The sequence below is a fragment of the Aethalodelphis obliquidens genome, unplaced genomic scaffold (assembly GCF_003676395.1).
Source record: "Aethalodelphis obliquidens isolate GAN/ISIS:26980383/991018 unplaced genomic scaffold, ASM367639v1 scaffold25, whole genome shotgun sequence".
NCBI lineage: Eukaryota > Metazoa > Chordata > Mammalia > Artiodactyla > Delphinidae > Aethalodelphis > Aethalodelphis obliquidens.
In genome coordinates, this window is record NW_020837969.1 from 13,555,557 (window position 1) to 13,699,735 (window position 144,179).

General features: G+C 38.7%; 5 protein-coding genes across 17 annotated transcripts in view; 1 reads left to right on the forward strand and 4 right to left on the reverse strand.

Moving 5' to 3' along the window:
• The window catches only part of UFSP2 (UFM1 specific peptidase 2), a 24,653-nt gene extending 4,176 nt beyond the window's left edge, over positions 1-20,477 (reverse strand). For 2 of the 4 annotated variants that reach the window (XR_003436236.1, XR_003436237.1), the window contains exons 1-9: positions 20,396-20,477; positions 12,277-12,355; positions 9,707-9,890; positions 9,559-9,625; positions 7,153-7,310; positions 6,572-6,764; positions 5,102-5,248; positions 2,512-2,676; positions 2,176-2,300 (exon numbers count right to left, since the gene is read on the reverse strand). Coding sequence is in view for 2 of the 4 variants with exons in the window: in XM_027122643.1 (XP_026978444.1) it covers positions 912-988; positions 2,176-2,300; positions 2,512-2,676; positions 5,102-5,248; positions 6,572-6,764; positions 7,153-7,310; positions 9,559-9,625; positions 9,707-9,890; positions 12,277-12,355; positions 20,396-20,398 (1,198 nt within the window). In the remaining 2 variants the exon portion in view is untranslated. Of the gene's footprint in view, positions 1-911; positions 989-2,175; positions 2,301-2,511; positions 2,677-5,101; positions 5,249-6,571; positions 6,765-7,152; positions 7,311-9,558; positions 9,626-9,706; positions 9,891-12,276; positions 12,356-17,441; positions 17,487-20,395 lie in introns of those variants that run through there. The other 2 variants (XM_027122643.1, XM_027122644.1) reach the window with 2 other exon arrangements.
• Positions 20,478-20,526: 49 nt separating this feature from the next.
• On the forward strand, positions 20,527-35,233 carry CFAP96 (cilia and flagella associated protein 96). 6 transcript variants are annotated; one of them, XM_027122647.1, is made up of 8 exons: positions 20,527-20,597; positions 22,817-23,004; positions 24,705-24,924; positions 26,732-26,869; positions 26,970-27,045; positions 28,639-28,818; positions 32,594-32,763; positions 34,322-35,233. In XM_027122647.1, exons 2-8 carry the CDS (start codon positions 22,905-22,907, stop codon positions 34,368-34,370), a joined length of 933 nt encoding a protein of 310 aa, XP_026978448.1. In that variant the 5' UTR covers positions 20,527-20,597; positions 22,817-22,904; the 3' UTR covers positions 34,371-35,233. The 6 variants fall into 6 exon arrangements, with proteins under 6 accessions (XP_026978448.1, XP_026978447.1, XP_026978451.1 ...); XM_027122646.1 differs by lacking the exon at positions 20,527-20,597 and adding an exon at positions 20,607-20,857; XM_027122650.1 differs by lacking the exon at positions 20,527-20,597 and adding an exon at positions 20,607-20,857 and having other exon boundaries at positions 26,786-26,869.
• Positions 35,234-42,290: 7,057 nt separating this feature from the next.
• Positions 42,291-54,865, reverse strand: CCDC110 (coiled-coil domain containing 110). The gene is made up of 5 exons (XM_027123010.1): positions 54,406-54,865; positions 48,296-48,351; positions 47,968-48,033; positions 46,640-46,750; positions 42,291-45,805 (listed from the first exon to the last, which is right to left on the reverse strand). Exons 1-5 carry the CDS (start codon positions 54,863-54,865, stop codon positions 43,721-43,723), a joined length of 2,778 nt encoding a protein of 925 aa, XP_026978811.1. The 3' UTR covers positions 42,291-43,720.
• Positions 54,866-67,921: 13,056 nt separating this feature from the next.
• PDLIM3 (PDZ and LIM domain 3) lies at positions 67,922-98,179 on the reverse strand. Of its 2 annotated transcripts, XM_027122653.1 has the most exons (8): positions 98,027-98,179; positions 89,104-89,255; positions 87,385-87,469; positions 78,958-79,025; positions 73,990-74,253; positions 72,263-72,390; positions 70,251-70,362; positions 67,922-68,887 (listed from the first exon to the last, which is right to left on the reverse strand). In XM_027122653.1, exons 1-8 carry the CDS (start codon positions 98,117-98,119, stop codon positions 68,698-68,700), a joined length of 1,092 nt encoding a protein of 363 aa, XP_026978454.1. In that variant the 5' UTR covers positions 98,120-98,179; the 3' UTR covers positions 67,922-68,697. The 2 variants fall into 2 exon arrangements, with proteins under 2 accessions (XP_026978454.1, XP_026978453.1); XM_027122652.1 differs by lacking the exons at positions 73,990-74,253; positions 78,958-79,025 and adding an exon at positions 79,405-79,592.
• Positions 98,180-142,784: 44,605 nt separating this feature from the next.
• Positions 142,785-144,179, reverse strand: part of SORBS2 (sorbin and SH3 domain containing 2) — a 320,131-nt gene continuing 318,736 nt past the window's right edge. For 3 of the 4 annotated variants that reach the window (XM_027122655.1, XM_027122654.1, XM_027122656.1), the window contains one exon: positions 142,785-144,179. This exon is cut by the window's right edge and continues 840 nt beyond it. The gene's annotated coding sequence lies outside the window, so the exon portion shown is untranslated. The other variant, XM_027122657.1, reaches the window with a different exon arrangement.

Below are 144,179 nucleotides of genomic sequence, written 5' to 3' on the forward strand. Positions count from 1 at the left end.
CTATTGAAGAGGAAATATGAAATGAGAGGGCATATATTAATCTCAACTTCCCATTCAATTTCAATTGAAAAAAATTATTTTGCCTATTAATTGATCTAACAGCATTAAAATCAACTGGCGTACACTGTAAATGACACAATGTCAAATATACTCTGAAAAGATAAAATTACATCTTTAAGACAGAAAAGAAACAATTGTATCTATAATCATATTAGGTTTATATTTCACTGCAATATCCATGGAATTACCTAGACTGGATTTAAAAAGGGCCACAGACGGTCTAAACTCCACCCAACAGAGTAACAGTCACTGCTGTTGGTACCCCTCTCAGCAGCTGGGCAATGCTGCCTCTGCTCTGAGTACCTCCAATGGTGCTGCCCAGCTACTCTTTCAATACTTTCTGTATTTTGCTGAAATCTGCCTACCCGCATTTCTTACACACCAGTCTTACCTTGCCTTCTGTCATCACAGGACAAGTCTTATTTCTCACAGAATCGTGAATCTTTAGATTAGCTAATCCAATCCTCTTATTTTACAAATAAAGCCCGAGAGGTTAAGCAATTTGCATAATGTCACACAGCCAGCCAAGTTAGTGCTAGCCATGACTTACAATGCTCAGCTCAGTGACCACTGCCTCTTTTCCATTCTGCTCTCAACTCTTCAAGTATTTGAACACAGTTATCATTTCTCTTCTTAGCCTTTACTACTTCTGGTTATTATCTTTTTTGTAACTTTCCTCCTGGCCTTGGAAATTTTAAAATAATATCCAGAGGAAGTATGCATGATGTAAAAGCTAATTTTAATGTGTTTAAAAATGACTGATTTTATATGCCATTACATATTTTTATTAACCATAAGTTTCACATACTCTCCACTCTACCAAAAGAACCCGAGATATCCAAACACCTTACCGATCATTACTGGCGTTCCTTCACTCTGGAAATGATTAACCAGTTCCCGTCCCTGAGAGGCCATTTCAGAACCTTGGCTAGAAAGAAACCATTTTCTATCAGATGAACTATTTCTAAGATAGTTGGGAATATATGAACAATGTTTTGCTGTGCCAAAACTCACTTTTTAATCACCATACGCTTCACTACTTAATCTATCACTTATTTGTTAGCACTGATTTCCACAGCCAATCCAAACTGCAATTGTGAAATCAGAGATATTAAAGTACTTGGACAATAAAAATAATAACACTATAGTTAGCAAGGTTGTTGTAATAGAAAATGTATTGAAAACATAAGCTCATAAATAAGGAGTAAGCTAGTGATGGTCATAGATATAAATCTTATATTAATACTTGCTCATATTTTAATACTAGAATTGTGATTAAAATATATTGGGAAAGATAAAATGAATGTATTATTTGGACACATTATTAATTTATTAAAATCTTAGGAAGAAAAAGAGTAGGAGATAAACAAAAAGGTCAGTCATAGATCAACATTTGATTTTTTCCTTTCAAGACGTCTCTGCCTTAAGCATTAAAAAACTAGACTTTCTGGGGACTTCCCTGGTGGTGCAGTGGTTAAGAATCTGCCTGTCAATGCACAGGACATGGGTTCGATCCCTAGTCTGGGAAGATCCCACATGCCGCAGAGCAACTAAGCCTGTGCGCCACAACTACTGAGCCTGCGCTCCCTAGAGCCCGCGCACCGCAACTACTGAGCCCATGTGCTGCAACTACTGAAGCCCGTGCGCCTAGAGCCCGTGCTCCACAACAACAGAAGCCACCGCAATGAGAAGCCCACGCACTGCAATGAAGAGTAGCCCCTGCTTACCACAACTAGAGAAAGCCCAAGCACAGCAATGAAGACCCAACACAGCCAAAAAATAAAATAAAAAACTAAATAAAAAGAAGAACAAAAAAACTAGACTTTCTGTAACTCTACTCAAAACTGACATATTTGCAAGTTTTCCTCTTCCAGACTAAGATTAGGCCTAGAGCATATAAGCAGATACCACAAAGTTCACTCATAAACTCAAATATCTTCTAAAAAATAACAAAAAAAATTTAGGGCTAGAAAAATGAGATTTATAAAGCAAGGAGGCAATGTGGAGGAAGAGAAAAGAGTGACAACAAATGTGGGGGAAAATGCGCTTTTTCTTTTAATAAAAATGACAAATTCTCTTTGAAATGATTTCTCAGATTTCTTAAAGTGTCCTTACCTGACAAAAAGTATTTTTGAAGTTATACCAATCAAATGGTTCAGTACCAGCTGCACCTCGATAGATCCAATCCACTGCCGTGATCCGACAAATGTTGCTGGTTTGTCCCCAGCATCAACTAGAGCCTTTGTGTATTTAAAAATACAAAAAGATCCATACACAAGACAGCTATTAAAAATTACGTTTAGGGCATTTTCCCTGATTACCAGTATTTATACTTTTTTTTCTTCAAAACAGAAATAAGTCTGCACCATGAGGTAGGAATAATTATTAATGGTATATTAAGGGTTAATGAAACATCCAACTGATTACAATTCAAAATGGCATGTTCTGTACCTGCTGAATTTCTCTGTGTGTTGGAATGGATCTCTCTGTGTATCCCTGGTGTTTGAACCAAGAGCAGATAGTCTGCAGAGACCGATAAGCACAGCCCCAGCCATTGTCATCGATCCGATCCTGCATATAATGATGGTAACCATATATGCCCTGGACCACAGAAATCTATATAAAAAGAAGAAACACAGTAAAATATTAACTTAAGATAGATGTATATATTACATTACACATGCACATACCGAGTCATTTTACTATTCCTAGAGCTAGACTTACTTTATTTAGTTCCTTATAAAAAATTTTTTAAAAAAGAGGAAATACTCCCCAACTCTTTCAATGAGCCAGTATACTACTGATACAAAAGTAAAGTAAGAACAGTATGAGAAAAGAAAATTATAAGACAATATCATTCATGAACACAGATGCAACAATCTTAATAAAATATTAGCAAACTAAATCCAGCAGAGAAAAAAAAATAATAATCATAACCAAACTATCATGAATGCAAATCTAATATTGTTTGGAGATTTGCGTTGTAAGTATTTAGGAGTAAATAGCACGATGCCTGTAATTTTCTTTGAAATGGCTCAAGGGGAAAAAAGGAGAAATGAAGCAAATATAGCAAACTGTTGACATTGTTGCATATATGTAACAAGAGACATGTACAGTAACGTTCATAGCAGGGTTGTCTAAATAGCAAAACAACCTGGGAAAAAAAATGATACCAAGGTATATTATCCAGCAATAAAGATAACTGAACTACAGTTATACACAATACCATGGATAAATCTTAGCTACATGATACTGAGTGAAAAAGCAAGTTGCAGAAGACTATACACAGAATGACACCATTTTGGTAAAACTCAAAATCAAGCAAGACTAAAAGCAACATTGTTGAGAGAATATATACATATATGGTGAAACTATTAAAAGAAAGTGAAGTGAATGATGAACCCAAAACTCAGTATAATAGTTCCTCCTGGGTGTCGGGGAGGCAGAGGAGTGGATAGGAAGGAGAACACAGTCAGACTGGCCACGTCCTAGTTCTTAAATGGGGCAGGGAGCTCTCCAATATTGATTTCTTTACTGTGCTTTATAACTTACATGTATGTTACATGCACACATTAAGTATCATATAATAAATATTAAGAAATATATAAATGCTTCTTGCATTTTTGCAATACAGATAACCAACCCATTTCATTGTCAAAAAACAATCAGTATTTATTCAGTACCTTCTGAGTGTCCCGGCGCTTAGTAAAGAACTATTAGGAATGAAAAATGAATATATGATAAATACTTACCCTAGAAGAGTTCCAAATATAATGAGAGAGAAAACATTTATGTAATAATCTACGGGAAAACTATCAAGAGTTATGTTGCTTGTTAGAGACTCTAAATTTTGTATTTCCTATTCTATGATTCTATGACTGTGACAGAACAAGATTTTCAATCAGGAACAGTTCTCTCAAGATTTCCTCCCATATAAGCAAAATAAGTGAAATCATTCAATGTCACTGAAATGTTGACTAAAGTCTCATTTGTATGCATGTAACGGTGAGTGCCCAGCCAGAGCTGTTCTATGCGAAGCTGGTCTGCCCACAGCTCTCGCAGGTGAAGCTGCTGTCCCAAGTGCATGCTGATGGCCAGAACCGGAAGCAGGCCCCTAACTGCCCTAGGGTCAACGTTGTATCCCGTACTCATCTTTAATTCTTAAGATTTCCTTACAAAGCACCTGGAGGCTCAGCAGGTATTGAATAAATGCCATGACAAGATGGGCCAATCAAGTTTTCTCTTATGGGAATTTGAATTGAGAGGTGCAGAGTGAATCAGGCAGTAAGTGCAAGGAATGAAGCTGAAACAATGCATGCAATGTGCAGCTCTGAGGGAGAGTAGGAAAAGTTATGTCAGGCTGAAAAAACGAGGAAACAGAAGACGAGGCTGAGAAAAGTAGAGTAAAGGGAAGGAACAGGCCAGTTAGGATCAAAAGCACCCCCAAAGAAAGCTGAGGAATGCCATCAAGGAGTGAGAGTACGCCTTGAGACCGAGGCCAGCCACAGCGCTGCTTTGTTCTAAGAGGCCCAGCTGTACGATTCCTATTCTTGGTTGCCCATGAGATCCTCTCTTACTAGCCTGCATGCATCCTTAGAGGAACCCTTCCCCCACACTCCTTTTCTGAGCTACCTTTAGTGAAAAGATCTACCCCTTACAACTAGGTATGTGCTGTACAGGAAACATGTAGTGCTTTATTAGCCTTTTCCTACAGTGTGAGTTGTGTAGAAATATGCCCTTAATTAGCATGATTTCTCAGGTTCAGAATGGAAATCAAATGGGACAAGCCTTTAAAGAAATTAAGGAGTGGAATTTTAGTAAGAGAAATGTGCTACACACTATCTAATCCTAACCTTTTTAGACCACTGTGAATTACTGCTGTCTTAAGCAATGATCATTAAAAGAAAAGGGTGGCAAAGTATGTTTTAGGGACGATGATACCTGTTATGAATTGATCTTTACAACTTCCACTGGGTACAGACAAAAAACAACTAATGACACTTATGATCAATTGACTCACATAAAGAATTACTAAACTCACCATACCAGTCTCTATGTTAGGTGGATTGAGATAAGTATGTGGATTTCTAATGTAACCATCTTTGTATGGTTCATCTGGAAAGTGATAAGCATTAGACCTTTTGAAATAAGGTCTGTCATGAGGCAGATTGAAGAGATTGTGTAACTCCTAAATGAAATCAGAATCAAGAGGAAAGAAGAGAAAAAAAGTTAAATGATTTAGACTCCTAGTCAATAAATAAACTCAAACTAGATACAAAACAGAAAATTTACTATATATTGGTTATAAATGTTATCAAACTCACTTATGATTTAATTCACTAAGGTCAAAGAAAGTGAGATTTAAACTAAAACCAAAAATGATTTATTTTTGTTTATCTATGTATATGGATAGAAACTAGAAGGAAATGTAGAAAAATGATAATAATTCGTTAGAGTCAGAGAACTGAGATTATTTAAAATTACTCACTATAACACACTCTGTTAAAATACATCCAGGCTAAAGACTGGTTTTGAAACAGCCTCATAAATGAGTAAATTATAATTAACAATGATATAATTATATCAAAATATTTTTTAAAAATCATGCTTAGAGTACTTAACAAATATAAGGGGTAGTGATTAAATTATAGAGATTGGTGGCATGAAACCAACCAATACGGCATCAGAATAAAAATACACATATATGTTTAAAAGGAAATATATTCCTGAATGTTAAAAACATGTTAATAGTTACTTTGAAAAGTCTGACATCTTCTTCTGCTATTTCCTATGTATTCTAGCAGTTTGAATGGGATCACTAGCTTATGTAACTGTTGCCTCTGCAAATCAATTCATCTGGCACTTACAGAGAGGTACAGAGGGTTACATTGTTGTATCTCTTTTCAGGGACAGAAGAAACTGGGAAGATAGTCCCATGGTATAATTTGATGGATGCCAGGCAAGGCCACACATCAAAAATATGTACTCCCAAACCAGTCATTTTGCCAAGAAATCTCATTTCTTTGAATGCTGATCATGTTTTCTTCAAAATGCCTCTAATAAAACCCAAATAACCCTGGGACGTGGGGGATGGAGTAATACTATAAATCCTAATTAGAAACAGCATAAATCCTAATTTCCCTTCTCAGACTCTAATCTTGTCTCTTTCACAAATCTGGAAGTAACGGAAGAGAAAAGGAATAACACTCATCAGCTGCTCCAGGCATGTAAGCATCTTTTCAGTTCTAAATTTCATTACAGAAAAATAACATATGAACTACACTGAACATATGAAATTAAAATGTTACATATGGTTTAGCAAAGTATTTTTTTATTAATAATACTTTAAAAAGTTATAGAACAGAAGTTAAATAAGGTGTAAAGCTAATAGTCTGCGTCCACACTTTAAAATTAAATCACAAAACAATGTCCATTTATTAGAAACACATAATTAAACACAAAATGAATGATAGCTGTATTTTTTTTTTAAGAAAAAATGAATTGGTTTCACCTTTCTATAGGCCTGCAGCTGATCATCTGGAATTCCTGATGGATATGAAATTGTTACAAGATTTTTTTCCCCTGGTAATAAAAAGTGCAGTGGTTCAGGGACCACGATAGATGTTCCTTTCATGTATTTCAAAATGCATTTTTCCATATCAGTTAGTTGATTATGAATTGCATCAACCAGACGTTTACGAACTCTGAGGGGGGGAAAAATATACAAGTGCCTTAAGAGAAGTTATAGTAGTTTATGATACATGAAAGTGTCGAGTGACTATATTCCTAATGTATCCTCGATTGGACCAGGTTTATTAAAGGAAGTCTAAAAAATGCAAAGTTAAATGTTAAATAAACTAAATTTCCTCTGTGTAGATAAAGGGAAACCCTACAGGTTTTGCATATTACTCTACTTCCTCCAATAAACATCTAATTACTAGATGACTCTTAGTTTAATAATAAACAAAGAGTAAATCATAGTAAAAACAACAACAACCCTGAATATGCCTATATGATAATTTAAAATGAGCTCTGATTACTTTGGGAGAGGGTCCTCATTTAAACGTGGCAGTAGTATTAGAAAATACCTACTTTCCCCACGTTTCTTCTGGAGCAACAGGTACAACTGCATCGACTGGTAAAGTCATATTAACATAGTGGTGTCCTCCGCTTTCTCTTTCAATGATGGGTGTTACAGCTGCCAGAGGGGTTGACATTTCCAGCATAAGATCTATATTTACTATTTGATGCTATAAAGATAAACAGTAAAAGTTAACTTGTAGAACATCCAACAATAATATAAAAGGTAAGTAAAAGGACTTTTTAAGGACCATATAAGCTATATTACAGTAAATTATTGAAAAGCACAAATCTTAGCTCAAAGAAAAAATCTTCCCTGCTTCAAAATAATCTGAGGAGAAGGGGAGAGTGAGTGGGAAGTAAAGGTGAAATCAGATTGATCACGTACTGGTAAACATTAAAGTTAGGTTCACCAGGCTTCATTTAACTATTTTCTCTACTTTTGTATACATTTAAAAATTTCAAAACAAAACAAAACAAATCAAATGAACAAGATACAATAACCACACACTGAAGCAACTTTTAAACATATATTATGACTATATACCTGTGGTCTAAAGACATAAAAAACTATAAAAAAATATTGAACTCTATTAGTAGGTTTGATTTTGATAGTGGTATGGGAAAACAATTCTGAAAATGATTTCTGTATATTAAACAAATTTAGCAAAGTATTAAGAGTACTGGAAGCCAGGTTTCTCACTGGGAAAAGGTCAGGAATTGTGTGAGGCTGAAGTAGAACTGGAGGTATAATATGATTTACACAGATAAATATGGATGTATGTGTTATATATGTATAGTATGTATATATACATGTGTGTGTTCCTTGGGGAAATGGCTGATTCCTGAGCTAGAACAGGGCAAGTACAAGATGTGTCTGGAACATCCTGTGGAAGAAAGTAGCAAGTACTCAAAAATATGGTGTCAAGAGGACACTGGAGCCAGCATGAAGTTTCTATTGGCCAAATCTTAGAAAATGTGAGCATCAAAATAACTAAAGACAGTAACAGTAACAGATAACTCTTTGCATAAAATAGGAATCCATGCTTCCATGCAGTTAATAAACAAACAGGGAAATGGAAAATGTCCCCCTCACAGTATAATGTCATCTAATAAATGTAAAAGGAAATGATAGACTTAGAAAAATCACTATTTTGCAACCATCAGATTAATGCTAGATTCTGGCAAGAATTATCAATTGATGTTAGAAGTGATGGGTGAAAACTTGATGAGGAACAGGATATATACATAAACTCAAGGTATCTTCCCACAAAATACTTACTAATTTTAAGGGCAAAAAATAGTACCCTCACCGTGGAGAACACTGGCAGATACCACATTAAGTGATCAAAGTTAACATCACTAATACAAGAACAAACTGAGCATATGCTTCTTTCATATGACGTGCTGAGAAGGACACACATTACTTCTGTGGTATTCCTACCAACAATGAACACATGAATCTATCACGAGGAAGCCTAAAACAAACCCAAACCCAAACCCAAACTGAGGAACATCCTACAAAAGAACTGACCCGTGTCCCTCAAAATGTCAAGCTCCAATGACTGGTAATTCTCAAATCCTTATCCACAGCCCACAGTTTTTTTGTACACACTCCACATTTATAAATCTAACAGCTCATGTGGACTCCTCACTGCTGTCTAAAACATAATGTGACCGAAACCGACCTCATGTCTTCCCCATCTTCCATCTTTACCCAAGCAAGAAGCTGGTCATCCCACATCCAATTAGTTTCCAGATATAACCTATTCAATCCCCTAAATAGTTCTTGTAATCCATTCCCTCCTCTTTATTACCGTAGCTACGTTTTGGTTTGGCTTCTCCTGAGTGGTCCCTGCCCACATCTCCAACCTGACGTCCACTCTATTTTCCTTACTAGTCTGGAAAAACACTAAAGGTATACTAACTTTGTACAACTTCCTGCCTTGAAGCAGCAGCTCCATTTTTCATCTCCAATATCTGGCAAAGTTTGTGGCACGTGGCAGGTACTCAATAGTACTGGTTCAAAAATCAACAGAACCAAAACAGTGTGAAGAAAAGTAAATCATTTATTATTTACTACCTCATATAGCATAATGTGTCACTGTCATGTTTCAGAATGACGCCTTTTTATTTGTTTTAAAATAATTTGTAAGCGGACTCAAGCTGTTTTATTTCTGTGGGAGCAAACAAGGCATCCAAAAAACCCATTTAAGATATATATTATAATGGGACAAAAGTTTAGATATGTACACCAGAGATATAACCTCTGGCAAGACATTTAATTTTTCTGGACCTGAATAATCTGATCTGTAAAAAAATTAAGAAAGTTGGGTTAAGTAATTTCTAAGATCTCACTCAACTCCAAATTCAAGGATTGAACATTTTTATCACTAAGAAGACAGGTGATTTGCTTACCATGTCTGACAACTTTTTGTCTTTCTTCCTCATGAATTTTCGTTTTGTATCTTCTTCCTGTCCAAATCTAAATTTTTAATACACAAAGATGTTTACCATACGAAATGACGTTGTGAAAACACTTCTAGCCATCTTCAAGCATACTCACTGAATAAAGCGCATTATGTTCTTACAGGTGGAACTATCAGTCAGTTCTCCTGGAATGGTGTTCATGTCACTGTTAGGCCATATGTACACTGAACTGTGGCAGATTCTGAACACAAGTGCATTTGAAGAAAGCTTGGTTGATAGGTCACTCAACATATGTTTTAGTGCTTTCTTGACAAAAATTTCTAAATTAAAAGAACATAAATAGAATAAGAAAAATTGTAAACTTTTCAACATGAATGCTTCCAAGCGTACAAAAGTACAGCACAGTAAAACTGACCCCCAAATATCCATTCCCTATATTCAATAATATAAAAACATTTTTTTTGCCTTTTTTTAAAAAAAATTGACAAAAAATTCATAGACCATAAAATTCACTGTTTCATGTTTACATTTCAGTTGCTTTTAGTATACGACAAGGTGTAAAATCATCACTATTTAATTCCAGAACATTTCATCACCCCCAAAGAAACCCTGGCCCGACCAGAGGTCATTTCCCATTCCATTGTGCGGACATACGTTTTTAATTCTCTTAGGTGATCACCTAGGAAAAATTGCTGGGTCATACGGTAACTGTCTTTTTGAGGAATTGCCAAACTGTTTTCCAAAGAAACTGCACCATTTTATATTCCCATCAGCAATGTATAAGGATTCCAATTACTCTCAAAATACCTTAGTACTTATAGCAATAAAACTACTGAATGAAATTTAAATTTCTTTATAGTTCCATTCTTCCTTGGACTATATCCCACTAAGACTGTACAAAGTACTGTGCTGTGAAGTCACAGTTTTTTTCTCTGTGTGCTATGTCATCAACCTGATATTTGTCTGACTTCATTTTCAGGGATTTCCTTTTTACTTTATAGAATTTTTTTAATATGAAAAACATTTTCATGATTCCAAAGTCAAAACTATAAAATAGATATATCTGAAGAAGACAATATTTAAATACTTGTCCTAGCTTTATACTCCTAAATCCTAAACCTAGTTAACCTTGTGATTAAAATACTTATTTAACTATCACACTGATATCTTCATAAATAAACACCTTGAGATTGTGGTAGAGAAAAGATTACTTGTAACAAGTCAGATTAAAAGATATCCTGATATGTTTCAGAAAGCCAAATTTAAAGATTTTTAGCTGTACTACAAAAGACAAACATAATTCCTGGATTACCTTCTGTTTATCCCTGAAGGACCATGAGGTAAAGTACCTAAATAATAGTGATGTCTTTAAGTTAAGCACCTTCTTCCCCTCAATTTCCTCATTAATGATTCCCTTCATAGAGTGTTTCAAAGAGTTTGATACAGGAGGAGGAATACTATCAAGTCAGAAGAAAAGCTCAAATACATTAATCACTAGGTAAAAAGTATCTGTAGTCCTTATTTACATTTGAAATTACATCATTATATCTGGTGACTAATATATTAGTTATACTTTGTGATAAGTTCATAGCAAAATATACCTTCAATTTATATTAAGTTGTAAAATGTAAGGCTTTATCCATACCAGTAACATATTAAGGAACAACAATACTTTACTGATAAGATAGGCCTAAAAGTGAGCTTTAGTCCTTGCAAAATGATTCTCATCTTGATGGTACATTAGAGAGTCACCTGAAAAGCTTACTGATGCCCGAGTCTCTGTCCTTAGAGACTTTAATTGGTCTGGAAGTGGGGATTCGAATGTGGACCAAGATTGAGAACAAGTGTCTAATATGAAGGGATGGGTCAAAAAGAACATTCAGCTTTCACTCCCTCTTTCCAAAGGGCCAGTAAATAATCGTCAGCTGGTGATCTCCTTCAAGGAACTCTGACACTGCTTATTCCTCATCTTTCTGAACTTCTTTGTGGCTCCTGACACCACTGATCACGCTTTTCTTGAGTGATTTCATTTAGTATCAAGGTATTAACTAGCATCCTTGAGAGATATTAAGTTCTCTTCTCTCCAGTTCTGACCACTCCCCGCTAAGTTTCAGGCTCAAATGACCAAATGCCTGTTGGGAGCTGGCACTTGGCTTACTGTGGCATCGCAAATGAAACACATCTCAAACACAGCTCTTCATCTTCTTCCTCTGTTATTCGTTGCCTCCGTTCGTGGCAGTAGTCAGAAACAGGAAGACATCCTAGAATCTGGTTTATACACACACTGCTGATTTTTCTCCCACAGAGCTTGCCTACCATTCCTAAACAACATGCCATTCAAGAGGGTGGGCTCTTGAGACTCAGGGTCATGTACAGTTGTAAGTCTACAACGTACAAGTCTGGGTGCCTCTTTATGTTGTGCTCATGGGGGATATTTATATTTACCGTGACAATTTTCTTTGAGAGGGCAGTAAAGTTTCTTAAGTAAGGGGACACCTTTTCCTAATGTGCACAGAGAGCCCCATGGGCTAGAGGTGGTGGGGAAAAGTGTCTAAGTTTAAATCCAATTTATATCACTTACTAACTATATGACCTTAGACAGTTTATTCATCCTATCTCTCAGTTTCATGTGCAAAATGGTAAGAATCTCACTATATTTCATAATCAACTTTATAATAAAAAAGCAGAGTATTTGGGCAGACCTACCATTAGGAGTAGCTAGCTGAAAAGCTAGATCAAGGCCACCTCTCATTCTGAAGAGTATATCCATAGTCTCTGAAATAACCTAAGACAAATGAAACCAAAATTTCATTGTAAAACAAAAACTCATCCTCATATAAATTAGAATCAAACTGAATTTAGGTTTAGGCATTAGTTAACCTTGATTTTTCAAGCTATTTCATGAGTTAATTCCTTGTTTTATGGAGAAAACAAAACACCCTAAATTCTAAATTAGAGGTTCCTCAACCTTTGTTCCACATTGAAATCACCTGAGAAGTTTAAAATACTGATTCCTGGGCTACACCCCCCGAGATTCTGATTAATTGGTCTGGGGAGGGTCTAGGCACAAGGATATTTAAAACGTCCTCCATGTGAATGAGTCTAATGGGAAAAGGTTGAGGACCACAGCTCTAAGAAAGTATTTCTAAATTACAGTTTTAATAAATATAGGGTTTAACAATGACATGAAAAGATCAATGGAAAATAACTAGTTTAAGAATGGGACAAAAACACTGACCCTATTATGATAAGAAGTGATGGTCAAGACAATGAGAGGAAACTAATATATCACTGACAGTGGGAATATAAACTCTTAGAATTCTTCATAGGGTGATATGGCAATAAGAATCAAAAGCCTTATATTCACGAGCAGAAGCAAGAAGAACTACAGTCCTGCAGCCTATGGAACAAAAACCACATTCACAGAAAGACAGACAAGATGAAAAAGCAGAGGGCTATGTACCAGATGAACGAACAAGATAAAACCCCAGAAAAAGAACTAAATGAAGTGGAGATAGGGAACCTTCCAGAAAAAGAATTCAGAATAATGATAGTGAAGATGATCCAGGACCTCGGAAAAAGAATGGAGGCAAAGATCGAGAAGATGCAAGAAATGTTTAACAAAGACACAGAAGAATTACAGAGATGAAACAAACAGAGATGAACAATACAATAACTGAAATGAAAACTACACTAAAAGGAATCAATAGCAGAATAACTGAGGCAGAAGAACGGATAAGTGACCTGGAGGACAGAATGGTGGAATTCACTGCTACGGAACAGAATAAAGAAAAAAGAAGGAAAAGAAATGAAGACAGCCTAAGGGACCTCTGGGACAACATTAAACACAACAACATTTGCATTATAGGAGTCCCAGAAGCAGAAGAGAGAGAGAAAGGACCTGAGAAAATATTTGAAGAGATTATAGTTGAAAACTTCGCTAACATGGGAAAGGAAATAGCCACCCAAGTCCTGGAAGCCCTGAGAGTCCCATACAGGATAAACCCAAAGAGAACCACACTAAGACACACAAGAATCAAATTGGCAAAAATTAAAGACAAAGAAAAATTATTGAAAGCAGCAAGGGAAAAACGACAAATAACATACAAGGGAACTCCCGTAAGGTTAACAGCTGATTTCTCAGCAGAAACTCTACAAGCCGGAAGGGAGTGGCATGATATACTTAAAGTGATGAAAGGGAAGAAACTACAACCAAGATTACTCTACCCGGCAAGGATCTCATTCAGATTCGATGGAGAAATCAAAACCTTTACAGATAAGCAAAAGCTAAGAGAATTCAGCATCACCAAACCAGCTCCAGAACAAATGTGAAAGAACATCTCTAAGTAGGAAACACAAGAGACAAAAACAAACCCAAAACAATTAAGAAAATGGTCATAGGAACATACATATCGATAATTACCTTAAATGTGAATGGATTAAATGCTCCAACCAAAAGAAACAGGCTCGCTGAATGGATACAAAAACAAGACCCATATATATGCTGTCTACAAGAGACCCACTTCAGACCTAGAGACACATACAGACTGAAAGTGAGGGGATGGAAAAAGATATTCCATGCAAACGGAAATCAAAAGAAAGCTGGAGTAACAATACTCATATCAGATAAAATAGACTTTAAAATAAAGAATGTTACAAGAGACAAGGAAGAACACTACATAATGATCAAGGGATCAATCCAAGAAGAAGATATAACAATTATATATGCACCCAACATAGGAGCACCTCAATACATAAGGCAATTGCTAACAGCTATAATAGAGGAAACCAACAGTAACACAATAATAGTGGGGGACTTTAACACCTCCCTTACACAATAGACAGATCATCCACAATGAAAATAAATAAGAAAACAGAAGCTTTAAATGACACAATAGACCAGATAGATTTAATTGATATTTATAGGACATTCCATCCAAAAACAGCAGGTTACACTTTCTTCTCAAGTGCGCACAGAACATTCTCCAGGATAGATCACATCTTGGGTCACAAATCAAGCCTCAGTAAATTTAAGAAAATTGAAATCATAACAAGCATCTTTTCTGACCACAATGCTGTGAGATTAGAAATGAATTACAGGGAAAAAAACGTAAAAAACACAAACACATGGAGGCTAAACAATACGTTACTAAATAACCAAGAGATCACTGAAGAAATCAAAGAGGAAATCAAAAAATACCTAGAGACAAATGACAATGAAATCACGACCATCCAAAACCTATGGGATGCAGCAAAAGGAATTCTAAGAGACAAGTTTATAGCTATACAAGCCTACCTCAAGAAACAAGAAAAATCCCAAATAAACAATCTAACTTTACACCTAAAGGAACTAGAGAAAGAAGAACAAACAAAACCCAAAGTTAGCAGAAGGAAAGAAATCATAAAGATCAGAGCAGAAATAAATGAAATAGAAACAAAGAAAACAATAACAAAGATCAATAAAACTAAAAGCTGGTTCTTTGAGAAGATAAACAAAATTGATAAACCATTAGACAGACTCATCAAGAAAAAGAGGGAGAGGACTCAAATCAATAAAATTAGAAATGAAAAAGGAGAAGTTACAACAGACACTGCAGAAATACAAAGCACCCTAAGAGACTACTACAAACAACTCTATGCCAATAAAATGGACAATCTGGAAGAAATGGAAAAATTCTTAGAGAGGTATAACCTTCCAAGACTGAACCAGGAAGAAATAGAAAATATGAACAGACCAATTACAAGTAATGAAATTGAAACTGTGATTTAAAATCTTCCAACAAACAAAAGCCCAGGACCAGATGGCTTCACAGGTGAATCCTATCAAACAGTTAGAGAAGAGCTAACACCCATCCTTCTCAAACTCTTCCAAAAAATTGCAGAGGGAGCAACACTCCCAAACTCATTCTATGAGGCCACCATCACCCTGATACCAAAACCAGACAAAGATACTACAAAAAAAGAAAATTACAGACCAATATCACTGATGAATATAGATGCAAAAATCCTCAACAAAATACCAGCAAACAGAATCCAACAATACATTAAAAGGATCATACACCATGATCAAGTGGGATTTATCCCAGGGATGCAAGGATTCTTCAATGTATGCAAATCAATCAATGTGATACACCATATTAACAAACTGAAGACTAAAAACCATATGATCATCTCAACAGATGCAGAAAAAGCTTTTGACAAAATTCAACACCCATTTATGATAAAAACTCTCCAGGAAGTGGGCATAGAGGGAACCTACCTCAACATAATAAAGGCAATATACGACAAACCCACAGCAAACATCATTCTCAATGGTGAAAAACTGAAAGCATTTCTTCTAAGATCAGGAACAAGACAAGGATGTCCACTCTCACCACTGTTATTCAACATAGTTTTGGAAGTCGTAGCCATGGCAATCAGACAAGAAAAAAATAAAAGGAATACAAATTGGAAAAGAAGAAGTAAAACTGTCACTGTTTGCAGATGATATGATACTATACATAGAGAATCCTAAAGATACTACCAGAAAACTACTAGAGCTAATCAATGAATTTGGTAAAGTTGCAGGATACAAAATTAATGCACAGAAATCTCTTGCATTCTTATACACTAATGATGAAAAACCTGAAAGAGAAATTAAGGAAACACTCCCATTTACCACTGCAACAAAAAGAATAAAATACCTAGGTATAAACTTACCTAGGGAGACAAAAGACCTGTATGCAGAAAACTATAAGACACTGATGAAAGAAATTAAAGATGATACAAAGATATACCATGTTCTTGGACTGGAAGAATCAATATTGTGAAAATGACTATACTACCCAAAGCAATCTACAGATTGAATGCAATCCCTATCAAATTACCAATGGCATTTTTTACAGAAGTAGAACAAAAAATCTTAAAATTTGTATGGAGACACAAAAGATCCTGAATAGCCAAAGCATTCTTGCGGGAAAAAAACGGAGCTGGAGGAACCAGACTCCCTGACTTCAGACTATACTACAAAGCTACAGTAATCAAGACAATATGGTACTGGCACAAAAACAGAAACACAGATCAATGGAACAAGATAGAAAGCCCAGAGATAAACCCACACACCTATGGTCAACTAATCTATAACAAAGGAGGCATGGATAGACAATGGAGAAAAGACAGTCTCTTCAATAAGTGGTGCTGGGAAAACTGGACAGCTACATGTAAAAGAATGAAATTAGAACACTCCTTAACACCATAACAAAAATAAACTCAAAATGGATTAGAGACCTAAATGTAAGACCGGACACTATAAATCTCTTAGAGGAAAACATAGGAAGAACACTCTGACATAAATCACAGCAAGATCTTTTTTGATCCACCTCCTAGAGTAATGGAAATAAAACCAAAAATAAACAAATGGGACCTAATGAAACTTCAAAGCTTTTGCACAGCAAAGGAAACCATAAACAAGACAAAAAGACAACACTCAGAATGGGAGAAAATATTTGCAAACGAATCAACGGACAAAGGATTAATCTCCAAAATATATAAACAGCTCATACAACTCAATATTAAAAAAACAAACAACCCAATCCAAAAATGGGCTGAAGACCTAAACAGACATTTCTCCAAAGAAGACATACAGATGGCCAAGAAGCAAATGAAAAGCTACTCAACATCACTAATTATTAGAGAAATGCAAATCAAAACTACAATGAGGTATCACCTCACAGCAGTTAGAATGGGCATCATCAGAAAATCTACAAACAACAAATGCTGGAGAGGGTGTGGAGAAAAGGGAACATCTTTGCACTGTTGGTGGGAATGTAAATTGATACAGCCACTATGGAGAACAGTATGGAGGTTCCTTAAAAAACTAAAAATAAAATTACCATGGGCTTCCCTGGTGACGCAGTGGTTGAGAGTCTGCCTGCCGATGCAGGGGACACAGGTTCGTGCCCCGGTCTGGGAAGATCCCACATGCCACAGAGCGGCTGGACCCGTGAGCCATGGCCGCTGAGCCTGCGCGTCCGGAGCCTGTGCTCCACGACGGGAGAGGCCACAGCAGTAAGAGGCCCGCATACAGCAAAATAAAAAAAAAAAAAAAAAATTACCATATGATCCAGCCATGCCACTACTGGGCATATACCCAGAGAAAACCATAATTCAAAAAGACACATGCACCCCAATGTTCACTGCAGCACTATTTACGATAGCCAGGTGATGGAAGCAACCTAAATGCCCATCAACAGATGAATGGATAAAGAACATGTGGTACATATATATAATGGAATATTACTCAGTCATAAAAAGGAACGAACTGGGTCATTTGTTGAGACGTAGGTGGATCTAGAGACTGTCATACAGAGTGAAGTAAGTCAGAAAGAGAAAAACAAGTATTGTATATTAACGCATGTATGTGGAACCTAGAAAAATGGTACAGATGAACCGGTTTGCAAGGCAGAAATTGAGACACAGATGTAGAGAACAAACGAATGCACACCAAGGGGGGAAAGCGGCAGGGAGGTGGGGATGGTGGTGGGATGAATCGGGCGATTGGGATTGACGTGTATACACTGATGTGTATAAAACTGATGACTAAGGAGAACCTGCTGTATAAAAAAATAAATAAAACAAAATGCAAAAAATTAAAAAAAAAGCCTTATATTCACATTCTTGGCCTAGTAATTCTGCATTTAGAAATTTAATTTCTAAGGAAATTTGCAAAACATACAAAGATTAGCGTATACAGATGTTAACCTGTCAACAAGAGGAGACTGATTAAATAATTATGAATATTATACAGTAATGAAAAATAATGCTTTATAAGAATATTTAATGCCATAGGAAAATGCTTGCAACTTATAAATGGGGAAAAAAGCACTTGTAAAGTGGAATCTATTAGCAGTTCTTAATTTGGGTCCATACATTGCAGGTAGTTGACATATGACAAAGACATATATCATTTTGCTGGGGGAGAGGAGTGGGAAGGAGGAAGGGGTTTCAAAGATTTCATCAGATACTCAAAATATGTCCCAAACAGGCTGAAGAACCATACTACACTGTAAGAACCCTATTTTGAAATAAATGAGTAAGTATTAACATTTACTGAGCCCTTAAAATGTAAAAGGCACTATGCTAAATGATTGGACATATATTTACTTTGATCCTCAGAACATTACAAAGTAGGTACCATTATTATTTTTCTCATTTACAAATCCTTGTCACATATTTTTTTTTTTTAGCTGTGCCACGCGGCATGCGGGTTCTTCCCCAACCAGGGATCGAACCCGTGCCCCCTGCATTGGGCGAGGAGTCTTAACCGCTGGACCGCCAGGGAAGCCCCCTTGTCACATTTCTTTAAGGGTGACTGCTTTTATTTTCCATAAATTGTAACTTGTTGAAAGGCCATGCCCTTTTCCCCAATTATACTTCTTGGAATTTATCCTAAAGAAATAATCAAGAAAGTTCAGACAAATTTAGCTTGAATGTTACCCACTTATCATACTGTTATTCATCATAGCAAAAAGCAAACAAACAAACAAAAAACCCCACTTAAATAGCTATCAATAACAAGTCTGTTAAGTAAATAAGTCAGTTAAATACTATGCACCTCTTTGAATAAAAAATATTTAATGTCACTGAAAAATACTGAAGATAAGAGTTATAAAGACAGGCAAGAGCAACATTTAACTGTTACTTCTGTGTGACCTTGTAACTAATCACTCAAGTCTGTCTTCTCTTCTGTAAAACTGGAAAAATATACAACTTCACAGGGTTGTTGTGAAAGTTCCATAAGAGATCTTATGAGAATGCACTAGAATCTCCTCACACTTCTGAATTGAGATCCTTTCTGAAGAAATAATATTTAAACTGAGATCTGAGGGGTAAGTACGTAAGAGTATGAGCAATTCCAAAGGAAAGATGGGGGTGCAGGTGGACAAGCCCATTCCAGGCAGGGACTCGGATTGGTGAAGGCCTGCTTAAAAGACCACTTAACAGACCACAGCAGATGGTTAGATCTCATGGGGCCAAAGACAAGGATAGTTAGAGATAGTGACGACTGACAGCCATTTAGAAGTAGATTCCATAGCATTTGATTAGTGAATAGATGTTCAGGAGTTGAGAAAAGGGCGATGTCAAGGATGATTTCCAGGGTTTTGGCATGAACAACAGTGGGGTGGATGGTAGCGCAATGAACTAAGATGGGGATCACTGGAGGAAGAGCAGGTGTGGGACGAGGGGAGGTGGGAATGGTGAGTCAGTTTTGAACTTGCTGAGTCTGAAATACATATGAGCCATCCAAGTGGAGGTACAGTCAGTAGATACGCGGATCTGGAGCTCAGAATACATCTCTAAGCTGGAGATAAAAATTTTGGAGAAAGCACAGGGTGTAAAGAAAAGTACTGAACGCCACATCTAGGATACGGATTGGAGGACCTGCTTCAGCAATTAAGAGGGAAACCAGGGGAGTGTGACATCACAGCAGCTAAGGGAATACAGTATTTGCAAAGTCACTCATATCTTTCCCAGGTCCAATCCTTCCTCGAAACCTTCAAAAATGCCTCATAATTCCCTCGTTCTCAAAATGCATGCACAAGTAGAAGGTGCAGGGAGCGCGTATCCAAAGGCGGCTGCGCTGGGGCCGGGGGTTCAAGGTTGTGTGGGGCAGTTTCCCTCTGGTCCTACCGGGAGAGGCCGATGACAGAACGGCCCAGACCACGGAGTTCGCAACTACCACCGTGGGCCCCGGCAGACCCAGTTATTTCAAGGGCCATAAAGGCTCGTAGCAGCTAGTGAAGTCTGAGGGGAAACGCTGGGGTGGGGGACGAGCACGGGTACTCACCATAGCGGGTACGTGGAGCTGATACGGGCGCCGACGGCCGACCAAGCACAGGACGCTGGCCCGGAACTGGCGTCATCGGGGGCGGGGCTTGGGAAGACCGACTATAATTCCCAACATGCCCTGCAACGTACGTCACGGGGCGTACCACCACGCCACATCTCGCGGATGGATAATGGGGCGGGAAGCAGAAGTCTCCTTTTCGGTAAATTCTGTTGACTGCGTCATTCGTTTTCCGCAGACACTCTTAAGTCTTTCTTGATGCGGATTCGAACCCTCCACGTATCCTTCCGTAGGGTTAGTTCTTGGAATGGATTCTTCCGTAGCTGGGGTAACGCGCCACAATAAACCCTGAGGCGAGCGGAGCGTGCGGAGCAGCCTCGTAGCGACGTCCAGGGCGGGAAGCGCTCTTGCGGGGCTGGCTCGTGACCTTCTCAGAGGAGACTTGGTCCTCGCAGACGTCAGGTGTTGTCCTTTAGATACCTACATACTCTGAACCTCCGTTTCCCTAATGGGACATCATTTTCCTCATCACCTCAGCCAGTTTTCTGCCCCTCCTTCACACCCCATCCTCCTCCCCACACCCCCACCCCCACCCCCGTCTCTTTATCCCTACCTTTCGAAGGGAACTTGCACTGTTCCACTGTGTTATATTTAATTATGTCTTGTTTACTAGAGTGTAAGCTCCCTACGGGCAGGACCTATGCCTTTTAAAATCACAGTTTTCCTAACTTGTACCAGCGAACCCTACTCAGAGGAGGGGTTTGCAAAACGTTAAATAAATGAATGAGTGGTTCTGTAAATGCTGCTCAAGAAGAGTTAAGTAGTGGAAAAATTCAAGGCAATAACTCCTTTCCGTGTCTCCCCCTCCTTTTCTTATCTCCCCCTCCTTTTCGTTCCCTTTCCTTTCTTCCCTCTGTGGATCACTTTGTCGTGTGCCAAACACTGGTAAGGAAGTACCAGACTAACACCACGGTTCCTGCCTTCCCGGAGTCCCCAGTTTAGTGGGGGAAAACAGCTGTTAATTAAAGGATCCCTACACGGTGAATGTAAAATAGCCCACTAGATAACCATGATGAGGGCTTGGAAAGAGAAATGCATGGCGCTATGTTAGAAGTGAGGAATGAGCTAAACAGTCAGAAGGATCGGTATTAATTGGGCAACAAAAGGGGTCAGGGCAGTGAAATACCTGCCTAAAGTGAAACAGCATGTGTTAGGGTCCTGTGGTTGGAGAGAGCTGGACTTGAGAACTGAAAGAAGACAATTAGAGCTCGGGTGCCAGGGAGGGGGCCTTCCACTGGTGACAAATGAGGGTGATAGTGGCCTTGTGAGCCATTTAAAGGATTTGAGCCCCCTGTAGCAGCACAAGAAGCCTTTGAGGTTGGGCAGTGAAGATGGAGCTTTGAAATATGAAACAAATCGAATCAGCACACTCCAGCTAACTGACTTTTAGTTTTAAAGCATACCTGATCAGAGGAAGAGGTGGGATGTGGGGGAGGGAAGGATGAGCCACAGTTTCAAATAGGCAATCCTGTTTAGTGTCGCTGAAACAGCTTGCTCTAAATTCAAGGCAAAAGTTTCTTACCTTGGATTAAAAGCTGGGAAGCATAAGCCAATGTTTGTTTTGTTCACTAATGTACGTCCAGTGCCTAGATCTAGTTGGTGCTTCAAAAATATTACAGTGAAATGGAAGCCAGTATTCTTAGCTCTTTGGTCTTACTTTTTAGAATATGTCTAATTAAAAAAAAATCCAAATAAGTAGTTGCATATTTAGAGTGATATTTCAAAAGAAAACTCATAGTTGTAGTATCTGAATTCATTGTGGATTTTTGTTTTGCTGTTCTTTGTTTTTATCTTGCCTAGACAGTTGTCCTCTCTTCCCAACCCCTTTGTGAACTAATTTCACCAGGTGGCACATTTCTTATATACAGTTAAACTTGAAAGAATTCAAGAACTATAGGGTAATACCTATGTGTGTGGTGCATTCTGAAAAAGTAAGTTATAATTTTTAATACAAGGGACAATGCAATATGTTTACATAAAATGATTTAAACTGAAAATGACTGCCTTACGTAATTAAGATCTTTGAACTTCTCAAAAGAAGGATGTTGTTTACACAGTATTTATACCACACTGTACAGTAATAATTTTATTATCTACGACAGATGAATGGCAGTGCAACAGATACACATTTCTTTGTAATTTATGGATACTTCACCTGGACAGTCAAGGGGAGGGTTTGTGGTGATAATTTTGAATCCCCATTATTCCCCCTCAGCCCCACAAAGTAGATTCTTTCCCCACATGGTTTGAGACTGTTGTTTTATGATGTAACGATATGCATGTTAACTCTCAGACTGCAAGTAACTTGGACTGAAATTTAGTAATCACCTTTTCCCTAAACTTTTCCCCTGTATTTTTCAGTGTAGAGTAGGATTTTGCTATAGAAGAAGTAGCCCTCAGCGACCCATTGAAGTTACCTATATAGAGCACACCACCACAAAAAGCAACCATGCCTGTGGAAGGAGGGAAAACAGATATGGAGAGGATTGGGCTCTTCAGTGAGATGGGATATGTTACTGTTGGTGATAAATATGTGCCACAATTTAATCGTAAGTATATTTGGTTTCCTTTACAGCCTAAGAGTGATGTTTTCTGTATAAAATTTTGGCTTTAACGTTTGTTAAATGATATTTTTTAATGGTCTATATTTTATGGTCTTAATTTTATAAGAGCAGGAAGCTCATTTTATTGGGCTACCCTACCTTCATATATTCTCCTCATAGGTAATTTTATTTCTTTCCAAGGTGCATGGCAGTTTTCTCCCAGAATATTTTGTTTTTAGCTTTTTTTGTTCCCTTAGATGGGACACTCTGCTATGTAGACAGCATTAACATTTGCATCTGAAAAGGCCATCCATGATCACTTTCTTGAAAAATGAAATGCTAAATGAATAGCTGAGGGATTTTTAGAAGAGTCATAAATAAAACAATAAGAAAGAATACACTGATATGAAACATCTCCAAGATACACTATTCTGTACCTTGCCTTTTTATTTAATAATGTATGTGGTATGCTAAACATTGAAAATGGAAAAGGATAAATATGAAAATATTTACTGGAACATGCCTAAACATTCTCTGGAAAACAAAATTACTATCATGGGTGCCTGTGGGAAAGGAACCGGGTGACGGAATGTGGAAGGAAAATTTATTGTAAAAATATTTATACTATTGAATTTGGAACCATGTGAATATATTATCATTTCAGAAACCTAAGTTAAAGAAAAATCAGTGATACAAATTCACATTTAGATAACCAATTGAATTAATGGTTATTTGCACTTCAAAAAATTCTTTCACATTATGGAAGGACTTTACAAGTTGAGTTCTCCTAGATGCAAATTACAAAAGAAGTTTTAAATATTCATAAAACCAGCCTTTTAAAAATTATTGGGCTACTAGTACTTCACTGTATACCACAATTTATTTATCTGTTCCTCTGTTGATGGACATTTGAGTTGTTTGTGGGTTTTTTTGTTTTTTTTGTGGTACGCAGGCCTCTCACTGTTGTGGCCTCTCCCGTTGCGGAGCACAGGCTCCGGACGCGCAGGCCCAGTGGTCATGGCTCACGGGCCCAGCCGCTCCGCGGCATGTGGGATCCTCCCGGGCTGGGGCACGAACCCGCATCCCCTGCATCAGCAGGCAGACTCAACCACTGCGCCACCAAGGAAGCCCTGTTTGTGGTTTTTGATTGTTATGAATAAAGCTGCTGTGAACATTCTTGTTTACATCTTTTAGTGGATATAGGCACTCATGTGTCTAGAGTATATACCCAGGAGGGGAATTGTTTCAGTTTGAGTATGAAATACCCTTTCCCTCCAGCCTAAAAATACACACTGACACACACACACACACACACACACACACACACACACACACACACACACACACACACACACATATGCTTATTGACATCTGACACAAATAGTTTCCTAGCATATTCTTACACAGTGTTCCGTAGTGTATAGATGGGGAAGCATTGGATTCAGTGACCTAAGGTGTCTTCCAGCTCTCAGATTCAGAGTTTAACAGGACCTCAATCTAATTATTAAAATGTTTTAATGGAAGCCTCTTAGTTCTTATTGTCAGTATAGCCTTTGACACAGACCTTTCAGTAAATGTTTTGAAATAGTGTTTAAGAGCTCAAAACTCACTGGTCCAAATCACGTTTTGAAACTTTTCAGTCATTTTTCATGTCCTTTAATTACTAGTGAGCTCAAAATTGTGATATTCCTAATTTATTTTTAAAGGACCGTTTAATGAAGCTGCAAGCAAAAATAGACAGATGCTACCTGGGGGATCCAAAGAGATGTCAAATCTCCAGGCAGGTTATTTTGATCCCCATTTTGTAAGGATTTTTGAAGGTGAAGGCTACGTAAACCTGAATCAAGTGAGGAGACGGCATATGATGGAAGAAGCCAAAAAAAATCTAGGCAAAGCGTTCCTTCCTAGTGATGGAGATAAGAAGCCGTAAGTATTTGGGGAAAAGTCTTAAATATTGATATATCTCCTGCATATCTCTCTCTCCTCCATCCTAAATTAAGTTTTGGTTTTTCCGTAGGACTTACTTATGTATGATTCATTTTTTAAAATATGATTCTTAGGTTAAGTTTGTCTTAGATGAAGACAATTATATTGGATGATTTAGGTTGACAGGTAATTTTGATTAAGTAGATTCTCATTATCACATTAAATTTTTGGTTATCTCTGTCACTATTCTCTATCAGTTTATACTAATGAATTCAACTAAATAATGAAAATAAGTTTAGTTGAAAACCTTGCAATAGTCAGATTAGGAAGAAAATTGCCTTGGGTCATCATGTCTGTGCCCTTGACTATTTTATCTGCTTTTTAAAACTTTAAGAAAAGTGTAAATACAAAATGTGAAATTAGGAGAAATCTTTTTTGGATAAAGAGGATAATTTATCAAAGATACGTTATTTAAAAATCATGCATGAAAATACATGTATGGGGTTTAACAATATTTAAGTTGTGAAAATTGTCAATGTGAGATTCTTTTTTTCTTTAACCTTTAAATACTTAAGATCATGTAGTCTATGTGATATCATATAATATAGCTGAGCTTTATAATATGATGTTAATTCACACTCAATAACGTTGACTCTCAATCTAGAGTTTATGACAGACGAGGATTGGTTGAAAAATAATTTGGGGCTTATTTATGGTTTTGAGATTAGTAAAGTTGCGGTCTTCAAAGTTAAATTATTACGTTTTTGTTAAGAGTGGAGAATGTCTTCTGTTATTATAGTTTATCTTTTTCCACCTTTTCACACTTTTGAGAGGTTTGAATTATTTATTTTTAAACTTACTTTATTTATTTATTTTTGGCTGTGTTAGGTCTTTGTTGCTGCGCACAGGCTTTCTCTAGTTGTGGTGAGAGGGGGCTAGTCTTCACTGCGGTGCGCGGGCTTCTCATTTCGGTGGCTTCTCATTGTGGAGTGCGTGCTCTAGGCGTGTGGGCTTCAGTAGTTGTGGCACGTGGGCTCAGTAGTTGTGGCACGTGAGCTTCAGTAGTTGTGGCACGTGGGCTTCAGTAGTTGTGGCTCGCGGGCTCTAGAGCGCAGGCTCAGTAGCTGTGGTGCACAGGCTTAGTTGCTCTGCGTCATGTGGGATCTTTCCGGACCAGGGCTTGAACCTGTGTCCCCTGCATTGGCAGGAGGATTCTTAACCACTGCGCCAGGAGGGAAGCCCCTATTTATTTTTATTATTACTACTTTTTCTTGGGTTTCTTTGTTTTCTTCTTAGATATAAATTCAGATGTGCATTTTTTGGGTCACTACTTCACTTCTTTTTCATGTAATATATGTATTTTATCCTTTAAACTGTTTTGTATTTTTTAGCCTCTCCCACCCTCTGGAACTTATATAATATTGTAAATCAACTATACTTAAATAAAAAATAAATAATTTAAAAAAAACAAAGATTCTGTTTGTTGTTATAGTTAACTGAATTAATGTAAACTCTTCTACTTCTAACTTCCTAGAGATTATCAAGTTTTGTTTATGTAGAGCATTTAAAATAGGCATAAAAATTAAAAATATTATCTCAAAATCTGTGACTTTGAAAAATAGGGCAAATTAGATTACAAAATAAGAAAAAAAAACTTTTTCTTACCAAAGTTAGGCAAGTCAGTTCCATTGCATATATTTTGCTCCCCTTTTAATAATATTTTATAAATTATGGTAAAATATGTATAACACAAAATTTGCTATTTTAACTTGCTCCTTTTTGTTCTTGTGGTTAAACTGTATTTAAGATGTGGATTAGGAAGTTACTATGGAACAATAGGTAGACCAGTCCCATTTTTCAGTGCACAATCAAAACCCAAAGAAAAATATGAGCCACCTGGAAAGAATTTGTACACAAACCCAGGAAAGAAAGGAACTGGATATGGGTAAGATTTTTTTAATACTTTTGCATCATTTGTTTTGAATTAAAAAAAAATTTAATTTCTGAACCCTGAAGTCATCATCATTATTGTTTTCCTTCTTTAGCTATGCAAATGTTACCATAGGTAAACAGTTTTCCCACTCTGCTGATTTCTATGATGCAGCAAAACTAAATGACAAGGTAAAAGAATCTATTTTAAATTTTTCCAACCTTTCTCTTATTTGGTTGACTTAGAGAATTCACTTGTGATCTAATTAGGGTTTGTTTCATTTTATCTATTTGTATTACTTGGGCAATGGCAGATTGATGTTTATGAATTGTGATAATTTTACCTTTCTGATATTAGATTCCCAGAATGAGCTTTAACCCCTGCTATAGTTTACCACGTCTATCCTGTATCTCTCCAAACCAGCTGTGAGACTTCTGTTAAGTTGGCCTGATCAACTATGCTCTATTTTGGTTAGAAGAGTCCTAAAAGTATCCTGGTCCTTAGCCGTGTTCCCACCACACCCTAATATATTGTGCCTAAAAAAGTAGTGGTACTGGGCTTCCCTGGTGGCGCAGTGGTTGAGAATCTGCCTGCTAATGCAGGGGACATGGGTTCGAGCCCTGGTCTGGGAGGATCCCACATGCCGCGGAGCAACTAGGCCTGTGAGCGACAACTACTGAGCCTGCGCGTCTGGAGCTTGTGCTCCGCAACAAGAGAGGCCGCGACGGTGAGAGGCCTGCGCACCGCGTTGAACAGTGGCCCCCGCTTGCCACAACTAGAGAAAGCCCTCGCACAGAAACGAAGACCCAGCACAGCCAAAAAATAAATTAATTAATTAAAAAAAATATCCTTACAATGGAGATATTATTAAAAAAAAAAAAGTAGTGGTAGTACTTTTGGGCTGATCAGGCCATTATGGTGAATGAATGGGATCGAGGAGTGATGGGGAGAAGGGAGGAAGTGGAGAGTAGAGAATGAAAACCTACAGAAGAGAAAGTGAAAGGACGGGAGAAAACGACTCACTTTATTACATGGCAGAAATAAAAACTGAGATGTACTGGCATAAGCCTCTTACACTCACTTTCTACAATATTTGACTTACAGTGAAGCATATTCACATTTGTGGATACTTTTCTCTCTTTAGAGTTTTTACTTTTAGAACTTATTATTTATAAGTCAGAAATTTTATGTCCCTGGATTTCCTAAAATAATATTGTAATATAAAAATGTTGTAATGTAGAAAGTAAGTATTCCTTATTTTTAGAAGTAAAAGCTGACATTCTTTTGAAGACCTATCATATGCCAGGTACTTTGAACCCATAATCTCATTTAATCTTTAGAAGAGCATTAAGGGTGGGGGGAATAGTATCATCATTATTTACACTTAAAGAAAATGTGACACTAAAAAAGTAATTTTCCCAGTGTCCCTGAGAAATGCTAAAAAGCAGGAAGGAGTTAGGGTTTGAACTAGAGACTGACTTTTTTTAACTGCCTTATATCACCCAGATGGTTGATATAGATTTGTTCAAGTGATAAATAAATCTCTATACATCAAATAAATTTATATCCAAAATGAACAATCATAGCTGTGCTTGTTCACAAGTAAGCATATCTTTTGTATCATAAAAATAGAACATAACAAAGGAATGTTTCAAAAAAGTGAACCCAGCGGTATATATTAAAAAATCTACATATTTATATTAAAATTTAAAGGTATATTAACTCTACATTACTTCCAGTTTGAGTAATTTTTGCTATATAATTTCAAACTCTTTAATTTACAGAAAGAGAATGAAGAACACCATCGTTTACTTAAAGGGACACCTTTCAAATTAAATCTTTACCCAAGGGAATATTTTGATACCAATCCTTATTTGTTTGAGAAACCTTTACCACCAATTAAAAAAGCAGAGAAGAAAGAAGCACTTGCAAACCCTTTTAAGCCCTCTTCTCCTGGTAAAAAGGTAAGTTAAAAATTTTAGAATGAAAAAATATTAAGCATTATAAAGAAACGTTGCCTCTTGCTGTCATTTTATTACCCATGTAAATAATAAACTTGTTTATAATCATGCCATGAATCATGAAACTCATTTTTATGAAATTATGAAAAGTCATAAAACTGGATAGCATAGGGCTTCCCGGGTGGCGCAGTGGTTGAGAGTCCACCTGCTGACGCAGGGGACACGGGTTCGTGCCCTGGTCCGGGAGGATCCCACATGCCGCAGAGCGGCTGGGTCCGTGAGCCATGGCCGCTGAGCCTGTGTGTCCAGAGCCTGTGCTCTGCAGCATAGGAAATAATGAAGCTCTTATAATGAAATAATTATTAACCATTTCATAACCATTTCAAAAGTATTTTACTTTACAATGAATTTTCTAAGTGCCTCTCTAGATTTAGGCATAGTTTTTCTCAAAAGCATAAAAAGTCAGATCATCTTTAGTTTTTGAAGTGGTGATTAAAATGAACTGTCTCCCTTCTGCTGAGGTTTACAACAAGTGTGAATAGAAATGAAAATGCTTCTAACAGTAAACCTTAGTTTATGCTTTTGTTTACCTTCTGTGAATTGCTTGTTAATTTTCCTTGCGAATGTTCTATTAGGACATTTGTCGTTTTGATACTGATTTGTAAGATCTTTTCATATATTAAGGATATTGTTTTATCATTTGTGTTGAAAATAATTTTTCTAGTCTGGTGAATCTTTGACTTTGGTTATAGTATTTTGTGCTATTCAGAAATTTAATAATTTGATGTAGTCAAATTTATCAGTCCTTTGTGCTGAGTTTATGTCATTCTCAGAATGACTTTCCTTCCCAGCAGTATTAGAAAAATATGCATTCCTGATTTCTTTTACTGAAATGTATTTTGATGTAAAGAGCAAGGTAATGATCCAGCTTTTACCTTTTTCAAAATTCAGTTTTAAGGGCAGAAGGAAGCTTTGTGGGGAGGACACGTTCTGTGCCTTGACTGTTGTTGTGGTTTCAAGCGTGTATACATCTGTCAAAGCTCATAGAATTGTAAACTTAAAATGGGTGCAGTTTATTATACTTAAATTAGATTTATGTAAAACTGATATTGAAAAAATTCAGTTGTTCCTGATCTCACCGATAGGATAATTAGCACCCCTGCTTTGAAATGCCACCCTTATCAAATCAAAATTCCCAGTTTTTAGGTATTTTTTTTCTGAATTTTCATGTAATTTGATTGCTGTTTATTTCTACCAGTACCAAACTACTTTTAATTATTTTTGCATTTTAATATTGGGTGGGTCTAGTCTCTTCTTACTCTTTAAAAAAGTTGTATGGCTGTTTTCCAATATTTATTATTTAGAACTTTGGAATTATTTTGTAAAGTGCTGTGGAAAAAAAGACCTTTGGTATTTTGCTCTAAAATTAAATCTTTAGATTTTTGCTTGTATTAGCATATTTATATTTTGAATCTTCTGATCTAGAATTAAGATACTTACAAAAACCTTTGTCTTGTAGATTTTAATATTTTACTTCACGTAGATTTATCTATCTTATATTTATTCCTACTTATTTTAAGGTCCTGGTCAATGCTTTTTTCTCCCATCAATCCTCTTATATTATTTGTTCTTATTAAAACATCTGATTTTTTAAAATAACTGGCCACTTAATTAAAGTTTCTTATGTTCTAATGGGTATTCTGTTGATTCTCTTTGGATCTTTAGATATATGATTATATATCTGCAAATAATTTTGGTCCTTCCTTTCTAATATTTATATCTCTTATGTCATGCTCATTCCAATATTTGGATATGTAATGGAGATCGTGGGAATTCCTCCAGTGTTCATTTTTATAGATGCCAAAAATAAGAATAAATCAAGAATGTATGTAGAATTATACTGAATGTTTTGGTGTAATCTGTTTAGACCATCTTTTTTTTCTCCATTGACTTGTTATGAGTAACAGTAATAGATTTCTTGGAATGATGCCCACTTGACTGTGTTGTATTAATCTTTAAGTGTAACACTGTGTTTTATTTTGTTAATATTAAGTATTTTCACATCAAAAATTTTAAGGGTTGTGACTGTACTTTTATTTTTATATGCCTTGTTCTATTTTGATATAAGTAGATGCTAGCATCTTAAAACAATCGGGAGATTTCCTTCTTTTTCTATGTTCTGTGAGAGTTTAATAGCACCAGAAATATCTGTTCCTTGAAAGCTTGAAAGAATTCTCATAGGAAATGTTCTGGGCTTAATTTCTTGCATGATGCCCATCTGTTTTCCATAGGTGGTCTCTCTCTTTTTGAGTCACTTTTGACAATATTTTCTTTGAAAATCATTCATTTCATTCAGATTTTCAAATTTATTAACATAGAGGTGTACAAAAATACTATCTTACAGTTTTTGATATTCCATACATGTACAGGTTTCTTCCACCCATTTCTCAATCTTAATTATAATATAGACTTACCTATTTATTTTTTAAGTATCATCTAGTGGGTTGGTTTATTTACCATATATATTTTTACATTTTCAATTCATCTGTTTTGCTTTTACATTAATTAATTAATTAATTAATTTTATTTTCTTAAGATTCCTTATTATTTGTTGCTCTTAAAAATAATCCATGTGTCTCTATCTGGAAAACTTGAAAAATTACAACCATATCTTTCAAACGAATCAAGTTTTTCATGTATATCTGACTTAGACACTGTAAGAGAAAGGATGCCTAATTAAATGGGTTATTGTGATTGTATAGAGTTTTCTTGGTGACCATATATAATATAATGATAAAAATCCTGTTAGTAAGTCAGTTTAAAAGGTCAAAGCAAATGTTTGTTTGTTTTGTGTATAGCTCAAAAAATATTTTGATTGACTTCTCTTAATAGATTACAAGAAAAGTACAGTATATGGTACAGTATCCATGGGGAATTGGTTTCAGGACTCCCCCCGCCACTCTCAGGATACCAAAATTTGAGGATGCTCAGGTCCCTTATATAAAATGGCATAGTATTTGCATGTAACCTTTGTACATCCTCCTGTATACTTTAAATCATCTTTAGATCACTTATAATATCTAATACAATGTAAATGCTATGTAAAGCACATGTCAAGTTCAAGTTTTTCTCTTTGGAACTTTCTGGAGTTCTTTTTCTTTAAATATTTTCAGTCTGAGGTTGGTTGAATCTGAGGATGCAGAACTTGTGGATACGGAGGACTGACTGTGGATTACATTTTCTTCTCTCTTTTTCTATGTGCTCTTCCTTTATTTTTATCAAAAAAAAAGTTTTTATTTCTAGTATCTTCCCCATCATTTACTGACATTTAGTGAACTCATGTCGTGCCAGGCTCCCTGTTGGACAAACCTTACCCTTGGCCTCTTCTGGTTCTGAGGCCTAACTCCTTTCTCTATCAGAATACATGTGACCTAGGTCTCATTCCCTCAGTAATGGGCTCACCTCCTATGTAGATGATAGCCTGATCTGATAAATTCTCACTAAAATATTAACTGTTGGCAACAGTTTAGAATATTACCTTCTTATAAATATTTGCATTTTAATAGAGAACTTTTGGAATTACAGTGTCTTAACCCCATAGAATTGGTGGTAGGGAGACGCTTTGGTGATATGTGAATTAAACAGTATAGACAATTTTCTTTAAATGTAAAACCAAACTCCATGTACAGTACACAAATATGTATGAACTTCTTCAAATCTAATTTTGTTAGAAGCATTTTTACAAAACCACATTAAATTGTCTCATTTTTATTTGTAGGCTGGTGGAATGAAGGCAGGAACATTTGATTCTTACCCTTCACATTCTGCTGACCCTTACGGGGTTCAATTGACAAGCCATATTTCCAGCAAAGGTGCTAAGGTTTTCCATCCACCAGGTGGACCAAAAAGCAGACCAACTGAAAGTATAATGACTTTGAATGTCAAAAGGTAGTAATGTTACATTTAGCCCATAAACCAGACAAATTATTTTCAGCTTTTAGATTTCTTCAAAATAATATCTTTTATTTATACATACTTTAAAAAATGACAAATTTGGGTGACTTTAGAAATCTCAGCTTCTTTCTTATACCTGCCCTCCCCCGTAGAAGTTCTTTCCCATCTTCTGAAATTCCCAATTCAAAAAGCTTAATTTATCTGTACCAAACTATTCTGTTCATAACTTTTAAAGCAAATCTATATAGCACCTTATTTCGAGTCATTTGAGACTTTAGATATATAGAGTTCAGTTAGCAGTACATGTTAACATTGTCTGTTTCTCAGTCTTTTGACCCTTGTTAAATTATTATCTCTCTGTGGGCCCCAGGCTCTCAGTAATTGTGTAGAATCCTAATGACACTTATTGTGTTCTTAACTTTCAAATAACCTATGAAAGCAGGAAATATTCCGATTAATTAAAAATGCTTCGAGGAAAAGTATATATATATTATTAATGTATCATGGAACTTCAATTTTACCTAGATTTTGAGCACTCTCAAAACTGAAAAGAAGTTCTTACAAGTTCAGAGTGTAATTTAGAATGGGACAATCCATCATTCTTTTGGTGTGTGTGCAAGATCATAAATAACTGAAGAATTCATTTGATTACCTTTCCACCTATTCATTGGAAAACTTTTAATGCCAATTTAACTAACTTACATATTTCTAACTTCAGTGTAATCATACAGTGGATTAGGTAAAGGACATCAAATTCACATTCTTTCCTTTTGTAAAAACAGTAGTACATCTTGATCACTTGCGGACAGTGATTGTAATAACCAACATGATTATTATATCACAAAAGACCTGCCCTTCATTATTTATGTAATTTGTTGTCTGTAGGAATAATATTCTTTGCAGGCTAGTTGGTAGACAATCGGTCTGGGAAACAAAGGTATGAAGCCTTTTTTCCATGTGTTTGGACCTTTATCCTTTGGCAAGTTACCTATCAGTACTCTGGCCAACTTTAGTTATACAATAGAACTGACAGTAAGATTGGAATTTTCCTCACAACACTGACCCTCAAATAGATGGAATTTTTTTGGTGCAGGGTGGTTTCAGGTTTTCTGGCTATCCAGAGGACAGATCCAAGAAAGCTCTATGATGCCCTAGCATGTATGTTTAGAGCAGAGTAAAGAAAAAAGTCGCTGATTGTTCTTTTGGAAAATCAGCAGTTTATCTTTTGTTGAGTAATTTTGAGTTTATTCAATCCCTCTTTTTTTTACATGATCACAAATATTATCCTAAATCAAGTTTTAGCTTCTTTTATCCTAATTTAAAAACTAATAAACCTTTGGGCAATAGCATTTAAAATTGGTATCATAAACCAGTTATTCCCTCTTAAATTACATTTTAAAAGTATATCTGACATATAAAGTGAAACTTTTTATTTGGTGAGAAAATTTGGTTTTGGATTGGTAATTTTTTATTGCAAAATGTTTTTACAAGAATAAACAGATGTATTACCTGCACCTATAAAATTAAATGTGCATTTATTTTTCAATTTTAGGGCACTAAATATGAAGAACTACAAGACTGCTTCAGTACAGTCCTATTAGCATCTGGAAGACAAGTAGCCTTATAAGTCCTGACTACCAAAAATTCATTATCAAGTGCTCATTACTTGAAAAAATATAAGATATTGTGGAACAAATAGCTCAAGCATTTAAAAGAAATTTAGGGCTGTGACTCTAATACTCTTCCATCTTTTAGTACTATTACATAATAAATAGTATTTGTTAATAATTTAACATGTGCTTGCTGATCTGTGTTTAGACCTGTGTTTCTGAGGAGATGTTTAGGAATGTTTAGAAATGTTATAAAATCTTGAAGTGTAGTCTGTCATTTGAAATATTTTGCTCCTAACGTTAAAAAATTGCAGGGTTGGAGGGTAGGGGTGGAAATGGGGGCTGGAGGGGTAGAACATGCACAGTGAATTCTTAATTTGCTGTTCCTTCTTGGAGGTATTTGAAGGTTGAGTTGATAGTTATCCTAGTGTCATAGCCCGTTAAAGCATTCTTAACATCAAAGAGAAGTATTGATCCAGTCATATTGCATAGATTCATGTATACACACATTATATAGTGAGGCAGATAGCTCAATTTATGTGGTATCGTGCCTTCTATTTGTGGCCTATGTAGAGCATCAGATCAGCCAATGGCAGCCTCAGGATGAACAGGGGGAAGGGAGAGTGGGGATGTACTTTAAGTTCAGTGTCTTACAAGAAATGGCCAGGTTTCAAAAGATAGGTGCAGTTGGTCTGTGGTGTCCTCTCACGCTCCTCGGTAGCTGCTTAGAGCTGCCTCTCTCGTACCTGCCTCTCTAGGTCTTACCCTCTCCTTTCTCTTCACTCATCCTACCACTTAAAAAATATTTGTTCTTAAAAGATATGATTTAAATACATTACTGTAATTCATAGGTCTCTCTCAATAGTCCTCATTCTGTTGGGGCGGGGTGGCGGTGGTATTTAAAAAGAGAAATTTACTGTATCTATTAATATAATGTATTGCGGGAATTATTTTTGATCCATGTTTTTTTCTTAGTACTTGTCTCTCTGCCATTCTAGACCTGTCAGAGCTGAAAACCAGAATATATAATATATAGGGGTGGCAGTAGTCTCCTTCTGGATCCACTTTTTTTTCAGTGGGGGGAAACCATGTCAATCCAGATCCACATCTGGCTTTTAAAGGGATTGCAGATGGTACAGAGAATTTTTAATGTTGTCAAAAATCTATTTTTATTTCCATGCCTCATAACTGTTTACTTTTTTCTAAAAGAAACTATTTTTTAAAAGATTTTTAAAGAAGACTTAAAAAATTTTCTAAAATATTTAAAAATTTTGTTTCCTATCCAAAGGACAGTACGGAATGAAGATCTTGAAGACATTGTCAGGGGTATAATGAGACTCAATGGAGAATACATTTGTCTTCAGAATAGCAAAGGTTTTGCCAGGTGGACAAAACTGAATAAAAACTCATTTAGTTGCATATTGATAAATGTTACCAAACAAGCCTTATATAAGTATATGCATTATTTTGAGGAAGAGGTTTATATATTCAGATTTTATTAAAATCTAAATAATTGCTCATTTTCACCTCTGCCTTTTGTTAGCTATTTATTAATGTGCCTCTCATAACAATGCACACTTCATATAATTAATTCATAGATGCAAATACTCATCTAATGCCTCCTGAAGGGTGTAAGAAGCAGTGTGACAGTTGACAGAGCTTATCTAGAGTTTACATAAATATATTGTGTCAAATAGAGAAACCAGTAATAGGAATAGTGAAGCCTATAGAAAAGTTAAGATTTTTGAAATGATCAGAAATAGAGGAACACACACATACAAATTTGATTTGAGGGGCACAAACTATTTACGATGCCCATTGTTTTCTTACAACTAGTGTCTCTCTCCTTTTAGTTTTGAAAATAAAACAATACAGTACAACATTAGGTGGTTTCCTGTGAAACAACCTTTTTCCCCAGAGTCAGATGTGAAGAGTTAACATTAATGGACACCGGTGTCCTGTCTCTTGACAACTCAGGCGTGTAGTTATCTACTGCCCATTAGGATGCCTGTATGACTTGAGTGGTTTTCTGCATCCACCTTCAGAGAATAATGGAAGCAATAATATGCTTGCTTAGTAGTTGTTAATCTCTGTTATGAACCATCCAACCACACCTATTTAAGGCTCAAAGTTGAAACAAAGATTAAGGATGTTAACCTGATCATGGAAGAAATGCTTAACTTTGAGAGAGACTTAGATCAATAAGAAGCTCCAACAGGAAGTGGAGGGAATGTTAAGCAGTAGCATAGTGTATTTTTGGAAACCTTACCCTGCTTCTTCAGAGATTGCTTGCTCCTCTTGTATGTTAATATTGTGGACTGTGTATTAATAATAAGCCAGGCTCAACCTATGACTAGCTGGGTAAATTGGAGCAATTTAATTAAGCTTTAAACCATATCTCCAGCTTACAACATTATCCTGAATCAGAGTTCTATTTATAACTGCCTACAAGACATCTTTTCTCTTTTTAAAATGATCTCCTAGAGAGCTCAAATGTAATGCTTCCAAAATGAAATCTATCATTTTTACCTCTTAAATTAGCTCCTCATTAATTATTCCCTCTCGGTAAATTGTGCTTCCAAATATCATATAACTTAAAACAAATCTTGAAATTATTCAGAAATCATCTCCCTTTACCATCCAATCACTACTTCACTAAGTTAAAAACTCTTTAGTGGATTCCCATTATCCTTAAGATAAAGGCAAAATCTATATCAGGGTTAAAAGGCTCTTCGAGACTTGACTCATTTCTTTTCCTTTATTTCTTGTTACTCTTCTTTGCTCTTTTCATTCTACCTAGGGTAGATTTATTTCACTTTTTATGATGACAGACATGCTGTCCCTTGCCTGGGAGGGATTTATCTACTTTCTATAGCTTGGAATTTTTCCCACCATCCATCATCTTCTTACTTTACTAACTCCAATTTGTAGACTTTCAGATCTCTTCTAAAAATGTTTCTTCCTTAAGTAAGGCCTTCCTGATCTTTGAGATGAGGTTAGGTCCCCTTGTTAAGTATTCAAATAACACCTTCTAACTTCACATTTATAATATTTATTAGCCTGCCATCTTCTGTGATATTATAAGTACTGTAAAACCGTATCTATTTTGTTTATGGTTATTAGCACCTAGCATAGCGCTTGACACTTTTTGTAGGCACTCAGTAAATATTTGTTGATTGAATGAATAAATACTATCATGGCCATATTTAATCATATTTCCCCTTCACCTTGAATTATTTGTAATTCCTTGAAAGTGACATGTTGTTTTGAGCTATTATGATGGCTCACATGCTTTTCCTTTCCTGGAATACCCTATGCCTTTCATTGTTTTGCTAACTTCCCAATTATTACTCAAAACTGAGATCAATACATAATAAAAAACCAAAGCTACATAAACAAGATGAGAAGACAACCCTCAGAATGGGAGAAAATATTTGCAAATGAAGCAACTGACAGAGGATTCATCTCCAAAATTTACAAGCAGCTCATGCAGCTCAATATCAAAAAAACAAACAACCCAATCCAAAAATGGACAGAAGACCTAAATAGACATTTCTCCAAAGAAGATATACAGATTGCCAGCAAACACATGAAAGAATGCTCAACATCATTAATCATTAGAGAAATGCAAATCAAAACTACAATGAGATATCATCTCACACTGGTCAGAATGGCCATCACCAAAAAATCTACAAACAATAAATGCTGGAGAGGGTGTGGAGAAAAGGGAACCCTCCTGCACTGTTGGTGGGAATGTAAACTGATACAGCCACTATGGAGAACAGTATGGAGGTTCCTTAAAAAACTAAAAATAGAACTACATACGACCCAGCAATCCCACTACTGGGCATATACCCTGAGAAAACCATAATTCAAAATGTGTCATGTACCAAAATGTTCATTGCAGTTCTAATTACAATAGCCAGGACATGGAAACAACCTAAGTGTCCATCATTGGATGAATGGATAAAGAAGATGTGGCACATATATACAATGGAATATTACTCATCCATAAAAAGAAACGAAACTGAGTTATTTGCAGTGAGGTGGATGGACCTAGAGTCTGTCATACAGAGTGAAGTAAGTCAGAAAGAGAAAGACAAATACCGTATGCTAACACATATATATGGAATCTAAAAAAAAAAAAAAATGGTCATGAAGAACCTAGGGGCAAGACGGGAATAAAGACACAGACCTACTAGAGAATGGACTTGAGGATATGAGGAGGGGGAAGGGTAAGCTGGGACAAAGTGAGAGAGTGGCACTGACATATATACACTACCAAACGTAAAATAGATAGCTAGTGGGAAGCAGCCGCATAGCATAGGGAGATCAGCTCGGTGCTTTGTGACCACCTAGAGGGGTGGGATAGGGAGGGTGGGAGGGAGGGAGACGCAAGAGGGAAGAGATATGGGGACATATGTATATGTATAACTGATTCACTTTGTTATAAAGCAGAAAACTAACACACCATTGTAAAGCAATTATACTCCAATAAAGATGTTTAAAAAAAAAAAACACCAAAGGTAAAGAATTAATCAGACGGAAAATTTACAGGCTTACACGCTGATGTTAATATTTGAAAAAGATTGAAAATCAAATCAAATAATTCAAAGAGAGAAAAACAACCAATTGAGAAGCAGATCTGAAAAACTTAAAATTGGTTTTTTAAAAAGCCCACCTAGGAAAAAAAGAGAGGTGAGAGAGAATACAAACTATCCTCTGAGTAAGGAATAGATGTAACCACAGATGTAGCAACGGTTAAAACATGTACAATTCCATGTCAAATACATTTGAAAATGAAATGTTACCAGAAGTAATTCAACAAGAACTGAAAACATGAATGGACCAATAAGGGTAGAAAAAATGGAAATAATAGTTAAACTTAGTAGCCAAAAGGTACTGTGTCTAGATTTAAGGAGCTAAATCCTATCAAATCTTCAAAACGGAGAAATCTTTTGTTATTTAAATTGTTTTGATCATAGAAAAATATGAAAGAGTTTTGATTTATTTTATGAGGATAGCATCACTGGACAAGGATAACATAAATAGGAAAATAATATTTCTAACTCATTAAAAAAATCCTACATCAAATACAAGCCAATGGAATCCACATTTTAAATGAACATAAAATGATTTATTATTCTATGACTGCTAAAATAGCTTGACATGAGTGAATCTATTATTATAATAAAGTTCTTTAATATATTAAAATGAAAAAAATACATGTTCCCCTAATAGATGCTAAAAAGCCATTTGATAAAATTAAATACTCTTTCCACTTAAAACCTGTTAGGATGTGACAATTAGGAAGAACCTTCCTTACTTTCTAAAGGATATCTATAACAATCATAACAGACATTAAGCTTGAGCCATAAACAAGACAAACACTTCCCTGGAAAACATATTAATATAAATATATTAATGCAGGAAGACAGGAAAAAATCCCAAGAGGAAATAAATGTTAGAAAAAGACAATATTATTGCTTGCAGGTGATATAGTTATTTACCTACAATGTAAAAAGAATCTGTTGAAAGATATTTGAACTAATAAAATTGTACAATAAACAGATGTATATAATGACCTGCAGAAAAGACAGTTTTTCCCATATGTCCATTAGGAAATGTGAAAAGTATTCTATTTACAATAGGAAAAAAACTATGGAAACTTAGGATTAAAATGAAGATATAAAAGGAGGCCGGAGCAATAGACCATGTTCCAGGGAGACTAAATATTGTAAACTTGCTGTTTATCTTTAATATATCAATAAATTTAATGCAATTTAATAAAAATCCCTACAGAATAAAAACAATAAAACTTGACTAGCTAATTTAAAATTTTATTTTGAAGACAAAACATGAAAATATGTCATGAAAATTTGAAAGAGGATGTTTGTTCTAAGCCAAAATATACTAAAAAGCTATTTATACTATAATCAAAAACACTAATGTATTAGGGGCTTCCAATTAAAACTGGCAGGCAGAACACACTTATTTGCTGGCTCTCCTCTGACCCTAATAACACAATAGTAAAATAATGAGTTCAGAAAAATGACTCATAAGGGGATCATCAGAGAATAAGGGGTTTCAAAAAAATTCTGTAGACAAAAAAAGTAAGAATAGAGCCAAAAATGTTTAATTAAAAGTGTGTTTAGGAAAGACTTTTTCAGTCAGTTTCTTTTTTTCCTCCTACCTCCTTCCCATCCTCAGTGCTTTCCCAGTTCAGGCAACCCGGAATTTTACCGCCAGATGAAAAACTAAGCATCTTGCCTCTGAACATTCTAAAGAGCTGCCTAAGGAGAATTGGGACTACAAGAGTAAGGTTCTTGTTCTGGCATTATTACTCCAAAAAGAATAATTCTGGTTCTCTTCTGGTCAATAGCCCTGTACACACATACTCATAGTTACAGGCATCTTCTTTATAGTTGGGTGAGACCTGGTGGAAGAACATACCTACATATACCAGCTACCTAGAAGAGTCAACACTGTGTTCTGTCTGTTCATAGGACTTGATTTTCCAAACTTCCCAAACTTGACTACCCAGAAATGGCTTCTAGCCAAGATAGAGTATCAGGAACCAGATTTACACTTCTTCTTTAGGCAATTAAAAACTGTACAAAACATGCATAACAACTCTTTTTAGATACTGGACACAGACAGTGCAGGATTGTGATCCGTGAGGAAAAGGAAACAATTGAGGTGAGCCCTGCAATTGCTTTTTGTCTGGAGGCACTTTTGGACTGGAGAGGATGGAGGACTTGGAATCTCAAAGTATAGTAGCCTTGCTGAATTGAGACAGAAATTGGAACCCAAGGAATCTAAAGTGGCTCGAATTTGTGGGGTTGAGTTCTAGAGAGGAAAGATCTACACAGGAAAAGAGTTCAGAAATCTGCATAGGGATCCCCTTAACCCTGCTGACATCTAAGACAGGCATGCGTAAGGTTACATTCCATGAGGTAGAACAAAGAACAACACGGACCTGTCATGGTTCCCACAGCTCACAGAAGGCCAGGAACCATTCAAGGCTGGGACATTCTCACCTCTCTGCATTCAGTGGTGGTTCCAGAGGATCTAGAGTAGACGAGAGGCTACTCTACACCCACCCTAATAAAAGTTTAAAAAACAAGCCTCAAAAGCATCAAATTGAAGCAGAAGTAATGTAATGCCTAACACAACCAATTCCAACAATCTGTAAAGGAAACAACAACATTCGGACAATCAACAATGTAAAATTCACAAAAACCCATCTTCCAGATGGATTTTTGGCATACTAGATATGCCAGGAAGCCAGAAAATATGACCCATAACTGGGAGAAAAATCAGTCCATAGAAATAAACCCCCAGACAGTAGAGAAGATGGAATTAGCAAATAAAGACATTAAAATAGCTACTTGAACTATGTTAATGTATTTAAAGGAAAATAAGAACATATTGGAAAGAAAGTTATAAACAAGAACCAAATGGAAAATCTAGAGATGAAAAATAAGATAACTGAAATGAAAAACTTCAGTAAGTGGGAATAGTAGAAAATTAGGCATGGCAAAAGAAAAAACTAGTGAACTTGAAGATATAGTAATAGAAAGTATCCAAAGTGAAACACAGAAAAAAGACTGAAAAGCAAATGAAAATAATACCAGTGAGCTCTAGGACAATATCAAACAGTCTAACATATGTGTTATTGCATCTCAGAAGGGAGCAGAGAGAAAAAGATTTAAAGAAATAATGGCTAAAAATTTCCAAGTGTGATAAAAATTATAAATCCACATCCAAGATGCCCAAAGAATCACAAGAACCCCAAATTATCAATGTCAGAAGTGAAAGATGGGACATCACAGGTCCTCTAGACATTAAAAAGATAATAAGGAATATTATAAACAACTTTATGCCAAAACACTTGAGAACTTATGTAAAATTCTTCAGAACAACAAATGGTCAAACCTGATTCAAGAAGAAATAGAAAATCTGAATAGTTCTATATCTATTAATGGGGTTGATTTTGCAGTGTAAAACCTTTCCATTTAGAAAATTCCAGGCTCTCTGGTGAATTATGTATTTAGAAAGGAATAATCAATAAGACCAATTCTACACTAATCCTTTCAGAAAATAGAGGAGGAGGGAACACTTTCCTCTTGGAAAACCTGACCTTATATTTTATGAGGCCAGGATTTTCCTGACACCAAAATCAGATAAAGACATAAAAAGAAAATAATATAGATACCAATATCCTGAACATAGAAGCAGAAATCTTTAACAAAATATTGTCAAATTGAATCCAGAAGTATGTTAAAGGGATAATACATGATATCTGATGAAGTTTATCTCAGCAACTCAAGGTTGGTGTAATGTTTCAAAATTAATCAATGTAGTCACCATATTTACAGATTAAAGGGGGAAAACACAGGATCACCTCAATAAAATGCAGAAAAAACATTTGACAAAATTCAGTAAGTTTATTTGTATAACAAGCAGTCTTGGAAGCTAGAGATAGTGTCTCTGCTGGAGCAAGGGCAGGTATTCTAACTGTCCTGTATAATAAAGGTAATGTTTCCATCTAGAGCAAAGGGCAGGCATGCTTAGTGCACTCAGAAAAGTAATGGTTCCCTTAGCTTAGAGTTTTCTCTTGTAATGCAACCACTGTGTGACCCTTTTCATGTTGCCTATAGGAACTGGGGCTTGGAGAGCCCGTGCAAAAGTGCTGTTACTCTGGCTCCTGCTATTGCTGTGAGCAACAAACTGTCCTTTATCTCTGACCCAGTAGTCTCATGTCTTCCACTAGAACCCATGAAACTGTCAGGCTAACATATTAGCTTACAAGTTGGATAAAGTCTCAGAATGTTTACAGTTCTTGACAACATAAAAATATATACCTAATTCCAATATCGAATTTAAAAAAACTAGTCTAATCAATTATAAGGTAATTGTAATCCCATGTAAAACTGAATTTAAAATTTTTTGTTGAAAAAAGTACTTGGACAAAGGATTTTGAAACACTATTTCAGAAATTTATTTACATGGTTTGGATGGAAGCAATTGATACGGTTTACTTGGAATTCCTGGAAAAAAAGAAGAATTTTTTAGAAGGTTGGACTTCTAAGTGTATTGCAGAAAAATAATAATTAAAAAAAATCCCTGTTTGCTGCCAAAGTTGCTTTGGTCATATACAATGTATAGAAGTAGTATGATAAAATAATATGAATTTTATCAAAAGAGCAAAATCTCTAAATAATTCCACTATATAATAAATTGGATACAAATCTTACAAAACTGAATTGTACTCACCTTCTTATTACTGTCCTCTGGCTAATGCCCGATAGGCTAAAAGAATCTTAAACGTATTTCTGCTAATCCACCATGATATACATACCTTTCAAATCAGGGGCTAAAGGCCTACTTCTAGGACTAGAGGTGTCTTCATAAATATCATAGATGTCAAAATGGAATTTCTCTCTTCTTGAAATGTAACCCATTTTTGATAGGTCAATATGATGATTATAGATTTTTTCACTTAGATTTAAATATTCTTTTTGAAGATTCCGCATCTCAAATTTCAAGGTATCCCTTTCATTCTCTATACTTCTTACATAATTTTCTAAAAGTATTTTGTCTTCCTCAAGTCTACTGATGCTGTTTTCAAATTTTATACTTTCTTGACTATATTTTTTTAGTTCTTCTTTTAGAATCTGATTATCAGTTTTAATTTTCATTAACATTTTTGATAACATCTCACATTTGTTGCCTATTTCTGACAAACTATTCCTATAAATACTTGCTTCTGATTTTGCATTTTTTATTTCTTGCAGAAAATTCTCTTTGGCGGTAGATTGGTATGTTTGAATATCCTCAATTTCTCTTTCCATCATTTCTCTCGCAGCAGTAGATTCTTGTAAGGTTGTTTCAAGATTAAGCTTTTCACTTTTAACTGTTTCTATTATTTGAAGAAGTGTCTCTTGTTCAGTTTTTGCCAATCTTTCTTTCTCTTTTAGCTGCATTATCTCTAGCTGGTTTTCTTTTCGTTCATTTTCAAGTGAGCCTTTTTCCTTTAGAAGCTGGTATGTTTTTTCCTCTAATACTTCTTTTTCCTCTTGTATCAACAGAATATTTGTTTTCATTGATTCCATTTCTGTGATCAATAGTTTATTTTCATTATTGACAATGGCCATGTCACTTTGAGTTTTGTGTTCCTTACTTTTTAGTTGTTCTAATGTTTCTATTATTTGTTGCTTCTCCAAAGAAAGTTGACTATTTTTTTCCTCTAGGGTTTTATTTTGTCCTTGGAGAACATTATAGTTACTAATTATTTCTTTCAATTCTTTAACACATTCTTTGCCATCTTCTTCTGTTTTAATTAACTTGGGCTGAATAGTGTTCTTTTCTTCAGCCAATGTCTTAAGTTGTTTTTCATACATTTCAATTTTCTGTATCAGAGATTGTGTGGTAAAGACAAGAAGTTTAATTTTCGCTTTAAGGGTTAGGTTTTCATTCTCTAGTTTCAGTACTTTTTTCTGTATCTGCATAGATTCTTTCAGGTAATTCTGTAAGTACTGAATTTTTGCTACACACTGTTCAGTAACAGAATTGACTTTGGATGTCTTCTCACTTTCAAATATTATTGATCCTTGTTTTACTGCAAATGGTTGTCTTTCTTCGTCTTTCATTGCATATTTTGTTGGGTCACAGAATGCCAGTGTATGTTTTGGAACTGTGGAGTGGAGTTTTAAATCTGCAGTATTCTTGTCAGCGATAGGAATTTCTTCATTATTTTTCTCATTCTTTTCCCCCCTGTGTATTTCACTCTTAGATAGTTTTTTACATTTCCTACAAAAATTCACATGGAATTTTGACACTGTTTCCCTAAGTGGGAGTAATTTGTTTACTAGTGCCTCTAATTCCAAAATTCTCTTTGATTTTATATCTTCATTTAAGTTACTTTCAATATTTTCTTCCTTAATAGAGTTAATTTTTTCCTTGTGAGTGGGGGGCAGGTCATAGTTACCATTCCTTGGAACAGCTTTTAAAGTTTGCAGTTCATTTGTAAGTGCCAGTTCCTTGTCATGTGACTTTTGAAGCTCTTCCTTCATTTGTTTGATAGAATGGCAGATATCATCTAAATTTTCACAAAATCCATGCTTGAGGTAAGGCACAGTAACTCTGGACTTATCCAGAATTACCATATCAGCTTGAGACATCCCGTTTTGAGGTACATTAGGTAGGAAATTATAATTCTTCAAGTCAGAATTTTCTGAAGCTGAATTATCTGTCGAAGTTAATATGTCCTTGAAATGTATCTGGCATGGGATATCTATACCTTGAGAGAGCCTGTTAACACTGTCACTACTGAATATTTCTTCTACAGAATGAAGAGTCCTAGGATCCTCAAAAGGCTGAATTTTCTCCATAGAAAGGGTTTCTTCTTGATTCTCTACAGGCTAGTAACAATAAAAATCACACTATAAATGTACTATCATTTGCTACATGACCAACAAATTAAGATAATATTTTGTGGAGGAATTGCTTTTACTACAACCAGAATGAACATTTTATCCATTTCTGCAGCAAAGAGGCTGACAAGTATGATTCATTTTCTCCAGGAAATCTACCGTTATTTTGAGATCTGTAACTCTGGTCTTCACAATTTGCTTAGAAATTGCACTTACTTCCTTAGGGGGTGAGATAGAAGGGCCAACCCCTCAATTCCAGAAATATAAATTTGGCATTTCTAGAGACCATCATAGATAGGTGGGGAAGAGAGAAGCAATAGTTCAAAGGGAAGTTTTAGGAAAATGAAAATTTCTACTTCTGGGCTATTTGTCAACCTTAGCTTGTCTTCCTCATTTCAAATGGGTCTAGGGTTGTGACTCTTCACAGAGAAAGTGTGAAGTTCTAATAAGTATAGACACAGTGACTCTAGTTTGGACCTGTTTTAGAGAACTCACTCTAGGTGTAAGTCAGTCCTAAAAGTAGAAAAACTCAAAGTGGACAGAAAAACTGCCATGTATTTCAGTTTACTTGGGAATCTTTAGGTATATGGATTAAGTCAAATGCCCCTCACACGCTCTCCTAAGAGAAACAAGAAAATTGCAGAAGTACAGAGGTAAACGAACATCTTTTAGGGTTTTCAGGACAGGAGTTTCCTTATTTTCATCTTTGACAATCCAGTCGCCCTGTGAAGAAGGGGAGAATGTAAAGGTGAAGGTAAACTGGTTGCAGTGACATTTCTGAAGTACCTAAATGTAGGAATGATTTTGTACTGAAACACATACCAAAGCTTTTTCATTGCGTGTGCTGAATACTAGATTTTTTTCTGAGCTAAATTGTGGGTTTTCTACTTCAATACTACTTTTGTTCAGTATTTCACTGATTTCAGACTGCACCTTTAAAAGAGAAATTAAGAATGTCAGGCTTTGATTTCACACTTATAAAGTTATGAATGCACAAGGATGATAGATATTATACTTGAAAGATACCTTTACATTTCCTATGCATATTCTTTTCCATCATATAAATTAAAAATTAAATTTAATTTATTGTAATCTCTATCATTGAAGGAATCTTTAAGAAAAGGATGTCTTTACTACATGATTATAAAATCAGAAAGACTTAATTTAGGAAAACAATAAAATCTTATGAATTAAAATAATTTTAGATGTTTGATTTTTACATTGTTGAATAAATCAGAGGTCTTTGACCTCTGTCATCAGAATGGAATCTATTCCGTCAGCCTCAGGAGGATTTTATCTTCTCGTCCCATTTCCCTGCAGTTGCTTCAGGAATATCAGGATGAAGTTTATGTTGGGTCTTTGGCAACTATGCGTTGTGTTATGTACCCCCAGGATCCATGCCCTGTCCTTCTGTTAACACTACCCCTTACTTCTGGATAAAGTCCATGTGCCTTTGGTGATACAGATCCCTCCTCCAGCTCCAAGGGGTGGGCATGTGACCCAGAGCTAACCAGTCAGAGCGTTGCCTCCCTCTGAACAGTGATTGCTTCAAGCACTGCATGTGGGGCTGTCAGAATCAGGCCAAGAACTCAGTACACACTGTTAAGAGAGAAAAGCACGGTCTCATCTCTGTCTAACTGGAATCTGGAAGGATAAGGGCCGGAACTTCTAGCAACCCTTTTGCTACCACATGGAGTCTGAGAATACATTACTGTCAAAAGCAGAACCAAGATAAGGAGTGAGGCTGGTTCCCTGACGACGTGAGTCCTGACCGTATGGATGAAGCCATCCCCAAGTGAACTATTCAGAGGGTTTGCATTACTAGAGCTAATAAAGTACACTTTTCCCTTAGTCAGTTTGACTTAGATTTTATTATCACTTATAATGAGAGTCCCTATTTGTAGACTATATATAGGTAGCACTTTAAACATATGTTTTAAAAAAAAATCAGTGAGTGTTATTTCTTTGGGCTCATATCCAAATGCAAGTGTAACAGAATATAGTTTCCTGCCAATTTCGTGTCTAGAATAGGTTGTGGCTTTATTACATGCAATACCAACTCATCAGTTGGCTATAGTGATCATCAGTTTAGAAGTGTGTGACAGTGCTCTAAGTTTGGATATTTTCTATGTAAATTAGAAGAAACATACCATGCTAACATTCTGCAAAGTCTGTATTCGGAGAGCCTGAAATGATTCCAGCTGATCCTGAAGGGCCTATAACAAAATTACACAAGGTATGAAATTGAACATTTTTAGGTGAACATACATTTTGTTACAATTAAAAAAAAAAAATCCCCTGAAGTTGCCTATTACAAGGATCATGTGAGGGTCAGGTGACCCGCATTCTTCATCATTCTTGCCCACTCTCCAGTGCATTTTGATGAAGACTTTTGTGGAAAACCCGTATATATTTAGGAAGTATTCTGAGAAAGATCAGACTTTACACAGATTTTCTGAGAAAATGAAATATACTCACTTTCAGTGCTGAGTGTGGTTGTATTTGATTTTCTGATTCTGTTATGCAGCCGTATTCTAAAAAGTAAAATTGAAAAACGATGTGATTTAATCCTTAAGTGTTATTTTTAAACAATGTTAATGGAAAGCAGTCTCCTAGCTTTCCTGGATGGTGAGGCAAAGAGATGATGAGACGATTGATGTTCACATTAAGAAAAACCCGATGCTAGCTGCATAGTGAGTTTAAGAGATAATTCTCATCTGACTTACAATACTGCACCTACTTAAGGTTGTAATAGTGGTTTTACTTTTATAATAAACCCTTAACTTGTAACACCAAACTGAGAACTCTCAGGAACTCAGATATCTTTGTTTGTTTCTGGGATATAAACCATATTTTTTGGTAAAAAAATTAACAATTCTTATGTTAAGGGAGACCCTTGGCAAAGTCGTATATAGGTCTCAGTACCTATGCAACAGCCACGTGATGTTTTTCTTCCTTAACATGGAAAACAGTTTGGATTAATAGAACATAATTTTTGTTATGCTGTTAAGCAAAGTGCTATAAGGATCCATGTGTTCCTTCCTAGAAAATAGATTTTAGTTCTGCAGTAGGGGAGAGACTATATAACGTTTGCACATTTCCTGACATACATTACTTTTTTTCCCCAAATGTTAGGCTACTTGCTTTGTAAATTTTTATTGAAAAAATTAAAAAACATGTCCTGAATGAAATGAGAGTTATGTTAGAATTTGCCCCAGGCTGACAATTTCTGCTGTAAGAGAAGGTTTTTAAAGAAGTCAGTGCATCTCTTTTGGAATGGCAGTCTGCCAGATGTTACAGAATCTGGTTGCAAAGTGTACTTCCTTCCACCCAGTCCCAATGTGGCCCTCATCACTGAGAGAGCTGCTGTGGTTCAGAGCCTGGAGCCATTTGGCCAGTTGAAGAATCCCGCCTTCATCACAGGGCAGGGATGGACCATGTGTGGGGGCTGGGCAGGGGTGCATTAATGAGTTATCTTCAGGATTCTGGCTTTCTTTATCGCCTCTGAAAGTCAGAGGGAGTTACGAGCCATGCTATAGATAGCCTTGCCAGAATCATCTGTTTTTGTCTTTGGCCTCCACTCTCCAATTTTATGTCCTGAGGGGGTGCCCCCTTCCTTCTCCAGGTACTGCTGGTGAAGTTTTTGCTGGTGTTTGTTCATGTCCTTTTGTAGTGGGGGAGGAAGGTCTGGGGTCTTCTTTGGCTCTAAAGTCTCTACCTGAAAGTCTAGAATAATTTTGATAAGTTCATGATTTGGCCTTAAATACTGTTTCATGTTCAAGTGGTTCGTTCCTTCAATAATATCACACGTTCAGATTTTGAGTGTCTACCACGTGGTGTGCCTCACTGTAGTTACTGTAGACAAAGCAATGAATAAATCAGCCGGAGCTCCTGTTCTCACTATGCCTACCTTCTAAAAAAAGTAAACAGAAAAAAAGCAAACAAAGATATAAACAAGATACTTCCAAATAGTGATAAATAACACAAAGAAAATAGGCTACTGTGACAGTGAGGGGGGGTGAGGACAGCATTGGGGAGGCCGGTTAGAAAAGGCCTATCTGGTATTTTGTGGCTTCAGCCAAGACTCCTACGTGATAAGAAGGGGCCAGCCGTGTGGACATCTGTAGGAAGAGATTCAGAGCAGAGGAAACCGCAAGGTCCTGAAGCAGAGCACGTGTTACCTGTGTTTGGAACAGAAAGAAAGCCCATGTGGATGCAGCTTCCTGAGCAGATGGGAGCACAGTGTGCTAAGAGTTCAGGGGGAGATGGGGGTGAGGTTAGAGAGAATCTGGCAGGCCATCCTGAGGGGTTTGGCTTTTATTTTAAGAGAAATGAGAAGCTTTGGGGGGTTTCGATCACGAGAATGATTTGATTTGACTAAAAACATTATAGGACACTCTCCTGCATGATAATGGATTAGAAGGTAGCAGTTGCAGGACTATTGGAATAATCCAAGGGAGAGACAAAGGTACCTTGGACTAGAATGGCAGTGCGGGAAATGGAGAAAAATAGGTGGATTCAAAATACGTTTTTGACATGAAGCATTGCTGGAGGATTAGATGTGGCCAGTGTCGAGGAAGGAAAGGTGACTCCTGGTTTTTAGTGAGAGCAGGTGGACGAATGATGATGCCATTTACTGAAATGGAAAAGAGTGGGGGAGGAACGTATTTTAGGGAAAACTCGTTTAGGTCTGTTAAAGTTTTCCGTTGGACATCAAAGTGGAGATGTCAACAGGCAGTTGGATAGTCAGGCTCTGGGTCAGGGGAGTGGCTATGAGCACTGTATTGGGAAATATGGACCCTGCTGCTGGCCTAGACAGGGGCACTTTCTGTGCATTGAGCAGCTCAGAACCCCAGATGAAGTGGCTCGAGGGGAGATGGAACGTGAAGGTTCGTGGGCAACGCTTTCTGGTTTTACTGTGGCAGGGGATAAGGTGCTGGTGGGGATAGGGGTTTTTGGAAGAGATGTGAAGGTTAAGAAGAACTTTTTTTTAACCATGAGCGAGTCTAATATGCCTGCTTACTGCGGGAATCATATAGTGGAAATGGAGGAGAAGAATAATTCTGGAGAATGAGGAAGGCTGATCGCCAAAGTTGAGTATTGAGAATTACAGGAGAGGTATGATCTGGAGGAAATGACCTGTGGTTGAGCAGGGACAGTCCTTCCACTGAAGTGGGGGGCAGCAGAGAATACGGAACACAGGCGGTAGGTTAGCAGAGTTTAAGGTTGAAGCTTAGGGATTTGGGGTCTGATTGCTTCTATTTTTTTCATATAGTTTGAGGTCATGTTACACGTTGGGAGGTAGCGGTGAGAGGTGTTGGAGATTTGAGGAAACCAGAAGAGTGGAATAGTTATCTTGGACAGGGCTTGCAAAAGCATTTACTGGGGAAATAAATTAACTTTTCCAAATAGCATTGAGATCCATGGTATGACTCAGAAGTGAGTGTTTTTCTCCAGCAAAGTTCATATGATTCAGTGAAGATAGAGTAGGCAGAGAGTTGGACTCATCTATTTTTAAAAGCTACGAAAATAACTTTTTGTTTTTCTTATGAGTTTCAGAGACATTGGCTACTACTTATTCCCAAAGGGGAGATAATTTTAAAATTCATCAGTACTTAAAGAAACACATAGGATTATGTGATTCTAGAATTGGAAGGGAAATTATCAGTGAAGCACAGGAGAGGGAACACAGTCACAGGTCACCATTTATTAAGTCCTTGCTAAATGTACTATATTGGGAAGTATTTAGACTAAGTAGAAGATATGGTGCCAGCCCTGAAGAAGCTTATACTCTATTCAGATTGCAAGAAATATTATTCAGATTATATTCACCTTAAGTTCTCTAGCTGTTTCATATTTAAGTGTCAAAATTTAAAAACAAGATAGTTATCAGCAGGATGACTTTTGAGGTCATTAAGGTAAAGATATAAGGAATTTATTCTGAAGTCTGCAGAAGATTATGTCATATTCAATGTATAGAGAAAGTTTTAAGGGCATACTTGTAGCTAATAGAGCAGGGAGAACAAATGAGTTTAAAAAATGCAACGTGGTAACAATTCTATATAGGATGTTAGACACTCTGTAGTCAACGCCTTTTAATCCTCAGGTTCAAATACTGAGTTTTGCCGTGACAATTCACACTCACTCCTAGAAGTAACTGTTTTATTGAAGCCTTGTGAGCTGTTCTACCCAAGCCTTCATTCATTCATCTAACAACTATTTTTAAGCACCTGCTATGTATCAAGTACTGTCCAAGGTGCTGGGGATCCTACAGTGAGCAAAATATGCAAAATCTCTGCCCATGTGAGGGGAACAAAGGATACTGTGTGGAAGATGGGAGTGAATCCTATGGAGAATAGTAAGGCACAGAGCAGGGGAGTGTGCATATCTGCACGAGGCTTTGTTATGGGAGCTATGGAGCCAGGCTGCCTGAGCTTGAATCCTGGCTTTGCCACACGCTCACTGTGAGGGATCAGTGTCTCGTTTGTAGGTAAAGCCTTACACAGTGCATGGCACACAGTAAATGCTCAAGGAAAATTTACTCTCTTACTGTAGCAGCAAGGGTGTTATCAATATGATGATGATTTGGTAAATTTAAAATTTCTAATAGAGACGGAAGGGAGGGATGACTGCTCAAATTCTCCAGTGCCTCCCATTTTGCTCAGAATAAAACCGCACATCCTTACATGGAATTACAAAGCCCAGTATCCTCTCTGAACCCTTCTCCTATCCTCCTCCATGCTTATTCTGCTCCCGTCACCAGCTGATCCTCAAGCATGCCAGGCATCCTCCCACCTAGGGACCTTTGCAACTGCTGTTCTCTCTGCCTGGAATGTTCTTTCCCTGGAAATCTGCACTGACTACTCCTTTACCTCCTTCAGGTCTTTGCTCAGATGTCATCTGCTAAGTGAGGTCTCCTACCATCCTATTTGAAATAAAATTGCACACTCCCCACCCACCTCTGACACTCCATATATATACTTCACGCCATATACTAACTCCTTGTTCTTTTAAAATCAGAGACCTGAGAAATATATACGACCTTGTAATTCGGCATTATTTATGCAAATCATGTTAGTGTTCTGTTGGTCAGTACCCAGCGAATGGATCACTTGGTGACCATGACGTGTAGCTAAGAGAACAGAAAGTGGGAAGGGCACAAGGTCACACGTCCTAGTTTTGCCTTGAGCTGTAAGCAGGAAGTCCCTGCCATCCTTGGTGGCGCCTAGCTTAGAATATGTCTCACCCATTGAGTCCCTGCCCTTACACCCGCCACGCTCTAGCAAGAAAGACTTAACTCTCACACAAGCATATGTGCTATTTTGTATGTAATTTCATTTTCTGTGAACGCTGGCATTTTTCTCCAGAGCCTTCCATCTCACTCACATTAGAGAACACACGGTCTTGCCACATGAAGCTCCCTCAGTCTCTTCTGACCTTAAACACTCTCTCTTGGTATGGAGCTGTCTCCGTGTCTAGACTCTCTGTGAGGGCTTTCTGCCCTACTCAGGGCTTCCCGTCGCCCCTCCTGTTGCCCAGGGATGCCTGCCTGGCCTCATGCAGGTGGGCGGAGCGCAGAAGAGCAGAGAGGGGGCAGGTCAGTGCACTGCCCTGCGGCCTCTACTGAGGTGTGGCTTATCCTGGTGCTCTGGGCATCCAATTGCCTTGTGTCTTTTGTCTGCCGGCTGTGGCTGTTCCAGCCTTTTTTTTAAGAGCCCTTGACAAGGCCGTTGTGAAGGTCCCCGGTTTATGGAGGTGGACGAACCCCAACCTGACCTCAGGTCTCGGGCTCATCACTTGTCGCAGCACCACTGCGTCTGGATTGCCCACGTGTCCCGCGTGGCTTATGGGTAACCATAGGATCCCAGTGTGGCCCCTCAGTTTAGATACTGCCTTCTGCCCACAGCGCTCTGCTCCTTCCCTGGTGTCTCACATGAACACCAGGCCCCTCTGAGAGCTGTGTAGCCTCCTTCAGCTTCTCTCAAGGAAGCGAGACTCCAGCTTCAGTGTTCTCAGATCCTCCACACATCTTATTCATGGTTTATATGGAACTTGAAAACTGCAGCTTTTTAATGACTTCAAACATCCTCCCTATACAGTATCCTGTAGTCTACAAATATTTACTATAAAAGTATTTCTTTTGGAAAAAAATAGGTACCTTTTTAGTGACTGTCCAAAAAATCAGCAATTCTTATCTGGTATTCAGAGAAGCAGTACAGTGTAGCATGGAGGTTAAGGCCTGGACGCTGGAGCTACCCCGCTGAGTACTGGCTCTGTCAGTTGCTGCCTGTGTGACCTTGGGGAGTTAGTTAACCTCTCTGTGCCTCGGTTTCCTCACTTGTAATATGCGGAGAATGGTAGTACCTACTTCATAGGGTTGTTGTGAGGATTAAATGAGTTGACATATTTAAGTGCTCAGAACAACATCTAGCACAAAGTAAATGTCCCGTGTTAGTTATTATTAGTATCTTACGAGTAGTTACCGGAAGCACACCAGTTGGGCCGGTGGACTTAGGTAACGTACTGGTTGCCTATAGTAAAAGGCAGAAACATCACTGCCATCGGAGCCTTGGCCTGGGAGGTTTTACCTGTTTCACTGCCACTATTTTCCTTTACCCCCTCAGAGGAATTTAGGATCTTGGGTGCTGAAAGGAGAACGCAGTCAACCCCCTCCTCTTCGTCAGTACGCTTTTCTGTAACACAACAGTACGCGGCTTTTGGTTTTGCTGGGAGAAAGGAGGCGAGGCGTGGGGATTCGGGACGCGGGCGCGTAGAGCGGCCACGGGAGGGCGCGCTGGGGCCACGCCGCGGCGGCGGGCCGTGCTGCTCCAAGGCTGGAAGCAGGGCAGGCGCGGGGACGCAGGCGGTGCTTTCCTCCTGGGGAGGGCGGAGGTGTGCGGCTCGTCTAGGAGATCCACACTCCAGACGGGACCCGCCCCGCGGGGGAAGGAGCCGGGGCGGGGGGAGGCGGCGCTCCCCACCACGCGTCCAATTCCCGGGTAGCCCCCTCCCAGGGCAGCCCCCGACCCGGCTCTTACCCGGGCTCATTTCTGCTGCTCAAGCTCCCTTTGCAACCGCCTTCCCCTCTCCCAGTCACTAGGCTCGGTTGCTTCCCGCCTGGGCAGCTCGTTGCTTGGTAACGGGGTGGCCGGGACACAGCGAGCGGCAGTGGGGCGCGCGCGAGGGTGGGGGTGGGGAGGAGGAAGGTGCGCGCTGGGGGCCGGGGTGCAGTACGTCCGCCCAGCCGGAGCGGCGCCCGCGACAGCTGCGTGCTACCTTTGCTGTGCCTCCCAGGCCCAGCGACAGTCTCACTAGGGTGTATCAACCCCCCACGCCCCACCCCCGCCGCTCCCCTGCTGACCCAGAACTTGATCTCGATCAGACTCTGATTTAACACAGCACCTGTTGGACCCAAGCTGTGTGGAGAAAGGGGAATGTGTGGAGACATGCAGACACCTAGGAACTTCCCTTCCCCCCCCCTTTCTGATCGCCATTTCATTGTTTTATTCTGTTCTATTCCTCTTGTTTCAACCCATCGGTCGAATTAGTTTCAGCGTTTGGGGATTTGAACGGTCCTAGACCATTATTGTGAAAGGACGTCTGTTTGCTGTGGTTAAAAGAAGACCCCTGTTTCCGATAATGAACTTTCAATAACCGTGTATGGAAATGTACACATTACAGCTGTAGCAGAGGCGCCGGTCTTCATCTGTAGAGCATGCTCATTTCCTGTGCACCTGGGCAAACCGCTTGCAAAAGATGAATGTTGAGTTGGAAGCTGGGGCTTGTTCAACTGAGGACTGGTTGGCGTGGCCGCAGTCAATCCCTGTGCCCATCAGGAAATGGAGCTCTTTAAGTAAAAGTTTTAAATGAGCGTATATTATTATTTTGTGATAACAGCCGTTACAGGTGATAGAATATAAAATAATTGAAAATTCAAATTTTAAGTCACAATAAAGAATTTAAAGTCATGATGACATAACTTATTATATAATAATTATGTGGCTTGCTTTCATGGAAATGAAATTCTTTATCAGAGGTTCAATGTTTACTTGCTGTAATTTCTTGTTTCTTAGCCTATAGAAATGGTCTCTAGAAGATTCGACAGTCTCGTGGTGTTGTAGACAATTTCAACAAATTGTAATTTTGAGAACTTAGGTTCTCCATTGATGATTGATATTGACAAAGTTAATTTTTTCCGAAGAGCTACGAAAGTTTTCATCAATGTGTCTGTTAAATTGCTATTCTGAATAAATGCAGTATTTTGAAGGGAGAATGTAGATAAAAAAGCATTACATTTTAGTAAGTTAACTTCCATACTAATGAAATTTCCATAACAAATAAGAAATTACTATAAAATATTCTATTTTATGTAACATTATATTTTAATATGTAATAACCTGATAATTAACGTATGTAATATTCTATAATAACTAATTTGGCCATGTAATATTTGTGGATTATGATGGCAAATGTATACAGAGAAGTTACTTGTGGATTTAAATTAGAAGATTTAGCCACACCATTTAGCACAGAATATAAAAAGCAGATGATAAGAGCTATAATATCAAAAACTCAAACTTAGCCAGTGTGCTAATTTCAATAGAGAACCTACTCTAATTTTAAGATATTTCCCAATCAGTTCATCAGTTAGGGAAGCAGTTCTTTACTTAGAAGGTCAGTTGATTTTAGATGTTAGGTCAACAAGATCATTTGATTATCAAACTCATTTCTCTTTAGTAAACTAAATCACGTATGTGTATTCTCAGGATAGGAATAATTTATTTGTCAGAAAATTATTGTAATTAATATATAAAAAGCCCATCTTTGGAGCCAACAAACAATAAATTTTAAAAATATCTTTAGTAATTACAGTGTCTATGACATGAATGGCATCCCCTCAGAAAAGGCCCCATGTTAGGGCCTCACATCAACAATTGCACATGGAGACCCTGTTCTTTGGTGAGAGAGAACCTGGAAGTGTAAGAAGAGAACATGAACCCCCAGAATACGGGTGGATGGTGGACACATCATTTTGGGGGTGTTCATTGCATTTGTGAATGTATGTCGAGGGAAGTCTTTTCTGATTACTCATGGCCACTTAAAACCGTTGTCACAGCCTGCTTGAAACTCCCTCCATTTCTGAACTTTGCAGGTAATAGTGACTCGGTGACTTGCCGTCTCTGAGCATGAGTTTACTTATCTCCACAACAGGCCAGGATTGCTGTAAAGGGTCCTACTACAGTAGGTTCAGTAGTTACATAGGAGGCTGCCAGTGATGGCACCTCTAGACCCCAGAGTCTCAGGTGAGATTCCATTAAGAGTGCTGACATTTTTTCCTGTGATTCGTCCTTATTTTTTAAAAATTGACACTTCAATTGGGCTTCCCTAGTGGCACAGTGGTTGAGAGTCCGCCTGCTGATGCAGGGGACACGGGTTCGTGCCCCGGTCCGGGAGGATCCCACATGCCGCGGAGCGGCTAGGCCTGTGAGCCATGGCCGCTGGGCCTGTGCATCCGGATCCTGTGCTCCACAACGGGAGAGGCCACAACAGTGAGAGGCCCGCGTACCGCAAAAAAAAAAAAAAAAAAAAAAAAAAAAATTGACACTTCAGTTGAAAAAGATTCAACTACTTTAGCTCAAATACCGGAACACGTATATATTTTAAAGAGATAGTTTGTGTTGTCTAATTTGTATTGTGCATCCACTTTGTGATGAACTTGCCAAAATTCAAAAAATAAAAAATTTTATGTTTCTCAGTCAATGCACATTTATATGGCCTATAAAATGTAAAGTCCTCATTAAGTTTTATTTATTAAATTATTTTTTGAGAAATTTTAAAATGATGGAATATGCAAAGAAGGCTATAATTAACCCTTTGCTTCCATCTCCCAGAATTAACAGTTATAATTATACTGGCATATTTGATTTTTATTTAGAAAAATAAGAATCATATAGGATGGAACTCCCCACCACTTCCTTTTCAGTTCCTTCTTCCCTACACTCCTCCCATAAGAAACCATTGTCATGAATTTAGGGTACAATTTTACAGTTCATTCTTATATTTTTATACTAATTATAATGAGTAATAGAGATGATTGCCCTTGTTTGTTTTAAAGTTTTTCATAAATGGTATCATAGTTTACGTTTTATTCTGCAGCTTGCTCTTTTTCAGCAAATATGTTTTTTAGGTCTATGCATTTTTAAAGAATAGATCTTTAATTCAATTGTAAAACTGGACTTGAGATACCTTTCAGTTCCTCCAGTGTTTTTGCCCTTTTGGTCTCCACTATGTTTTAAATTTTGAAATGAGATCACCAACTTATAATAAGGTTGGAAGTATAGTCTGGTACATATTTCATTTTCTCCTGAGCCATTAAGAGTGAGTTGTTGACATGTTGTCCCGTCACTTCCGAATACTTTGATGTGTATCTTGTAAGGACACTCCAACATGAGTACAATACAGCCATTAAAGTCTGGAAATTAGCATTGATACATTACTGCCACCTAATCCTCAGACCCCACTAAAGTTTGACCAGTTCTTCCAATAATGTCCTTTACAGCAAAGGGATCCAGTCCAACATCTTGCTTTACATGTAGTTGTCATGACAGGTCTCTTTACTCAGAGTCTCATGGACCCAGAGTTGCCTGTTTTATTCAGTGGGTTAGAATGGATTATCTTCTGTTGCTGACATGATTTATATTGTTGCTTAAATTTCCCTAATTGGGTCAGTGCGAGTGTCTCCAGCTGGCCTCTGCATGCTTTTGACACATCTCCTTCATTACTAGAGCACTTCTTAATTTGCTTGACGCACTCAGATGTTTCAGGCTTATCCTGAATTTTCCCTGCCCTAGCCCTGAAATCAGCCATTTCTCCGAGGAGACTTGGTTTCTTTTAGAGGAGAATGGTATTTAGAAGCCAAGATGTGAGTGCTAAGTTGCTATCTAGGTGTAGCTGCTCCCAGGCCATCTTAGTAGATAGAGCAAGGGAATGTCTGCCTGGGTATGTATGTACATATACACAAGCACACGTGCACATTCGCATCCACGTTTATTTATCTATATTGAGAACCCTGAGTTCACAATGCCTCCAGTTCCAATGCAACATCACAGTGCTCTTTCTAGTTTTCTCCCTTTCCAGATGAGAAAGTTGACTTCCATTATCCCTTATATATTTACTTATATGCGCTCTCATGCCAGTCTTTCACCATCACCCCCACGTGGATGCCCTCGTTATCCCACTTAGGTTCCAGTACTCTGTATCGCCCCTTCCCAACTCCACTGAGACCCTGAACCCTATGCTGGGCTCCCTGTCCACCTAGACACACTCCTCACCCCTTTGGGCTCTGTCACTGTAGGCTGGACCTCCTCTCTGTGGAGACGACCCTCACGGCCTCCCTGCCTCTGACACCATGCACCACCCAGTCCCATGCACGGCCACCCTCCCCACCTGCTTGAGCTCTGACCACTGATGCCAGTGTTCCCAACCATGCGGATGCTTCCTTTTCCCACCTTGGGATGGGACACCCAAAGCCTGCTTTTGCAAGGTCATGAGATGATTCTTCCATGCTTTTTTTTTTTTTCTAAAAGCTTGATTGTTTTACCTTTCATTTTTGGACTTGCTATTCATCTGGAATTGATTTTTATAGAGAGTGTGAGGTAGGTGTCAGTATCCAGTTTTTATATGCCTATCCAATTGACCCATCATTTATTGTAAAGAATGTGATTTTCCATACCAGCTATATATTTTAATATATTTTACAATGTGTTTTTCTTTTGTGTGCTTATATTCTACTAATCTTGAACCTAAAGTTCCTCATTGCCAAGTTGCTAAAGTCAGGTAAAGTGATTATTTGCTTACCCAGCATATAGATGAGAATTAGATAAAAGGAATAGTATAGTGAAATTTCCTTTAGACTGCGGAAGTGGGGAAAACCCTATTCTCCTGAGTGAGACCCGGAGAACCCTGGGTCTCTGAGATTCTCTGTTGACTACCCAGTGTTTTCTATAGCACTCAGGTTTTCAGTACACAGAAATGAAGGCTCAGTGATATTCAGAAGAATCTGGCAAAAATTTGCATTACACTTGCCCGGCCCTACCTATCATTGTTCCTGCTCCTATGACACTGGATGGGTTCATTATTCCATTTGAAATCGGTAAACAAAGTTGAGAATTAAAACACTTAACTCTGGTGGATGTTCAATTTTTTCCCTCCCTAATGTAATTATCCTCCCCCACCAACCCCCAAATTAAGTTTTTGGTGACATATTCTTGCTTTTACTTAATGGTGTTGAGAATTGTGGAATTTTATGGAAAAAAGTTATTTTCCAGATTTGTGTCGGGAAAACTGAAACATGGGGAGGTTTAGGAACTTTTCAAAAACTCTCTTAAGTGGTCAGTGCTAGACTTCCTGATTCTGAAACCCTGGTTTTGCCCAAATCAGTTTATTTTGATGTTTTGTCCCCCATAACAAGTTATAATTTTATGAGATAGGACAACATTTCATCTAAATTTTCCAAAAGTATAAAGGAGGTATAAATATTAATGCCAGAAACTAAGAGTTCCTGTTTCCTGATACGGTGTCACACATCACCTGCACTACTTTCTCAGTGTGGTGAGATTGTTTCTATTTCATTCGACCTCATATCAGATAGACAGTGGAGCATTTTCTGTCACGGGGTATGCTTTCTCTGGTCACACGTGTCAGTCAGTCCAGCAACTGCCCTGAAAAAAATCTGATTTTTTTTTTTTATTGTGAGGTTCATTGCGAAAGGTTGGAATTAAAATCTGTACTGCCAATCTTTTTTAAAAAAACTATGAGTCACAATATTTCAGAGTCTTCAAAGAGTAGCTCTTCTTAGAGAATCCATTTTCACCTGTTGACTAACAGCTGCAGATTCAAGAATCTGGAACAAATTCAAGAGCTTGAACAAAAACAAGGTAGTCAAATCTATTCTTAGCAATTGATGACCAGACTAAAATACTTCTGGGTTTTTCAGCTTCAGGAGATCTTTTTTAAAACCTGAGATCACAAGGCTATCATTAATCATAGCTGAGATCTATAGTAGTGTGAAAAAGTGACCAAACCACTTCTAAAACATAACAAATTTGGGCAGTTGTCATAAGGCTGGTGCTTTGGTCAGACCTGTGTGCTGGTGACTTAGGACTCTTGGATGGGTAGTGGGCCTTCAACAGCTTAAAGGCTTTGTGCCACAGCAGCTTTAAGTTTCTTTTAGAGTTAATTTTAACCTGATTTCATCTATATAAGAGAATGAACCCCACAACTCACTAAGAATAACCACAAGCTTTGGCTCTTAGGAAGTTGGCTGCAGCCTTAAGGGGACTTATTAATATGATATACTGTAGTGGGGATACTAAGAAGGTGGAGTCCATCTACCTGTATGAAGTTTGGTGTGCTCAGGGGTAGGCAGAGGAACATCAAGGGAGCTTGAGAAGGAATAGATGTTAGGGAAAGAGAGATTTCCGGGCTGGTGTAGAGTACTTGAGCATGCTTGCAGGCTGAGAAGAGTCAGTGACACAGAAACACTGAGTGGGAAAAATAAGTTGGAAAGAGAACTTGAGGAGTAGAGTGATGGAGATGAGTTGGACCAAGAAGAAAGAGGGACGAACAGCCTCTTTGAACATGGGAAGGTTTGGCCGTTCTATAGAGATGATAATATAGAGCTTTCCTCCCTCTGACCAAGGCAGAAGCGATGGGGAAGTACAGATAAGTGCTGTTTGTGAAGCTTATCGAGGCTACGTAGGTGCTTATTGGTTTGAATAAATATAGCTGTAGGAGTCTCTGTAGCTTCTTGTAGACTTCAATTCAGCTCGCAGTATGTGACCTTCTTCTTCCTAATGCTAAGCTGCTTTATGCTTTTTAGATACCGAAGGAGCTGCACTAACTCAGGTCACTTGATCACACATTAATAATAGGAGTTCGTTTCCCTTGCTATATATAGATACCTAGAATGTGTGCTTCCAATGGAGCTAATGAATTTGCAATGATAAATTCATATTCCTTGCTTAATTTCAACTGTGAGCTATGACACGAGTCAGAGGTGGTATCCGTGACCATGGAACAGAATGAAACTTCTAAATTGAACCAAGAGCCTGGTCACATTGACAGCATGCCTTCACTAAATTGAATGTCTAGCCAGTTAACACCAATAAAGACAATGTCAAGAACACATCAGTGACTTTTTGAGCTGGTAGAAGTCTCAGGGGTCATCCAGTCCGTTTCCCTCATTCTGCAGAAAAGAAGTCGAAGCCCAGTGAGTCCAGTCTTTATCCAGAGCTATTTTCATGACAGTCTTTTTACTTATGCCTTACTTAATCATATCATTACTTAATATTTTTATTATTCCACACTACCTTTTTCTAGCACTCATGGAAGAAATGATTTTTCTTATAAAGAGAACAAACACAGACAGTAAGTAAACGTCGATGTAAATAAAATAATACAATAGAGAATTATAACAATGTCTAGGACTTTTAGGTTTAAAGATTTCCAAGCCATATGACTTACTACTGGAGAATATTAGTGAGGTTAAATGCTGTTTTTTCCCTTACTTGTTTGGTCCTGTACCGAAGTTAAACTCTCTGAAACTTTTCCTCATCTATAAAATACTTAGTTGGCAAAGTTGTAAGGAAATAATTACATTTGAATGTGACCAATATTATGTCAAGAATTTTGTAAGCATTCAATTAAAAATATATATACTAAATAAAATAGATATAGGCAATTGAGGGACCTTAGTTTTCTTTCTAGCTATAAGATTATAATGTAGAATATTGCCAGTGAGTCTTTGGTGGGGACAGGTTGCTTGTGAGCTCAGGCTTTTAAAATTGTCCTCCTCAAATGAAGAAAAGTTCCAGTGGACTTCCTGAACCTGATCTGTCTTAGTGTGAAATGTCAGTTCTTCTGGGATCACCAAGGATAGGAATCTAGTTCTGTGACTCTTCCAATTGGACACAGTTGTGCTCATTGTAATTGGACCCGGATTTCCAACAGCAAAGAACAATTAGAAGGAATAAAGCCACCATTTTGAATCTAGGATTAAACAGTGAAAAGTATACATAATAATCGTTAGGTGCTTACTTACGTATTACTTGCTAGGAAATTTGTTAGATCTTTTGATACGAATTATCTTGATTTAATCCGTATCACAAACCTGTAAAGTAGGGATTATTGTCCTCATTTTATGGTTGATGAAACTGAGGTCTGGAGAGATTTCATGATTTCCCTATACCTTACAGCTAGGAGATTGTAGAGCTTGGTTTCAACTCGGCTCTGCCCGTGTCCAAAGCTCATTTTTGTAACCACCAAGCTCTAATACCTGGAGTAAGTTATACTGAAATGGAATCTAGGTGATAATTTTTACAAAGCTTACTGAGGGCTTTGTTGTCCCATGAAAGCCTTATAATCATCTTAAACTAAAAGCTACTAAATCTCTTGTGCAGAGATAATGTGAGGTGGTCTAGAGCATGGATTTGGAAGCCAGGCCACCTGTGGTCAAATTCTGGCTCCGTCATTTACTACAGGAGAAACCTTGGATAACCTCTTTGTGTTTCAGTTTCCTCAACTGTAAAATGGGAAGAAAAAGAGGACCCACCTCACAGGGCTGCTGTTAAGATTGGATGAGTTAGTATCGTTAAAGCACTTAGGACCCTGCTTGGTACATAGTAAGAGCGATGTAAGTGCTGGCTATTTTTATTGTATCAGCAATGATCAAGCATTTTCCGCAAGAGGAAAATGAAGCATCTAAATAAGAACGAACATTCCTACCCATGTTGTTTTTTTTGCTCCTGTGCATTTCTAGCCTTAGGACTCTATCTAACAGATTAGTGACAAATACATATTTATGTTAATAGTGTTCTTTTAAAAAATAACAGCATTGTTGAGATATAATTCACATACCACATCATTCACTCATTTGAAGTGTGATTCTACTATATGTAGTATATTCACAGAATCGTGCAAACTGAGTTGAAGACTCTTCAGTCTGGAAGAGGCTACGAGACCCCCAGTGCTAAATTTACTCAAACCAGTAAACGCCTATGCACCCTCAGTGAGATTCACAAACGCAGCACTTATCTGACCTGAGTGCCTTGTTTCAGAGAAACTGCATTCCCCATTGCTTTGGCCTTGGTCAGAGGGAGGAAAGCTCTAGATCACCTCTACAGATCGGCCAAACCTTCCCAAGGTCCAAGAGACTGTTAGTCCCTCTGTCTTCTTCTTGGTCCAGATCATGCCCATCACTCTATTCCTCAGGTTCTCTTTCTAACTTTTTTTTCTATATCTAGAATTCCTACCCTTGAAGGCATTCCTTTAGATTAAAGGGCTGTCTCCAGAACAAAACACAAGTATTAGACATAAAAGGGGCAGTAGAAAATTATTAGTACTTGTTAGCAGGAATTAGCCTTTTCCATTGGCTGGCAGAGCAAGCATTAATCTGAGGATTGGGATCAAGGACAGTATTCATGAGGAGGAATGAGAAGGTTTGCAGCATGAAGCAGTGTTCTGGAAGGGTCATGGTTGGGAGCTTTGGGAACTTGGACAGCAGCATCTGGAGCCCAGATGTGTGAAGGGGCAGGCAAGGCAGCATGTGCAGCTGTGTGTGGCATAATGGTACACAACGCAGGCTCTTGCATGTGACGTTGGTAGCATGAGCCTGGTGTTTTAGTGAACCACAGATATATGTGCACTTTGGCATTTATACACGTGATGAGTAATTCACACACCTGTGTTTTTCAACCCCCCTCTACTTCAGAAAAGGAGATGGAATGGGAATTTGGTCTCGTGAGAGGTAGTTCTGAAACTCACAACATAATTTTGCTCTTGGTACAGAAATAATGACTTGTATGTACTCCTTCGCCAGATGAATAGTTGAATAAATAAATGAATGGAGTAATTTTCAACTCAAACAAATATTTGGCATTTTATATCTTAATTTTAAATCTATATGCTTAATATTTACGATAGGGGTAGCAATTAGGTTTTAAGAGCAGCTCTTGTATTATTCTTTGGTTAATGGAATTGTGCTTTGGGTTTTTCATAAGTTGAGGTGTGCTGACATGCCTTATTCTTAGAGGTAGGAAAACATGTTGGACATGCATACTTGGACAAACTTTTGAGGTAATTCAGAAGATAATGTTAATATCTCATTTTATGTTCTTCTGATGTGAGCAGTGATGAATAATAGTATAATAATAATAATGAAAAATAGAATTTGAAAGAAAGAAATTATGATAAAGCACCCACTTCTTCTAGGTGCTTTGTTTTAAACTTAATTGCATAAAGCATTCTAATTAGCTTGAAAATGTCAATTTGTAAATATAGCCAACGCAGTCAAAAATCCATTTTGTTGTTGTGCCTAGTATTCAACATCTCTTACTTGGTAGGTGCTCAACTAAATATTTATTGAGTACTCTACAACATGAATAGAAGCTTAAGACGATTATCTTGAAATAGTCATGTAGATCAGGTAAATGGTTTATTTACTTCAATTATCTGAATACCCTCAATCTGTCTCCAATTTTCTTTTTTTTATGCTTAAGTTTCAGATGGCACAGCATTTAAAAAGAAACATTAGGCCATGATAACAGGATAATACAGAATAATGGTTCTAAGTAGTAGTTTCCCAGGACTGAAATAAATCTGTTCAAAGGACAACTTGACAAACTTTTGCAACTCAAGTTGTTAGGAGAAGAACCCCAAAGCTCCATTCTGCCTATCTTGGGATATTCCTGTGAGGGACAAACTTTAGATTAGCTTATGTAGAGATAATCTAAACTGTTTGCGTGTCACATTAGCCATTAGCTTTACCTTTGCTTACACAGGTGCAAGTGTATGTGATAACTAGAACTGTTTTTCACTCAAACAGTCGTCCTATTGGTAGAGAGTGTAGCAACTCTATTCTGCATTTACTCTGAAAAAACAGCAGTTTAGTTAATCATGAGTGCAAAGTTTACAGATGCCCAGTTCTGTCATGGATCATTTCATTGCTCATTGCTAGCTTTAATAAGCTTATAAATATAAAAACAGTGACTACTCTGCTTTCTAAGAAGACGTGGTATGCTGAGAGCTAAATAAAAACTAGTTGGCATCCTTTGTTCATGGCATGAATTCCTATATAAGACCTGGTGTGAATTCATTTTTGAAGGACAAAATGCTAGTATGGGGGAAATACTGTTATTTGTTTGCTTTTTAAAGAAAGTTTTAACTCCTTTCCATTTTAACAACATTGCTATTTTCACCCTGTACGTTACATATTTTAAAACGATTTTTATATTGCATTCATTTCTATTGATTAATTCTGTCATAAATTCCTCTATATGTTTAAATTTCTAGATTTAATCGTCAAAAGAATAAAAATAATGAACACGCAGTTTTAGAGTATGCTTCACAAGCCTTAGTCACAGAGACTGAATTATCAGCTTTAAGCCCTATCTTCCCTGAATTTCAGATTAGAACTATACTACTACTTTTTTTCAAACTGTACTACTTCCTTTTCTCATTATTGAACATCTGAACTTAAGAAGTTCATTATGTACTCTACTACATATAAAATGTGTAAAATATAATTTTAAGGGAAATATTGTCTGATATCCAACATCAAGTGTACACTAATGTACAATATAATATCTAATCTACACTTTCCTTCTCATGAGTCTTTCATTCTTATTTAACTTCTTTTTAGTGTGGTACACATACCTTCAGCGGCACTTCCTGACTCCAGAGATGCTGTTTGACCTTCTCCAGATAACACCAGGCAGACTTCCACTGACAAGTGCCTTGGGTGTGTGAGGGGGAGGGGCAGAGAGGGGGCACAGTGGGGATTAAGTGCTTTTCAAACAGCTTGTATGTGATCCTCCTTATCATAACTCTGCCTTTATCCCCTAGTCCAGAAATGCCTGGTGCTGTCAATTCCCAGGCTGTTTCCAGTGCTGGAGAGTAAATTGGGTTGGTTTTCAGTTTTCTCGGTTGCTGCTTTGGATTTTAACTTTCTCAGGTTTCCTAAGTCAGTTACCATGCATTTGCCCTCTAGCTTGCAAATTTTTAAGATTATATCCTTACCAGAAAAAATATTTTAAAATAACATCTGAACAAAAAAAGTAATGTATTTGAATACATTCATTTCTTTGATTGCAGAATTTTCTATTTTATTGGAATAGCTCTGTGAGTGAATTTGTGTTTTGGTTCAGGGGTTCCAGTTTTTTTGTTTTTTTTTGTTTTGGCTCACGGGCCCAGCCGCTCCGTGGCATGTGGGATCTTCCCGGACCGGGGCACGAACCCGTGTCGCCTGCATCGGCAGGCGGACTCTCAACCACTGCGCAACCAGGGAAGCCCAGGGGTTCCAGTTTCGATCTCAAATGCCCATAGGGGCCAGGCAGGTGTTCTGGCTCCTCTCACCGGTTCAAAACCTCAGACAGGTCAGGGTCAGAAATAATTAAGTTTGGGAGAACCCCAGAGCAGTACAACCCAGGCCCTATTTTCCATTTGGGGCAATAGGAGAATCCTTGCTCCAGTAGGGTAGAGATGACTTTGTGACACAGTGGTGAGACTGAGGGCTTGAGACAGTCCCCACCTCCCCAGCCTGCTGGTTCCCATGTTTGTACTTGGAGAGGACAGTTTCATAAGCTCCCCTGGGTTCCCAGTGGGGTGCATGGGAAGTAGGTAAGACATGCAAGTAAGGGGGCATTGCCGTGGAGCCACCATAGTGAGAGGCAAGGTGACAAATCAGAGCCAGGGGCCAGATGGGGTTCATGTCTGAGATGCAAAGGATCTAAGAATCCAGGGAAGGCTGAGCTGAGACTTTTGGACGTGGTGGTAGAGGTGGGCTTGTTGCCTGGTCCCAACTATGTTGAGAAAACGGAGCACACGTGGAATCATGGGTTTCAGCAGAGAATACAAGCAGGACCCCAGGAGACCAGCAGCCCCTCCCTTCCTCAGGGGCGTCCCCTAAATGTCTCCTCTTGGAGGTGCCGTCTTGGGAAGGAGAAGGTGGTGGTGGTCAGCCTTGAGAATAAAGAACTAGCCTTGATAGAGTCTGAACCTTGACTTTGAATACTTATCTGAAAGAGACATTTAAAATGAAAGAGACTATTTCAAAGCAGCAGAAACTGTTTTAATCTGAAAGAGACTGCATCACCTTTAACTAGCACATTTAAAATTTCCCCTCCTATCAGCAGAAATTGTGGGCTCAGAAGAGTGAATGAGTTATGAAAACTAAAGAAGCCACATTTTTCTTAAAATACCTGAGTTGTTAGTGTACACGACGAGATATGACTGGGCCCTCTCATTGGAATGTTGATTTTATCTGAATTAATTGAGTGCCACTTCGTTAGGTATTTTTAAAATGTTTTATTTATTTATTATGTATGCTGCATCCAGTAGTATAACTGTTTGAATATGAAACTAGAGAGATCTAGGGAATTTCTCCCTGACATGCACTATTATAGTTAAAACAGATAACAGACACCTGCAGGGCTGTCTTAGAATACAAGATTGTCATTTGTCGTAAGTACTGCAATTGCAAAATCAACTGGTTAAGGAAGGGCAATTAGACTCCCCCTAAAATCTTGACGTTTACATGTTTGACGGTCATATTATAAATGTAAAATATAGAGTGTGACATAAAAATTATTGCTCTAAATTTCATTAAGTTATTGCTAGCCCCAAAGAGAAATACAGTTGAATGTATGTTTCTGTTAGAGCAGGCATCTGCCGCCCATTCCTTCTCCTGAGGATACAATGAGATAAGTGTCTAAAAGCTTGGTTCTAGATTTGGAGTCAGCCCTTTGCTCTACTTCTGCCCCAAGCCGTTAACGTCTGCCTGTGAGGGTGCGCCTGGGTGAGTGCATGTTCCATCTGCCGGAGACTTAAGCTTTGGGATAAAGAGTGACTGTGTCGTAGCCCTCTGGGGGCCTCATGCGGGCCCGTGCGTGGGTTTCGCAGTACAGCTCCCCCCCCACGAAGAAGTAGCCCTTTTGTTTGAGGTTGAGGTTACAGTCAGCACACACGAAGCACTCTGGATGCCGATGCTTGTCCCTCACCTTCACAACCGCACCACTGTTGGGGGAAAAGGAGGCCTCGTGAAAAAAACCCCACAAAGCCAGAAACATGATACAAAGGCAGACAGCACTACAGATAAGGCAGGTGTTATCTGTTTCACGTTCAGGAAACAATAGCTGCAAAGCTGGGCACAGCTGTGGAACTGATGTAGTTGCCAGGGAGAGCCAAGACCACCATAGTAAACCTTCACATGTGTCTCTCTGTTGTTGACGTGTGAATATTTTTCAGATCTTTTTCAAACAGGATTTTTTTTTTTTAGAAAAATGATAGGATCCTTACTTCATGATCATTCCCTGTGTTTCTTTGAAAGAGGGAGACATGATACAGATAAAACAGACACCTCTGCAAAGGATTCTGATTTTGGCCAAGGTTGTTGTCTACACAACCAAAAGTCCCTCTGCTTACTGTCTAGCTTGGTGATCCAGCCTCTATTCTATGGAACACAGAGAGAACAGATCAAAGGGCAGAGATGGAATTTCCACTGGTGGGTGGACTTGGCCTCTACCGTCAAAGCAGTTTACTCCAACTTGGGGGCAATCATTGCTTCGTGTAACATCACAACCTGTCGTATGTTTTGAGGTCCTGTCTGCTCCCATCTCCCTGTCCTGCTTGTTTCTCTGTCTCACAGCCCCTTCTGTGCTGTAACCAGGCTTATCTCCCACTGCCCTCCTGGGATGAGTCCTGGGTAAGTGGACAGATGGTGCCTCAGTGTGTGAGCTAGTGACATAGGAACAGAAAAAAGGGATGGAAGAGGTGACCACATGGGGCATGAGGTGGAGAGACTGAAATGCTCTGGTTCACTTGAAGGTTTGAACTGGCAAGTGTGGCTATTCACACATGAAGTCCCTTGAAATGGAAGCTGACTCTATGTCTAAAAATCATATTTCAGTATTTGTGCAACTTAAGAAACCACGTAAAGATAATGTGTTTTAATTAATAACTGGGTGACCCCCATATTTGTTTTCCTGGGTTTATACAGAAAAGGAAGTGTTCAAAGACTATACAGAAACGGAAGTGTTCAAAGACTATATACATTAACAAAGGGAGGGCTTTTTGAAGTGAAGTTATTCTTGGAAATGACTTTTTAAATATACTTCTAGGGTGGTTTCTTTTCACCAGAATATGTCTGAAATTATAAGTCAAGATATTCGACTCACATTCTATGCTAATTTGGGGGTACATCGAAGGAATTCTGGTCAAAATGTGCTAAATGTGTGGACATTATGTTTCAAGTCAATGAATAGAAATTTGTTTTTCATAAAACTTAAAACCTTTTCTATATACGGAGTCTTAAAGTACAAGAAATAGAGAACTGACAGCAAGATTTATGATGAATTTTGGGGTTGAAAATGAAACTTACACAACGCCACTCCCACATTTGTCACAGAGTGGCATCTTCTGTGTGCTGCCAGCACCGCATGGGACTTTTGTAACTGGAGCTCTCACACTTCGAGTTCCAGCAGGACGGTCATCTGAAAAACAGAGTGTTTCCATTTATGGCAGGGGAACAGCTGGCAACAGTTTATACTTTGCTTCTATTTTAAGGTGTGCACTTTAACCTGAGGAATTCTTAGTTGCGCCCACAATATCATTTAGGAAGAAGCAGGACTGGTTCAAACATAATTTGTTCTGAAACGGGACCTTACAAAACAAAATTAGTTAAAAATTGTTGTAGTTGTTGTCATAGGGAGCTGTTACAAAATGCCCAGAGGGGCAGAGGGCATTTTGCATTCTTCTTTTTTTAATTGTGGTTAAAATATACATAAAATTGACCATCTTATCTATTTTTAAGTGTGTAATTCAGTAGCATTAAGTATATTCCCAATGTTGTGCAACCATCACCAATATCTATTTCGAGAACTTTTTCATCATCCAAAACAGAAACTCTGTACCCAGGAAACATTAATTCCATATTCCCCCCTCCTTCCTGACCCTGGTGACCTCTGTTCTGCTTTCTGTGTCTATGACTTGCCTATTCTAGGGTCCTCATATAAATGGAATCGCACAATATCTATCCTTATGTCCCTGGCTTATTTCACTTAGCAGAATGTTTTCAAGGTTCATCCATGTCGCAGCATGTATCCGAATTTTCATTCCTTTTTAAGGCTGAATAATACTCTACTTTATGGATATAGCACATTATGTATATCCATTCACGTGTGGATAGACGTTTAGGTTCTTTCCACCTTCTGGCTGTTGTGCATAATGCTTCTATGAACGCTGGTATACGAGTATTGGTTTGAGTCCCTGCTTGCAGTTCTCCTGAGTATACATGCAGCAGTGGGTTTCTGGATCCTATGGCAATTCTATGTTTAACTTTTTGAGGAACCACCTTACTGTTTCTCACAGTAGCTGCACCATGTTACATTCCCCATCAGCAATGCACAAGGGTCCCCATTTCTCCATACCGTTACCAACACTCATTTTCCATTTTTTTTTTGATAGTGGCTATATTAATGGGGCATTTTGCGTTTTTGTGCAACTTCTGAAGGACAGTATATCTTTTGGAAGTGGAAAAAGATAAGAGTAAGAGTAAGAACTGGTAAGAGTTGAACTCTTGGTAAGAGTTGAACTCATTGGTAAGAGTATGAACTCTGAAGACAGCAGGAGTGGGCTGGAGACCCAACTCTGTTTCTTACTTGCTGTGTGACTTTGTACACATCCACCCTCTCTATGCCTCATTTTCTCTTTTGTTAAATAGGGAAAATAATAGCTCCTACCTCACTGGGTTATTGTGCGGATTAAATGACCATGTGTGCAAAGCACTCAGCACAGGATTTGGAGCACAGTAAGGGTTCATTCCAGTGTTATTTTAAAATTTTGATGATCATGACACCCTGGAATATGGGGGAGGCTGAGAAATTTTGCAACATTTTATGATCTATAAGCTGAGCCAGCCCTTGACTACTGTGGATGGGATTTGTCTTCAGCACCCTTTAATCACCAAGTTGGTGGCTACCTGGATATGTCTGGAAGCTCCTTTCCTTAACCAAGCACCACCCAAGTCCTTTTCAGCAAAGAATCATTTGATGACTGATAAAAATCGGGGTTTTTTTTTGTTGTTGTTTTGTTTTGTTTTGTTTTGCGGTACGCGGGCCTCTCACTGTTGTGGCCTCTCCCGTTGCGGAGCGCAGGTTCAGCGGCCATGGCTCAGGAGCCCAGCTGCTCCGCGGCATGTGGGATCCTCCCGGACCGGGGCACGAACCCGTGTCCCCTGCATCAGCAGGCGGACTCTCAACCACTGCACCACCAGGGAAGCCCTAAAATCTGTTTTTAGACTCTCATTCCCATTATGCTTGCTGCCCTCCCCCACCCTGATCCTTCCAATAGCCTCTATCAATAACGTTTCAGCAGATGTTCACGACTGCTTACCATCGTTCACTAGTTCCTGGAGCACCCTGAAGGAGCCTGACTGGCGAGGCTGAGTAGGTTCATTCCGATTGTCGTGGAGCATCCGGTACACATCCGACTGGGGGGGCACTGGGGAGGCCGTGGGTTCACTGAAACACAATATGGTTTGCGAAACAGCGTCAGGAGTGTGTGTATGTGCAAGAAGCCACAAGATATCAACAAGCAGTGATCACTATATTTACAGCAACTCCTGGACAGAGATTCAGTATTTTCAAGTTAATGTCTATTATATCAATAGCTAAAAATATAATGTGAATTCACACGGGTTGCCTTAAAAATATCAGTAATTAACCTGGGGGTCACATCAGCACTTCTCCATGTGGCAAAATCCTTTGGAGGGCAACTAAAATGTGATTGTTAGGAAATAGTAATTTAAAAAATAATGCTTACGTCTGATGGATATATAATTATAATGTGAACAGAATTAACCTTTCTCAGGAAAAAAAAGGACAACATACACATGATAGAAAGTGCACGAGTGAGCCTGGTTTGATTATTCTCAGTCATAAAGATGTCAGTAAAATTCAGATTCATTTCTGATGTTAAACCAACAGTGTATGGTTTAGTTTTGTTAACTCCTGTAGACAACAAAGGTATCATTTTGCTTGTAAACTGAAGAAATTCAACTTGTCAGTGTTTGAAAGTGCATAATGTAGCAACTTTCACATAGAAGTCAGCTTTGTTGGCTACTAAATAGCCACATTATAATTCATTTACAAAAATGATAGAAGCTTTATTTTAATAAACTTTCTACAGATATATTCATGATGAACAATTAAAAAAAGCCACAATAAAAATACATGTCAGGCACTGAGTTGTTTTATTATTTTATGTCATTTAATTGCATTATCTAGAAAAGGTAGTTGTTATTTGCACATATTTTTATTACCAGTGTCATATTTGGAAGTAATCATCTTATATATCTGAAACTCCTTGCAAATGGCTTTGAGATACATTATGGTATTATTATCACATTGTATTCATCCCACGAATTATCTCTGGGATATTGTTACCTAGCACTCATAAGCATTACCATACTTTATAATGGCCCTATAATATTGAAAGAAGTAATAAGATTTTATCTTACAGTAAATTTTTTTAATTGAAAATGCTTGATGGCAAAAGTACTTTGAACAAATATGCATAATAAAGAAGAAATTAGTCAAAATAGCGATCAATGGAAATTAAATGTCTATAGCAGTAGCTTGAGATATTCACTTATAAACCCTTATTCATGGCAAAAATTTTAAATGAAAAATAATTAACTCTCCACAAGATGCCATTAGAAGAGAAAAGAGGTATCATCTCTTTTAAAACTTCTCTGAACCTCCCATCCCTTTCCCAGTTTTTGACCCCCAAAGGAGAAACATAGATTATCCCAGATTATAAATCACTTTTGAAAAGTATTGTACCAGACATTCGTAAACTACACTGCAGTTTTTCAAAAGACATATACGTTTGGTCCTTCCATGATTTCAGTTTATTGCGATCTGTCACATAAAACTCTACTTGGTTAATTTTTCAAATCGCCCTTATCATTAGGCCTAGATATCTGCAATAAATCCTTAGTATTTTTTTTGAAAGCTTTTCACAAAGCTTTCTTTCAATGATAAGACAGTGTACAAGACACCAGTAAAGTTGACATTGCCCATGTTAATATGCCGATGGTTCAAAAAGACTCATATTACCTCATTGAGGGCGTTTCCCCTAGAGCTGTTGAAACCTGACCCTGAAGTGTTTCCATAATATTGCCATCTGAGTACAACTGCATAGGTGTATTAAACTGAGCATGTATAATCTTCACACCAGGAAGTTCCATTTCCAAAGGAATGTTAGGGGCCATCTTAGCAGCAACTTTCAAGTCACCTGGGCAAATAGTACTAAGAGTACTGACAGAAGAAGGGGTGCTACGTCCACTGCCACCGTCAATACCGGACGGAGTACTGCATCCACTGTGTTAATGACCACGTTACACAGAGATGACACAGGAACCAGAAAATCCAGACAGGAGAACACAGAGAACAAGTACAGAGAGGTTAAAAGTAAGAGGTGAATTAAATCAAATGAAAAAGAAATATTTATTTCTGGCTAGAAGTTATTTTCAAAAGGGAAGACATTTTAAAATTCATGATTGAAAAACGTTTAACAAAATTAAAAGGTACAGGTGATATTGCATTGTTTGGCTCTGTTCTACTAGACAATATGTTCTACGAGGCGAAGGCTTCATGTAAAAAGAGCTGTGCATAAAGGAAGTGGCTCAGGGAAGTTACATTAGCGGGACATCCTTTTACATTTCTGAGCTGCAGTTTTTAAAACTAAAATATTAATGAATGATCCTTCACAAATAGTAATATGAGTATGCAGCATGAAGATCCAATCAAATATTGAGGCTAAACGTTTCAAAAGAAGAAGTATTTTCAGAAATGCAGTTGGGCCTTAATTGAATAGTAATTGGCAACTTGTAGGTTATGTGATAGAATTATGTTTTAAGACTATTTTGTAAATATTTTATTGTTACTATTTTAATTTTTTCTACTTTCATTCATTCATTTTGTGAAGACTACACTTTAAAAAATTGTTCGGTGATTTGATATAGGCTCTAGTAACAGCCAATAAATGCCTGTCGCGTTGAAATGAATGATTAGAGGGGAAATAAGGTGATCTCAAACTCTGTGAATGCTACTTAGAGCTAAGATTTCTTTTATACATAGCTACTTCTTGTAAAATTTTGGAAGCACACATATATTTCCATGCATATTTCTCATTTCCTTTTAAAGACAATTTAAGGCAACTCATTATTAAAACATCAGAAAGGCCAGTCATGCAACTTTAAGGACAACGACAGAAATTTCTTATTCGCTATGAATAGAATTTTCCGTGGATAAGAGGTTAGTCATAACTGATGCCAACGACTAAAAAGTCATTTTTCTGCATGCATTTTAAGTGCAGCATGAGAAATGCATTTTTTGAGAAAAGGAATATATTGGGTTTTTTTAAGCGCAGTCATTTAAGACAAAGCTAAAAGAAATAGTAATATTAGTGTGAACTTCAGTCACGCCTGCAGGTTAGTGTTGCTGTAAACTGAAGGCAGAGAAGAATTTATATGGTGTGTTTTCCTGAAAATGTCCTCTGAGGGCTCAAGTATGGCCGCATACCTGCATTTACTCTCTAGGGCCACTAATGCCAACCTCAGCCCCATTCAGAGAGCAAAAACCAAAAGCATATATTGGGCATTGATTTTACTGGCTTCATCAATGCTGCAGCCTGGATAGTCTGAGCAACCCATGTCACTAGATGAATTAAAATTTTTGTGTGTGTTGTGTTATCCAGTTCAACCACCTGCAAAGACTGAATCGGGCAGGTATATATGAACTTGCTCCTTCACTTCCCAACTACTGAGAACTTGTTTGAAACTCAATCAGTAAATTGGTTGATCACATACAAAAATGTCATATGGTTTATTCACCATTTTCATAGGCTCAACACTATGCTGAAATTGACTTCAGTTGGTAAAAGAATAGAAATAACATTTCAGTTATAGGTGCAGTTTAGTCAGGATCATATTGATTTGACCTCAGTATAATGAAGTTTATTAAATTGTAATTTAGGGATTTGAAACACTGAGTTTCAATATTGGGAGACTTGGGCTCAAAATAGTGAACCTTTTCAACAAGCATTTATAACTACTCGACCTTACTGTGTGCCAGGCATGGTGCTAGATAGTGGAGAAGTAAACTATGGTCAGCTCAGAACTTACAGATATACCTTATTTTACAGTTGTAATTAGTATTACATTTTTTTCTGTTATTAGTGTTCTTATATACATGCATGCTTGTGTATATAACTTTATTTAAGCAGAGACTGTGTCTTCTATTTCCTAGTTTCTTTATCATTCTATTTAGGGGCCCGTGTGTATTGAATAGATAGGAAATAAACCCTAAGCAAAAAACAATTATCTTTTTATAAATTTCTGGGACAATTTTAAAAGAGCTCTTGAACTGATGCTTTAAATAAAATAGTTTTCATGGACTCTAGTCACTGTGGAGATCATCATGGGTCACCATGACCTATTCCTGTGACCTGGAAAGGTAGATACCATTGAGATTTCTTGACATTGACTTACTGGCTTGGCAACCTGTAAGGTTGATGATACACTCAATTACTCTCATACACTTGGATAGATCATTAGACAGAGAACTAACTTCCCTGGTGTGTATATAGACTTGGGGACATGCTTCCAGAAGCGACTTGTCCAAAAACCACTCACCAGATTGTATTTTATCATTTGGATCTAGCCTTATATGTATTTTTAATGATAGCTGTGGCTTTAAACATTTACATATTTTCATATGAAAATACTGGTCTTTTCATATGCTTCAATTATGATGAAACCATTGAAAGAACCCTAACTAATAGTAAGACCCAGGGAAATGAATATATTAGCATCTCCAACTTACTTCTGATTCAAAAGTTGTTTATTAATGGTGTAGTTATTGCTTGGTAAGTAGCCACTCAAAATTCCACCTTGATGAACAATCATTTGGTAAGAACAAGAAATTCAGAAGCTAGAGCAAATAGTGAGGGGGCACAGGAAGAAAGGAAGGATAATAGAAGCATTTTTTATAATTTTTTTAAGATTTGTGTACTGGTACCTGTTTTTTAAGCAGATCCTCTCATCTCTTTTTCCACTCCCCTCTTCCAAATTTAGCTAGATTGAAAGGCACCAGCTTACAATACAAAATTATGAGTGGCTTATTATTATCACCATGTTTGAATTAAAATGAAAATGTAAGAGAAGGGCATTACATACCTGAATCTCCTTGACTTTCCCTGAATTTTTATAAAATTAAATGTTATTGGTCTTCAGCAAAAGCAAGATCTGTGTTACTCTAATGTATCATTTTATCTGAGCCTCGCGGAGTCCTATAGCTCAAGTTAGTGAGCTTACCATTATGCTAAGCTCAAAAGAGTGCAAGTAGATCCATTTTACTCTGCTTCTCTGGTAAGATGCATATATTATGTATCTATTTATTCAATAGCAAAAGAGCATTTTAACTTTTAATCCAGTTTTTTTTAATATTATTTAGAGTGGTGTTGGGAAGCTGTTGAATGTGGAGAAATAGAGAAAAGATACAGAGGAAAATGGAATATGAAGGAGGCAAAAACTAAGAGAAGCAAAAAAAAGGATTGTTCAGAGTTGCCAGTATGAGGGAAGGGTAACAGCTCTTGATTCTTCTTGCTACTCAGGAGGTCTGATTAGGTACTCTTGGGCTTTTGTTCCTTTATCTCATGAACATTTGTTGAGCATGTACTCTGTCCCAGCCCCTTTTCTGGGTGCTGGGGATATAATATGTAGTGGGGGCAGATGTATTTGGTAGTCATTGCCTTTTTAGCATCTTTCTCCTGCTCTTTTACTCCACTCCTTCTTTCTGAGTCTGATATCACAAAATTGTCTGACTTATTTTGAGGTAATCCTCTAGCCCTGACTGTAGCTTATAGAAAGGTCTGCACACGGAAATCATGTATCAAGTGATGGCTGACCATCCACAGCAGGCATCATAAACTCAGATGTCTCCAGAGGCCGGGAGGGTCACACATATATGAAAATGGGCCAGGTATCATACGCTAAGGCATGATGGGCATTTTGGCAAGTTAGAGGGTAGAGGTTCCATCTTAAACTTAAATTCAGTATTTTTAAAAACGGGAGGGTTAAATAAAACATTGTGAATTGACTCCACCTATGGACCCCTATTAGTGACACGTGATGTAGATCATTATTCAATGATCCTAACCTGTTAGGCTTGATCCAGCCTAACCCCCAACTTCCTTCCTCTGGGCTGATTGATGTAGCTGAGGTCAGAGGAATGGGTTTGAGGTTTCCCGAAGTCACTATTTCCTGATGTGGCAAGACAGAGCATTAATTTCTTTCCTCGTAGGTTGGAATTCAGTTTCTAGAGAAGATTTGAAAAGGATCATCTGAAGATGATCTGTTTCTCTGACAGACAAGCAGAGATATTGCTCATTTTTATTCCAGTGTGTGCACAGTTATCCATGAGGGTAACCCAGTAAATCTCTCTGCCTCCAACTCTTTCTTTCCTTATACTTATTTTCCCCAAGTGGAAAAGTTCCTTTTCAAGTGGCTTCTCTTCCTTTGCAAGTATCCATAAGAACACAAATTTATTTTTATTAAGAGCTAGAATGAGTGGGATTACGCACTGGGCTCTGATGGTGCAATGAGAATTAGGTGCTGAGATGGGATGATCAGAGACTGTCAAACATGGAAAGCTACACCAGCCTTTCCACGTTTGCCTCACCTGCTGCCTTACTCCTGACCAGGGGCTGGTTTTCATTTTTGTGACTGCTGCCTGGGCCTTCCTGCCAGCCTCAGAAGGTCACTGTGTTCTGGATGGGATCCTCAGAATGGCAGGGGTATCAGTTATAAATACACACAGGGATTGCATAATATTTCACAGCTCTATAATCTGGTCAATATTTACTCTCTTCTCTGCTAAGTGAATTTGTTTCTTTTGCTTTTGAAATAAGCTTCAAAATGAGAAAAGTCACTCCAAACACCTAAGAGTTATGTGTCTTGGTGATTAGTAGGATTTATTAAAGATGCATGCACTCCAAACTTCACAATCTTAAAGCTTTATGACCTGCTTCGGCCTGGAATTATGAAAGGTTTGGGCCGAATATTGTGCTTGTGTTCAAAGTAGTTCACATCCTGTGAAAACAAAGGGTTAAAAAAGTCCCTCAGTGGAAGACTAATATATATATGTATATATATTTAGATAAAATTAAATGAACAATAATCATACAGAAAGGATTATTTACCACCAAATATTGACATGACTAAGAAGGGTGATGATGGAACCAGAGCGATTTCTTCCTTTTAACCATCTATTCACTAAATGTTCGGGAACTGGCAGATTGGACTCCAGAACATTAGAACCATGTTCTAGATGCTTGTCTTTAAGATAAAAATCTGATCGTGCCTTCAGGAAAGTAAAAATAAAACAGCAAGAGCTGGACTTTTGAAAGGAAGAGAAGTCATACTATCACCATTAAGAACATGGTGGCCAGAAACCAAGTGGAGTACTTACTTTTGAGGTGAGCTAGGAATGAGCCCCCGCAGCTGCCCGTGAAGCGCATCTTGTATATTGCTGGTTGAATAGAGCCCAATGGGTGAGTTATAGGAAGCGCTCACTACCTGTCTTTTGTCATCAATGTTTGCTGCTGCAACAAAAGGCTGGGCCCTTCTGTTGTACCCGGCACCAATGGGTTTGAACTCCTGTACAATGGCAGACAAAATACACAGAGCCACAGAATGCACAACAAAGCCGTTAACGCGCAAATCAACAGCATCGCTCTTGTTAATCAGGGTTCCTTTACCTCTAGGAGATTGATGGCCAGGTTAAGGGAGGACTGCATTTGCCGTGAACTTTACATGTGCTGTAATCACCCACCAAATGTTCAGGTGCAAAGGAACTGACCTTATTTGAAATATTATAAAATAATTCGAATATTATACCTCTTGTCTGCTCCCTACTGACTTCTACATCTAGAGCTTTTAAGAAATTCTCATAAGACTCATTTGAATCCAGAAATTTTGTGTCAGAAGTGAGATTTTTGGCTTAGAAAAATTATTCTACTTAACATTTTCTTAAGTAGAACTTACATATGCTTTCTCTTCTAGTAATATCTTAAAATTTCCCCCATTTTAGAAAACGGGAGAATAAAACAATCAGAAAGGGAGTGAGCATTTATGAATAACTGTACTGAATCATTATAACTAATCCAAGTTTTTTTCTTAATTCCTACAACAAACAAAATTCTTAATTTGCATTAAGATATAACCTTAAATTTAGAAAAAATAATAGGAATTAAAAGACTTTCCTTATGAAAGCAGGAATAACATTTATAGAAAACCCTCCCTTTCTATTGTGATGATTTCATGTTGTGCGTTCATGTTTACTCTAATCCCAGAAAGACTTAAGTGAGCAATTTAGAGAGAGCTAATTTATATGATTCACAAAAGGATTTTCACTTCATTGCTTTGGGAAAAGGACCAAACGTCACTCCTAAACCTGGGTGTGAAACATGCCTGAATGATCGGAAACTCTGTATTACTGTCTTCTAATGTAGGAATCACGTTTTCCAGTTTTTATACAGATTTATAATTTTGTAAAGTTCATTAAACTTTTTTTTTCTTCTAAGCAACAGAAGAAAATCAAAAGGGAATGCTGAAATACACACAGCTGATTCTCTTTCCAAATCTTTTCATTTGGCAGAATTAGTAAGATCAGTCTTTACAGTATTTTTGCTCACACGTTCACATCAACTTCCTTTACTTTTGACTGTGCCACCAGTGTCTCACACGGATCTCAAACGGTACAAACATTTATGACTATTTGAAATGGTTAATGGAGACTGTTTTGATTAAAAGAATAAAAAGGTCTTGTAATATTCGTATCATTTTTTTTTTCTTGTCATTGTAGGTGAGTAAGGTGTGGGGTGGTGCTTTTAAGAAAAGAGATTGTATTCCTTTCTTAGGGGTGGAACCACAGTTTTGCGTGGTGATACCAGAGAACACCAATGACTTCCTTTAGAGACCCAAGCAGCACACCGCTTCCTTTTGGTTCTCCTGAGCAGGCAGTTGTCACACACACTCCTATTCCCCCATCTAGGCCTGTTGGCAAAGCCCACTTGAAAAGTAGTTATGACAAGGCAAATGGGGTGCAGCTTCAAATACTAGCCCTGCAGCGTCTTTGACTCCAGCTGCCCCAAATCTCATGGTACCTGAAAATCTGTGATGTGGTAAAGAGGAGCTTTTCTCTCATCAAAATTGGGCAGCAAAATTTAACAGCCTCCTGAACTTGAAAAGAAGGTCTGAGTTGAATACAAAGCCTGTGATAGTATGATTGAATTGACTAATATCTTATTGATTCAGTTTTTTATCTCCAGAATAATGACTCACTGCCTAGAAGTTGGTTGGGTGACAATGTAGTTGCTGATATAAGATAGCAGAATGACTGAAACAGCCAAATATGGCTTTAGAAAAATGCTGAATCCCAGAACATGTGTGCAAACATTTATATACTGGTACAATCTGATTGCTTTGGCTGATTTAATAATGAATTTGGAGTGGCTGTGTTTTATGATTAACCATTATGATTAGCTGTTATTATGGCATGAAAAAAGTGAATGGCAAATAATCATAAGTAATGACAATGGCCATGATTCAAGCCTTTGCTCCTCTTTTGGATATGAAAGAAGACAGAAGGCTAATTGCCTAATTTAGTTACGGTGGACTATAAATCTCTCAGGTTCATTAAAAGAGTGAATCAGGAAGTACTGAAGGAATCAAGCTTTGTGGAATTTAGCTTTTTTTTTTAAACTGAGAGTGATATGCCTTAAAGATCTTGGTATATAGAATTGAATTTACAAAAATTAGGAAAAATAATGGGATGGCTTTATGGGGAAAAAATCTCTGCCCTTATTTCTTCTGTCTTAAAATTATAAATAAACATGGTTGGCAACTGTCCTATAAATGAGGCATCTTCTCTGAAAATATTTGTGCAATAATAGTCTCTAGTAGTACTTCCAAAAAGCAGCACATAGGTTAATTAGCTCCAAGCTTTTTCTTTGCCATTTTCAGCTTTAGTTACATATTGCAAAAGTCACAAAAGTGTAATTTGTTAAAATAAAACAGTAAAACTCTATTTTCCATTCAGATCATAAAAGGAAGTGTTTCTAATACAGGCTTCAAACATTTGTATTTAGCTTTTGCAAAGCATTAGTTTATGGGCTGCTGTAGTCATTCCAAAAAAAGCACAATGAAGTGTATACACTAAAGGTAAACAAAACATTTAAATATGGCACGGAGAGGCAACATTCTATCCAAGTCTTACATCATTGTTGATGGTCAAACAGAATCAAAAGACAAAACCAACGGGAAGTTTGCTATTCCACTTTAATTCCTTTTTATATTTTCCTGGAAAATCATTAGTAATGGAAAATACTAGTAAAAAAAATTATGTAGCAGTTAATAGAGTCCAGCTCTTGTGTTTATTCTACTCAGACAAAAGCATCTAAATGATTCTTATGTCTTAAGAATTCAACAAATAATCATTGCAGTTAATTAGATCTTTAAATATTATTTTTAACTGTTAGGCGCTCATATTAAGGAGTAATATTCTGAATTAATGGAATGCTAAAGCTGCCAGAATCAAAGCTAAGTAACTTGACAGAGATTCGCTGCCATTGGGAGAATATGCACCTCTTGACAGCAATCTCCCACGTCCTTGAAATGACCTCAGCAATGATGTCATTCTAAGACAGTTCACCTTTCAGTTTCTTACTTGGATAAACATTCGGTCTGAGAACTGAGACAAAAACCAGCTCCAACAGATACAACATGTTTGATACATGTGTGATAATATACAGATCTGTTTATTTATAAGAAAAAAATGCCTGTGAAATGAGGGAAACTATGTCAAGTGATCATATATTTGATCAAGCCACACTGAGTAAATGATGATATTTTATCGTGTTTGGAATTTATGAACAATCCCTGCCCCCCTCCTCATGCTCACCCCTTAAATGAAAAATAAAGCCACCCTTATAATTATTTTTTCTTCAGTGATCTGTTTCAAGTGTTCCCCATATCTCACTGGGGAAGAGTTTGGGGAACTGGGGATTTTATGAAAATTTGTTTTGTGTAGGCTGCCATCCAGTTATGAAAACATTGTAGAATAAAGTTATTTCATGAAAATATGACAATTTCAACCCATACCCCACTTGATTGTGCATATAGCATGTCTTTATTATCAAATCTTTTATGGAAAGGATGCAATACTTTCTCATTTAGAGAACAGCATTTTTATTTCTGAAAAGCATCTTTCCTGCCTTGTGGTAACTGCATTATAATTTTGAATTGTTCAGCGAATATTAAACAAAGATGAGGGTAATGTTTTATTGGAGAATATAAGCTTTGAAGAAGGACAGAGAACTCTAGCACATACCTTTTCTCTAGAGCAATGCATTGTATAGAAAAATGCACCTGCTCATAGGCCGTGTTCAGGACTGTCTGGAAGGAGTTTATCCAATGGCCAGGGGTTGATCTAAACAACCTCTAAAGTTTCTTTTAAGCCTAAGATTCGAGTCTAAATTCATAAAACCAAAATTTAGCTATTTAATAATAGCACGGAAACATGGAAAAATCTAGATATTAAAATTTTGTATCATTGTTGCTGTAACTGTGTCAGAAAAAGTCCCCAAAGCCTAAACCTATTCCTAGGGGAAAAAAACTGGAAAAAATACACTAACATTTTATTATTTGTGGCTGTACTCGGATGGTAGGATGTAATGGGTTTTTTTTTTCCCAATGACTATATATTGCTTTTAAAATGAAAAATAGCAAAGGTCGGATAACTTACAACAGAAGTTTGACTTGGGTTGAGAAACAAGAGCTCAAACATTGTATTGCTCAACGGCATTTTACTATTCATATAAGACAGCATTTTATTTTATTTTACTTTATTTATTTTTTTGGCCGCACCACGTGGCTTGTGGGGTCCTAGTTTCCCGACCAGGGATTGAACCCGGGCCCTTGGCTGTGAGAGCACAGAGTCCTAACCACTGGAGTGCCAGGGAATCCCCTCATATACGATGGCATTTTAAACATTCAACGGTATTTGTTTTTCAGACTGACACACCTTTGTTGTCCAGAAGGGGTTGCTTTATTTGTAGAAAGAAAAGACATCTCTTTGCATAGCTTTGTATTAATTAAAAAAAGAAAAAAAGAATACAAACATAACCACAGTTTAGCCTTTCTCCAATCTCAGTCTACAAGTTACATTCACTGTTTGATATTTATCAGTGCATTTTGTTCTAGTTTGTGCTATAGGATTTTCAGATAGGAGAGGTTATGCTGAAATTTAGCTATATTTTGTGGGGAATGTCCTGAAGTGCCAAGTCATGTGAACTGGTCATGCATAAATCTGGCCTGAGGTTCGTAGGGGTAGGAATATTTTGGTCCTTTAGGGGAAGAACTGAAATGGTCCTTATCTCTGAGCCCTTCAAACACCCACCTCTTGGAGAGGGTGCAAGTAAGAAATTAGTCATGACTCAAACTAATGGAATGTTCAAAAGCTCCATCTGACTGACTTCTGTAGCCCTTAACCCAATCTTCACCTTTTGGTTTTTTAAACCTATCTCATTCTTTATCTTTTCCCCCTTTGCAGTATCATAAATATCCATACTGTCTGACCCCAAAATTCAGGACACACGGGCTAATAAATGATTGACAAGAGGCCAGAGTATTTAAAATCTGGATTATCTTTTAAAATTAATTCTCAGAATAACCATAGTCATAAATTAATACTCCTAGATCTGCAAAAGGGACCTCTTCTAGAGTAAAGCTCAAACAATTGCCTTGAAAACTCCAATTCTGGAGAGATGTTAGCAAAACACAGGCTCCAATCATGCATGCTCTAAGCTCACCCCGTGCTTAATAAAATACGTACTTGCTGAGTCACCCACATGCCACAGTGGGCGCTGCAGCATGATCAGGGATCACTGGAGATTTGGTACTTTGGTCAAATATGTGTAGTTGGTCCCATATCTTAGCATCTCGTATTGATGAAACCGGGTTTCAAAAATTAGGAGAAATTGTGTATGGAAATGTGAAAAAGGGTGCAGTACAATTTTGGATGTGTACTCTATATCAGGGGTCCCCAGTCCCCAGGCCGCTGACCAGTACCTGTTAGGAACCGGGCCACACAGCAGGAGGTGAGCGGCGGACCTGCGAGCGAAGCTTCATCTGCTGCTGCCCATCGCTCGCATTACCGCCTGAAGCATCCCCCCCGCCCCCGCCGTCCGTGGAAAAATTGTCTTCCACGAAACTGGTCCCTGGTGCCAAAAAGGTTGGGGAACGCTGCTCTATTTGGAAAAAGGAAACTCAGAATTCTGTGCGGTTTGTCCTAGTGATGATGAGAGATTGGGGAGGTCAATATATGCGTGTACGTGAGCCTTAAATTTCCCTTTTCTGTCTTTTAAAGCACCACGTGATCTCTTTCTCGTGTGTTGCCTCTGAAATGATGAGTTTATGAGGGTTGCAGGAGGCAGGTAGGCTTGGGCATTCCTGCCAAGGGCTGTCTACAGGTGACAGCTCTGCCTGGAGAACTTTGTTCTTATTCTTCCTGCAGTCTTTCTTCTATCAGGAAGATGTCGATTAGAGACATTATTCGCCCACCCACCTTGGATGTTGGGGTGAGCACCATCAGCATGCAGAGCGCTTCTCACCACATTGATTACCTGTCTCGTCCATTTTACCTTTTACTCACCTACCCTGAAGAGCGGCACTCTTACCTGACCTAAATATCGCCCTCAGCTTTTGTGATTTCTTTGCCGCGCGTGCAGCCCCTGGGGGTGGCAGTAGAACACCAGTCTGAGAGTTGGTTCCCAGGACTGCGGTGTTCGAATGAAGTTTATCTTTAGGGCCTCCAGTTCCTTTGATTCACTTGTCAGCTATTTAATGAGCACCTGCTGTGTGCCATGCCTGGGGGACTCAGAGTAAGGAGAACAGACACAGCGGTTCCGCCTTCATGAATATTCCATATATCCTGCTCACTCCCTTTGGGGCCTGTTTTCTCCTCCTTTTGCTTTTAGTGATTTTCAGGCTCAGGCTCTACCTTCCCTCCAATCAAAAGTCTAGGACAAGGATCTAACAAACTCATTCCCTCTAAAAGTTAAACTACTTAGTATGTTTTTTTCTCCTGGGGTTGGGGTGGGGTTTTTATTTTAACTGAAAATGAGGTTTTAATCCAAAGTAATTTGTAATGACCCTTGGATAGTGATGAGGAAGACATTACTGGTCTCCAGGAAGCCCTGTGCCGCCGTCTATCTCACTGTCAAGAAAGGCCAGGAGGCCTTCTGATCACAGGCTGGTGGGAGGGGTGCCATGCCCAGCGATAATGAGAGCACCCACTTAAGTGAGCAGCTCTGAGAGCACTTCACTGTGCCAAGTTCTTTTTCTATATTATTTTATTTAAATCTTTAGAAGCTCTATGAGACACATGTACATATGGACTCTCCATGTTTTTACCAAGAGTGAAATGAATGGGGGCTTATGGGGGTAAATGGAAAACTTGAAGGACAAATTCAGGAGTTGATGGTCCTGAAAGGGGAAATCTTGCTGAAGCATAGATTATAAATATACTTTCAGTTCGTTTTCATTAGATGTATAGAAAAACTACACTTTGGGAATATCTAATCAGTTTAGTAGGGATACTTGTTTAAAAAGGGATATTCGATTTATATATCTCTGTCTCATTAAACTTGGGGAGCTGCTGACCAAGCAGAGGTTCTAAAATCCTTTTCTTGATTACATTTCCCATATACCACAATTGAGGGTTGGTCTAATTGCAGTTTTTTGGAGGTTTTGAAAGTAGACATGGATAAGCATCAGATTATTAGATTAATTTAGCTCATTATATAGCGTTGCCTGAAGGGAAAATCCTTTATCTTTTGTAATTCAGCAGCCCAGGCAGCATATCATCATGATTACATAATGCAAAACTCTTCTCCTAGAGTAAACTTAATTATAGAATGCCAGAACTGATAATTAAAGAAGGATGTAATATAAGAGCTGGGTGAAGACCTTGAGGAATTGAAGTTCACAATAACTATTAGATTAGAGACATCTGTTTCAAATGGTTGACCCTATTTTTGTTTTGCTTTGTGTTAACATCTTAAATTTCTTGGATTACCTCATGGTCATTTGGCAGATGTCCATCATAAAAAATGAAAAAGTAAGTGGACTATACATAGATATAGCTGACTTTTTCCTGATGAGAACATATTTGTCTTTTAACAAGGTGTTTGCCTAGGCATACTTCTCTTTCTTTCTTGATGTAAGAAGACACGGATAATATAAATTAATCTCGGAGAGTAAAGACAACCACTTCATCAGGTGGCTTATTCCATTTTTTTTTAATATTTGCCACTTTTCCCTCTTGGAAAGTATCCACATCATTTAAAAGGAAACATAATGTGAACATTATTTACTCCAAAATTCATACCTGTGGTTCTGATTCTAAGTTGATTTTGAAAGGATGAGCCTTTCCATCTTCAGTTACCTGTGGAGACCATAAGCGAGTTTCCGCCCTGTAAATAAAACATTTGTAAACCCCAAATTCTAATGGTACTTCCAGTTTTAGTATACTTTAATTTCCTATGTTTCTGAAGATACTAACAAACCCTTGATACTTTGAGCAAAAGCAATATTCCTTGCTCATTATCCTGTATTGTCTTATTGAATTAGTCTTATGTTTTTAGTGTACTTCTGGGAAGACTTGAATGGATCAAAATTGCTTGGAGGACCGCTATGGACTGAATGTTTGTGTCCTCGCCCCACACCCCAGGGTCAAATGTTGAAATCCTAATCCCCAGTGTGATGGCCTTTGGGAGGTAATTAGGGTTAGATTAAATCATTAGAGTAGGGCTCTCATGGTGGGATTAAAGACCTTATGAAAAGAAGAGGCATGAGATCTCTTCCCTCTCTGTGTGAATGCACCAAAGAAGGCCATGTGAGGACGTGACCAGGAAGCGGGCTTTCACCGAGAACCCGACCATGCTGGCTCCCTGACCTTGGACTTCCAGCCTCCATAACTATGAGAAGTAAATGTTTGTTGCTTAAGCCACCCAGCCTATGGGATTTGATTGTAGCAACCTGAACTAAGGCGAGGACATTGTACAGTGTCTGGAGAAAGTGGGTCTCCAGTGCTTGTGGGAAGCAGTACAGGACAGGGAGATTCTGGAGGCACACCCTGCAGATGACCACAGGACAAACTGGATCCCTAGATCTCAACTTCCTTCCTGTCCTACCTGGGTCACCACAGGAGGCAGTGAATGAGTTGTCAGGTGGATTTGCTGTTGGCATCAAGGAAATGTGCTTTGCCCAACGCTTCTCATGTATCTACTTGGGATCATGTGGCTCCTACAGGACTATGTGCTTGACAGGAACACAGGTTATGCATAGATAGGGAAAGAGTCAATTTCACTTCGTGAAATGGCAGATTGGCTGACTGATTGTGCCTTTGGACCACAGCAGGGACAATTGTGAATACAACAGCAAGAGGATAAACACACATGCTAACAGCCACTATAACAAATCATTATTTTCACAATTCAGTTTCAGATCACGAGTCTGATGGCAATAGATCAATTTCCTAATGTTGTTTTTGGTCAGAAATGTCTCATTGTCTAAAACCTTCATGTACATGTACCCTCTCATACCTTGTGGGATTCTTCTGGGCTGAGTTCAGTACAAAACAGCCAATAGCATACAGGATATTAGCAACCAGATTTTAACATGATCACATCTTGGCAAGCACGAGATTCTTTTAGGAGCATCTCTAAATTCCACTCCATGTTCTCTACCGTGTTTAGAACAGCAGTATAACTGGACATGCTGTTCGGTGTTTATGTGGCCAATACCTTAAATGGTTCTATTTTCATGGTCAACTAACTGCGTTAGTACAGGAAAAAAGTTATTTTAGCCTCTTTCATTATTCTGACATTCCAGAGGATTCTTTTTAGAAATTCTTTGTTAACAGCTACTAGATTGACTGACTTCAGTGAAGAACAGACCAAAGTGGCTGATACATTAAAAAAAAAGCCAGTCAAAATTCTGGGTCCTGTGACACTCCTTCTCACTGGGAAGATGAAATCATTTATACTTCTGGTTCAGGTTCTTCCGCAAAACAGATCAAATTTTAACACCATTAATTAAAGAGCACCTGTCAATTTTGAGACACAGCTGGTGTGCTGCTGCTTTAATCCTGTCCTGTGCATCAGCATGAGTCATGGACTCAGTACCGAAGCCATCAATAGCCAGGATGACATCTCCGGGACACAGGTTGGCAGCTGCCGCCTTGCTTCCTGGAGTAATCTGGAAGAGATCATTTAAAATCACGTTTAAAATCAACACCCTGCAGCATCTTGAGTTTTGTGCCCAACGTTTATATTTCACCTTGGTAACATTTTAAATGCTTCACTGGGCAGGACATATTAAATCTCACTTAAAATAACTCTTAATTGATCAGTTGTGCTACCTCTATTTTCCCATTATGTGAAATAATTTTGTTTCTTACTAACCACATTTCCTCCATCATGACATCTCTGATTCTCCTTTAAAACATCTTCCATAACTCCCTGTTTGGATCATATTTTCTTTGCTTTAAAGAAAATCATTTGTTTCTTAGGATTTTTTGTCACCCAGAACTCTCTATTTGGGAATAGAACTTTACTACATTTGGGGAGCCTTAATATTTGAACTGAAACTACTTTAGCATCCCTATAATGCACCTGGGATATAGAAAGCTGGAAAGAGAATCACTCTTGTATTAACAAGAAGCAGCCAGATAATATGCAAAATTATGACTTTTCGTGGACTCTTCAGAGAGCCGAAGTTGCAGGGCAACCAACTAGCTTGGAATCTAAGGAAAGACGGGAGTCTCCGAGGAAAGACAAGCATGGGCTCACCTGTACCAGAGCATGGAGGAAGATGGGGCCAAATGTACTAGTTGTTAAGAAGAGTTTAGCTAAAATTATGAACAAATTGCTAAAGGCCAAGTATGAGTTAAGCATTGAGCATCTAGAACCCGTGGGAACCACAGATACAAGAGAAGTTTGTATCTACTCACAGTCTCTCCTCCATGAATGAAGAACAGATGGAACAAATAGAAAACAACTAACAAGATGGTAGCTTTGAATTAAACCATACCAATAATTACATTATATGTAAATGGCCTAAAAACACATCACGTTCTGTTTTTTAACAGAGTTTGTCAAACTAGGTAAAAAAAAAAAAAACGCAAGATCTAACCTTATGCCGTCTACCAGAAATCCACGTGGGTTTCTTTTTTGGAGGGGAGGTGGGGAATGATATGAGAAATGATATGGGGGGAAATGATGTGAGAAATGATATGAGAAACATATGGTTGTTAAATGTTTAGAAAGTGGCATATCTGAAATTATTTCAGATATTTCAACAAAAACATGTTGAGTATACAGTTAAAGGCGATGATTGTTTTGATGGCTATACCTACTCCCAGTTTTTCTGGGTAAATCCCAACTATTTACAACTGCCTAATAGTCCTCACCTGGTCTCACCCTGCCTGCTTCTCTAACATCATCTCACACCATTCTCACTCCCCCACCCCTCCCAATCCACTGCTCTACAGCTAGTCCGATTTCCTTTTAATTCCTCAAATAGGCCAAGCTTGCACCCTCTTCTGGGCTTTGTGCACACTGTTAACTTGCTCCTGAAATGCTTCCCCCGCCTTCACCCGGTTGCTTCTTCTCCTCCTTTTGGTTTAGGCTTAAATGTCATGTTCTCAGAGAGACCTCCCCAGACATCTGACGTAATTTCTCCAGCCCCCTCCCCACTGTTACACCCTATTGTCTTCTTTTATGAAGACAGTTTGTACTTTCATGTTTGTTTATTTACTTGTGTAGTGTCTGTTTTCCCGACTGGAAGTTCTTGAGGATATCGATAATATTATGTATATTCCTAATGCTTCACAGTGTATACTCAGTGTTTGGAATTGATGAATAATTACTTGAAAACTGAATGAAATGGACATTTAACTCAGAACTTGTGAAACAAAAATAACTAGTCCTTATATACCCAAAGATTATGGCTATTAATGTCAACCTGTCATTGTTCCTTTTGCAAGTTCCCACTGTTTAGATCAGAATAATATGTAGAACTTGACTTAAACCTCAAACTGCTCCAGGAATAAACTAGATCGTTCCTAATGTTTAACTTGAGGATCAGTCATTAATTCATTTTTCGTCTCTTTGTTTAATCTAGTCATCAATTCGATTTAAGTGGCTCTAAGAGAGATCCAAGATTCATATAAATGAATAAAATTGCTAAAATGACAAATTCTCATGGGTCCTAGATCTTCAGTCTCATCACTAAAATGTTTATTGTACTCATTTCATGTCTGTGATCACCTCACTGTAGCAATCATGATAATTTCCAGAAGGGACAGATGATGGGGGCTGGGTGAGGACAACTGGAGATCATTATATCTCAGCTTTTAGGAGGCATTTCGTAGATGTTTTTCCATTTAGAAATTCTCCCACACTCAGAACTGTTAGAAGAATAAAAGTTTCCATCCCCAGTGTGACTTGTAGTGCTAAAAATAACCTCAAACTTTTAATTTTCTCTAGCTATAGTTCATCAAAATCAGTACCATCTATTTTTAAACTTCTAAGACCAAAATGCTTTTCTTTGAGTTGAAACATGAGAAAGCATGGCTCAATGTGTTTGGTTTTAAAGCCTCACCTAGCTTTTCTAATATACTTTAATTTGCTTTATATATAATACTCGATCTAGGTTTAGAAGAGCCTAACATTATTTCTTAGCTCTGGTTCAGATGAGTGGAAGGTAGGGTTGTATGTATCTGTCTATATAAATTTTAAAAGGAGATATCTGGGGTGCTGAACTTAGATACTGAATATTACTAAATGTTATTAACAATGTTAATATGGAAGTTAATAACTATTTTATGTTTATGCAAAGTATTACATTTGCAAAGCTCTTTCTAATAACTCTCACCATTACAACTCTAAGACAGTTCGGACAAAGAAGGCTGCTTCTCTTTTTCAGAGAACCTGTGGCTTCTCACTAAGGTGGTTGCAGTTGAACAGCTATGTCACCAGCGGTTTCATTAGCTAAATAGGAAAAGTGGTCGATAGTGATGCCAGAACCAACTTCTGACTTTGCGTTCAACCTGGCGATTGATGTCCTGGGACCTCCACATTAGGAGTTGGTAAGAAAGAAAAGAATCTGTAGAGAAATGGATGAGAGACAAGGAGAAAACACGATCCTTCACTTCTTAGTTCTCAAGTTCAGCTAGGGTAGTGATCAGCAAATGGCCACTAAACTGGCCTGGTTTTTGTAAGTTAAACTATCCGTTTAATCATAAGAATGCATTATTTTCCAGCATGACTTTATATTATTTCTTTGTAGTTTATTTATATTACTTTATATTATTGCTCACAGTTTATTTTTAACATTTTCCCAAATGATGAGGAGAGAGAGCTAAAATGAGGCAAAGAATTGTTCAGTGGATTCTTCATTTTTCAGTTTCATTAGGGTCTCAAATGTCAAAAGCATTCAAGAGATCATGGGAAATAGTACTGCTGTCAATCACTTAGCACATCTTTTCTAACTTATCTGATTAGAAGGATCACCGAGCGTCTTTGCTTAACATAAAGATTCCAGTCCAATCCAGATGCCTGGAATCATGAAACAGAAGCTGTAGCAGAGGAACTAGGGAATTTGTGTTTTTAACAAGTCCCTTAAGATGATTTCTGTTTTTCACATCAACCTATTACTTGGGTTTATTTGGAAAAAACTAACTTAAATCACAGGTAAAGCATCTATCAATGTCCTATTAACTGTGGGAAACATGAGGGAAGTCCAGAATATCGCCCTGGTGGGATTTCTATATTAAGAATAAAAATGGTTGAAATAGTTATGGAGAAAGACAAGTATATACGGAAGGGCTGTCCTGTGGGGCCTGGATCTAAGTAATAAGAAATCCCATTATTCAGTTGTTCTCCATTGCCTACAAATAAACTTCAGTACCTCGCCTGGCATCCAAAGCCCTCCAGCACCTGGCTGCAGTCTGCATTTCTAGTCCAATCAGTATCTCTGCAAGTAGCGCCTGGGCATGGGTATGTTCAGCTTATCTGGGTGAGGCTCCTGTGCAGCCACAGGTGAGAACTATTATGGTGGTGTTATACTGTTGGTATCTTTTAAGATGAGAAAACTGTTGCTCAGAAAGTATAAGAAACTTGCTTAGGGTCACACATCCAGTGAAAATTTGAAATTCCTCGTGGGTCTGTCTAACTCTATAGCTCAAGCTCCTCCACTATCCCAAAATGCCACCCCTGCAGGTACTCTCTCTCCCTTGACTCCGCCCATCTCTTTGGCCATACTTTTTTCATGGAATCCTGGACAAGTTGTATCATGGTAGTTTGTGTTCATGTCTCTTCTGCTGATAACATGAACTTCTCAGGGGAGTAGAAACCCATTAAGTGATGACTGTATCCCGCACAGTGCCTTCCACATAAAATACCTTCTGCACTTAGTAGGTACTTGTGGGATGTATGAATGTTGGGAACAGATGAACCAGTGCTCCCGTGCAGACACGTCTTTGTCAAAACACAATTAAGTACAGTCACCCCTCTGAATCCGTGGGTTCCACATCCAGGATTCAACCAACCGAGGGTTGAAAATATTTGGAAAAAAATTCCAGGGAGTTCCAAAAAGCAAAACTTGAATTTGCCACATGTTGGCAACTATTTAGATAGCATTTACATTGCGTTAGGTATTAGAAATAATCTAGAGATGATTTAAAGTATAGGGGAGGATGTACCTAGGTTATATGCAAATACCATTTTATATAAGAGACTTGAGCATCCTGGGGTTTTGGTGTCATTGGGGGGGGGGTTGGGGGTATAGAGGAGTGGGTGTCCTGGAACCAATCCCTCAAGGATACCGAGGGCTACCTGGAAAAAGACTGTATTCAACTGTAAACATTTCTTTCTAAAAGTTCAAATTTCAAATATAATTTATATTAAAGTACTGTTCAGTGTTAAAGCCTACAAAACTTAAGAATACACTAACATTTTCTATGTTGGCACCCAAGTCCATATATAGCATTCTCGGTTAACAGTGATCTTGATCCTGGGTGTGGTCTGTATAGAAAGGAGGGAAGAGGAACTGAGTGGGAAGGGACATGGTGGCATGAGATGTGTACAGTAGTTTTACATCGTGTACACAAAAGAAGCTTGTGCTTTATTCCAAATTGGACCATTTATGAAAACAAACCATCTGTAACTTGGCTGTGATAGTAGATCCACCTTCTGGGTGGTCCAAACATTTAAGAAAGAAAGAGACTCCTTAGAACCTTCTTGCCAGAAAAAAAAACAGCTGCTCGCTTAGAGATGTGAACCTTAAACTTTATTCTGTGAAATGCCTAGGCCAGTTGTTTATGGTGTTTGCGGTAGCAACTCCCTGCTGCATGCTGAACAACTGAAACTTAAATTCATATTGCACGAAGTAGAGAACACCCTTGCCTAGAAACCGCTTTCCTACAAATCGTATCACAACCAACGGCTCAAAAAAGTTTTTGAGATTGTCTGGTGTTTGATTTACCTTCTCATGTTTTTTATGATACAAAGTTTCACCCAGCTGATTCATTGGATGGTAAACAATTGTAGGGTGGGGACCCTTTGTCCTAATTTTGTGAATTGTAATTTCAGCTGATGGAGGAAATTACTTTGTAAATCCTGCCCCCAGCAGAGGGTGGAGCAGAGGACCACGGTCTAAGGAGCATTTCTATAATCTGCTTTTGTAGAGTGTGAGGAAGGGAGGGGAGGGCGTTGCTTGTAGGACAAAAATTGATTTAATTGACTCGAGGACTATATCTCATTCATGGGACTTTTTGTGGTGTTAAGTGCAGGCATTGGCATTTTCATTCTTTGTATGCTTAAGAACTTATGTAAAACAGACAAATCAATTAACAATAAAACAGTTCTCCTTTTTCTTTATTGTGGAATACTTCTGAGGACACAGTTTGCACCTATTATGAAAATAAATTTATGTCAAAAGTGAACAATTTATTCACTCATATTATGTCTGTTTGTATCCTGTGACCTGTATGAGGTACTAGACACTGTGCTTGGCACTGAACAGCCTCCAAATTTGCCAGTTGTTGCCCTGAGGGGGGAGCATTCCATCTGTGGGATACAGATGTACTCAACCATCTGTGGTACAAGGCATGTTATAAGGAGAGGTTGTAGGTCAAGAGCTACAGTAATTAAATGGATGGAATGATGACTGCTCGAAGAAGGCTGGAGAAGTGGTATTTGAATGGGTTTCCACAGGCACAGAGGACAGTGGAGTGGGTGGGGAAGAGAATTCTGGAGAAAAATGATAGCAGGGGCAAAGCCATGTTACAGAAATCGTAAGTGGTCTAGAGTATGGGCACCACTACCTATTTATGGAGTGAGAGGAGGAAAGGAGAGAGGAAATGAACTTGAAAACTTGAGCTGGGAGAGAGGGTGAAAGCCATGAATTTCGTGCTACAGACCACACATTGTATTCTCTATAAACTGTGGATGCCACTGAAGGATTTTTAAGAATGGGGAAGATAGGAGCAACCAGCAACCATCTCAAAGATGCAGGGTGAATTGGAGAGGGGAGACAACAGCTAGGTGTGAAATTAGGAAACCTTGCCTGGGGACAGCGGTAGAAAAAAAGGAAAGTGGTAGATATGAAAGATGTAGCATCAGTAGGACCAGGGGATGAGTTGCATGGCACAAAACGCCTGTTTGGAAATATCTGTACAATAAGCAGCATCTTTCACGTGTGTGGGCTTCAGGATGCAGGCTTTGGAGGCAGGTCGACCTGCATCAAATTCTGCCCTGCCGCTTGTGGTCATCGACAGGTTAATGAATCTCTTGAAGCCCCACTCTTTTCATCTGCAGAAAGGGATATTACTACTACTACTCTGATAGGATTCTTGTGAGATCTAAGTGAGTGCATATATAGGGCTTAGAAGAGTGCATAGCAGGCAACAGAGTATACTAACACACACACAGTCTCATTCACCACCTTTTAACACAGTATAAAAATATTAATAGAATTATTCTACTACCTAATTACAACACTGATAATTATGTTTGTGTAATATTTTTTAGTCTTTTTTCCAAATGAGTTTTAGTATTCTTATAATTTCAGTGGAAATACTCTCAATTAGGTGTTCACTAAGGCAAAAAAGTTCACCCGAATATGTTTTCATTTATTCAACAAGAATCTATTTATGTGAATGGCTTTGGGTACACTTGGAATACAAAACAGTTTAGTTCACCCGCTCTCCTTGAGTTAAATTAAAGAGAAAAGCCATAGTCAAATGAAATTATCAGATGTGTTCGTGCACTGTTATTGAACCGAGTGTCAATATGAGTGATACAAATTAGTTATGAGTTAAAAATTCAAACGGAATTGGCTTCCCAAACAATAACTGTCATCAGATCAAATATATTTACCGATAGCTCCTGCAGTCAACTGCAAAATGTTAAGTTCTGCTTTGAAATAAACACTGTTTATAATGTCAACAACTCAACATTTCAAACATAAGATTAATCATATTGACATGTTCCACAGTAATAGTGAGATATTTCTTTTATAAATCACTGACAGGATTTCTGTGACAAAATTATTCCTTTAAGGTTTAATATAAATATGGTTTATCCTTTGTAAGGATTCAAGAGCTTATTTCATTTAATATAAACAAATGAACACTACACTTCAGAAACTTTAAAAATATTTCTTCGTAGAGATAATGCAAACTGTTTCCTTTGGTAAATCCATAAAAGGCATTGCTTGGCTCAGGTCACTGAACCATTTTCTGCCTAATTTACTTAGGAACATTTTTGGGGTATGTTAAGTTTTCATGTCTCATATGAAAACACATGTCAGATATGTTTATATGTTTTCAAAAAATGTAAAACAAAGCTTGAAATGTTCCATGGTATGCATCTGTTCCATGGATACATGTTTTGAGATATTTTTAAAAGCCATTCATTCTTAGAACTTGTAAGTAGAACAGAATTTAAAAAGTATTACCTTGTTCAAAGCCTATGTGAGGATATCAGATTATAAGGTATACATTTATAAAATATAGTATAAGCAGTAAGGAACAAAATAAAGCATAGTAAAGGTATAAATATTCTGAAAGTTTATGTTTTAAAATTAGGTTTAATAGGCTTTATATGTGATCATTGAAATAATAATACTTTTCTGTTAAGACAAACACGTGTTGGAAAAAAGGTCAACTAGACCAACTAGACATTTACTGACGACAGATCCTGAAGTATCCATTTTCTTTTTTCTTAATTAGACAATACTTTAGAGAATATTAAGTAAGGAAAGCTTGACTTGATGGTCAAGTATTCAGAGTTATTAGGCTGAGGATGGTTCTCCATCAGGTAAACGAAACTATCTGACACATTTTCTTTGTAGTTTGAGTTGTAGATGATGATTTCTAAGCCAAGTTCCAGCTTTGGAAAATATTTATTCAAAATGCCTGGAAACCTAGGAATACAGATTAGTGACATTGTCCCTGTCTGGGCTGATATGAGCGCTTCCAACTTGGCCAGCCGAGGTCTTGCCCTGCGAACAGCGCCTTGCTGAAGTTTTCCTCCAGGCAGGGAAAGCGCTCAGTTGCCTGTCTCTCTCCAACAAACAGCCACCACTGTCTCTCCTTCTCTGGACCCTATCTCATTTGTTATTGAAAGGAGACCCGGAGGGGAGGGCGAGAAGGCAGCCCACCTCGCAGCCTCGCCTTCTCTGAGCGGAGGGAAACCACGCCGTCCGTTCTTCTCTCCTCGGAAAGTTGCTGGAGGCCAACAGGTTGCAGACAGAGACCATTGGAACTGACTGGATTAATTCTCTAAGCTGCTCTGCATCCTCCAGACCTAGTTTGCCAAGGTGCTGCCCTCCCTCGAACCGTGAACCCGAAGCCGAGGCCCCACCCAGCGCACCCCAGTGCCTCGCTGGCCACTCTTCTCTCCAGGGGTGCCCGCGGCACGCCAGAGTCCCCGACTTGCAGCAGAAGAACGGAAAACACCTACCCTGGTGATGATCAAAGGCTGGTTGAAGTCTATGCCCCCCGAGAGTCTGAAGCCCCAGGGCGCAGGGCCCGGCAGGACCACGTTTTGGGGCATGGTGCCTCCTGGCACGGCCTTTCTGGGGCGGGGGCGCAACGAGTGTCCCCGAGCGGAAGAGCCCACTCTGCTCCTGGGGCAGTGTCCTCGCCGGACCGCGGCCGGGGAGCTTTATCCCCGCTCCCGAGTGACGTCACAGGCCTCCCCTCCTCCCCCCCTCCTCCCACCAAGGAGAGCTCCAACTTTGGAAGAAAGAGACGCGCCAGACCCGCGGGAGTTTACAGACGCGCACCGGGCCGGCGCAGCCTCCCAGACCTCTAAGGCGGACTCTGAAGGAGACTTCGGGTTACAACTCCCACCACTCTCTCTCTTTTTAACATCTTTATTGGAGTATAATTGCTTTACAATGGTTAGTTTCTGCTTTATAAAAAAGTGAATCAGCTATACATAAACATATATCCACATATCCCCTCCCTCTTGCGTCTCCCTCCCACCCTCCCTATCCCACCCCTCTAGGTGGTCACAAAGCACCGAGCTGATGTCCCTGTGCTATGTGGCTGCTTCCCACTAGCTATCTATTTTACATTTGGTAGTGTATGTATGTCCATGCCACTCTCTTACTTTGTCCCAGCTTACCCTTCCCCCTCCCCATGTCCTCAAGTCCATACCCTACGTCTGCATCTCTATTCCTGTCCTGCCCCTAGGTTCTTCATAACCATTTTTTAATAGATTCCATATATATGTGTTAGCATACGGTATTTGTTTTTCTCTTTCTGACTTACTTCACTCTGTATGACAGACTCTAGGTCCATCCACCTCACTACAAATAACTCAGTTTCATTTCTTTTAATGGCTGAGTAATATTCCATTGTATATATGTGCCACATCTTCTTTATCCATTCATCTGTCGATGGACACTTAGGTTGCTTCCATGTCCTGGCTATTGTAAATAGTGCTGCAATGGACATTGTGGTACATGACTCTTTTTGAATGATGGTTTGGTTTTCTCAGGGTATATGCCCAGTAGTGGGATTGCTGGGTCGTATGTAGTTCTATTTTTAGTTTTTTAAGGAACCTCTATACTGTTCTCCATAGTGGCTGTATCAATTTACATTCCCACCAACAGTGCAAGAGGGTTCCCTTTTCTACACACCCTCTCCAGCATTTAGTGTTTGTAGATTTTTTGATGATGGCCATTCTGACTGGTGTGAGGTGATACCTCATTGTAGTTTGGACTTGCATTTCTCTAATGATTAGTGATGTTGAGCATCCTTTCATGTGTTTGTTGGCCATCTGTATATCTTCTTTGGAGAAATGTCTATTTAGGTCTTCTGCCCGCTTTTGGATTGGGTTGTTTGTTTTCTTGATATTGAGCTGCATGAGCTGCTTGTAAATTTTGGAGATTAATCCTTTGTCGGTTGCTTCATTTGCAAATATTTTCTCCCATTCTGAGGGTTGTCTTTTCATCTTGTTTATGTTTTCCTTTGCTGTGCAAAAGCTTTGAAGTTTCATTAGGTCCCATTTGTTTATTTTTGTTTTTATTTCCATTTCTCTAGGAGGTGGGTCGAAAAGATCCTTTTGACCCATCACTCTCTCAAAGTAATGCCTGTCCTCCTGTTTATCTTCTGCTTGGAGCTCAGCAGTGAGCTTCATTCGAAGTTAGCACAGGGAACTCTACCTAATGCACTGCGGTAATCTAAATGGGAGGGAAGTCCAAAAGGGAGGGGATATCTGTATGTGCATGACTGACTCATTTTGTTGTGCGTTGGAGGCTAACACAACATTGTAAGGCAACCATACTCCAATAAAAATTTTTTTAAAAAGTCTATCTCCACCAGAAAAAAAAAAAAGCAGTTAAACCATGGCCTCTATACTTTCAATTAAAATAAAACACAAGCATCAGGAATGCAATTGGTTATTTAGCAATTTTGAGTGTGCTAATGTTTACTTACTAGCTGTGTGGTTAAATTACTTAACATTCTTAAGCCTCAGTTTCCTCATCTGTAAAATAGGGGTAATAATGGTACTTCTCCGGTAGGGTCGCTCCGAGAATTAAATGAGCTATCTCTGCACAGTGCCTGGCACAGCACGAGTGCTCAGTAAATATTTAGCATTTCTGAAATTAAGTACATATAGTCATATATATTTGTGGGTATATGTAATATATGTGAATACAAACATATTAAAATTTTATTTTTTAAAAATGAAGAAATCTAAAAGTGAAAATGTCATGCAAAGGTACCCTATCCAATGAGCCATCTAAAAGTATATATGAGAAGACAATTCGTCAGTATACTCAAAGTATAGTTTAATTTTGATTGGAATAATTGTCACCTCCCTCAAATTCAGTCTCTAAACCTGTTTTTGACACGTGGGTGTCAAGTATTAACAGAAACCGAGGAGTTGAGACTGTCCTGTGTGGACGGTACAGGAGCAGCCCCAAACAGGATGGAACTGCATGGAGGAAAAGGAGGGAGGGTGGGTATTCACTGAGCATCTTCATGGTCCAGGGCAGTGGTGATTGCTTTACCCGTGTCGTCTTCATCCTCATGGCAAGACCATCAGATTGCTACTATTATTCCCTTTTTTTTTTTTTTTAGTAAAGAAGTAATTTCTTAGAAGTTGAGTTATTTGCATAGAATCACGCAGCTAATAAGTGATACAATTGTGATCACAAACCCAGGTCTGCCTGACTCCAATGTGTGCCTGGTATAGGTCTGAAGACCAGGAGAGTCTGGGGAGGGTCCTATCTTGGCTCAGTGTAGAATCAGGTATTTCTGGTGTTGTACTCCAGGATGTTCTGATTCCCAAGGAGAGGGGGAGGGATGAGGGATAAGAGTATGAAGTGCTTTAAAAGCCCAAGAATGAGAGTCATGGACTTCATGCCCAGTATGATAGGGCTGTGTCAGTCCAGGAGAGCAGAGCTGCAACACACTTTATTAACAGCATAGTCTGTTTGGATGTGGTTTTAAGACTGATAGAGAAGGGAGATTTAGGAAGCTGTAAGCAAAGTGGACTAGCCTGGTGATAGTGTAAATCACAAAACCTGGATTGGAACTCCTTTGTCCACTGTGGTAGATTATATAAAAGTCCCAGGGGATAGGTGTTTTCTAGTCCCAAACATTTTCCAGTGCCCCACCTATGTTGGGTTATCAAGGAAGTAATCATATATTCTTGTTGATTTTTGCCTATTTGGGCTGGCTATATTGTCACAAAGCACATTTCCTCTGTCAGTCACTGGCTGTGTCTGCATGGTAGACACACACACACACACACACACACACACACACACACACACAGAGGTCAATTCAGGAAAAAAATCAGATAAGTTATTTAGTATTGTGTAATTGTAACAATCAGTTGTTTATACCTTATCTCATGAGCTGGCTTATATAACAAGTTGATCGTATGTTTTTATTTTTTTGTCATTTTTGTTTTATTTTTCTTTTTACCGGTCGTTTTGGCATCATGTAGATGTAAGCAACATCTGTACAATATTAATATAATACCTGATGAGTTTGTAAGGCTTTGCAGAGAGCATGGAAATCAGGGACCTGAAATAGACAGTTTTCCTATATCCTGCTGTTCACTGATGTCACCAGAAAGGTGTTCAGAGGTGACTGTCAAGGTGGAGGTGAGAATAGCCGTGAGGCAGTGTTCTAAGGAAGAAACAGTGACCCAGTCCTAACTAGTCCTAGAGGTTCCTGCTTTTGGTTTGGGTACTGTCCTAAGAAGGAGTTCTTTCTGGATGAGCGTTTCATTTATTTTCTTTTTTATATTTGCCTTTTGAAAGGATTATGATAAACTATGGTTCCATTAAATATTACTTTTGTGATTATTATTTGAAACCATGTTTAGAAAGCCCTTTAAGGTTTTCCTTTTAGAATAAGTTTAATAAAATTGTTCATTCTACTCTTGTATAATTGGAAAACTTTTCTGTTAGTTATAATAATCATCTCATCTATTTTAATCCTCAAATCTATAATCTTAACCTTGAACTTTCATTTATTTTCTGATCCTGTTTTTCTAACCACCTCCTGGTACAAATACAGTTCAACCTGTGAAAAACCAAATCCATCCTTTTCTTTAATCACCTCAAACTGAATTCCTGGCCTCCATGCCTTTTAATTTTCTCGTTTCTGTTCATTTTTCTACTCCTGTTCCAGGTTTCTAGGATAGATGTTGTAAATTTTCCCTCTTCTTTATTTCTTATATATCAAATATCACTATGTATTGTGACTTCTTTTATTTCTTCATTCAACAAACATTTATTGAACATCTGTGACATACCAGGCACTGGGAATGCAAAGATAAGACGAACTTTCTGTCCTCTAGGAGCCAGTAATAAAATAAGGGAGATGGAGATGTAAAACGTGATCACATTATGTGTTAAGGCTGGGACAGGATTTTGTACAGTGATGCGACAAGAGTAAGTAATCAACTCTCCTTGAGGAAAGTATCCATGAAAGGGTGCTGGGTCTTGAGGGGTAAGAGTCTTCCAGGTGACTGGGGATTGGAAAGGGAACAGGAAGGAAGATGTTCAAGGCAGAAGGTGCTGTAGAGGATGTGTGGTGGCAGGGAGGCAAGAAACAGGTGGCAAATTAGGAAATAGTAAGTGATTGGTATGGACAGAGTTTAGCCCATTAGGTAGGAACAGGAGGCCAGGGTCATAGCGGTCAGAAGCCAGATCAGAGGGAATTTTGTGTGTTACGCTAGCATTTTGACTTTATTCTATTGGGAGCTTTGGAAGAGTTTTACGCAACATGTATAATCATCAATTTTGCATTTTATTATCATCATTCTGGGAAGTGGGAGGATGAATCACAATTGCAGGAGATAGGAAGCAAGGAATCCAGTTAAAACTTAACGGCAATAATCCAGGAGAAGACGTCGATTTGGGTAGCGGGGATAAAGAAGTGTGGCAGCTATGAGGACCTTAAGTAGGTTCATTGACACAGTCTGGGGACAGTTCTCACATGGGGGATTAGGGAGAGGCTAGGCAATGGCTCCCAGACTTCGTTGCATGTTACATGAATGGTGGAATTATTAACAAGGAGAAAATATATAAGAAGGACAGAAAGGCATTTTTGTTTTAATGAGGGAGTGGTGGATTGAAGCACAGTTTTTGTCATGCTGGGTTTGAAATACCGGTAGAGTATGTGTGCTGTTTAGTGTACTGGTTATCAGACTACACTTTGGAGCCAGACTGCCTGAGTGGTATCTTAGTTCCATTGTACTTGCTATGTGAGCTTAGGCAAGATTAACATTTTTGTTAAAATGATGATAATAATAGTACTTGCCTCCTAGAGTTATTGTGAGGCTTATATGAGTTAATAAGTACAAAGTTCTCAGAACTGTGTCTGGTACATGCTATGTGTGTATAATCCTTTGCCATTATTAGTGGTAGTAGTGTAGTAAGCAATTGGAGATATAAGTTTAGAGCAATTAGATATATTAATCTAGAGATCTCAACTTGAATAGTTTGGAACTATAGTAGAATCTGTATCTATGAGTGCTAGAGGTTTTTTTTAAAAAAAAATTGTTTGCAGTTTCTTTGACATTCCTCGTTTTGAGAGATGGAGTTGATGTTCCCTCCTCTTGAACTTGGGTAGTTGTATGTGACTCATGTTACCAGTAAAATGTGGTTGAAGTGACATTGTGTGACTTCTGAGGCTAGGTCAGAAAGGGTGATCTCACTGCTGCCTTGTTGATTGTAATACTTGTGCCTGAAGCCCTCAGCTGCCATGTAAGAGGTCTGAGGTTCCATGCTGTAAGGAAGCCCAAGTGCATGGAGAGGTCACATGTCAGTACTACTGTTTGTAGCCCCAAACCAGACCCCAGACATGTGAGTAAAGATTCCTCCTTCCAGTCCCCAGCCCTTAAGTCACTCAAGCTTCCAAGTCCCCTCAGCTCAGGCTTCAGACATCGTCAGCTGAGGAGAGTCCTCCAAGCTGTTGGAGGACTTGGAAAGTCCTTGGAAAGTACCCTTTCCAAGCTGTTGGCCTGCACAATCTGTGAACATAATAAAATGGTTGCTTTAAGCTTCTAAATTTTAAAATAATTTGTGACATAGCAATAGTAACAGGATGAAATCACCCAAGGGGATTAGATGATCAAGGCAACAAAAGAAGATGATTAATGATTACGCTCTGAGGAACAGCAGAAACAGGGGCATTTAACGGGCAGGAGAATAGGAGGATCACAGGAGAAGAAGATGCTCTTCCTCTTACAAAGTGTTTAAAAGAAGCTGTGAACGTGGTGGCATGGAAGACAAATGAGGAGAAGAATTCAAGGAGAGAAGGCAAATATTATTGGGAGGTGAAATCAAAGTTGTCAGAGTGCCTATTAGATTTGGTAATTGAGGCGTTCTAGGTCTGAGAACAGTGAATCACTTTGCTCTACACCTGAAGCTATAACACAGCACTGTTAATCAATTATACTCCAATATAAAATAAAAACGAAAAAAAAATTTAAAAATGGTGAGGACAGAAGCAGACTGCTGTGGTTTGAAGAACAGTGGGAGGACAGGTGAAGATGGACTATCTTTTTAAGGAATTTGATAACGAAAGGAAAGGGGAGCCGGAGGATGGTCAGCGGGGGGGTGGTGCAGGTCAAGAGAAAGAACTTTTTTTTTAAAAGATGGGAAGCTTAGCAGTATTTGCTGAAGTCAGAGAAAAGTAGATGCTGGAGAACCATGTGGAATGTGGAGGAAGCAGCTTTGACACGAGAGGTGGAAGTAGAGGTCTTGAAGAGGACAGACCCTTTTCTTCTGAGGGTGGATGGACTTCCCCTAAATTGAGGTGTGTTAGCAATAAAATAGACTACCTAGTTCTCTTCATCTAAAATTCTCCCTGCCTCTTTCAGGCACTCAGTGGCTTCACCTTCTGACAGTGGCAAGTGTTCTGAGACTGCCTTCTTGCCAAAAAAATCTCTCCTTCTCTTTCTACCTCATGGTCTACTGCCAGATTGAAATCCTGTCTTTCTCTTGGATAGGAACCTACAATAGCACTTCCCTGCCCCTAGGACAGAGCCAAAGTCTGTTAACGAAGGCCTTTTATCATTTGACGCAAGCCATGGATGCTGTTCAGACTCGGTCTCCTGATCACACACAGTCACTGTCGCGCCTGCATGGTGGGCTCTGACTCCCCTTCCCAAGCTCTTTTCTATAGTTAAAAATGTTTTTCTCCCTCCCTCCCTTCCTACCTTCATCTCTTCTTCCTTCCCTACTTCCCTTCCTTTCTGTCTTTACAGGAGGAGTATGTGTTTGTTTAAGTCTGAGATCCCTTAGCCAGTGGTTCTGAATTTTGATGTGCATTAGGAGAGCCTAGGCGCTTATTAGAGATGCAGATTGCTGGGCTCCACTCTCCAGAGATCTGAATTCAGTTGCTGGGGCCAAAATCCGTTGTGGGTGGTCTGTGGACCACACATTAAGAAAAAGTAATTCAAATCAACACATAGGATTATAATTTCTTATACTGTGTCTTTATATGTGTGGTTCATCCTTTCTGGAATGTTCTCTTTTGTCTATCGCATCCCACTCTCTTTCCACATTTTCTGGGAAGACTCGATTGGCCACCAGTATCTACATCACACTTTTTCTCTACTTAACTCTTATTTCTTGTCAATATATCTCAAGTTTGAATTTAGCTGTTCTCCAGTATTTTGAGAGGCACATAATCTTACAAGGATGACTTTTTCATGAGAGCTGTTTTTGCGTTTCCAACCAGACAATAGGCTCCTCCAGGTAAGGGGTCTTATTTCTTTGGAATTTACCAGAACTACCATCCAGTGCTGGGCCCTGAGGAGGTGGTCAGTAATTACTGATAGGTTGAAACAGGTTTTGGTCTTGATTGGAGTTGGTTGGGTGGGGGAAGCTCATTCCTGCTTCTCAATTCTTCCTTCTACAATTGTCCTGCCAAGAAGCACCTTCATTGACAGTCGCTGTTATGCCCGTTGTTTACGGTTGCAGCTTCCCCAACTCTACCTTGCTGTTGCTGTATTTGCATGTCCTTGCTGGTCTGGCTGCACAAACCAACTTTTCCAGGGGCCCGGGCAGCCAGCCAGAGCTCCCAAGCCCTTCCATGCATTGTGCCCAACTTCCTCTTTGGTAAGAGCCTGTGTGATTTTCATGCTTTGGAGGATTTGGACTCTTGTGAAATGCCTTCTGGGGAATTAGCCACACTGAATTCCATGCTTTGTGTCTGCCCTCAGTGCTGTCAGGAGCCTATATTGTTTCATTCCCACGTCGTCACACTCCTTGGGACAATGCGACGGTTCAGCTCAAGTTCATTTGGTATTCCCCTCTGAAGTGTCACTTTTTCCCACCGTTTTTACTGAATTAACTAATAACAATCAAGGGACTCATCAGTATGCTGGAAACATAAACTGAGGCCTTGTAGAATGTGCAGCAAATAGGGGTGTCTCCTCTGTTACTGCTGATGGCTGCCATTTTGGTGCTAGTGCCTTTGCAAATTGCAGGGTCAGAGAGAGAGAGAGAGAGAGAGAGAGTTGGTCAGAGTAGGGGAGATTTTAATATGTTTTCCCATTGAAGCAGCTTACCTGGGGCATTTCTATCCTTACTAGATTGTCTTCTGGGTGAACTTCAAGCTGAGTAAAGGCAGGTTGCTTCCTGTCACTGGCAGGTTGAGAAAGATGCTTCTTTCTTTGTGGACTACTTACCTGTTTCTGATTCTGCTAAAGTGATCTTGATCAGGAGAACTACTATGGGGTGTCAGGCATTGTGCTAAGCATTTAACAGGCTAGTTATTTCTAATTCTTAAGACAATCCTGCAGAATAGATATTACCTTCCTAGGATACAGGGCCTGTGAGAGGATAAGGAATGTGCCCGAGATCTTATACCTGGTAAGTGGCAGAGCTGGATTCAAACCTAGATCTGCCCCTTTCTGCCACTTCCTGATTCTTCCGCTATTTCATGTTGCCTCAGTGCACATTTGCTAAGGTTTATTGACCCCAGAGCACTTCTAACAACCTCTACAGACTGTTTGGTGCCATAGTTTGAGGTCTTCGAAGAGCCAGCAGGTCATTTTCCATGGGGACCAAGGTGGCGTCACAAATCCCAGTGGAAAAGGGCTCCTCAGAAAGTTGGAGTTGCCCTCACTCACTGCAGCCTGTTATTGCTGTTATCAGGATCCTAGAAATTCCTGCCTAAACGTGTCTTGGAAAATCAAAGACCTAATCTTCAGTCGAATGGTATTTTACTTGGTAGGGTTAATTGCCCTCAGATTCTATCTAGATGTACCTTCACATTTTTCACAACATTTGCAAGCGATCAGAAGAGCCAGGATGCATAGTTATAATAGAAACACATTGGAACCCATTCTTCGGTAACAGAGACCATGTGTTTTACGGCTTTTCTGTTTGGAGTCGGTTTATCATCACTATAAAAACATTTCAGATGAGAACGGAGTGTGTGGAAACCCAGGGGAAACGTACAGGGAGCTCTAGATTTAGATGGCTGGATGCCTGGCCTGGGTTTAGTCACTCAGAAGGTTTAAAGCGAAGCACTAATGCTAAAATTTAATCTATCACAGACGCCTTGGCCATGTCCCTGAGCGTTTCCACCTGCTTCACTGCTGGGCTCTATGGCTGGTAGCCTAATAAATAAAATGTGTGTGTTCTGTACTTAGTATATCAGTTTAGTCAAGAGAGCACTTGGTCCCATATATAGTCATCTTAGTGGGCCCTCGTTTTCTTTTTTTAAATTCTTTAAAACGTAAGATGAAAAATGGAGATAATAACTAATGAGTAATTACTTTATAGAGTCCGTGTTTATATTATCTGGAAAATGTTATTCCTGTTCTAGAATACTGGGCTCAGCCTCCTCTTGTGTGGGAGACACATTCAGGAGTGGAGGAAAATTAGTACTTCTGCCCTGTTTTTCCCAGTTTTCTGGTGACACTGGGAAGGAAATGAGCATTTTAGGTTCCAAGTCCTGGCAAGTGGTAGCGGTTGGAGGAAAGCCTTCTCTCTACTGGAAAGGCATCTGCAGAGAACATACGTTTGCTGCTCCCCTAGAATAATGAACTCACTAAGTTTTAGACATAGAATTGGATGCTCGAGGTACAAATTAAAACCAAACTCAGCAAAGGCTCTGGGCCGAGGCGTCCGGACCCTGTCATACCAGAATCTTCCGGATTTTTTCTGACATACATCACTGGAAGGCCCTTAGTACCTTCAAAGGCCTCTTCGATAATTGCCTCTTAAATTTCAATGATTCCCAGGCTCATCCCGTGTTCTGGAATTTCACTGGGTGGCTTCATGAAAACCCATGGCTTTTTTACTTAAAAATTAAAGCCTGTCTCCCCCAGTCCTTTTTTTTTTTTACTGGATGCAAGATCCATATATTGAAATATTGAAATGTCTGTTAACTTTTTCCCTCAGAGAAACTCAGGCTCGACTTTACCAAAATCCGAACCTTTTGCTTCTTTCCCTTCCTCTCCCCTCTGTTCTGGTGAAGAGCTCCCCCGGGATTGTTATTCAAGGCTCAGACCTGAGTGTTGTCGTCCCCTCCTGCCCTCAGCCACCCTGAATAATGAGCGCTCCCCACATGTTGTTTGATTCCATGGATATGAATATTCAGAATTGGCAAGTCCCTGGAGACAGAAAGCAGATTAGTTATTGCTGGGGCTGGAGAGTGTGGGAAATGGGGAGCGACTATTTGATGGGTGCAGGATTTCCTTTTGGGGGTGATGAAAAGATTCTGGAAGTAGACAGTGGTGATGGTTGTACAACATTGAGAATGCACTTAATGCCACTGAATTGCATACTTTAAAATGGTTAAAGTGTTAAGTTTTATGCTGTGTGTGTTAGCTTGGGCTGCCCTATCAGAATACCACAGACTGGGTGGTTTAAACAACAGAAATTCATTTTCTCATGATTCTGGAGGCTGGGAAATTTAAAATCAAGGTTCCAACAGGGTTGATGTCTGGTGCTCTCCCCTTGAGTTGCAGATGGCTGCCTTGCTACTGTGAGCTCGCGTGGCCTTTATGCCCTGCGCTTGGAGAGAGGGTGAACAGGCTGCTCTCTGGTGTTTCCTCTTATAAGGACGCTAATCCTATCAGATTAGGTTCCCACTCTTATGACCTCATTTAACCTTAATTACCCCCTCACTCCACATACAGCCACATTGGGGGTTAGAGTTTCAACGTATAAATTCTGGGGGGACACAATTCATTATGTGACACATAGCATTATGTGTATTTTACCACAATAAAAAATATTATTTGAGCTACTGTGTGGAGCATGGATTATAGTGAAAGGAGGGAGACTAGTTAAGACACTAATACAGTAATCTAAGTGAGAAATGATGGCAGTGGTAGAGAGGAGCATTTAGTTTCTACCCTTCTTATTTTCACTTGGAGAGATTCTCTACTTGGCTTATCACCCCACCCCTTCCTCTTCCTGTTTCCTAACTGGTATTTGAAAGCCGTTGGTCCACATTTCTTAATTGGGTGGAGTTACTCTAAGGATGGGGGGTTCTGTGCCTTTTCTTCCCTCTGCTCTCCAGTGTGAGGTAGTAGTCCTGTTCTGCAGACCCCAAATTCCCCCTGGAGCACGGGCAGTGCCCAAAATGGGGTGGGATGGGGTGGGGGGCAGAGAGTGTCAACAGGCTCACTTGACTACAAACCAAATCTCTGACTCTAATCAGCTTCATCATGACGCAGGTGATATTTTGCTTTCCATCTTCACGACTCGTTTAGCCTGCTCCACAGAGCCTTCAAATCGCAGCTCCAGTGTTACTTTCTCTGAGCGGTATTCCCTGGCCACCCTCCACCCCCAGTCTCCAGTATGGTTTCTGTGCATAGGCCCATGTGCATTCCCCTAGCTTAGCACATAACAAACCATACTGCAGTCACTTATTAGTGTCCTCTCTGGGAGAGATAAAGCCACTGCGTTCCACATACACATCATACTTCATACTATTGCAATGCAGGGGTCTAAAGACGTTAAGCTTCTTAAGGGTGAGGTCAGTCTTACTCACTTTCCATTTCCTGTGCCTGATATAATGTCTGACACAACATAAGTGCTCAATAAATGTTTGTTGAATACACAGCTCCAATAGCACAGTTAGTGTTCCTACTTCACCTTTTTTAAATAACAGAGAGAACATAAGAAACCCTCTAAATCTTTATAACTTACTGTCAAAAGTTGATTTACTATCAAATAGTTGACTGTTACCAAAAAAAACAAAAGATAACAAGTGTTGGAGAGAATGTGGAGAAATTGGAACCCTTGAACACTGTTGGTGGGAATGGAAAATGCTGCAGCCACTATGGAAAATAGGATGGTGGTTCCTCAAAAATTTTTAAATAGAATTACCATGTGATCCAGCAATCCGACTTCTGGGTATATACCCCAATTAATTGAAATCCGGATCTTACAGAGATATTTGAACTTCCATGATTACTGCAGCATTATTCACAATAGCCGAGATATGGAAACAACCTAAATGTCCATTGACAGATGAATGGATAAAGAAAATGTGGTATATACATACAGTAGAATATTATTCAGCCTTGAAAAATAAGGAAATCCTGCCATATGTGACAACCTGGATGAACTTGGAGGACATTATGTTAAGTGAAATGAGCCAGTCACAAAAGGACACATACTGCATAATGTCACTTAGATGAGGTATCTAAAATGGTCAAACTCATAGAAACTCAGAAACAGAAACAGGGGCCTGAGGGGAGAAGGAAATGAGGAACTGCTGTTCAGTGGGTATAAAATTTCAGTTATGCAAGGTGAATAAGTTCTAGATCTGCTGTACAGCACTGTGCCTGTAGCTAGCCATACTGTACTGTACACTTAAAATTTTGCTAAGGGGGTAGATCTCATATTAGGTGTTCTTACCACACAAAAATGTTAACTTGAATCTTCGAAGAGACTGGATCCATAATTCACTTGTAAATTAGTCAGCTAACAAAAGATGGTCAGCGAGGCAACTGGAGTTCTTTCATGCTTTTGATAAACTCTCCACTGTGATACTCAGCTGGAGCTTGTAGTCTTCTTTGAAGGTTTTCTGAATCCCTACAGTTAAGGAGTGCTATTATCTTCTTGGAGCTGATTGCCTGAAAGTTAATCAGCACATGAAACTGGTTTATGTTTTCTGTTCTCAGGACAGTAAAAGGTAGCAATATTCTTGGGGCCATCTATATTCTCAGAAAATTGAAAGGTGTAGGTACAAATTATGCATTTCTTTAGGTGCAGAAATGAATTCCTTTCAAGAAGTCAGGGGCTTTGGGGAATTTTCTACCAACAGTTATGAGTTTTTGCTGTTCTGTACGTACGTTCTCATCTAATTTCCCTATAACTAGGGTCCTGCATACTTTAGTTGGTTGGCTGGGCTCATGGCTGTGGTCTGAGGGCATGACATGAGTTGAAGCCAGCTTGCTAATATGACAGCTGAATCCTTTGATTTGTATTTCCTTAAGTTCCATTCTCCAACTAGCAAATTGACCTACCACGGATTACAAACGTCCTGAAAATGAAACCATGAAATGATTTAAAAGCTATTTTGAGATGTGTTAAAAATTGAAAAATGTTAGTTGATTATGTATTTCTTAAGATAGTGTGCTGCCTAAAAATATCAGTGAAATACTTTGAACATCATGCTAGTCTGCAAGTGAAACATAAATAATGAATTGTACATTTACCTGGCATCATGGCACTTAAAAGAAGCCAACATGAAAATGAATAAGTTGCATCTGTGGGTTTCACAGAGAAACTACTGAAAGACTGCCTGCCATTCATATGCTACATGTTCATCTATTTAGTGGAGACATGCTCCTTTGTCCTAGGAAAATGCCCTGTTTTCTCTCTCACTCTTTCATGGCTTAAATGTAGCACACCCCCAGCCCCAGTTTTACAATGTACTTTTAAATAACACAGGGCCTCATTGGAAGCAATATATCCTTTTAGCTAAATATTTTTTGAAGGTGGATGGGATGGTGATTGACTTGAGAGGCTGGTAGGAGGCTTAGCAGGCATTCCTAGAATTGCAGGCACATCTGATTACATTTTACAAAGCAGTTTAAAATAGATGACACAGAATTAGTCTGTCTGGGAGCTTTCATATTTCCTGGTCATCCAGCTGTGATGGGGAGGTCAGAGCAGTAGCAACCAGGGCATTCTCGGTCTTTCACTGGGGTCCTCAAGTTAGAAAAGCTCTCTTTATCACAGAGCTGTCAAAGGGAGTCTTAAGATCCTTACATTGTGATATCCAGTTATGAAATGCAAATTCAGTTGATTACTGCAGTTTTAAATGAATTGTCAGGAACTCGGAACTTCTTTTCTTGATATTAAGTATTTTACCATCTCCCGTTAACGTTTTGAGGGGTTCTCTTAGAATTAGGACACAGATTTTCACTTATTTAAAGAAGGTCATGAGGTTACTTCTAGAGACACAACAAAAGAAAACAAAGAAAAACAAAACTACCAAGTACTCAAAATTGAGCTGATAGCAACTTAAATTTTGAACTTCTAGGTTTGTCCACCACTTGGTATAAACAAAGATGAGACCATTTCTTATTGTCTTTGACGTAAATACTCTCAATAAAAGAAAATACATATTTGCAGCAGGCAGGTGCTGGAATTCAAGATTATCTGGGCATATGTTAAGGACTTGTGAGCTGACCGGGTACTAAGTGGATTTTTAAATGAAGAGTAGTTGCATGAGTAACCCCTTCTGAAGAATCTGATCCCAGGGGAAGAGAGAATAAGAGGTTGATAAGAGGTTGAGAATAAGAATATAATAAGAATATAAGAGAATAAGAGGTTGAATATAAGAGAATAAGAGGTTGAATATAAGAGAATAAGAGGTTGAATACTCAGAGGTTGGTGCAAGTCCGTAGACTGGTTTAAAAGGGCAGGGGTGTTGTACCCAGTAGTTATCATTCCAGATCAGCCACATTACTGTGTTTCAAAGCCCTAAGGCAAGAAGTTATAAGAACGAGAAAGAGTGGTTTCATGAAAATATCGACATGATTTAAGCACACATACTGCCAGTTACACTAGTGCCACCAAACTGGTAGCTTCGGAGGTCAACTTCCTTAGCCAGTAGCACCCTCAGCACTGGGCATGGCCAGCTGCTGGGGATTGGTGGCCCAGGAACATAAGTAGACGTTAGCAGCAATATCATTGCCTCTGGGAGGAAGCACATTGCAGACTTGGTGCAGCCTTATTGCCCACTTTCCTTGGAAATGTTATGGGGATCAGTGACTTCAGTGGGCATAGGCAGGAGTGATGGCAGCTTCTCTGGGCACTGGCGATTTTGACTTCATCATGTTACGGGAGCAGAGGCTGTCATTTTTGGTGTAAATGGTTCTAGGAACTAGACTGTGAAAGATGGCATCGTGGAGTATATGTGAGCTACTACTCCTGGGAAGAACAGGCAAATTGGCATTACTACACAATCGTGGGGCCAGAGCCAGGTTGTGGTCCTCTGCCATTGATTGTGACCTTCTTTTTATCCCGGGTTAAAGCAACCTGAGAGCGAGATTTGACCAGTCTGGGCCAGATAATCAGTTTACATTTTGATGTTTTGAAGTTTTAGACATTTAGATGGAACCAATGAATAATTGAGAAAGGAGAATTGTAAAGCATTCGTTTCCTTTCTGTTTTCTTTCCATCTTCCTTCTATTTATGTTAAAACTGTTTAAAATTTCCTTAATTCCAAGATTTTCAACTTAATTTTGTTAAAAGAAGCTTTTGTAAATAATCTGTTTACATTCTTTCCACAAAAGTAAAAAGAATATAAAGGAAGATAAGTTTTATTGAAGCCCTACAGGCCGGAGTCAACTAGATAGATCCTTTAAAAATACATTACGGCACTCACTCTGGAAATTGAACATCATTATTTTCCATTCTGTCATTTTCTCCTCAGTGGCTCGGCTCCATATTGATCGTTAGAATCAAGCGTCATCTCTGAGCTTGGCAAACAGCTGCCCTAACTTGGTTTAGGGCTAAAGCCTATTCTGGCAAAGAAGATGGGGCTGCTCATTCCAGATGAGATTTGGGTGGAAACGGTGTGGCTGTCTGCCAGAGCTTCAGTCATCAGAGTGAGGGCTGAAGTACACGTACGTTGTGAGCTGGACCCAGGAGTGCGGATCAAATCTACAGGCTCTGGAGCCTGTTTGCTAAAGGAGCAGACGTCGAGTCCTCCAACCAGCAAGATCCAACCATGGAACAACTGCGTAGTCTTGAATCTAGGTATGTTGCATCACATCACCTGAAAATACAGGTGGCAAAGGTCAGTTATATTTCAGTTCTCGTAGCAGAGGAGAATTAGCCTCGTTCCTCATAAAATTCCCTGTCCATATATCATACCTAATGATAATAGAAATAATGATTTATTATTCCTACTAGAAATATTTTTGGATAGTATTGTGTTAGATTAGCCATTAAGTAGCCATTCTGAATCTACCAGCTTCTCGCTTATTCATTTATTTAAAAAACTTCCATATGTCTAGCACTGGGTAATGACAGAAAAAAATGTGACAAGAAATGACACTCCCTGGCTTTGAGAAGACAAATACGCTTGTATAAAATAACTTCAGGGTGATAAATGGGTTGAATGAGTGTTAGAGGATTCAAAAGTTAAAGAAAATTCTGAAAAACAATCTCAGGGATGGGAAACAGGGAAGGATACCTGAATGTTTTGCACATCGTGAGGAAAATGTTTGATCTTAGTTGGCAGAGAAGAGAGGATTTGGCTTTGCAGGCTGGTAAAGATTAGCAAAACTATGTAGGTGGAAAAAAGCATCTTGTATGATTTGAAGGTAAAGGAAGAGGCAGTGGGGAGCTTGGATAATGGTTAGAGTGGTAGGGGAAAGACTGAGTAACAAGAAGTCCAGCCTAAAATTTGTCTTGTTAAGGTTACTGGAAGGGGATATTGGATAGGATGAGTGGTTCCATCAGATGGAGGTTCTTAAGTGTCTGGCAAGGGCCTTTGTGTTATCATTCATTTATGCATTTGTTCATTTATTTATCAAATGTTTATGTGTTAGGCACTGGACTAGACATTGGAGATGAACAGACCTGTTGCTTGCTCTAAGGAATTCACATGAGGGAAAAGAGGCACATAGACAGTCATTACAGCATAATGATGGCTCTAAGAGAGGTCTGTAGGAAATAGCCTAGTAACAATGCAGAAGGTTCATTTTGCCTGGAATGGAGTCAGGGCTGAAAAATCTTTGGAAAATATATGTTCTCACACAGATGGAACTGATGAAGCAGCTCTAGAAGCTGTTGCAGAACGATCGAAACACAATGAGAGGAGTAAATGCTGTAACATGAATTGGGGTGGGGGCCAGCAGCCAAGGAGGACAGCAGAAATACCTTAAAGATGCGCGCAGCTTAGGTGGGAGTGGGCCTATGTTTGGGCTGCTGGGAAGAGGCAGTGACGCAGAGCAGTTTAGCACTTACAGTTAGAAACTGCTGATGTTGTAAGCAGGGATGAATTCCTGGATCACTGCAAGTAGCAACACGCTGTGTGGGATGACTGTCACCCAAGTTCCCATTCACAGAGACAGCATCCTTGGTCATTTTCTTTGCTGGTCCTCCAATACTTCAGACGTGTTTTTGTGCCTCTCAATCTGTGGATATTTTACTCCTTTCCCCTTCCACCCCCCAAATGCCCTTCTTCTTCTGGAGAAACCTTATTCATCTTTCAAACGTCATTTCTCTGACACCCCAAGGAATTCCTCATTCCTCTAGGTAAATATCTCTACTTTGTATATATATATTCTTCAAGGACAGGGATTATGTCTTATCTGTAGCAAAAGCAGGACTGAACCTAGTCTAGGCTTCGAATCCCTGTTTTACCACTTACAAACTCTGTGACCTTAAGAAACATGGTTAATCTCTCCTTACCTGTGTTCCTCACTTAAAAAACAGGGCAAATAATATCTACCTAATAAGGTTACTAATTAAAAACTAATTAGGATAATGTATGTGAAACACCTATCAGAGTGATTTATTCATAAGAACTCAATAAATATTAAATTTTTTCTTCTTCCTTTCTTGTCATTTATATTCACAGTGCTCGGCACAGTGCCTGGTATGTAGTAGAAACTCAATCAATTTTGGTTGAATTTACAGACATTAAAGTTTACTGATAGTTTACCACATCCAGGCACTGTTCTAAACACTACAGATACATACTAACTCATTTAATACTCCGTAACACCATGAAGAAAACATTTAATATCCTCCTTTTATTTATGAGGAATCCAAGACACAGAGAAGTTAACTACTTACTGAGGCAAGCCCAGAGAATAAGTGGCAGAGGCAAGATTTGAATCCAGGTAGATGCCACTCTGAAGCCCATGCTCTTATCTTAACCTTTTTTTTTTGTGGTACGCGGGTCTCTCACTGTTGTGGCCTCTCCCGTTGCGGAGCACAGGCTCCGGACGCACAGGCTCAGCGGCCACGGCTCACGGGCCCAGCCACTCTTTGGCATGTGGGATCTTCCCAGACCGGGGCACGAACCCGTGTCCCCTGCATCGGCAGGCGGACTCTCAACCACTGCGCCACCAGGGAAGCCCTTATCTTAACCTTAATTCTACAGGTTGATAGTTTACATATGATGTTGGACCTTCTGGAAATTTTCTGATGGTGATGATCTGGCCCACTCAGAGAGTTCCAAAAGTAGGATTGCCCTGTGCCTTGAACAAATCTATTCCTAGTATACGTCTACAGGGACTTCTGACTGCTCTTAAATTCTTGAGAAATTATTTCCCAAATAAAAAAGAGCCAATTCTTTCTTTCATGGGAACACCAGCTAGTACGGACATCCACAGAACTTACTCACGTGAGCCGTACTTAGAGGTTGCTTAATTGTTGTTAAGCCATAGAGGAGTCAGACGTGGCAGTTGCTCTTGATGAATAACCACCACCAACAGCAACAACTACCATTGCCTGAGCTTCTACATGGAAACACTACAGAGTAAGTCTAGCTATAGCTTCATTTTGCAGCTGAGAAAGCCAGAGCTCACAGAGGTAACTAATTCGCCCATGGTCGTAGAGCCAACAAATGTTTATACCTAGGTCTTCCTGACTCAGGCACTATTGGGGAAGCAAGAGCAGCAAAATTAGAGAAGCTGAATGATGGCTCCATAGTGGCTTGTCCTTGGTTTGTCTCAAGAGGAAAGAATGCAATATATGTTATCAGTACTCTCCTGGGTAGAGTTTTCACTATCTGTGTGGCCTCCATGAGACTCTCCTGTTATTTTAAGTTAGTAGCAGCGCAGAAGAGGAGCAAAAGACATAATGCAGGACATCTTGGGTTTGAGGCTGGTTCCCCACTTAAGTCACCTAATGCCTCGATTTCTTACAAAAATGAGAATAATAATGGTACTCGGACTTCCCTGGCCGTCCAGTGGTTAACACTCCTTGCTTTCACTGCTGAGGGCCCGGGTTCAATCCCTGGTCAGGGAACTAAGATTCTGAAAGATGCTTGGCCTGGCCAAAAATTAAAAAAAATAAAATGGTACTCACCTCAAAGGGTTGTTGTGAGGATTAGTTGACATTACAAAGTTGCTTCAGTAAGGTAAGGCATTTTGAGGACATCTATTGTTTTGTCTGCCCAGCTTCTACGAGACAGAGAAAGACATTCACTTATGAGTGGGAGCATAAATAGAGAAGACACATAGGCAGAGAAGCAAGGATGTGGGCTGTTTATCACACACAGATTGGTAGCATTGTCACATGTATATCCCTGAGGGGCAAGAAGGTAACCCAGTTCATTAATTTTCTATTGCTGAATAACAGGTGACCACAAACTCAGAAGCTTAAGACATATAAATTTATTATACCACAATTTCTGTGGATCAGGAGTTCAGGCACAACTTAGCTGGGTCCTGTGCTCAGGCTCTCACAGGCTGAAATCAAGGTGTCAGTCAGGGCTGTGGTCAGATGAGGCTCAGGGTCTTCTTCCAGGCCCATTGATTGTTGGCAGAATTCAGTTCCTGTGGTTGTAGGACTGAGGCTCTCAGCTCCCAGAAGCTGCCTGTCATTCCCTGCTGCATGGCCCTCTCCACACATGGTAGTTTGCTTCTTCAAGGCCAACATGGGGATCTCACTCCAGTCTTTTGCTTAGGTGTCTTATGTAGCAATGTAATCAAGGAGTGACTATCTTACCATACTCACAGTTCTCTCCACATTCAAGAGGAGGGGGTTTTACAGGGTGTGTGCACCAGGGAGTGGGAATCTTTGCAGCCATCATAGAATTCTGCCTACCACACCTAGTCTAGTCCCTAGAATCTTCCATTTCTTCATCTGTATTCCAGCTTCCTGGCTTCCCACACAATTCCTGTGTCTCTCATTGCTAAATATTATAATTCCTTGAGTGAATCAAAAGACCCTATTTAACACATGTAAGAAGGAAGCATAAGAAAAACTTTCTCTCTTGTGATCTGAGAAATGAGCATTTCTAGTGAAAAAGGAAAAAGTACACATCAGACATTTTAATTACTCCTGATTTAAATATTAGTTTAATATGAATTTTGATTTCAGCAAGATAGTGATTACATGACCTAAAACTATAGTTCCTCTAAAGTCAGACTTTTTTGTCAAGAAAAATAGAATGCTTCAAAATCAATTCATTTTCTGACTATTTAGATGGAAGAATATTTTTCTATGATAAATTTCACTTTAAAATTAGCCAATGGGACTACAATAGTTTTCTCTTTTTTCCTAACTCACTATGTAATTTTTCATTTTATGGGGAAGCCAGAAGATGAATTTCTTTGTAGGAAGTGAAACATAACATAAATATTTTCTCGGAAGAGGCCTGCACAGACAATATTAATTATAAGTGATGAAATGGTATAACCTTATGACATCTAATTTTGGCTGTGTTTTAGTGTATTGATTGATGGAATTCAGTTTCCTTTTTACTTTATTTAAACGCATTTTATGGTTCCTGAGCAAAAGCCTGAAAGTGAGCAAACATGATAAGACTAACGTGCACAAAGTACACATTCCTTTCCAAACTGGAAAGTACATACATTCCTTTTTTTTTTTTTTCCTTTGGTTACTTGGCCAAATAAGCACAGACTGTACTTGTGAATAAGTCAAGAATAAAGTCATAAACTTCAGGAGTGCAATGTTGAAAATTAATTGATGTATGTGAATTTCCACGTAGATGAGATTCCATGGGAAGTCAGTACTGATGCAACAGCACAGAGTTGACTGTGCCTCTCACCCCTGGTTGGGGTCTCCTTGGGGCCTTTCCTTTCCTCCTGGCATTAGTGGGCTGCAGGAATCAGTGGATGGTGATGCCACCTCTGTCGCTGGGAGAATGTGGGGCAGACATGCTCCAAGTTTTCTAATGTTATTGTTTTTGCAGTGGATCTGGGTCTCTTTTCCTCAGATACTAACCCTCAACACAATAGGATCAATCTGCCCAATTTGCTCTTTCTTGTTCTCTTCCTTTCAGTTTGAAGGCAGCCCAGATACAGGTGGTGAGCAAACACTTGCTTCTGTTTTGCTCCGAGTCGTACTGGCACTTAAGTGATGGTATCTGTATCACAGGTACACCCATGGGGTTCCTGGGAAGATGGAGCCTCTGAGCTGGATGCTAGCACTTCTGGCCCTGTAAGGCTGGCCCCCGCACCCTCAGGTCTCCCTGGTCACCAGCATCTCTGCTTCCCAAGGGGACTGAATGGACTTTTTACTTCTGGTGGTACCTCAAGCTTATGTTCAGCCAAGAATATCCCACCACAAACTCCTTGAGTCCCAAGCCTTACAGCTCTTGGTGACACATCTCTTTCCATTACCGTGGGTAGCCATTTGCCTATTAGCACATACACTGTGACAGCATGGCTGGTACATCAGCTGCACACTTGGCCCAGGATCCACAAGTTTTCTACCTAGGCCCTGCTGTTGTGTCTGGATCCATCCTCCAGGCACCCTTCTCCCGTCGTTATGATAAATGTCTCTACAGTCCTTTGCTGTTCTTGGGACTCACATAAGGTTATGCTAGTTCATCAGGCATATTTTGAAATCTTCGGCTTTTCAACAGAAAAGATCAGGACACTATTCAGTTTTCTTCTAGGTCCTCTGCCCCTTAGTAAGCTCATGGTTGTAAAATGATACACAGGGAAAGGCAGCACCCAGGAACTTTAACAGCTGAAATGCAGATGGATATGTTGATGGGAGCTGACATCTATCTCCTCAGCCAGTGATGTCCAGGACTCAAGATCTTGCCATGCTCTACATGATGTGAGGGTAAGGAAGGGATTTGAGTTGGATCCATATGGTGATGACTGAGTGCTCACAACATTCTGGGTATAGTGCCACTTGCTTGCAGGTAACAGTGTTTCTGCTCTCAGTAGTCCTCTCTGACTAGATTCCATTTATTTCTCTTTATGTGTTGAAAAATTCTGCAGTTGCCAAGAGGCCTTGTGTGACTTGTTTATCAAGTGGTGTGATGACAGAGGAATTTTTCTCCAAAGCACTGCCATTATAGACAGGGTTCTGTCACTCTCTTGATTTCCAGAGCAATACCTTCATGTTGAAGTGACATTTCTTCCTGGAGCATTTACTAATTGTCTCCTTAGGCGTGGACCTGTTCCTCTGAGTGATAAAATCCAGGTTTGGGGGCCTTAGCAACATTTTCTTCAATGTTTCTTTCCTGTATTCCTGAAGCAAACCCCTTCTGGTTCTGAGGGAACCACACATCTCTCTGCATGCCAGAGGGTGTTTGCCAGTGCCTGGGACCAGAGATGAGCTTCTGAAAAAATATAACCATCCTGGGGCCAGAGAGGAGCTAAGTCAGAAGTTGCCAGATAGCTTGAGGAAGGAAAAGTACATTTCTCAAGGATAAAATAGTGTTAGCCTGTTAGTATCCCTGTCTCCCTCTTTTTTTTTTTTTTTTTTCTGTCTCTATAGATTTACTTTTTCTGGACATTTCACACAAATGCAATCATACAATATGTGGTCTCATTCCCAGTTTTAGAGGAAAAAACATTCAGTCTCTCACCAATAAGTATGATGCTAGTTGCAGGTTTTTCATAGAATCCCTTTATTAAGTTGAGGAAATTATTTCCATCTCTGGTTTTTGAAACTTTTTATCATGAATGAGTGTTTGATATTGTCAGATGCTTTTTTTTTTTTTTTTGGCATGTATTGACATGATCATGTGTTTTTCATCCTTTATTCATATTATTATATTAAAATGATTTTACATTGATTTTTAGATATTAAGTCAACTTGTATTCCTAGGGGAAATTCTACTTGGTCATGGTGTATCATTCTTTCTATATGTTGTTGGATTCGTTTTGCTAACGTTTTGTTGAGAATTTTTGCATCTAGACTCCTGAAGAATATTGGTCTGTAGTTTTCTTTTCTTGTGATGTCTTTGTCTGGTTTTAGTAGTAGAGGAATACCAGCCTCGTGAGATTAGTTGGGAAGTATTCCCTCTTATGTTTTGTGGAAGAGCTTTGAAGGAGTGGTGTTATTTGTCCTTTAAATATTTTATGGCATACACCTATGAAGACCTCTGGGCCTAGTCTTTCTTTGAAGAAAGGTTTTCAATTACTAATTCAAATTCTCTATTTGTTATGGGTCTATTCATGTTTATCATTTTCACTGAGTCAATTTCGTTAATGTGCACCTTTCTATGAATCTTCCTATTTCATTTAAATTGCCTAATTTGTCAGCGTAAAGTTATTCATAGCATGCCCTTATAATCCTTTTGCTTTCTGTAGGATTGGTAGTGATGTCTCTCTCATCTGTCACTCCTGATTTTAGTAATTTGAGTCATCTTTCTTTTCGGTTGGTCAGACAAGCTCAGGTTTCTCAACCTCAGCACTATTGATATTTGGGCCCAATAATTTTTATTACGGGGGGAGACTTTCATGCTATGTAAGATGTTTAGCAGCATCCTTCCCTGGCCTTGGGCAACCACTCACCTGCTGTTTTGTCACTATGGACTTAGTTCACATTTTCTAGAATTTTATATAAATGGTATCATGCAGTATGGACTCTTTAGTGTCTGGCTTCTTTCATTCAGCATAATGATTTTAAGATTCACCTATGTTGTTGTGTCAGTTGTCCAACCTGCCTCCTCTCCTGGCTTTTTTTTTTTTCCTAAGTAGTATTCTATAGGATGGATATTCCAGTTTGTTTATCTTTACCTGTTGATGAAGAATTGAGCTGTTTCCAATTTTGGGTTATTATGAATAATGCTGCTTTGAACATTTATGTATAACTCTTTGTGTGGACTTATGGTTTCATTCCTTTTGGGTGAATTCCTAGGAGTGGACTGACTGGATCCTACGGAAGGTGTATATTTAACTTTTTAAGAGACTGACAAATAGTTTTTCTATGTGGTTGTACCATTTTGCCTACCAGCAGTGTATGGGAATTCCAGTTACTCCACATCCTTGACAACATTTGGTATTGTCAGTATATATCAAATTTTCTTAAAGTGTAAATTCATGTAAATAAATGGTTGCAGATATAAATAATTATGTATATTACAGGTAATCCTGAACAATTATTGTGTTTTAGTAACTGTAGTAGTTTTTAGATCTCCCCCTTCTTTTCTTCTCTTATGTTGTATTAAATTGGACACTTAGGAAAGAAAATTCATATTCTAGTCACTAGTGGACAATTTAACCCATTATAGCTGAAGTTAACAAAAGGCACAGCTGTTAGTATCCTGGCAGGAAAAAGTTTATTTCTCAAATCTCAAAATTACAATTGGGGAAGAATGGAGAAGAAAAAAAAAGTGATTAAAAAATTGTATGTGGAGGAGAGGGACTAGGTTGGAATATGGTGATTTCCACAATAGTTCTAATCATATATGGTCACATTGCTGTCCTCAGACCAGAGCTCCACCTTTAGATTTCAAAGGCTGGGCAGCCAAATTGTGCCAGACCACATCTATTAACCTTGAGTATGCTTTCCACTCAGTTTTCCATTTTCCACCATCACTCTCTGGCCATGTTAAGAGGGCCTCCTAGGAGATCAGAGGTCATGAGAAGTTGGCAGTAGCTGTGACTGATTCTCCAGTTTTCTCTGTAGGCCTTGATGCTGCCCATTGCTGCCTTTACTATTAAGTTATCAGCAAACAAAGAAGCTGGAGTTGGGCTGGGTGAGTTGGAGGATGTGGGTAGGGTGATCCCTACCGGCCATAGCGAGTACCCTGGGAAGTTGTGAGTTGACGCGAGCTCCCCTGTATATGGTGAAGGTGTAGAAGAGCACAGGGGGCGCCAATGTAAGATGAGTGTGTAAAAGTGGAGAGAAAAAGGAGAAAAGAGGAGGAGGTAGAGGAAGAGAAAATAGAAGGAAAGACTTTGTGACCAAAGAAAAGAGCTTTTAAAAAATACAAACAATATACAACAAAGTTTCCCATTTTTACAGTAAAAATACTCACTGTGATGTCTGCCTGCTCGTGCAACGGCATTTTTTTGGTGGTGGTGGGGGACCAGCACCATAGGAGGCACCTGTTATACCCACATGTGTCAATGCAGCCTTACCTAAATCATAGCACGTGCAGGATGGAGGCTGGATGAAGAGGAGAAGTGGTCCTGACTTAGATCGGAAGCCTGGCTCTGCTGCTTACCGACCTCAATTCCTCTGGGCCTCAGTTTCCTCATCTGTAATGCAATGGAGATAATATCCTTATCAAAGGGCTATTGTGAAGATCAAAATGAGACAGCATGAAAGTTGGCACTTGATATAAAGGTTGTCTGTTTACCATATTTTTGCATTTTCCAGTTTTGAAACATTATTCATGAGGGTTCAGTTTTGAATAATCTCTTAATTGTCATATATCTTCGAGGACATAGCGAGAAGATAGGATTAAAATAATTTCTTCTGGGTGTCTTTTACTTTAATTGCTTTGATTATTAGTAACCCTGATACTTGCAGACAGGCAGCACTTAAAGGATCATGGCTCACAAAGGTTTAATTCTTTCCACTCAATTACTGAAGCTTAGCATATTTTAGTCACCCTCATTTTAGATTTCATACTATCTGGCCTTGCAGAATTGCACCAAACTGTCCTTCCCTCTTGAGGATTCTCTACAGTTTTTCTCCATTAAACCCTGTAATGAGTTTTGTTACGAAGATGCCTGCTGTTTCCATGCCTACAAGTCCTGTTTTCCAAACTGGCTGTTCTCAGGCTGGCAAGAGTGAACCGATTTAACTCCGGAAACATTGTAAACTTCCTGAAAACTTCAGTAGCCAGGAGTGCTCCCACAGATCCTCTACAGTGTTCTTTTTTAAAACATCTTTATTGGAGTATAATTGCTTTACAGTGTGTGTTAGTTTCTGCTTTATAACAAAGTGAATCAGCTATACATATACATATATGCCCCCATATCTCCTCCCTCTTGCATCTCCCTTCCACCCTCCCTATCCCACCCCTCTAGGTGGACACAAAGTACCGAGCTGATCTCCCTGTGCTATGCGGCTCCTTCCCACTAGCTATCTATTTTACATTTGGTAGTGTATATATGTCCATGCCACTCTCTCACTTGGTCCCAGCTTACCCTTCCCCCTCCCTGTGTCCTCAAGTCCATTCTCTACGCCCTGGTCTTTATTCCTGTCCTGCCCCTAGGTTCTTCAGAAACTTTTTTTTTTTTTAATAGATTCCATATTATGTGTTAGCATACGGTATTTGTTTTTCTCTTTTTGACTTAGTTCATTCTGTATGACAGACTCTAGGTCCATCTACCTCACTACAAATAAGTCAATTTCATTTCTTTTTATGGCTGAGTAATATTTCATTGTATATATGTGCCACATCTTCTTTATCCATTCATCTGTCGATGGACACTTAGGTTGCTTCCATGTCCTGGCTATTGTAAATAGTGCTGCAATGGACATTGTGGTACATGAGTTTTTGAATTATGGTTTTCTCAGGGTATATGCCCAGTAATGGGATTGCTGGGTCATACGGTAGTTCTATTTTTAGTTTTTAAGGAACCTCCATACTGTTCTCCATAGTGGCTGTATCAATTTACATTCCCACCAACAGTGCAAGAGGGTTGCCTTTTCTCCACACCCTCTCCAGCATTTATTGTTTGTAGATTTTTTGTTGATGGCCATTCTGACTGGTGTGAGATGATACCTCATTGTAGTTTTGATTTGCATTTCTCTAATGATTAGTGATGTTGAGCATCCTTTCATGTGTTTGTTGGCAATCTGTATATATTGTGTGGAGAAATGTCTATTTAGTTCTTCTGCCCATTTTTGGATTGGGTTGTTTGTTTTTTTGATATTGAGCTGCATGAGCTGCTTGTAAATTTTGGAGATGAATCCTTTGTCAACTGCTTCATTTGCAAATATTTTCTCCCATTCTGAGGGTTGTCTTTTCATCTTGTTTATGTTTTCCTTTGCTGTGCAAAAGCTTTTAAGTTTCATTAGGTCCGTATTCTTTTCTTTTTCAAAGTCAAATTTTCTGCTCTCTTTACAGATATGATGTTTTTCTGTCTATAATATAGCATCCATCCAGGCTGTTCTGCAGTTGTCAACAAAAAACCCTGTCTTCCCACCCCTCCTCCTTTCCAGAATCTCTTGAACGCTTTGATCTCCAGCTGCTTTTTTAGTGATTTTGGTTTCCAGAACTTTTACCTGTTCTGGATGAACATGTAATCCTTGAACTGCCTTGGCGATGACTTCCCATGGCGTCTGACGCTGAAGACTAAAAATAGCAAGATGAAGCCCAAAGCATACTCCAAGGAAATAAGGTCGAATAACGTAACTGGATTATTCTTGGTTATCTTGCAGATATCCGTGTGACCAGACGTCTGCAAATGGCAGTGAGATCATTTCTAGTCGCCTTTTAATCTGTTGGCAGCTGGCTTCTGAAAGCTTCTTGAGAGTTTTTTCCTTTATTTCCCCAAGCCAAAGGCAGCCAGCAGTTTTGAAACTTTCCATACTGGCTTGTCATTTTGACTTTCACATGTAACTTTGTAAGGTTCCTTTTCCTTTCTTTCCTCATTTCAGGCTTGTTTTGGCGGCGGGGGCGGGGGGGGGGGGGGGGGGGGGGGGAGGGGAAGGTAGCATTCTACTTTTTCACAGTGGTTGCTAAGAAAGCATCTTCTCTTTTTATAGGTCCCTAACAAATAGTGACAGCTGAGAGACAAATATGGTGTGGTATTTGCAGGAGGATGGAAGGCGGCCAGCAATTAGCAGCCTCTGAGCACCAATGCTCACAATGAGGCTTTTGAGACCCGGGGCTGGCATCATGCTTCCACAGATTGCTTGCAATAATTTAAAAAGGTGCTTGCCTCATGCCTTCAATGACAAATGTATTTCCAGAAATCAGCCAGGGTTGTATAACTTGATAGGATTGTAAAATGACATAGTCTTTTCTTTTTCAAAGAAGCCTTTGCTTATGAACAGGAGCCAGATCTCCATATGGTCTATATCTATTTTTAGAACAGCGTTCTAGGACCTTCGGGTCAGAGGCTGGAGTGTCACCAACCAATAAAGGGAAGCCAGGAGTAGTTTCATTCATGTTCACCCTTTGTTTGGGGGCCTTTAGTCCATTCTGGTGGTGTTGCCCTAGAGCAGGATGGTGTCGATTGGGCTGGAGTTTAGAAAAGCATTATGCAAAGAAAAGAGAAAATGAAGTTGTCTTTCTGTCTAATACTAATATCTCTGTGAGTATTTGGATTCTTCATTTCCTAATTGCAGTATAAAAGAAATGGTTACCTGGGATAAAACAGAAGGCCCTGAAACGATGCTTATTGAAAAGGGGGCCTAGTGGAAGGGGGATGAGCATCTAGTCTTCTGTCAAGGAAAACAGAGAGCGATGGGTGATGGCGGGGATTATGACAGTGAGGACCTCTTCTAATGCCCTTCACACGTGTATCCACTCATTCAGTGCCCGCCACAGTCCTAACGGGTAGGCCCTGTAATGACTGCAGTTTGCAAGGAAACAGAGGGCATATGTCACTTGTCCAAGATACGCAGTAAATGGTGGAACTGTGGTCTGAATCCAGGCAGCTTGATTCAGAACCAGTGCTCAGAACCATGGCACTCTGTTGCTTCTGTTGGGAGGCCTCAGTTCTCAAAACCTCAACTCGTGTTCTCCATCTTTTAGTTTGACTGACAGCACTTCTGGTTCGGGGGAGACTGCCCCGAAAAAGCCTTTCCACCGATTTAGTGGGGAGAATGCCTTGCTTGCCTCTCTTTTTTTCCCTAACCCTCCTCTAAGGGGACACTGTGTGTGTAAAATCCTGAAATGACTGTGGAGGAAAAACATGAAACTTTGATATGCTAAGAATGATAAAAGATTTAATGTTAATTTTTTCCCCAACTCTGTACACTGTACACAATGTGAGCTTCTCAGTTCAGTACCAGTATCTCCGGATTTTCTTGAACCCAGGAGTGCCTGGGTTTATTTTTTCTGGGGTCTAAGTTATGTCAGAAACCATCCATAGGCACGTGGTATCAGGTCATCAGTGGAGAAAAATTCGAGTTCCTATTGGAGAGACTTCAATCCCACTGGAGAGCTGAGATACATATATGTCAATAGAAAGCTGATTAAGCAGGGTTTGTCCTTGGCTCCAGGATGAAATTCAAATTTCTAGTCATCAAGGTCCCTACTTGCCTTTTCATCCTCTTGTCGATGATTCTGCAAATGTGATTCTCTCTGCCTTTAATCCCTTCTTGTCTTTCTTCGCTTCGGAACCTCTAGTGTCAGTTTTCTCCTTTACTAGCTCAGATGATTATACAATACTTTAAATACTTATTTAAAAATAAACCTGAAGAGCAAAATACTGGGAACAACATAAATTCCCATAGACAGGAGCCTACTGGAAACCGTTTGGGGCTGAACGGAGACTTCTTTTTATTTTATACTCATGTGATTATTTTGTAAAATTTGCATGTTATTTTTAAAAAGAAATCTACCTAATTAAAAATGACCAGGCTTCAATTACTTTTAATGTTTATTGAGCATACCTTTTATGTGGCAAGGATATGAGGGAGGCCTTGGGAAGCTTCTCCCCTGGGCAGTGAGGGACAGGTGGGATTTATAACGTATGAGAGATGATACACATACAGTGGCTTATAATACAGCCTGAAAATGCTCCATTGACAGCAAGATTCACTTGTCATGGGAGCACAGAACAAGCAGTGGAGGGTAAGGAGGGGTGGGAGCATTAAAGAAAGGTTTACAGAGGAGATAATATTTTGGCTGAATTTTGAAGGATTTATTCACCCATTCAAAAAATATTGTTGAGTGCCTACTATATGCTAGACTCTATGACAGGCGCAGGGAGGACAGTGGGGAAAAAAAGGCCCAGGCCCACCGTCACTGTGGATGCAGAGGATCGTGAACTGGCAGAGGCCAGGAGCTGGCAAGAGGAGGCTGCCATGGGCAGTGGTCTGGGTGGCTGAAGGCAGTGTTGGGCTCAGATGTCAGCGGCAAGGGAAGCCATCGTCTGCCAAGAGTCCAGTTGGGACCAGCCGTGCCGAGGGGCACAGATCCAGAGCCCAGTGTTGTCAGGCCATTACTGTGCAGAGGCCAGCAGAGGAGGCCAGCTCCCCTCCCACCAGTGCTAGGAGGACTCCTCAGGTTTCTGCTATACCCAGATCGACATGGGAAGGAAGAAGGAAGGGGAGAAGCAATCCGTTAGTGAGTGTGCTTTAAGCTTAATGAGTCTGTACCAAAATTAAGTTCTCTTAAACTGGAAACGTCTGCAATATTAATTGCTAAATTTGAGCGAAAGTAAATTTTTACTGCCACCCAATGGGGTAAGAGTTCATAGGGGCAGTTTGGTTGGTTACACAGTGTATGATCCAACTGGTACAAAATAGCTAAAATAGGCAAATGCATAGAGACAGAAAGTAGATTAGAGGTTACCAGGGACTCGGGGGAGGAGAGAGTGGGGAGTGACTGCCAATGGGTGAAGGTTTCATTTTTTTTAAATTAAATTAAATTAAATTTTTATTTTTTTAACATCTTTATTGGAGTATAATTGCTTTACAATGGTTAGTTTCTGCTTTATAAAAAAGTGAATCAGCTATACATAAACATATATCCCCATATCCCCTCCCTCTTGCGTCTCCCTCCCACCCTCCCTATCCCACCCCTCTAGGTGGTCACAAAGCACCGAGCTGATCTCCCTGTGCTATGTAGCTGCTTCCCACTAGCTATCTATTTTACATTTGGTAGTGTATATATGTCCATGCCACTCTCACTTGGTCACAGCCTACCCTTCCCTCTCCCCATATCCTCAAGTCCATTCTCTAGAGAAAACCATAATTCAAAGAGTCATGTACCAAAATGTTCATTGTAGCTCTGTTTACAATAGCCAGGACATGGAAGCAACCTAAATGCCCATCGACAGACGAATGGATAAAGAAAATGTGGCACATCTATACAATGGAATATTACTCAGCCATAAAAAGAAATAAAATTATTTGTAGTGAGGTGGATGGACCTAGAGTCTGTCATACAGAGTGAAGTAAGTCAGAAAGAGAAAAACAAATACCGTATGCTAATACATATATATGGAATCTAAGAAAAAAAAAAAAAGGTCATGAAGAACCTAGGGGCAAGATGGGAATAAAGGTTTCATTTTGAAGTGACAAAAATGTTCTGGAATCAGACAGTGGTGATGGCTGCCCAACTTTGTGAATATACTAAAAACCACTCAGTTGGACACTTAAAAGGGACACGGTATGTGAATTACGTCTCAATAAAAAAATACATGCAAAAGATTAGATCAGTTAAAGAACATAAGGAAGCTACGACTTTCTTTATACATCTGAGTAGTTATATGAGTAAAGTCCCCTCCAGATGATAATTGTTAATCAAACACTGATTTTCCAAACATCCTAGTCTGGTACCATGTTATCTATATGTAGATAACAGTCTACATATAGCTTTACATTTTTTCTACCAAAAGAATAAACTTCAAGAAAACCCAGAAAACTCAACTAGTAATCAGAATTCAACTCAACTACCACTTGGAGCAAAAAGTACTTAGATAACTATGCAAAAATAAAGCAATCCACAAGGTGTATAAACTCAATGTGAAATGACACTTGTAAATTCAAAAACTTTTGGTTAAGTCAGTGTTTTATCTTTCTGATTTCCTTTATCCTTTGAAGATAAGAAATGACAAACATGTTCTAAATTAGAGTGCTTCTTACTGCTATTAAATGTACTGATTCAGAACAAATTTTTGAATTTTTAGAATTTTCCTTCTTTACTTTTACATCTATTGATATTGTTATCACAGAAAACTTGTATGTGGAAAATAAATTACCATCATTCTGTTTGAAGAGCAAGACTGGAAGTGGGCCATTTCTCATATTGTTTTTATCATTCCTGCAGTTGGCTTGGCTTGGAGCCCCATAGTTGTCATGGACCCCACCATTTCCTTCCATCCTTAATCTAATCATTGGCCAAGTCTTGCTTATTTTATTTTTGTAACCCCTCTCACGTGTATTCCACTGCTGCTGCCTTAATTTAGACTATCCTGGGGACTTCCCTCATGGCGCAGTGGTTAAGAATCCTCCTGCCAATGCAGGGGACACGGGATCGATCCCTGGTCCGGGAAGATCCCACATGCCATGGAGCAACTAAGCCCATGCGCCACAACTACTGAGCCTGCGCTCTAGAGCCCGTGAGCCACAACTACTCAGCCCATGCGCCCACAACTACTGAAGCCCACACGCATAGAGCCTGTGCTCCACAACAAGAGAAGCCACTGCAATGAGAAGCCTGTGCACCGCAACGAAGAGTAGCCCCCGCTCCCTACAACTAGAGAAAGCCCGCGCGCAGCAACGAAGACCCAACGCAGCAAAAAAAAAAAAAAGAAAAAAAAATGTAGACTATCTTTTCCCCCACCTGGGCCAGCATGGCTGCTGGCTTCTTGGCCTCCATCTTGCTCCCTCGAAAGCCTCCAGGGTCGTCTTCTTAAAGCTTTGTGCCACCCAGCTCACTTCCTACACACTCTTTATTTTTGAATTGTTTTATTTTATTTTATTTTTTATTGAAGTAGGGTTGATTTACAATGTGTGCCAACGTCTGCTGTACAGGAAAGTGACTCAGTTTTACACACACATATATTCTTTTTTTAATATTGTTTTCCATTATGGTTTATCCCAGGTGAATGGATATAGTTCCCCGTGCTGTACAGTAGGACCTTGTAGTTTATCCATTCTAAATGTAATAGTTTGCATGTACCATCCCCAAATTTCCAGTCTATCCCTCTCCCTCCCCCCATCCCTTGGCAACCACAAGTCTGATCTCTATGTCTGTCCCATACACTCTTACACCACGCTTTCCTTGATTAAATCATCACTTTCTTCCATACCTCGGTTTATCTTCTTTACAAAGCTATATCATTTTCAACATTTCTTTCCTTTCTTAATTCTTTTTCTGTGTGAACTAGAGAGTTTACACCTTTAAATGCTTCTAAAATGAAGAAACAGTCTTTTCTTTTTTGAAGCTCCTTAATCATATACCATTCATTTTTCCTGTGGGGTGAGAGTTATCCCTGTCAGCTGCTTGGAACCCTTTCTGGAACAAGGCGGTAGAGAAATAAACTGCAGACATTCGTGTCTTGATTATTTGTCTTGGTCTCCAGAAAGTTTTATGCCCGTAGCCAGAAGGTTGTGTGTGTGTGTAGCATAATTATTTCTCTCTGAAGAAGCTTGAGTATGTAGAGAAATATCATATTACAAGTACACAGGACATTTTAGTTCTTATCTCTCAAATTTTCTCTATGTTTTGTACTTTTTTCTAATTACCTTCATTAGCTTTTAGTGTCCTCCAACTCTCAGTTCACCTTTTCCTGGTGTCTGTTTTATCTAGGTACGTACTTAGGCCGACTCTTTTTCTTAAATAACTTTATAATGGAGATACAGTTTAAAAATATTTATTTTTTTCCTTTCTTGAGTCAAAAACCTTTGCCACTTCTGCCCTCAGTATTCATTTACATAATTTTTATAGGAGAAATGCCAAGAGAAAGACCAAGGTAATATTCATTATTAATATTATATGATTGAAAAACAGAAGGATATAAACTATTGTTTTTGCAAGCTGTCTCTTGAGAAAGGCTTCCTACTTCCCATTATCAGATTAATAACTGAGCATAGATGCCTCTGTTCAGAGAGTTTTTTAATAGTGCAGAGAGAGAGCCCAGCATATTTAGCTGGAGTAGGTGGGGGGAGGGGCTGGGTATAGTGGAAGTAAAAGCAAAGCTGGGCCATATTCTGTCCTGGGAAATGGAGGAAAGATGGAGAAGGAGACGAAGAATGGAGAGAGTCAGGTGTCTCTTGATTTTCCCCCCAGAGGCCTATGATTTCAGGTGAATTAACTTCAAGAGAGTCTGGACCTCAGGCACATCAAAGTAAGCTGGGCAAAGCAGTGTGACCAGGCAGACAGGGGGCCCTGGGGTTTAGTTTTGCCAAGCTACCGTCGTTCTTTGTCCGATGGGGATGCAGAATTGAGAAGTGAGGAATCTACAGTAGTGCACATGATGGTAAGGTGAGGTGACCCCACAGCAGAGGCTGGAGGAAGGGCACAACAGATGTTCAGGAGTCTGCAGCCTGCAGAAGCTAACATGAGGCTGACTCAGCCAGGAAGTGACCATCCTGAGCAAACCAAGGGTGATCAGGTCGCCAGTTACACCATCCTCAGATTTCAGCCCTGAAGGCCAGGAGACCCCCAGGGGACAAGGGACACAGCCCTGGAGACCAGAAGAGGTAGAGGACATCCTGCCCAAGACCCCAGGTCTTTCCCACTAACATGAGGACATTGAACCCTCCTTCTTCGCATTCATCTGGGAGCTATCTTGGGAAGGAAGCATAGGAGGGGAGGCTGTTCAGAGGGCTAAGCATTTTCATCCTGCTGAGTGATTCTTTCCTAATATGAGTGCCTAAATCTTTGGAACAGATTGCATTCAAACAGGGTTAGGCATTTGATTAATTTTACATATGTACTTACATAATACAAAAATATATATTATTTTATAAATATATATACACAGATTATGTGTATATATATATATTTCTATTAACCAGAAGGTGGCGATTTGAAAGCCACAGTAGTTAAGAAATTACATATTTTAGGGTTTTTTAACTTGTGTGTAAATTAAATCTTTGACTTCATTACAACTTTTTCCTTATATCAAAAGAAATACATCTTAATTATAAGAAGTTTAAAAAATAAAAGTATCTGTAATCACTGAAGATATGCCCATAGTCAACATTTTTGTGAATATTTTTCTAATCTTATTTCAGTGTCTATACAGTCATATGTTAGGTTGAACCCTATGAAATGACTGGTATTTGACTGTTTTTGTCTTATAAAATTGTTATTTCATAGGGCAAACCTAATACATTTGTTTTAGGTACACACACACCCCTCTATTTTCTAGGCATATGTAAAAATATACATTCTTACAAAAATGGGATCACATTGTTTTGTAGCATTTTTTCACTTAACAATGAATTGTGAACATGTTTATACATCATTAAATATTGTTCCATGAGGCTTTTTAAAATGATTACATGGTATTCTATAGTAAAAAGTGCCACAATTTAACAATTCCCCTATTGTTAGATATTTAGGTTTTTTATAATTATTTGATGTCAGATATAACATGACAATCATATTTGTAGCTAAAAATTTGAACTCATTCATAATTATTTGTGGTGACTAAATATATATAGAATAAATCTATAGAAATAATAAAGATATATTAGAAATATATGTATTTATATTATTATTTATTATTAAATATATATGTAGAATAAATACAGTGAAATGGCATTATTAGCAATGAATATATAGTACTTACAAGTTTTTGTTATGAATTGTCAAATTGTCATTGAAAAATTTTATCTAAATTGGTAAAATGTAAATTTATTCCCACAAACATGATAAGGAAATGAACTTTTGCATGGTTGCCAATTTGCTAGATAAAAAATAATAACATTTTATTTTTGATTCCTGGGATTGAATAATTATTTATATGCTTAATACTTCCATGTTTATTTTGTCTTTATCTTTTAAAGAAAACTGTCTCCTCCTGCCCTTTGTTTTGTGCTGTATGAATCTGCCCAGAAAGGAGACTGAGCTCATTGTCTGGCCTCAAGTCACTAATTTCCTGTTCCCTCCCCAAGGGCAGAATTTCTCGCCTCAGAACCAATGTCTTTGAATTTCCATTTCTTTGAGATCCGTATCCAGTTGCCACTCAGTCTGCTGGTATTTCAGGAAAATATTTCTCCTAAAGATTTCATGGACAGTTTAGAAATGGAAGGAACTTGATGATTCAATTGATTTTCTTCATTTTACCAATGAGGATATTGACCTTTTGGCCATTTCAGTAACTTTCAATGTCACAGATCAGATGAGGAGAATTCAGGGCCCTATAATTGTGCTCTAGGCTTCTAGTCTGGTTGTATAATATATCCATCACCCCCAGTTGCACTATGGTTTCTGCAGATAGACTAGATCTCTGTGTTGGAACCGTCAAAATAGCTCATGGCTGGTAGCACTTTATCCACATTTCCTGCTCTGTCCTTTTTCTATTTCTAGCTTCTAACTCTGTTTTTATGTCACTTCCTTCTTAAGAACAATTAGCTTATATGAAAAATTACAGTACCTCCTGTTTTATAGGATACAATATATGCTTTAAAAATCTTATTAATTAAAAACATTTTTTTTATGCTCTATTCTGACTGTCCTCTTCAAACATCTAGACTCTAAAACTTGGTATTGCAGCCAAGAGGAGCATTTACAAGTAAATCCAAATGTTTGATGCTAATTAAATCAGTGAAAATGGTAACTTCAAAAGGAAAAGAAGGGCAGGGAACTAGCCTTTATTTAGTGCCAACTATGTGTTCAATTCTGCTTTTATATTTTTATCGCCTTTACTCCTCAAACATTATGTGGCTTTTAAAATTGTATCCATTTGCAAGCTAACTGAAGTTGTCACCAGTTCAGGGCCACTTCCTTAGAAACCTGAGTCTGAATTTGAACAATATGCTTTTCATACTGTTTTACTGATTTGTGTTGGCAAAGCAAGGCATTCGTTCTATTATACTTTTTCTTTTGGTAAATTCTGAATTCCAGAGCGATCCTCAAATAATATGTCATTATCAGCACCCACACACAGTCAAAAAGGAGACTTAGCTACATTTGGATTTGAAGTTTACACTGTGGTCTTTGTTGTTTCTTTAAATCTTTTCTTGCCGGGAAAAATAGCTCCTGAGGTAGGAATATTATTCACGACCCCATTTAGAAAATAGGTCATTTCATCTATGCATCATCAGTGTTGAGAAGTATGCTGTGGTTTTCAATACAGCTGTCTAGCAATTTATCTTTAATAGTGAAAGAAATACTAAGCCCATTAATCCCGGGGCAGATGTCTGCTAAGCATGTTGTCATATCATCTGACAGCTGACCAAAGGCATAGCTGTGTGTGTTGAGGGATGTTGGGTGGGTGGGAAGACTAGATAGCCCTAGCTCAGAGTTCATAAACATTTTGAGATTCTTTCATTAGAAGAGAGAAGGAGAGAAAGAGAATGAGGGAGAGGAAGAGAAGATTATATGTTAGGGGCCTCATTATAAATACTTTGAACAAGTAGGCACAGTGTTTTTCCTAGGGAGTAGGTCAAAGATCAGCTTGCTAATTCTAACTCATTTCTGTCTGCCAGTAACTATCTTTCTTAGCTGAAGAGTTGGGGAGAAAAAGCCAGTAATTCTAGGCAGAAGCCTATACTATCAGCAACTCTGATAAGCTATCTAACAACTGCTTTGTTTGTACAGGAGCAGCCTTTGAAGGGGGTATTCTTACTAAAAAAGTAAGCCTACAGATGGCCAACAGACACATGCAAAGATGCTCACCATCTTTGAATTAAACATCTTCTCTCGATATTGAGTCACCAAAATGAGCTCAGTGGAATGATCAAAAAGAGTTGTGTCTTGCTGTGTCAGAGCTCTGTGTCTCAGGCCCCAGGGGTGCTTAGTTGAGAAGTCGGCAGCATTCAGTCAGGAATCTTCAAGCCAGGATGCCTTGAATGTGTGGTCTTGATATCCTATTCCTTGTATCAAAACTCATCTGCAGAAAAGCCCAGGGGTACTGGCTCAAATACAGGCTAGCGTTTTTTGAGCAACAAAAGTAAAAAAGTGCTACGGGTTGGCATTGCATTAGAGACCCAATAAAATCAATGTTTATGCCAATCTAATTCTGAGACCAATTTTAATTGATATAGTTAAAGACTAGAGAGTGAGTTTTTAGAAAAGGTATGCTGATTCCTTGCCATTTTTTGTCGAAGGGAATTTTTCCAGGATAAGTATTATCTATAAATTCTTGAGCCTATACCTCATCATGACCTTATCAATACTTACACCCTTAGGAAAAACATTGGTATTTCATGAGTACCCAGTCAACAACTTCTGATATCATTAGCTTTCATTGTCTACCTTTTTGTAGTTTAACTGTCCATATGTATCATAGTGCATATCTCTCTCTTTCTCTCTCTCTCTATATATATATCTAAATGTCTATAGATAGATAGATATTTATAGATAGATAAATAGATATTTCTTCACTGGCAAACAGAGTTGATTGAGTGTTTCAATACTATCTTCTGTCCCTTGTGGGAAGAAAACTAGCAGGCTGCTGACACTTCCTTTGAAGGGTCTTTTCAGTGTGTATTTGAGATTACTTCTTGAAGAAGATCATTGAGAACATACGGTGAAACAAAGTAGATCAAATAGTCTGGTCTTGTGGAATTAGGTGCCAGCTAGAGATCTCAAAGGAGCCTGAGAGCCCGAGGCATCATCTGAAGAGACATCGGTATCTGTGTCCTTTCTCTTTTTTGTCTCCTCACCTCACCCTTTCCACGCTGTATAATTATAATTTAGAAATGTTCTGTGCTTCTCATTGAGGGTGTAGCCATCATGGAAGCAGCATTTGCAAAACTTGGGAACCCAGGGTTTTGAAAGGTTAATAGAATAAAACAGAAATCCCTGGAGCCTATGGAGACCTAAAAGTCTTTGAATATCTTCTCAATAGACCCCATACAGAGAGCTTCAGCCACTAAGATGAGTTCAGCCAATTTGTCAGAAGGAGATGGTGCGTCAATACCTAGTCTTATCTTCTAAAGATTCAGCAAAATGTTGTTTAATGACTCCATAAAGTATTTTATTACTGAACTCACTGGAGGTACTGACTGGGCTCTGATTAATGTGCAGTCATGTAAAAGACAATGGAGAAAGTTAAGATCAGAGATAGGGGCTCATCTCCCTATGAAGGATACTCCTGTAGACTCAGAGCCTCTGCTGTAGGATGGCCTCATGGTGAGTTTCCTAGTCTGTGCAAGTTTGTGTGTAATTAACAACGAGTAAGAAGATCTTGGTAAAATTTTACCCGTCAGGGAACTATAATTTTTTCTGCATTACTGAATATACCACTGGTTATTTTTTATTGGGGTGTCTCTTTATGTGCATGAGTGTGTGTGTGTGTGTGTATGTGTGTGTGTGTGGTATGTGTAGGGGAGAGGGTTCTCTTCTCTGTGAATGCATAAGCTGAACTATTTAACAGTTATCCTCTGTTATATCTTGTTTTTATATGCAAATTTCAAATTGAGGATGGGGGTTGGAGGATGGGGAATTTCCATGTTGTCACCCCTCTGGGGCAAGATATTTTTTCTGTATTTATCACCCATCAACAACTGGGGAGCAGAGAAGGAGTGGGGATGAGTGGCCCCAAGAGAAGGACTGTACTGTTTTCCTAGGGCTGTCATAACAACATACCACAGAATGAGTGACTTAAAGAAATTTGTTTTCTCACAGTGTCTGGAGGCCGGAAGTCCTAGATCAAGGTGTTAGCAGGGTTGGTTTCTTCTGAAGGCCTCTCTCCTTGGCTTGTAGATGGCTATCTTCTCCCTGAGTCTTTACATGGTCTTCTCTCTGTGCTTATCTCTGTCCTAATCTCCTCTTCATGTGAGGACACAAGTCATATTGGATTAGAGCCCATCCAATGATCTTATTTTAACTTAATTACCTCTTTAAAGCCCCATCTCCAAACACAGTCACATTCTAAGGTACTGGGGGTTAGGACTTCCACATGAATTTGGGGAGATACAATTCAGCCCATAACAAGGACTAAGCTCCTCGTTTTGTATTTAAACACAGTCACTATTACTAAAAATGTTGACTAGAGATGAGAATATTCCCACCCTTTTATTCACCAGGAACATAGGTGTGACTCTCATATTGTAGATGGTGTGAATAATTAGAGGGGCACAGTTGGATGCCTCAAGGGAAGCCTAAGGAGGTGGCACTGTCAACTTCTCACTCAGAGTTCAGGCTAGTCTTGTCATAAGTTCCCTACCGTCTCTGTGTCTTTGGGAAGGAGGTGAAGTCTCTCCTTACCATCCATGGGACCTCTGATCAGGTGACCGATTTCTGAACTTAATCTACCCTCCCATGCCCAGCCCTTGACTCCACCGTAGGAGAGACCAGCCTCTCTGCCCTGGATGGGCTTCAGTATCAGGTTCAGATGCTTTCCCAGAGGCCCCATTTTGCTCAAGGAGATTTTCCACAGTTTAGTGTTCATCTGTAAGCACTTGTTTAGTTGGTACCTTGTGCAACCTCACTGACAGTCTTACTCCTGGCATCCCTGGCCTTTATGCACCAGATGCCAAGAGCACCTACATTTGTGACAACCAAAAATGTCTCCCTACATTGCCTTATGTCCCCTAAGAGAGGGACAAAATCACCCTGGGTGAGAAACACCGTGTTATACGTTATGAAAATATTTTAGATCTAACTTTTCTGGAATGTGTCTACTTTCAAAATAAATTATTATCTGTTCTCTCAGTTTTGATTCAACACTTGCACACTTAGCTAACTCCCAGGATGGCTCAGATGCTGCATCCAACTGCTCTGCAGTTTATACATTTCTCATTTTAATCTCTCTCTTCCTTTAGCTACCCCTTAGCTATAAAAATGCCTAATGCATGTGATGGCTTATGGCAAGGAGATAATAAATACTATTTTCTTCTCTCTCTTTATCTTTTCTTTCCTTCCTCTACCAATTCCTCAGATTGCAACAGATTTTCTAGCCTAGTGGTAATTCTGTAGTTCTTGCCTCTTGGCTTTGTATTAATTGCATTTTCATGAATCCTGGGGATTAACTTTGGCTTTTTCTCACTATTTTTATAAACTTGGTAATGTTGAAATGACTTGAAACATGATTTATTCACTTTATTTCAGAGTCCTGTTCAATGTTAAATGTAGGTTGTAAAATAATATGTTCAGTATGATTCTACTTTTGTTCACATACTAAACACACACACACACACACACACACACACATACACACACACACACCACGCTAATACACATGTGTAGAAAACACTCTGGAGGTATATGTTCCAAATGGTAATCTTTACCCTAAATGAGACTCTTAGTGATTACATGTTTTTTCTTTTTGCTCATTTATATTTTCTAATTTTTCCTAGAATATACATCTGTTGCTGGTGTAATTAAAAAAGACAGAAATGCTTTACAAAGTCATTCTCAAGCTTTCTGTATGATCAGTGCAAAATTTGACACTCATCCACGTGTGTTGTTAATGGTAACAAGAGTTTTGTTTGAAATGGCACTTATTTTTGGAAGACACCAGGACAACTGAGTCACCCGTTGTATTTTAGGGAAAAGGATGAAACAAGAAACCCCAAAGGAACAGGTGAAGATTCACTAGGCAGATTTCTGTCTTGTACTGAAAGTTTTTTGGGTCAAGATATATGTATGTGCATGAGCTCAGATGGAACTTTCCTGAGCTACGGAAGGGCTGAATTTAGCAGTGAGCTAAAGCTCTCAGTCACTTAGCGCATCATCCAGCAGAGAATAGCTAGTGTGTCCTGGGGCTTTGTATACTGAAAAGAGGTCCAGTAAGCACACCATGTTCTTAGAGCATGCTGGCCTTGCCTGTCTCCAAATGGCTCCACGATAGCAAGCATTTCCCAAAGCACCACCAGCTGCCAATGTGACTCACAGGCAACGGCCTCTAGGATCTTCATGAATCACAGCTCACGGGCAGGCTCCTGCTCAGCTGAGACATGTCAGTAATTGAAATTATATCCTCACTGGTTACTGTGTACTTTTAGAAACCCAGATTAGCTTTCCTCAGGGAAACACTGTTGTGCTGGGCAAGGCATACACCTGTTTCTCATCATCTTGTGCACAGCTCGATGCTGTTGCAAGCGCCTGGCCATTCGTGATGGCAGAATTTGCGAGAGGGAAGTGGTGGAGAGAGAGGGAGGTGGATGGATGTAGTTGTTTGACTTGGAGTGCACAATCTGATCAAAAGTGTTTAGCACCGGGCTTGGCTGGCTTAGAAGAAAGAGTACAAGCTTGGTAAATAGATACCAGGTTTTGAATCCAATTTCCATCACATATTTTGTATTAACATCTTAGAGCCTCAGCTTCCTCATCTATAAAATGGGCACAGAGCAGATTTCTTCTTAGATTTGTTGTGAGGATAAAGACATGGAATACTTGTAAATAACACATATGGCAGACAGATATAGCAGACATTCAGTGTTCCTTTCCCTCTAGTCACTTTCTAGGTTTGTTGCTGACAATTGGAATAGACCAGGGGTTCACAGGTTTTTTTTTCTATAAAGGGACATATAGCAAGTGTTTTAGGTTTTGTGGGCCAGGAGGCAAGATTGAGGATATTATGTACATACTTACGTTACAGAGAGAAAACTAATTTCCACCAATTTTTAATTGATGAAATTCAAAATATAATAATAATAGGTTAAAGTTTTTCTAATATAGACCGACCAGTGAAAAGAAAGGGATTCTTTTTCTGGGGACACAGGATTTCACTTAATTGGGGCTCAAAGTTATCATCAAATTTATTGCCCATGTTCATCTGTACAAACCATTCTTAACTTGCAGACCAAATAAAAGCAGGTAGCAGGCTGAATTTGGTCCACAGGCTATAGTTTGCCAATTCCTGGTGTAATCCGTTTACCGCTAATGCCAGTCTCTGCTTGTGCTCTAAACCAATCATCCATGATAGGTAAATAATTTGAAATCATAACTGCTACATAAACAACTATCGGAGGGCTACCATCTGGAAAGGAAGATGAAATAATTCAACCTTTAAATAAACAGGCTTTTAGAAGCTGACCGAGTGCTTATTCTATTTGATCAATTTGTGGCTGCAATCTGGAAAACAGTGGGAAGAAATTATCAGGCCACACAAAGTGACCACCTATCACAGAGATCAAGCAGTGGACCATCATGGAAATAGTTACTCACACAGGTTCTTTCTGTTTCCTGTCAAATAAGAAATGGACATGCCTGTTTGTAGTAATCCCTCTAAAGGGGGGATTAAAATTTGGCACGTAAAATAATGAGTGTCCCTTCCTGCTGCCCTTCCGCTGACCTGGCTGGCCAGTTAGTGGACAGATGTGAGTCCACAGCAGATTGAGGCTGGTGAGTAGAGACGGCGCTTTACGGGGCTCGTTGTGTTGGATTCACAACGATGGATCCAACTCCACCTGCCAAGGTGGCCATCAGTGGCACAAATGAGATGCACTTAGGAATTTTTGGTGTGTATTGATTTTATGCATTGACATAAAATCAAGTAAAACAGGTCACTAAGCATCAATTTTTGCAGCAAAAATAAATCCATTCTACCCAGAATCCTGGCATTCACAGTGAGGAAGCACGGCAGGAGGGTCGAATTGTGGCTGTAGCCGTTCTGGAACCTACAGCAGTGCCTGGCTGGCTGTGACAGAAGTCTAGGCACAATGAAAAGCTGTTCAGGGATTCTTGAGCCCGGGGCTTTGACAAAGTTTCTGCTGCATCTCAGCAGACTCTACAGAGGAGCAGATGATAAATTCTCAGGTGGGACAAGGGAATCCAGATTTTGATGCATGTGGTTTTAAAATCCCAGATTTATATTTCTAGCGTGCCGAACACTTGGCAACAGATTCTCTTGGAGAGAGTAATGACAAGCAACCTCTGAGTACACCAACAGCATCCTTCATTTGATCAGATTCAGATTCACCTAGTTAAATTACCCATAAATGTTCTCATGAAAACAGGGACGAAAGAATAATATGGGTCATATTCTTTCTACAAAGGGAACATGTTTTTGTGGAAAGCTAATACATAGTGGAAACTATCCAGTGGAACAGAGGGGATCAGGGTGGGTATTAGGATGAAGCAACATGATAAGACATTGTTGATAACTGAATTGCCAACAGAGGAACGTACGTGTTTCTGAATACGTGAGTGATAGATATGGAAGAGGGCTGAAGCACATAGAGCAGAAAGGACTACGCTTTATTAGAAAGGATCCAACTAGAAGAGCTAGTTACTTACTATCTATGTGAGATAAAGGAATGACACCCAATGGCAATACATAGTTTGAGATTCATTGAGATCTTGTGAGTATTAACAGTGTCTGCCATGCCAATGGTGATAAAGCTTTTTAGGGCAACTGAAGAAAGGTGAATTTGGAAAGTGCTTACAACTTCTTGTAACTAACTTCTTCTTAGAAAAATAGCTATTTTTGAGGCAGAAATATTTTAAAGTGTGTTGTTTTAGCTGAAGAGCAATGTTTAGCCAAGGAGTATTTAGCAAATGAGCTTTGGTGATGGGTTTAAAAAATATTTCTTCTCTGAGCTTATGCAAATGCATCTTTTCTCCATTTGTGTGTCAAGAGAACACAGAGCAAATGCATTTCCTCTGAGGTTTATCTAACCGATTGGGATAAAATACACAATTCATGTAAGGATAAATGTCAAGAAGAAGAACTGAAGTATACTTCCAAGCAAAATTTATTAGATGTCTATTCAAGAAAAACACAATGACCTTTGCTTGTAAGAATTCAAAGTCAATTACCTAAAAGCTAGGTATGAATATTTTTCCTTTTAAAATCAGATACAGAGAATAGAAACATTAATTTTTCTTAAATATGACAGGCAACAGATATTGAATTTTTTCTCATAAATGGCATCAAAGGTAATTATTCATTTATCAGCAAAGCTGCATGCAGTTGACCTAATTTCAAACCCAAAGCCTTTAAAATATAAAGCTGGCTGTGAACTTGACAGTAATCAAGGTAGTAATCAAGGCTACTCAAAGATGTTTCTTTACCTTCTTTCTAATGAAATTCCTCTCTAATCGGTAGTTATATACATTTCAGTTTGGCTGCTAAGATGTTTTATGTTCATAAACTTTTGCAGAAGTGCTATCTTACAGAATTGCACTGTCAAGGCATAATGATGATTTGTGGGAGATGTAAAGGGTAATCTGTTGAAAGTGTTTTAGCTTAGTTTAAAGGAAGGATAAAGACCAAATTAGGAAATTCCCCTGTTTTCTCAACAACTAAATAGTCCATACAAAAAATGAGCAAACATATGTACAAAATTCTAGAGTCTACATGCATTGTGAAAAGATCAACCACTGTTCACAGAAGAAATGCCATAAAAAGTTTTGTCTATAAGGTGCTCAGGATCCAAATATGAATAGTTCTTATGCAAAGTCATAAGAAATACAAAGCTAGTTCTCGGGGTATGTGTAATTCAGGCACTGTTAAGCACATTAAATCTTTCAGGTCCCAATATCGTCTTCAAGGTTTCTACTGCAGGGCAGAAAATTTAACCTGAATGATTTAACATCGCTTCTAAAAAGTGCCTAATGTATTCTGAGGAAATATTTTACACACACTAGGAAAATCAGGCTCAACATATTCCTGTCCTCAAATGTAGCCAGGATTCTGAGTTCCAGAGAAGAAAAATAATTATCATAGTAAAAATAATTGTACTGATCATAATCCTTACTAAAACCAGCCTTAATACTTGTGATGCTTCTGAAGTACTCTATTTCTATAAAATAATATGTGAGATTCTTTTACATTTCCATAAATGTACAACATATCTTATGGATTGTCTGTTCTCATACAATCTCAAATGTGTATGTGTACACACAGTGAAATCTTACCTATGAATATTGCTTACAGATGCTTTCAAGTGTCTATGTTAGAATGATTCTTTGCACCTCTCACTAACACTGCTTTTATTTAACTTTTATCAGATAAATAAAACACTAAGAGCTCATTGTTCATGATG

Coding starts and splice junctions, on each gene's coding strand:
- CFAP96 (XM_027122647.1), top strand. CDS start 22,905: ATGCCTGTGGAAGGAGGGAAAACAGATATGGAGAGGATTGGGCTCTTC. Junction 24,925..26,731: donor AGTGATGGAGATAAGAAGCC/GTAAGTATTTGG, acceptor ACTGTATTTAAG/ATGTGGATTAGGAAGTTACT. Junction 28,819..32,593: donor CCTCTTCTCCTGGTAAAAAG/GTAAGTTAAAAA, acceptor TTTTATTTGTAG/GCTGGTGGAATGAAGGCAGG.
- CCDC110 (XM_027123010.1), bottom strand. CDS start 54,865: ATGAGCCCGGGTAAGAGCCGGGTCGGGGGCTGCCCTGGGAGGGGGCTA. Junction 48,034..48,295: donor AACCACACTCAGCACTGAAA/GTGAGTATATTT, acceptor ATTTTGTTATAG/GCCCTTCAGGATCAGCTGGA. Junction 45,806..46,639: donor CACGCAATGAAAAAGCTTTG/GTATGTGTTTCA, acceptor TATTGTTACTAG/CCTGTAGAGAATCAAGAAGA.
- PDLIM3 (XM_027122653.1), bottom strand. CDS start 98,119: ATGCCCCAAAACGTGGTCCTGCCGGGCCCTGCGCCCTGGGGCTTCAGA. Junction 89,256..98,026: donor AGCCTTTGATCATCACCAGG/GTAGGTGTTTTC, acceptor GATCTCTTCCAG/ATTACTCCAGGAAGCAAGGC. Junction 68,888..70,250: donor AAATGTGGGAGTGGCGTTGT/GTAAGTTTCATT, acceptor TTCCCCCAACAG/TGGTGCGGTTGTGAAGGTGA.